The sequence below is a fragment of the Amia ocellicauda genome, chromosome 14 (genome assembly GCF_036373705.1).
Source record: "Amia ocellicauda isolate fAmiCal2 chromosome 14, fAmiCal2.hap1, whole genome shotgun sequence".
Taxonomy (NCBI): domain Eukaryota; kingdom Metazoa; phylum Chordata; class Actinopteri; order Amiiformes; family Amiidae; genus Amia; species Amia ocellicauda.
Genome location: NC_089863.1, coordinates 12,623,219 through 12,759,500, shown reverse-complemented (window position 1 = coordinate 12,759,500; position 136,282 = coordinate 12,623,219). Strand labels below are relative to the sequence as shown.

Genomic DNA, 136,282 nt, shown 5'->3' with positions numbered 1-136,282 from the left:
CGTCATCCTTCATTGAAAAGGTGCAGGCTAGGTCTGAAGTGCTTTAATTCCGCCTTTATTAATGCATTTACTGCATATTGTAGGATTTTACTGGGCCTTTGTTCCCCCCCTCCACACACACACACAAATGCTCTGAAGTATATACATTAAATATTTAACAATGGTCTGGAGCAATAATAGAATGCGGTTCCTACACAGCCATAATGAATTACTTGTGGTAAAAAGGATGAGAAACAGATCAGGATGCCATTACTGTTTAAGGCCTGCAACATAATTGGGCCTTGTTTTGAATTGGATTTATTTGCTGCATTTCACCACCATAAATGTAACATTTTATTTTTTCCCCACATCAATGCCTGCTATGGATTTATTTTTTTCGCTTTCAACTCCTCAGAAATGCATTATTCTGAAAGGTGAATATATAGAATATCAAAACCAATCAAATAAAAGGGGTTTTCACGAGGAGCCCCCATCGTTAAGCAGAGACGCACAAAGCCTGATGGGTTGCTGCAAGGTCATGTCGGCCCGGCAACCGCAACAAACCCTCCCTGCCACCCCCAAAACAGGGCTTTCATTGCCATGGCAACCAGGAGGCCCCGTCGTCCAGGAGACCAGATCAGACAGTGGAGCAATGTGAGCCGGTGGGGGGGGGAGCAGAGAGACAGAGAGAGAGACCAAGTAGTACAATTTAGCCTGGTACAAAAACAAAACCTTCAGACGTCAACTGGATGACAAGAACAGTGAAGTCGGGCAGAGAAACGATTCAGAGGTGGCAGGCAGTGTAGCAGACACCCCCGTCCTTGTGTTCATTGTGAAAACAGGGGCGCTTTTCCGATGAAGGTTAGGGCCTTGCTGTTTATTTGCAGAAAGAAACATATGACAGTCCTTCGATGTGATAATTAGAGCCTGACAAATTAAAGCATATTAAATAAACACATCTAACCAGAGGCATCATAGCTATTTTAGGGATTATTGGCAAGGTGAACTACTCCGCTACAGACCTGAAAAGAGTGGTTAATTAGATCAATTACCTCTGTAGCAGCTCGAATAGAGTTGTGGTGGAGTGAAAACCACAGAAGATACAGTGGCTCTTCAGGGCCAGAAATTAGTCCGCAATGACCCTTAAAACAAATGCTAGTGTCCTTGACCCTTCTAAATTCAGTTCAGTGTCAGCTTCTCAATACTCGACGATACTGCATCTAAATAAAAGGTTTCTAAGGAAAATATTCTCAGAAATCACTCGAAAATCAAGTCTCCACTGGATTATAAATATGATTCCAAGTATGTCTTGCAGGGCACCATCAAACCATTCCCCAACCACTGCCAGTGTATTGTATATATACAGCGTATTTAATCAGAGTCAGCAGCAGGGCCAGGTGTTCTTATGGTTAACAAGACAGGGATTCAAATTAGATGCACACAGCGTGTGCAAGGGATGTGGTTGATCTCTTGTTCCATATAATCTGAGTTAAGGAAGGGGAGAAACTCAGTCTAAAAATTAAATTCCAAATTAAATTCACAACATCTGCATGCCTGGCAGACGAGATGAGAAAGCAAACCTGGACTGAAACACTACAGGATGCAGCACTTTTTAACTTTACTTTAAATTAATATATTCAGTGACATATATCTATATACACTCACCTAAAGGATTATTAGGAACACCTGTTCAATTTCTCATTAATGCAATTATCTAACCAACCAATCACATGGCAGTTGCTTCAATGCATTTAGGGGTGTGGTCCTGGTCAAGACAATCTCCTGAACTCCAAACTGAATGTCTGAATGGGAAAGAAAGGTGATTTAAGCAATTTTGAGCGTGGCATGGTTGTTGGTGCCAGACGGGCCGGTCTGAGTATTTCGCAATCTGCTCAGTTACTGGGATTTTCACGCACAACCATTTCTAGGGTTTACAAAGAATGGTGTGAAAAGGGAAAAACATCCAGTATGCGGCAGTCCTGTGGGCGAAAATGCCTTGTTGATGCTAGAGGTCAGAGGAGAATGGGCCGACTGATTCAAGCTGATAGAAGAGCAACTTTGACTGAAATAACCACTCGTTACAACCGAGGTATGCAGCAAAGCATTTGTGAAGCCACAACACGTACAACCTTGAGGCGGATGGGCTACAACAGCAGAAGACCCCACCGGGTACCACTCATCTCCACTACAAATAGGAAAAAGAGGCTACAATTTGCACAAGCTCACCAAAATTGGACAGTTGAAGACTGGAAAAATGTTGCCTGGTCTGATGAGTCTCGATTTCTGTTGAGACATTCAGATGGTAGAGTCAGAATTTGGCGTAAACAGAATGAGAACATGGATCCATCATGCCTTGTTACCACTGTGCAGGCTGGTGGTGGTGGTGTAATGGTGTGGGGGATGTTTTCTTGGCACACTTTAGGCCCCTTAGTGCCAATTGGGCATCGTTTAAATGCCACAGACTACATGAGCATTGTTTCTGACCATGTCCTTCCCTTGATAACCACCATGTACCCATCCTCTGATGGCTACTTCCAGCAGGATAATGCACCATGTCACAAAGGTCGAATCATTTCAAATTGGTTTCTTGAACATGACAATGAGTTCACTGTACTAAACTGGCCCCCACAGTCACCAGATCTCAACCCAATAGAGCATCTTTGGGATGTGGTGGAACGGGAGCTTCGTGCCCTGGATGTGCATCCCACAAATCTCCATCAACTGCAAGATGCTATCCTATCAATATGGGCCAACATTTCTAAAGAATGCTTTCAGCACCTTGTTGAATCAATGCCACGTAGAATTAAGGCAGTTCTGAAGGCGAAAGGGGGTCAAACACAGTATTAGTATGGTGTTCCTAATAATCCTTTAGGTGAGTGTATAGTGAAATGAAATGTGGTGGCTATTTCCAACCAGGAAAGGAATAATTAGAGTCTCAGGCAGTAGCAGAGATTTACAAAAATTAATACATTTTTGGGGGCGAGAGAGTGAAAAAACGACCATGAACCAGAGATCGACCCACAACGCACTCACTAGGTCATCCTCGCTTGGCCGAAACACCACCCCAACAGAGTCTGCTCTAGGCACTGTACAGTTTAGCTTTGAAAATGTAAAAGAAAGAGAACAAAAAAACAAAAGAAAAGTGGAGAGGGGTGCAAACAGAGGAGGAGAAAGAAAAAATGAATAGAAGAATGAGAACAAAACCCAGAAAGTGCTCGAGTGGCTGCTAGGAGTGTTTGGCTGCTGAAGAGGAGAAACACTGAATACCAAGTGTAGAAAGGGAAGGAAAAACTCAGTAGGGAAACTAGTGTCTAAGGGTGGTGTGGGATTTTTTGGGATGGACACCACCACCCCAGCCGCCACAGACACTAGTGCCCTTTATGTCACAGTTGTTGAGGCAGTCCTCTATGTAACAGAAAAAAAATCTGAGAAAAGATTGAGATTGTGGGTAAAACAGCAAAACACACCGCACAGCACACTAACAATGCGTCAGTCGCACCACTGAGAAGATCTTCATGTTAGTGTGGCTTGTCGGCTCAAACGACTTTTTTCCCCCCAATGAAATTCCACTCTGGAGGAAGAAAGGAGTGCAGAATCCCAACAAAAACAAATTGAAACAATTCAAAGCTGATTTTAAGTTGATCTCTTTTCAGGCCTATTGCGCGTCGTAGCTTTTTCCTCCAGAAAAACACGAGGAATAGCTGGAAATAACACGGGAGGCGAGTTCCACACCCACTCAATGTGCTGGCGAGATTGTGGAAGCCGAATCTGCTTCACATCTCTATGCTACTTGTGTTTCTCCATCTAAAAACAAAAGCAGCAGCAACCCATCAACGTCAGGAGCAGATCATCTCTGACCATCTTCCAGAAACCTGTCAAACAGCGAAGTCATGTGCCAGTGCCACATCAGCATGGGCAATATTAAAAACGCAGACTTTTCAGTGTGCGGACCAATTTGTGGAATATGAATGTGCCCTGGTTAAAGAGGCTCAGCCCGTGTGCACCTGTAGCAGTGCCCAAGTCCGAGCACCATAATTTCCCAGGACAAGGCTGCTGTGAACGCTGTCAAAGCTACAGAAACACTACAACACAGCCACTACCTGGAGGTGTGAATGTTGCTGGTCTTCAAAAGATCTCCCTTCTGTTCTTCACTGTCCCATCCGGCTTTCTGAATTGGGTTCAATAACTGCAGCTGAAAAAGATGGGAATGAAACTATTAATCAGAGGAAACAAATATTTACATCATGATTGTAACAGTCTAAATCTTTCAAAAATGCATCAGTTTTTTCTCTACTTTTAGCAATGCCACTTTTACACTGCCCCTACCCCCCATAATGGCTTTGTGCAACAGTCAGTGGAATTTGCCACCCCTCCCCCCAAACATGACGTTTTTTTGTTGTTGTTTTCTTTTGTTGTTTTTTTAAATACTACACACAATGGAAACCAAATTCAAAGATGGTGGCACAAGATCTTGCCAAAACAATATATAGAGTATTTGTATTACATGATATAGGGGATAACTCTACTTTAATGCCTTTGGATTTGGAACATTAAAAGGAAAAACACAAAATGAAAAAGCTAACACTGCTAAGAAACACCACTAGGAATAAAATTTCACCTCGGGGAACATTCTGTTACATGCAAAAACTGTGTACAGTAAGTCTTCGAAGACACAATCCGTCTACTTTTCCTGACACAGCAGGGGTAACTGATCAATGATTTGTAGAACACAAAACAAAGCTTGATTTGAGCCCATTAAAAAAAAAAAATACAATACACTGGCCAAATTAACTAGCAATTACTAGCCTCACACACAGCTGGTTGAACATTTAATCCAGTTTCCATGCATTAATCTGCTATTATAATCATTTCAAGCATGAAGCAAAGAAATAAAGAAGTATTGGGCATTTCCAAAGGTGCTCTACAAAAAAAGGAAATTCCATAATTATATCCTTGGGAAACATCTTATGGATAATGTGGATCATTTAGGGTATTTAGAGTATTTAGCAGAATATTGCATTGAAATAAAAATTAGCATTAAAATTAGGGTTTCATTTTGGTCCAGGCTAGGGTTAGGGATAGAGTCTTCTTTTAAGAGAGGCTGTCTTTCAGGTTAGGGTTGCATTTCCATTAATTGAAAATCATGTTTAAGATTTATATGGGCCCACCTTGATATTTTGTTTTTGGCAAGATCTGGGATTCAGGCTGTTATGGCTTAAAATGGGGCCGGTAACCAATAGATGTAATTCAATAGGTTTTAGTGAAAAGTCTCATTTTCACATTGCAATGCAGTATAGTATTTAATAATAGTATTTGTGTTAGGCAAATCAATTACTATACATGCATTAACTGAAAGTTTGTGTAAAAAAACTTGTTAAAAAAAAAAAAATCTATAGAACCTGACAAAAGCTTATCTTAAAATCAGGCATACAGATGGTTCTGAAAGGTCTACTTTTTTCACTGAAATCGCCAAAACATATGATTTGCTTTAGCTGAAATACTGGAAGTAATTTCAACACACACAAGACACGAAGGCAAAAATAATAATTCAAGGTTTAAACTTTTTTTTTTTTTTTAACTGAAGAACTCTTCTGTGGGAGGGATTTTTTTTTCTCCTTAAAAGACAATACAATATCATACAATGGGAGTGAAAAAGTGTGAATAACAGCAGTGTTTTTGTTTTTTTTCCCCCTGGCCAGCAGGTGTTGCTTTCAAACAGCCCTATAAAGTTTCCCTCTCATTGTTTACGAGATCTCCAGAATACAAGCTATTGACGGGACATCCCGGCGCAGAGCAGCACGAGCAGTTGAGACCTGCTGTAAGGCTATACTATAATAACCTCCCCTGTTCACAATAGCCTGCCTCCGCATAGAATGGGCTCAGCGAGCTACACCCATCGCTGACAAAGGACTACCATTAATATTAGTTTAGTCTTATTTGATTTAATAGTATTGGGAAAGAAAAAATAGTAACACTATTTTATTACCGCAAAACAAACTTAAAAAAAAAAAAAAAAGATCCAAGTCTCCAAGTTTAATGCCGTTATACAGTGCTGCAATTTTCCACAAACAGTTATAGATGTAGGTTTGAATTTAAGTGATGTTAGAGATCACTATGGATGTTCACAAACATGGGAGATGCATCACAAGTCAATCCCTTTACAACATGATTATATCGTATCATAAGTGGAAGCTTCAACCACTTCTATCACCACCATGAGAAGAATCATGAGAAGAATATATATATATATATATTGCTTGCATCACCAAGAGAACAACCCTTATTTCTTTTTTTAATTATTCAGGCTTCCTCCCCTTACACCATCATTTACACCTTGCTCCAGACAAAAGGGTTATCGTTCAGGTATCTATGGAGTTGGTAGCTGCAGCGCTCTTATCGGCACACTGTGGGAACTGTCTGAGTCAGCCGGGGAGTGGAGCTGATTACCACCACCATAGCCACGATATTTACATTGTTCAGCCGTATCAGTTCGAGGCTTTCGGTTTCAAGCAGGATACAAAACGGGTACAGAGTCATGGAAACAGGGTGACTGGCTTTGGGTGTTCTGCAAAATTCTCGTGAGCTAATTTCTACTTGCACTTTTCATACTTTGACATTACAATTAAACCATTGAAGGCAACAAGCAATGCATTATAAGAGACAAACATGTCGGCGACATTAATGTAAGGAATATGAGCATCTATTTTTGAATTGTCAAGGTAACATTCCATTTTCATGTCAGGTTTCCATGCGGTTTTAAGCTTTTAAGTGCTCCGCAAGCCTTGATCACAGACAATACTGTATTGTAGTGTCGCCGAAGGGGTGTTGATATCCACATTATTCGAATTCCCTCCAACCTATTCCACTGACAGGTGTTGCGAAGAAAGAACAAAATACAGGAAGAACCCATTAAAAAAAAGTTACCTGTAACGTGAGATTTCCTGTCTTTTACTTCCTTTTCAATATTTTTCCTTGGGGTGGAGAAAAAAATAAATCTTAATGCATATCAACCACCAAAACCGCTCTCAACATTAACAGCTGTGGTAGGCAAATCCATTTCTCAAGGGGTTGGGTCCCTACAGGTTTGAGAGGTACCTTTCATTTTACCGACCTATTAATAACTGGAGTAAACAGACTCCATATCCTAATCATGACTTAAACTCTGTAATGAAGAGGTGAAATGACAAGCCAATTACCCAGGCCCTGCAGAACAGGGTTAAGCTAGGCCCCCCAACAGCACACACGAGCTGCCTGCTCACAGAGCACGGCAACCGGTGTGTTTGGCAGTGCCGTCACGCTGACGCTGACCTTTGGACGGTATCAGTCAGGCTCCAGTGCCCGCCTCCCCCACCCACCCGTGTCGGCTGCTGTTACTTGTAGGGCTTTTGTGCTCGACACCAGGAGAGCAACTCAGCCTGAGAAACTGACAGGCCCGGAGTGCAGACGGTACAGTAGACTGGAAGCCGGCATTCTCTCCAGCACTTTCACAGGCTGCTTTTTCAGCAGGTTTAGTGGATGCTTTTGACAGGCTTTGATGCTTTAACAGCAGACCCTAGTGAAGACCCACCACACATGCAAAGGCTTTGAAGGGGGGGAAAACAAATAAATGCAGTGCAGAGGAGTATGCAGTAAGATCACAACAAATCCCCACAGTACTGCCTCAGAAGCTAGACACATGCCCAGAGACTTTGAAAATATGACAAGCAATGCAATGAACGTTACCCATCAATCCAGACCGGCGGCTTCACATTTTTCAGTCAAATAAATGGCCTAGTTTGTGGATTACTGATTGGGCCAGCTGCTAGGAATGCAAACTCCGAGACCCCTGCTAGGCCTTTGCTCTAGTCTGGGCATTTGGTCACAGCGTGAAAGAGCGTTGTCCCAATTCTGCTGCAGTCTGTGTGATTCTTTAACCCAGAATGCTTCAGTTATTAGAGTTGCTTTAGGGAGGGGTGGGGGGGGTGGTTCGGACATGCTCTAATTACAGTCCAGCTAGCGGTCTCCGACGGATTACAGATACTGTGCATCGAATGTAATACATCAGTGACAGCCTGACAGTAGAACGGTTTATGAACAACAATTGTGATTGAGGTGCGACATGACATGCAAACTAACACACAGACCAATATACTTATAGGACGCCTTCTATACATTTCAGTGCAGGTTTCCACCTCAGAGAGGCGTGAAACACAAGGGAGGAACAAGATTGATTCCAGATCTGACCATTTCCAGCCATTCCACAGTCTTCCAACGTCTCTGATAACGATTCCAGAGCAGAGCAATTAACAACCTGAATCCCGAGCTTTATAATCTCTGCCTTTTGTACATCTGATGATTAATTAGCTGTGGAAGGAAATATTGCTCCCCTATCCAGGTAGACCTCAAGTGACTAAAATTGATTTATACTCCATAATAAAACATGAGGCAGCTTATAGACCCTTAATGACCATCACGTCAAACAATGAGACTTTTACTCCGAGCATGTAATTGCATTCGATTTACTGTACACAAGTGAAACAACTTTACTCCACTTAATAATCCCCCCCGCCCTCCCCCATCAGCATCATCTTATTCACTACCAATAATTGGTTTGTGCGGCTACAGTGTACAGTTTGCATTGACCGTTGGGATCTTGTTCACAGTGGCATTGCTGCAGTGATGTTGACAGTCTTGGAACATAGATTCCTCTTAATTGAGGCAATTTGCGAAACAGAGGGAAGAAAAAAAAAAAAAGTCTTAAGCACAGCAATTATCCCGTTGAGAGGAGTACAAACTGTATTTATTGGAGCCATTATCTTGATGCGATTACTAGAATGAGAATTGTAAAAAAGAAAAGAGAAAGGGAAAGCATCCCACTCAAGATACTCTGACACACTAACCCAGAATGCTTAGCTCAACAGGATTTCACCCTTTGTAGGTAGCTGAAAGCTCAGTTTCCAGTGCCAATGGGCATGACAGACACTGATTAGGTTATCACTGCTTTGCCATCCTGAACGGTTTATCAAATTTTAAACTGCAGCCACAACGAAGAGACAAAATCAGACCACTTACACCCCAGGATGTGCCGGACAAATCCTCCTGGTGCTGAGCAGTTTAAATCAGTCAAGGATTTTCACAGGATTTGAGGAAAGGACATGTCTGTATTTAATAAAACACCAGATGCTCTTATGTAAATGGGATTGCTACCCCCCACCACCTCCAACCATTGCAAAGCAAAAGAATGGTAATCAAGCACGCTTTACTGTCTCACTGAGGAAGCACTGCTGTAGGTTGGATAGGAAAGGGTACGCTATGAACATAAACCACAATGTTAATGAAGAGGAACAGTCATTTCACCCTGGAGCTAATCGATTAATGCCGAGTGACATTTTGGAAAATGTCAGCGAAAATAACGTATATATTAAATAAAATAGAAAACTGCTCTCATGCCATGCATTAATTTTAGATACCACTGCGCTTCACAAAAGAAGGGATGCACTCAGGCAAGGTTAAGTTGAATATGAATATGTAATTGAGAAAGCCCCCCTGAAGACATAAAACATGGCAGTGGAGAAGTTCTCCTAATGAGAATTTGCTTTCGCCTGTGTTCCGTCAAAATCCGTCTCTGTAACACAGCCTAGAGGAAAGAATTGCTAAAAAAAGTAAAATGATTCACTGCAGCTTCATGTTGGGAAGACAAAGCTGGATCTCATTGTTCATGCATACCAGGACTGCTCAATTTGGGCTACCAAGGTGCACTGAAGTGACATAACCCCAGTCACTTCTCACAGCCCAACCTAAGTGGAAAGGGCTAATTAGTGATGCCTGGACAAGATCCACAACTGCAGGGCATTTTGCTATTGAACACACCATTACACTGAAATCACAGGACTAGCATAGCATGGAATTCTTCTGGAGAGATCGAGTCTTGCAGTTTAAGAATCTAATTGCATCCTTGATGGTATAAAAACAAAAGGAGTCACCTGTATGGCTCTTGTGGATACACAAATAGAAACACTGACACAGGAACAGGGGCTCAGATGAGTGAATGACGCTTCTGCAGATTAACCCAGTGATGGTTAACTCGGTAAAAGGAGGGATCAGTCACCTTGTTTTTTAGGGGGGAAAGGTTCCATTTGCAATGCCTGAGGTATCAGCGAGTATTCAGCCCCTCAAGCACAGCTGGGTCAGGTTCGACCTCAGCGGTTTCTTAAATTAGTCAATTACATGCTTTACTGGGCACTAAGGACAGTTATGTTATTACCTAAAGATCTTGTGCAGTGTGTTATAGGGCACACCACGAAGGCACAATGCACCATGGGACGCAAGAGAACTTCAGTAATATTAGAACTGGGGGGGCTTCTCTCCGACTGACACTAGAGAATGCTGGGAAATGAAAATGACCCAAGCACCAGAGTATCAGTTGATTAACCCTTCACGGACCACTGAAGCATGCTGGATCCAGTCCATTAACCTGCAGCTTGTGTGGCGAGGAAGTCAGTAACGTTTAGACTGGAGGGTGAGGGGGTTATAGGGGGAAACAGATGGGTAAATCTGACCCCTTGGTCCCATCCCAGTCCGACACCCAAACACACCCTTTTCCTCTTCGGTCTACGGGGAGTAAATGACCAAGCGGTTTACTCCTGAACTGAAAACACTGCCGGGTGTAGTCCTTAAAACCTTTTCCATGATTTTCATGTCCTTGTACATTGCACTGCATGCGATTGATGTCATTTCCTGATGTTTCTGCTGAGGTGGTCATCTGTGCCTCAGCAATTGTCCTTTTTTTCTTAAAACACTGTCAAAACTATTCAAAATTGCTTTCAGGTGGTGCTTCCTGTGAAAAGATTCTATAAACTAGGAAATTTGACCAGTTCTGAAAGGACTGCCAAAAGCCATTTTGCAGGGGATTATACCAGTCCCACATGAGCCCTGTTGAAACATGAAGCACTCTGGCAAACACACACACTGATACATACCCCCCCATTTCCGTTACTGTCATCCGGCTTCCAGAAATACATTCTCCCTAACTCCTTTGTTAGTGCACTCCCCAATCGGCCAAGCTAATCTTGCCATACATTACCGCAACAGTATAATTAAGCGGTAACAGAAAATACTGTTTCAACCTTACTACAAACACCTGAAGAGCAGGAAAGGATCATAATGATAAGAAACTGTGTAAATACAGGCTGTTTGTAATGATAAACCACCTTATTATTGTCAGCTGTACCACAGAGTGATGACATTCACTCTGCACTCACGTGGTACCATGTGACCAGAGACTGGTGACTTAAAGACAGTAGTGGATTATAAGCAACCTGTACATTTGCAACCTTTTTTCTTCTTCTTAAACAAAAACATTCCATAGCTTTTGAATTGTCACAAGCAGCTGAATGCATCCATCTTCTTTCATGGATCCCACTGGAAATTGGGGGGGGGGGTAAGATAAACAGCAGCCCCAACCAATGTAAAGAATGCTTCAACTACAACAGACAGCTGCCAGGAACAGGGGGGGGGGGAGCGGGGGGTGGGAGTCATCCAGCCGCTCCTTTCTATGAACTGGTGAGCCGGTGCTCTGCCAATTTACAAGACAAGGAACGGAGAGCAAGAAGACTTCTTTAAGACAATAGCTGCAGGTCTTTATGCAAGCTGGGTCATGTGATCCCTTCACCCATTCTGAGAAACTGAGAAGGGCCATTGGAGCTGCCATGACGGGTGGCACTACCGTTCCACCAACAAACTGTACCAGTTTGCATTGTGCCAGCGCTGGATGTACAAGGGTCTCTGAAGACTGTTTCACAATCAGAATTTAACCAGAAGCATGAAGCGCATTGCATTTCCTTTCCAAATATGATTTATACAGGCCATACCTCATGTGAATTCAAATACGCAAGAGAATAGGTTAATGTTTGCGGACGCCAGCAGATTAGAGCAGAGTAATTTACTTTCCATCACAGCATCAGAGAGACTAGCAAGAGCATGCTTTTTTTTCTGGGGGGTTTCGATTTAGAGAAAAATGTGTTTCATGTACACTCATGACAGCGTTTGACACTGAATTGAAGAGATAACCAAATGACAAATGTCCTTTAAACCTCCAGAATCAACAGCTCATGGGCTTCCGGCTTTTCTTCTCAACTCCATCACACGGTTTCCAATACGAAACTTAAAAATCCAACACCCACACGCACATTGACGTGAACACACCAGGGATCTGCCAACAGCCAAAAATCACTCTCTGCGAGGACTCAAACAAAACACGAACAACATCCACCCTTGAAAGCAAAAAAGGTTCAATATTCCAAGTGACATTATGGATTACAATGTAGCAGTGCAGGGCATTTCAATGGTTTTTGATACTGCACTGGGATACCATGAAGAGTAAAGCACAAAACCACTCAGAAATCAATAGCTTTGTAGTCCACTGAATAGATCCCGAGAGATGGATCTTAGGCAGATTGATTTTAGAGAATAATGATACCCTTTTTCTAGGCTAAAATGATTAAAACTAAAAAGGGTAAATATTTATTTCATAATCCTTATATTGACACTCATGCCTCCAAGGCAACTGCAGTATCAATGAGTGACTTTACAGCTATGAACCTCTCACCTTTACAGAGGTAGCAAAAGGTCATTTTTAGCTCTCCCGTGCAGACAAGTCTATTGGGTGGGGAAATGAGGGAGGATGCTGTGCAGTTACTGGGGTAATTTAGACTTCACACACAGACACTACCCCCCCGAATCACAAGGAAATCGAATGCCCCATTTTCTCAGAGTTCAGCAGGGGTCACCGCCAGTTTATCTTGGAAGGGCATTAGAAGCGTCAGAAACCCTTTGCTCTTTCGGGCGATCAAAGCAGGTCCAAAATGGCAGTTCTGGGAAGTGTACAAAAGTCACTGGGTGCTCAATAGCTTGGAGCGGAGGAGGGGGGTTGGCAATTCAAACAGCAGCCCAGCTATTGTCTACATTAATCATTTACACCGAGAAACCCCCCTAGCAGGGGACAAAGACTGACCTTTGACCTTCGCTGGGCCCATCTGCTTTACGCAGGAGAGCAGGTGGGGCTGTCAGGGTTCAGAGGTCAGGGTGTCATGAATTTGTTTTTAGAAGGGAGAGGTGGGGGGAGAAGATTCCACCACCGAAGTCTACCTAGAAACAGAAGAGTCGACCCAGAGGCTTGTCCCCACATTAAACCAGCTCAGAAAGCATCACCACTAGCAATATTCTCCACACGTCCCACAAACAGCCAACATGGGCTTTTGTACCTCATGCACAGGTTCTGACAGGAATAGCCGCGGGGGCTTGCACAACGGGTTCTCATGAAGCAGGGGGTAACAAAACACAGTATGTTTAATACGATGACAAGAAAACAAGCTTGAAATATCCAACACCTGCTCTTGCCTCTTACGAATGCCTGCAAGCTCTTTGAATGCTACACAGAAAGGAGATCTCTATTTGAAAATGATTATTTTATTAGATCTCTTAGCAGACCTGCTTATCCAGGGCTAATTACAATACATTATTATTATTCTTTTTTTTTTTACACACAATTACCAATCTAGGTACAGTCTCTTGCTCAAGGGTACAACAGCAGCGTCGGTCACCTGGGATTGGACCCATGACCCTCCACTCAGGAACCCTAATCACTACTTCATGCTGAAATTCAACACAGATACCAGCATGGATCCCAAATTTACAGTGTGCTACTCGTGTGGGGGAGCCTGGTGTGAAACGTTTGACCTCTTCTGCTTTGGCCGCTATGGAAATGCTACAACAAAAAGGCAGTGTTAAACACGCAGAATGATAGAATTACAGCACTGGGCAATGTGCCCCCTTGCAGCACTGAAGGAGAGCAGGGAAAGAAGTCAAGAAATATTAAAAATACTTTTTTTTTTAATGCTATTTTTTGTGTAATTATAGTAGCCTATTTGTCCTAGATCCTTAATAGGGATGATTTTCAATAAATCCTGTTAGGTTAGTATCCCCCCCATTTGGCTTGGAATGCTGTGCAACACTCCCTGCATTCTCTCGTCATGTGAGGAGGGAAAAAAAAAAAAGCGCTTCCTGTCTCCAATACATAAATCCAATTCCATTTAATTTCCACTTAGGCTGTCTGGGGTAGGTCTCTGGTCTGTGCCGAGCCTACACAGTAAGGCCCGACTCAACCCTGCAAATCCCATACACCCCCCCCCCATCAGGAAGCGGAGGACTCAAACCTTTTTCCAAACGGATGCATATTAGAAAGGAAGATTGAATAAGAACTACAACACCAAAACCAGGGTCACAGTGGTAAAAAATCAAGAAGGTCTCTCTCAACCATAAAGAGTTTGGGCTCGGCAGGATTTCACACACTATCATGGTTGAAGAAAGAAAGGAAAGTATCCTTAGGGGGACACCAAGCCAGAGAGGGATGTAAGGGTTATACATCTTTTTTCTTTTAATTGTACACAACATATAAAAGGCAAGCAGCAAGGACTCTACAGAACACATCTATTTCCAGCTCTCCTTCCGTCTCAAATCTTTTTCCTCCCTTTCAGTTTGACCTTGTTCTTATTATTTCCAGCTCCTCTCTCCATCCTTCAATACTTCCCTTTATGGGGTTTATTTCCCCCACACACACTTTTACCCTCTTTCCCACTGCCCATGTCTCACTTTTAGGAAAGAAACTCACTGAAGACACTTAACTGACTTTTGTTTCTGTGATTCTAAAGTCATTTTCCAGCAAACTAAATTTACAAATAAAACTAAAAAGTCACGGAGCCACAACTTACAAAGCTTGTTGACAATTCCTACCAAACAAAACCTCGTCTCAATTACAACCTAGTTCTACAATGGTACTAAACATTGATTTTTATTCCTCTGACATTCTTAAATGCAACTTAAATGCCCTAGTTTTTTTGTTCACAGCAGCCAACCCAATGTTACCACTCTCTCTGCGTACTCAAAACTCAAAAAGTTTATTTTGTTTTAAGTCTTCCCACTTATATGGATTCCACAGTATGCATCAGACCGTAGTAAAGGGGATAATGAATGCCACGTGCGACGGGAAGACAAGAGAAATTGTAATACCACAATTATGACTAAATTACAAGTGCTTTTAAAGATGGAAAATGTGTCAGTCGAAATGGGTAAACGATCACTCAGGCACAAAGTTGAAGCGTTGAGCCCGTTAATGCATATCCCCGAGCAGTAATGTTTCAGATTAGGGAGCAAGGCAAAATGAAAAGCTTTCCGTGGCAGATACCGGAAACGGGGATGGGCAGAGCGGCTCTGAATGATAAATGGAGCAGAGGGGAAAAAAAATGGGTAATGAGGGGGGAAGAAAATTAATTTGGAAATCTTAGCCAGCGCATCTTTAATAAGAGAAAAAACTGGAACGGATGAAGCAAGATGTGTGGGGCGGGTGGCGACAGTGATTAAGTACGTTTCCGTGCCATATCAGCGAGTGATTTTACAGAATAGTCCCATTTCTGAACTTGACAGGACTGGGGAAGGATAAGTTGATCAATGTCAATCCAGCCCCGCCTATCACAACCCAACCCAACGTTCCCCAACCCGCTCTTTTTAATTAAATGAAAATAACATCCTTTAATACTGGCAAGTCACCCACAGGAAAATACAGGAGCTGGTGTTAACAGCTAGAACTCATGCCAGGGCCACACACTTGTACTCCACACTGGCTTACAGTTCCACTTGGTGAATACATCAGTGTTTCTAGCTAAGTTATGGTAGAACACCACAAATATGCTAGTGCTAGAATGTGGCAGTGCACCAAAACATGACCCGGGGAAATGTGAAAACAGCAGGCCATGAATCACAGCGAGACAGACGTGCTGTTTAAGATGGTCATTTATCTGATGCAAATATGAGTCACTCTGTAGTCACACACCAGGTTGTAAGATTCGTTTCATCTTCCACTATAAAAAGATTGGAGTCGGACCCAGGAAGCAGCTTGTGGAGCAGAACACACCATGACAACGGTACTCCGAACACTTGAACTTTTTGCACCACAGAACATTTCCATGCCAATAAAGTGGGCAAAAGCAGGACAATGGCCACAACGCAATCTGAGCTGTGTGGTGAGTTATTATCCAATGTAATTCCCAGCTCCGTAAATACTAAAAGGGTGACTAAACTAACCTCAGACAGCAGACACCGCAATGCTGCCAGGATTGGTTTGAGTACCACAAGGCCTTCAGCTACAGCCAATAACTGTCTCTCCTAAACCAACACAGACACCACTCCAGGGCGGCACGGGTGGAAGTGAAGGAGGGAGTCACGTCGGAGTAACGTCTACCTGTAGGAAATGCTTTGTTAGAGCTATCAGACTGAAACACACCAGAGGGCAGAAGGGCAGATGACAAGATTAGAGGGCAATCAACTGCCCCTTTGATCTATCCTGCTGACAAGAGTGGGTCAAGCCCAGACTCAAGACAGTTGAGATTTGCAACTAAACACTCCAATCGTGAAAAACGGCCAGTCCATTATGCTGCAACACGGAGACAGAAGACAACAGCCAACTGAAGAACAGGTCTCTTATGTATTTATAGTTTTGGGTGGGCTAACAAAGGAACATTTTGGCACCAAGCACTGTGGTAGGAATACAAATACGTAGTCTGAATTTCCAGATGCACTGAATCCAATCGATATCTAGCTCATCTGTTAACGGGCTCATCAACTGAAAAGCCACCATTCCACAAGCTAGACTGGCTCCCAAAGTCTGTCAATTTGGGTTTGTTTAGGCCCGGTGATTCTGTCACGATGGCCTATGAGCCGAAACACTCCACCCCCAAAAACCAAAGCAGAAAACCAACTCGCAGCATTTCCAGGTGCAAGATACGAAGTCATATCTAGCCCATAAAGATGGACAAATCCTGCTGGCTTAAAACATAATGCCAAAGCTTGCGGTTCTGCCTTCCTGCCCGCAAACGGCAGCTTGTGCATTGTCTTCTCCCGAAACCATACATCACCTGGTGACAGAGCAGTAAAAGCGCAGATCCCGTCTCGCCTCCATTTCTAGATTCAGCGGGGGCCCGTTACCCCCAGCTTTCTTGGAGATTGAGTGAGGACTTCTGTGTGCCAGCAAAGCACAGATGCTCTTATACATGACCACCAAAAAAAGACCCAAACAGAGGATTCGAAGATGAACTTATGAGGAGGTCATACAAATGGGCTTATAAATTATAGAATCGATTACCCTGTACCAACTGAAGTAGCAAATGGGTTACATGAGCTTCCAACTACATGAAAGGACATTTAATCAAAATGCTGTATCAGTATAGTGTCTTTTAAATTAAATCATCTTCATTTTCCATCAGTGTATTTGTTGTGGAAACGTGGACACTAAAAAATTAACTCCACATCTTCCAAAGGGGAAAAACATTGGCAGAAAATTACTTTATTAGCAGGATTTAGAAGCATGTTATTCATTGCAATTCAATATGTTTTAGACTTAGCTTGTGAAACTCCCAAAGCCCACCACACCATCAATGTAAAATGTAATAGTCTAACATAATGAATGAAACATGCATTTAAAAGGTTGGTTTTATATGTGTGGATCCTCTCCTGTGGTTTAATTTCCATACCCATCAACCCAGAAGTTGCGGGTGTATTTGTGTACCTACTAATGCTTTGCATACCTCTTCTAAATTTACGGTCTTCTAATTTAATTATTTCTTTTAGGAAGGGGGTCATTAATGAACTTCAGAAATACACCCTTGTACCCCCTCCCCCCTCCCCCAAAGGAAAAGGGGAAAACCTCGTTAGGTTTTATAGCTAGGCCCCCCTCCGACGTCTGTCTTTTCACGGTTTTCATTCAAACACCCCCATAGGCCGAGCCATGCCCACTACCTGACGGTTGCCCCCATCTCTGTCCGCTCTCCAGCGACCACCCCCAACGCCTCCGCTATAGGCGAGCCCCAGGCTTTTGGGGCCTTTTGTTTATCTTGGAAACCGACAAGGAAACAAAAGGAGTTCCAGTGCCATACATACAATGATCCAAAAATAAATAAATAAACCAAGAGAAGCAAACGCAACAAAAAGTACAAAAGCAACAGTTCAATCGTGGATCATTTGGACTAGATCTCAGGAACACGCTTTGCCACTTAGCAGCAGCTACATTGTCCTCACTTGACGTCTTGCATTTTTACTTTGTAGCGCTGCACGCTGGCTTTGCAACAAAGATTCATTTTAGTAACCATGTGTGCTGTGCAGCGCCTGAGCCGTTTGTGCAACTGCGATACACCATTGCAACTACTCGGAATAAAGTTTATTTCGCTTAGATCATGATTCATAGGAAGAAAGAAAAAAAAAGATACACCTTTAAACGGAATAAAATTTAAAAATGAACTACTTTTACGAATGGGCGTAATTCTGATTAAACCCGACATCGCCTCAATATAGTATTGCGATCACATCTTTGGGGTGTGAGTGCATTAAATTAGATGGTAAAACTATGCAATATAACCTTTTTCTGATCATGCAAACCCACTACATCCATGTGTGCGAGTTTTGCAAGGCAGGGGAGGGAGGGAGGGAGGGTATGGGGCTATGCATATAACTGCCACCCCTCCAAAGGGAAAGGGAAAAAAAAGCGCATTAGTTCATAGAAAGAGGGTATGGTAGAAAAAAAATATGCATTGGGCATTTGTGCATTTTTTTTTTTTTTAAGAATATAGATTTAAAAAAAAAAAAAACATTTGTTGTGCATGGGCTAACAATGGGATAGACTCACCGTATCCTTAAAGCGGAATCGGAGGCACGGCTATGGCTCACGTTTGTGTCCGAGATCCCAGAACAAAAAAGAGATATATCCCCCTTTCCGCACTCCAGCCGGCACACACAGCCCGATGGGTGCAGATGTGTGGATACAGATCCCAGCCCGTGTCCGTGCTGCTCAGTCCCAAATGGATTCCTTTGGTCCCATATTCAAAACCCGGTCGCTTCTTCTTTCTTTGCCACCTTTTCGTTGCTGGAGGATCACACGGGCAGCTGATATACGAGATCCACTTTCTTGACCAAACGCTCGTCACATCGCACAAGGAGACCCGATCCGATCTCGCCTCCCGTGTATCTATTTTATTCCCCCTTTTTTTTTCTTCTTTTAAACAACAGTGACCCTTCTTCCTCTCGCCTTTTTTTTTCCCATTCAAAAGCGAAGCCAGACTGTTCCACCGTTTAATCCCTCACTCCCTCCCGCCCCTCCTTCGCTTTTCCATTCACACACTCCCTCCCCCCGCTCTCCCCTTTTCTTTTCACACTTTCAACAGCCCCACTCTCTCTCTCTCAGAAACAGATCTTGTTTTATTGATGAGAAAGGAGAACAAGACTCGTTTTACTGCAGTTCTCACGTTTTCACTCCCCCCCTCTTTGTGGATCCGTTTAAATGGCGATCCTGCAAAACTTTACACAACATTTCTTGGTGGTACCGGTGCAGTAAAACAACAGTATCAGATGCCACTTTACTACAGCAAAACAAACAGAAGAGCGCAGACACAAATCAAGACACCGCAGTGGTGCACAATCACAATGCTTCAAATCATTTTTTTAAGGTGAATGTGCAGAAATGCATCGTGGCATCAGTAGCGCCTTGATGCATTAAAGATGAATAATTTAGATCCGCAAAAACTTCCAGATTAGCGCACGTGGTGTACGTGATTGTTTATTGGGGGTGTCGCCCCCCCCCCCCCCCCCCCCCCCCCCCCCCACTACAAACACACACAAACCAGCAGATCACACGCAGTTGAAGGTGCTGCGGTTCACTAAAGGGTCCAGTCTCTGGATGCGGACTAACCCGGATGGGCGTCTCAGTGCTTGAAGAGTGAAAGTTGAACATAATCTGCGTCTTTTCCGCAACACTGGTTTTCTCTGCGCCGCTGTATCACCTGCGACACGTTGAAGGAAGGAAGTGGCGCAAAGGAAAAGAGAAAAGTACAGGCCACATTACAGGTGGATTGGATGTTTTTGTGTGGGTGGGGTAGGTCTATAAAGGGGGGGGGGGATTTAAGGATCATAGGATTATGAGAAAACGTGTTGATTTAAAATCCTATCTAAATGACCATTTGGATTAATAATAAGAGTAGGACTGCAAAACGTGTTGGAGCAGATTAATAGATGTATGTGTGTGTGTGTGTGTGTGTCCCTCCTTTAAAAAAATAATAATTGTAGGCTTTTCATTAAGCGATTGAGTTACAAATGCATTCAATCACTTCTGATATTACAGAGAACCATTTGTTTATGACCACGCACCCCCCCATGGCTTTAAACATGCATATCCTTGTGCAGCGCTGCTTTCTGGAGTGTCGGCTGGAGATTTATGATCTTCCTACGTTTGTCAACATAATCGTTAGTTTAAAATCCCCCAAAGGGGGAGAGAGAGCAACCGCCGAACAACACTTAAGTGAAATATGAATCACATCATAAATCCCTTTCCACTCTTTCATCAAAGCCTAGATCCCGAATTTGGCAGATAGTCCTGTGAAAGTACAGGCGTTTAAAAAAAAAAAAAGGAAACTGAAAATAATTAATCTCGAAGCACATTTGAAACAGAGACCTTCAACATTTGTGAAACTTCCAATAATTGAAACCAAATCCACAGAGAAGGTGTGTGCTTGTGCAGACTATTGTTTTAAGACACCCAGACCTAGTTCCCTCAAATTGAGAACAGGTTTATCTGGAAACGTGTAGACAATTACAAGCATGCCTATAATTTCTGAGAAAGACATTAAAACAACTATATAGCACTCAATAAAACCCAGAAGAGCTGCACTACCAAAGCTTAAAGGAAGAACAGAAAGATGGAAAAGGAAAAACTTTTATTTTTCTCAAGGCAAGAAAAACCTTTTTTGATTCCAACCACACGTTCCACCTCAAAACCAAACAAGAGAAACAAAACAAAAGTACAAATATATACATCAGAAATCACCTACAATTGTACATCTCAATCGTATAGGTCACAGGCTTTAAGTATTTATTCTCGTTTAATTACAGTCAGTGCCACTGTTTTCTCATGGCTTTGTGGAACCCACATTATGCTGCAGTCCTGCTCTGTCAAAGTAAGTTAAAAAACAAAACAAATAAAAAGTGCTGCACAAAAAAATCACATCATCTCAGTTCAGGGGTGTGTGGGAGGTAGGGTTGGACAACACTTATAATTTTGTCATTAATATGAGAATTTTTTAAGTGGGACATTTTTGTTTACAAGATTTCTAGGAAATAATCTAAAATAAACTCTAGTTTACAGACAGCTTGATTTTGGATTAACTTGGATTAACTGCCATAACCAACTTCCATTAACAATCAGCAAAAGTGATTAAGTAATTAGTGTGGTTTCATTATTTATTTTTAAAGACAACCTGCTGTGTGCACAATAAGATGAACACACTTGTTTAAATAACAGTAGATAATACAGCAGAACAATCAGATTTTTGTAGTGGAAAACATTTGTAAAGAATGTGATGTATTAATGCTTTACATCCTCGGTTAAAAATTGAATCTGTACACTGAAAAAAAAAAAAGAATAAATAAAGTGATTGAACCCACTATTTCAAGCAAAATTAAAAAAGATGCATCAACTTGGCTCTAAAAGCAAAAACAAAAACAGTAATACTATAATTTTGATTAATATATCCCAGTTTGTATTTTCAACAGCTTCATTTTGTAATGCAGACTAGAGATTTTCTTTTCCACTTCTGTTAAGGAAGAAGGAAAACAAACAATTTAAATTCACTCAAGAAACAACCCCAGCTGTACCATACAAAATGAATACCAATTACTGTACAGATTCACTGGGGGGAAAAAAAAGTTATGCAACACAACAGTCTGGAGGAAGTGCATCGCTTAAGAGACAGAAAACAGATCTGGAAGGTGAACAGAAGACTCCACATTCAGAGAGCTCTGCTAGATTGAAACAAACAAACAAAACAATAAGTAGGCTAAGTCACGACAAAAACCTTGCATTGATTCAGCCAGCTGTTGACAAATCCGCAGCAGCCAGCTGTTGAAGCGTATGAATTCTATTGGCAGGACAGGGTGAAAACCGGCATGTTAGGCATGTAAGGAACAGGAGACACCATGCAGCGGTGCTTTGCAGTGGCTCGGCCGTTAGTGGGTCAAAGCAGCCCTGTCTGGGAGCTGAGAGTAAACGCCGAAACTCCAGCCACATTGGGGATTGAAAGCCGCTCTCGTTAGGTCTGATTAGGCCCCAACTTCTCGGTCCCTGGGAGCCTTTTATTGTGCACCTAGGAATCTACAGATCACTACAACCCCACCCCACTAGACTGGAGCATGTGGTGGCCAAACTTGTGAGGGTCCACGCCTGCTTCAAAATTTCAATAAAACAAAAAAAAACCTGAAACGAAACGCCTCCTGTAAACCGATCGAACGCAAGCTCGTTGTCTGGGGGAGTAACCCAGTGTTCCCTTGGGAAGGGAGTCGAATTGGAGTCCTTTACGGCATCTCTCCTGTAGTTCTCCACAACGCAGGACTCGGAAATCTCCCTAACCCCTCCGACTAGTACATCAGGTGGTCTCAAACGCCACAGCAATGAGAGTCTGATCTGTGGGACTCCGGAGTTAAAGGGAATACTAATACTCATACTATAGACGATTATTAAACGTCCCACAGGGCCACATTAAACTGCAGCAGCCACAGAACTGAGGGGGAACAACAGACAAGACTACAAGTGAAAGATAAGCCTGAACTTTAAGAAAGGGGCATTTGTTTGGTCTTTACTTGACAAACACATAACAGTATTGTGTGTGGGGGGGGGGGTCATTTCAAATCTTGCAAATCAGGAACCTCTCCCAATGGAATTCTCTGGATAGTGTCCAAAAATCGCTAAAATCACAGATCCCTCGACTTCCCACCACTGACAAGGAGGCACCAGGCTTTTTTCTTTTTCTTTTCACATTTCATATTTCCGTTTCTTTCACCAGGACGCTCCCCCCTTGCCAAGTCTCTGAGAATGGAAGGTGAGCTTCAGATCGAGACTTGCGTCCCACATCGTTGTTGTCACTGCGAGGAGGGCCGCCCGGGAGGCAGGTGGGTGTGGGGGTGTGTGTGTGGGGGGGGGGGGAGGCGGAGCCGGCAGTTCCCTCAGTAAGCCGCGTCGGTCGGCTCTCGAGACGTGGTGAACAAGACGTCGGCCTTGGAGCTCACGAAATAGGTGACCAGGAGGGAGAGGATGAGGATGACTATCCCTACTGCCAGAGTCGTCATCTGAAAACACAGAAGCAAAGGATTCTGGGAGTTGGCAGGTTGAAATGTAGGGCTTGTATACAACTACAACAACTATCTAAAAACGTTTAGGAGCCAAGACCATACTCTCTCAATTAAGGGCAATTCTAGCTTTCATTTCACGCGGCACTCTCAAGGTGCTTAATTGTAATTAACCGTGCACTCCCTTACCTCGAGCTGCTTGCTGGAGATGAGGAATATGCGAGCTTTGATCATCTTCCAGCGAGACTCGGTCCACGTGGAATACTCCCGGGAGCCGTAGTCCTTCAGCTCGAACGCCGGGGAGATGGCCTTAACGAGATGCACCGGGGCGCGCACGCAGTACGGCACGGCGTCCGTCCCGTTGGGGGCCACAGAGCCCTGCACCCACAGGTACTCGTACAGCTGCAGCCAGAGTGGAAAAATCAATCAAATAAAGGAACAGGAGGAGGATATACTATTGCACAATGCTATGGTTGTCCACGACTGACCCCTGACCTCTTTGCTCTCTCCGTCCACCTTCTCCGGGCTCTGGCACTGGTCCTTGGTGAGGTTGGTGACTGTGCCTGTCAGGTTGGCCAGTACATAGTGCACCAGTCGCGTGGTGATGCTCTGGTTGGGTACGGACACGTAGTACTGGGGAGGGTTGTCCTCTGGAAGGCCAACAAACACAGAAGGACGGGAAGACTGTGTTAAGCAGGGAGTCCATTGGATGAGCCCCTATATCAAGTACATTCCCTGGCTGAAGCCCCCAGGGCCCACGAGGACGGTTTGAGCAGGCGAGTCCTCTAGTCGGCAGTTAAAGTGATCTCACCTAGAATGGAGCGCATTTCGGGACTGATGAGGGCCCTGAACCAGGTGTTGTTGGACTGAATGAGAAAGCTGTAGAGCATCTGGGTGACCTAGGACACAGAGAGGGGTTTATTTATATTAAATAAAAAAGGACAGGCGATAAAACCTCCCGTAGAGGCCAATTGGATCCATTAGCACCCATCCCCCTGTCCAACCCATCACAGAATACCAAAAAGCGATAAGGAAGCTTTTTCTGTCTCTCAAATAACATTTTTTTGAGCCCTGCCATAACATTTCACGCACTGACAAAATAAATAAAACACATAAATAATAAAACGTCTATCATTTCCAATAGGCTTCATGAGCTTTAACGCTTAACGAGATTCATTTCTCAGTGTGTGAGGCCAGCCAATCTCACAGTTGCAATCCATTTTGATTTCAATTGAACAGTAATCCTTCCCCCTGGCTCAAAGAGTCACGCTAATTAGCCCAGTCTGGGATTTTTGTTAATTGTGCCAAAAACCTGTTGAAATCTTCAGACGTTTAATAAAAAAACAATGTTTTTCATACTCATTTAATGTAATGCAAAGGCAAGAGTATGACAAAACGTTGTATAAGTGCAATATTACAGGAGAATAAATGACTAAATTCATTACTTGCACTTGTATTGTTTATTTTGATTTCCCCTATACTCCCTTTCCCTTAGCTCTTAACTTTGACTGCGCAAGACTAACTCATTGTGCGTTTACCTGAGACCCTCAGGGTCATAAGGAAGATATTCGGTCGTTAAGTCAAAACTCACTATTTTGGGATCTGCTTGGATGTTGTCCGCTTCTTGATCCGATCCTCCAGCATGTTTGAAGAGGGCCTTGGCAATGACAGTGGCCACTTCAGATAAGCCCTGACAGAGAAGGAGAGGGAGACAGATTAAAACTGACAAGCGTATGTTTTTTCATAGGCTTTTTTTCCAAGAGCTTCCACGAGACCATGTCGATTTTCACTCCATCACACGTGTCAGTACCCGGGCAGTGTCTGTGACGAACTCCAGCTGCTGATCCGGGGTGAGCTGACTGGGGTACTTCATGTGCAGGTTGTCCGCGGTGTCGTAGATGCTCTCGTAGTACCTGCAAGATGAGCAAAGCCGGCTTTCACAAACAACCCAGTATACCTATAGTGGCAATTCCCAACCTTTTCAAATCTTAACGCACACTTCCTTTGCTGTAAAATATTGTGGCACACCGACCCCTACTCCTGCCTCCCGGCTTGCCCACCCTTCCCATGAGCAAAATTAAAACTCATCTGAAACTGGATGTTTTTGACGAATCAATGTATATACGGAGTCCGGTGTGCCTTGCTTAGCCATGGAAAATGGGTACATAAGGGTTCCGTCTTCTCAGGCAGCTCCAGGGGCCCCACCCTCCTACTCACTTGTTACTGTAAGCGGACTGGTGGTCAGCGAGGACGACGCCCGGAATGGGTCGAGACCTGAGGAACCGCTGGAAGGACGAAGGGGGCAGAGCCTGGGAGACATTTGGCTCCATCACCGTGACATTCGGACCAGAGCTGGCTTGCAGTGCGGACATCAGCTTCTCCACCTAGAGACAAACCGCCATAAAAATCAAGCATCAGGACCGCGTTTCATCAACAAGCAGTTTGGACGCTGAAACACATGGCAAGCAACGATGGGAAGCGGTCAACCGGTCCAGAACCAGACGTCGACCAATAACACAAAAGCACGGCCTGCTGGCTTCCCCCACCTCCATATCGTTCTGCTACCAAAACACCTCGGTTTCCTGTTGTATTGGGACTGCATTCACACTGAGCCTTGATCCAACTGACTGGCCAAGTCTCTCTTCCAGGCTTTGATCCAACAGCCCTTACCTCTGTATTGATGCTGCTGTTCATCCGGGAGACGGGATCGCTGTGAACCCAGAGATCCTTGCCACCGCGGAGACCCACCTAAGCGGAGAACACAAGGTGCCAGAACGGTGACCCACAAGCAACGAAAAATGGGCTGTATCAGAGCAGCACTTTCCACCGGTAACTCGGTCTAGGTCAACTTAAAAACGTTACTGCTTGTTTACACGTCAAAGAGGCCTTACCTGTCCAATTTCCACTAAGGAGTCGATGTTGTCAAGACCGATGACAAACTTCTTGTTCTCCATGTCGTACACCATGCGGGAGCTGCCGATATAGTCAAAGGTCTCCTACAACCCAAAATCACGATGAGTATGACTTTAAAAATCAATTGAATACCCACCCTCCATGTTTACAGAAGAGCCAAGATCACACATTGCCCACATCTTAATTCAAACTCAACGACCCTGACAAGCACCAACTCCAAAGCAAGGGCATAAACCCACACGTTTACACATAACGCAACCCGGTGTGACTAGAGAGCCACCGCGATGGGCAGACTGAGACATGGCTCACTCACCCCCTGGAAGAAAGTGTAGAAGATGTTCTTGGATAGCTGGCTGGAGGTGATGTTCTTCAGAGCTTGGGTCACAGCAAGGAGGGTGACGAACCCGGACACCGCGCTGTCGCCACCGGGAGCCAGGTCCCAGAAGAATGACCGGCTGTCCAGCTGAACATGCAAAAAGGGGTTCGATCAAACATGACGGTCTACGGTTTTGCACAGAACTTGTACCCATGTGCCTATTCCTTTTAAAATCCTTGTGAATGCAATAGGGCAAAAGTCAGTATTTTAGCAGGTGGGTGAAAGAATTGACACGTTCCAGGGCCACGAGTGGTTCGACTCTTACCCTGGCGGCTACGATGATGAACCTATCGCTGGGATCGGCTTGTCCCGAAGCGTTGATGGGCTTGACGGAGCTCCACACGTTGTGGGCGCCGAGGGGATCGCAGATCATCTCTGAAACGCACACAGACCAGACACCCGAGTCAAACCCTCCATCCACAACGCAAGGCCACAAAACCCTCACTGGCAGTCACACCATTTTCAAAGCCACCTCCCACACAATTAATAAAACTCACTCAGCAAGATCTACACACACACACACACAATACAGTTTTTGGTTTTCCAAATGCAGAGTTAAACGACTGAAAAAGACTTCCATGGTGTGAAGTCTACCTCTAGTACTGTTTTACTACCTGCCTCACCTCCTCTCTAGAGAACACCAAATAAAAAGACCCCATAAAACCCAACCTTTGCAGCCCGCACCCAAGGAAGGTAACCACTTTTTCTGGGAGGAACTGTTAATACTTTTGGGCCAGTGAGGAAAGAACAGAGACTGGGCCGCATGAGAACAGCTCTGGCAAGTACCCGGGTTGATGCTGAAGCTGGTCTGGATGTCGTTGCGCCTCATGCAGGTGACGGTGTTGGTGACGGCGTACATGTGGGAGTACAGCTGCATGGCACACAGCGGGAAGGATGGGGACGTGCCGTTCACCGCCACATTGTGCTCCTGGAAACACTGCGGAGGGGCAAGACAAGAACCACGTCAGCATGCAGCGGCCTGGTAAAAATACAGTCCTGGATGCCCACCGTAGGGTAGTTTTATGAGATGGAGAGACAGAGTGAGAGAGTGCGAGGGAAAGAGGGCTCACTTTTTTGATGACAGCGGTTTCGTTGTCATCTTTCAGCATGAAGATGGGGAACTGAAACTCCTCGTACGAAAGGCCGTTCCCCAGTGGATTCCACACCGTGTTATTGCAGTTGGCGAACGTGGGGCCGTAGCTTTGCGAATACACACCTAAGCAAGCAAGAATTATTATTATTATTTTTTTTTTTTACAGTGGTTTATTTAAATGCTTTGGTTTCAGTGGAGGACAATTCTGGGACTCTGACAACAAGGGAAAGATAGAGAGACGATCAAAATACAAACAAGTTACAGAGCCGCATCAAAAATTGTTTATTATTTTTATATTTAAGGGCCTGCTTTCATTCGACTATTCAGGCTATTTGAAGACACAAACACAGACCAAGACAATTTAACCCATCAGTGCTGAAAATCTCACTTTTAGGTCATTTGAGAGAGAGGTGTATTGTGGGAAGAAAAGGACTGACAGCCCTCTCAGAGGCAGCAAGCTATTGACTAAGCAGGAAGTCACATGGATTAAAAAAATAAATAAAATGATAAAGGGAAGCAAGTATATTCAGATCACTCTACACACAGGATGAAAACAGGAAGTTAAAATCTTTACTGCAGAATCCGACACTGTTCCGTTACTGCTCACACTGCCAGGGTCTAACGGTGCGGCTGTCCTTACCTGTACCCTCATTGGGACACTTGGTGTGGGGGGAGAATCCTTCACTGGGGCCAGTTTTCGAGGTGACCACAGCTAACCCAGCCACGCGCAGAGCAGCCCCCTTCATCATCATCATAATCTCTCTGCAGAGGCAATTAAATCCTCATCAACCACATTCTCCAAACTAAAACAAACAATAACAAAGATCACGGAAGTGGGAAATGCCCAAGTCCTTTTAATCTAGCGTATCGGAAGGAGTTGAAGCTCTGAACGCTTATAGGTAGTGGTTGCTAGCGTTTATCTTTGGTGCAATACTCAGAGGAACATTACAAAAGCTATCATTTGGAACAAACACAGAGCCTTAAGTCAGACATACATCAGCCTGAGGAAAACAAACAAACAACAAACACATCAATCAATCAGAAAAGCCTGTAGATTTCAAGGCCTGGAGCTGAAACTCCTGCCGAGTCCCCATTTATCAAGACGTGCATTGTCAGTCGGTGTCTCTTTCTCTGTGAGACAGCAGATGTGCAGCAGGGGAGGCAAGTAGGGTCCATACCTGTTGAACAAACTGGCATCCAGAACCACCATGTAAGGCGGGTTGGGCCCATCAGTCAGAACCCAGTTCAGGTCAGACTTTGCATCCACCACATGGATTACCCCTGTATCACCAGAAATAGAGGCTGGTATGGAAGAGGGAGGATAAACAAATTAACAAATGGATAACAATACACAATTCAGCTCATAAATGGACCACTAATGTCTAAGTAAGGCTGAACTACAGATTTAAGACTCTCACAACAGTGAATTAAATACAAGAGATGGGAGAATTCGTCAGCAATGAGAAAGGGTCAACTGAAAATAAGAAACCAGTATAAAGAATAATGTATTGCGCTGAGGAAGGGCACATTTTCTTCTATGACTGGCATCCTCTACGTTCTAAACAAGGACTGTTTTGCTTACGCTGGAGGCAAATATAGCCACAACCACCCTGCGAGAGCAAAACAAGGACGACAACCCCTGGCATCCCACAAGCCTGTGCCGCTACTCACACTGGCATCCGATCTGGTGGGTGGCATTGAGCAAGCGAACACAGGGGGCAGTGTTATTCAGCATCACGTAAATCTTCTGCTCCACAGAGTTGCCTGCAACACCAGCTGAGGATGAGAAGGATGGAGCCATCACTCACCTGAGCAATGCAACAGGTATAATGCAACTGACAGTAAATGTGTGTGACTGTGTGCAATTCTATGTGGTGTAGAAATTCAACGCATGCATCATAATTTGAGGAGTACATCTTATAATTAAACAGAAAAATCCAATTAAGGCGTTATAAATGAGAAATACCGATACAACTCACTGTGTCAGTATGTGGGGAATCACTGTCCAGTAATAAGTAGTTACCAGTGACAAAACGCTTACTGTGCATAATTGTGTCATAACTGGTTGATATTTTCAAAAACAGTCAACAATAGTCTGTATTACTGAAATGGGAAGCCCAATATACTCTGTAAACTAGTTTCTCTTTGTATGTTTAAAGCACAAGGCTGTGATCGCATCATATGACTACGGCGGGGGCAGGGAGCAAGGCGGGGACATGCTTCTCACTTCCACCATTTGCAACCGGTATAAAACTCAAGTTAGAAACAAGTATTGCCTCCAATAATACAGCCAGGCATTTGTGCAGAGAAACCTACACACCATGGCAAAGTTAGCAGGGGTGTAGACTGCAATCGGAGGTGCTACACAAAGAGACGAGCGGTTTGCATCATATCTTACGAGGGTATAGTTTGCACCTTTGTGTCTGTTTAATGAGATCGGGTGATATACTGTGTTACTGTGGCCAGAACCACCTTTCAAAACTTGTTTTAGCTGAATCATTACAAGAACAAAAGCGTGCACACATCCAAGTGGGTTATGTGTTTTTTTTTTTTATCTGGACCGACTCGACCCCCTTCCTCCCACGTCTCCCTTCAGTTCAGCTGCGGGAAGAAATCGCGGTGTTTACCTACCCGGCTGTAAAGAGCAAGCCAGCAGAAAGAAGAGACATTTTCCGACGGGAGAAGCCATCTTCCTGCTTTGAGTCAAACACAAAACACCTACAGGAAACAACGCAATAACCCCCAGCCTGAGGAGGATCCGGCGACTCCCGTTATCCGTTTTGTCAGAACAACGCGACCGAGCTGCGGCCTTGACCTTATTAGAATGGCTGCTCTGTTGCGATTCCTCAAACTAAACTGGACCGTACCAAGATGGCGGACGGCTTTTTCACAGCCACAAAATTAACCTGTTTAATCATAAACAAAACAGGTGGCCGTTGTAACCTTGCGAACAAAATAACGGAAACAATACGAAATATGTGTTGTACATTGTGTTCCTATTCTAACCTTTCCCCCAAACAGATTGACTGGATAGATACAAATCTGACGCACAATGATCAGGCAGCTAAACTTTCTTATAAAAATGCATTTACAAATAAGCTAGGGGGAAACTAAGTTTAAAACATAAAACACAACCACTTTCAATTCAATAAACACATATGTTCCGTCCTGCGACCTTCCCAAGATGTCCGACAGGAAAGGACTTTTAACGCCGAGCTTCCAGCGTGGAGCGTTTTCCGTGTTTGAAACAGCTTTATTGTCCCCAGGAAACAGGAAGTGTGTGGCGGGGTGACGTGTCAAGGTAGTAGATCCACGGACACGGACCTACGGGTGTCGGGGAAGGCGGTGGAGTGATCGAGAGAGAAATAATACAAAAGAAAACGATTACAATATTGGATTGATTTAATTTATCTAAGTATTAGCGTTGTCGAGATTAGGATAGACGTTGAAAGTGAAAATAGTCACCAAGGCAGACCCGCCCGGTGTGAACATGTTGACCAAATTTGAGACGAAATCGGCCCGAGTGAAAGGTAACGTATTTCTTTAATTGTGTTTGGTGTCGACTGATGAATATTTATTTACCCTTATGGGATTCATATTGTGTATATTTAACTGCAAGGAAGTAACCAGGCCTGACAAAACGATATTTCTGTGCAGATGTGCATTGGGAAAGCTGGCGCTACAGTACAGCTGTGCATACGTAACAAATACCTACTTGTTCATTTGCCAGATGCGTTTTTTTATGATTTAATCCTTCCTCTGATGCATGTATCATGTTTTAATCTTTTTGATGACGTATTAAACGGAAAATAGGTGCGATCGATTGACTCGATTGAAGTAAATCATCCGTTTGTGTCCGTTTTCAATATACAGTGCCTATAGAAATTGTACACCCCCTTGAACTTTTTTCATTTTGGTGGGTCTGTGCCTCAGTTTCAAGCATTTCACAGATTTTTACTTTCTACTTATCTACACACCATACTGAATACTGTTGGGGGGTGGGGGGGCGGGTATGGTGAAAAGAAAAACTACAAAACTGAAATATCATAATTGGATAATGTGGAAGCAAAAGTTACAGCTGTGAGTCTGTAGGACTAGGTCTCTACCAGCTTTGCAGTTACCCAGTCTTCTTTAAAAACATGCTAAATCTCAGTCAAGTTCCCAGTTGAGCCATGATGGACAGCAATCTTCAAGTCATAGCACAAGTGTTCAGTTGGATGTAGGTGGGGATTATGACTGGGCCACACAAGGACATTTACCCTTTTGTTCCTTTAGCTTTATAGCAAATAGGGCAGCAGGTATTCCTCAGGGACTTTTCTGTATTTTGCATCCCCGTAACATGAATTCACAGTAGAATTTGCAAACTGGACACATTAATAATACAGTCTTTCCTGCTGATTGCAAACATAGCCAATTGGGATGTCTTCTGTGGGATTGAAATGCACTAACACTATACAGTAGTCAGAAATGTGGAAGCTACGTCTCAATTCTTGAGACTATCTGGACAGGTTATCCGTAACTCTGCAAAATTAAATATTTTACACTTCGCAATTCAAACATCTGGTGTTCATCAGGGCTGAGCTTCCACCCGAAGCGGCCGTGGATCCTGGCCAGTCTGCACAATGGAGTCATCCAGCTGTGGGACTACCGTATGTGCACCCTCATCGACAAGTTCGACGAGCACGATGGTGAGAATGAATCATCTTTTTAAAAAACCTTTGTCCTTTTTGTAAATGAAATGTAATATGTTTTCCATTATTCTAAAAAAAACAAAAAACAAAAAAAAACCATACATACATGAATCAACAATAAAATTGTTATATATATATATATATATATAATATAATATAATTTTTTTTTTGCTTTGTCTTCTCTCCTTGTGCAGGTCCCGTCAGAGGTATCGATTTCCACAAGCAGCAGCCTCTGTTTGTGTCCGGTGGAGACGATTATAAGATCAAGGTTGGTCTCTCACCCCGATGACGTTACAGCCACAGTATGCACTTGCATAGAGTGATAGGATCAGATGCGCATTTGAACTTGATCACAAAGCTATTATGTCTAATATATATTTTTGCCATCCCTTCACTGTATGGTCTTGGTCCCTAGGTTTGGAATTACAAGCTGAGACGCTGCCTGTTCACGCTCCTGGGCCATTTGGATTACATACGGACCACTTTCTTCCACCATGTGAGTACCCACACTAGCTAGTTTTAAAGTGTACCTGTAGTCAACAACAACACAGTGTTAGACATTTTACCCAGATCGAATACTTTTGATTGTGCTGGTATTGTCAACAAAGTTTCTTTGTCACCTCTTCCGGTCATGTAACACTCAAGGGTGCCGCCATATTGCCATTTATTTACCCAAGTCAAAGGTCAATATGACATATTGTCGTTGACGGCCCTCAGGCAGAATTTGTGATTGGGTCAAAAATCTCTAGGCTGATGACAGACCATACTAACGTCCTTTCCATTGGTCTATGACCATGTTCTGCAGTTGCACATTGGATTTCTAAAGTATGCGATGTAAACAGAACCACTCATGTTTCTTTTCACTATCAGCAATGCAGCTAAAAAAACATGCGTCTCTATCACAAATCGTTTGTTTCCCATTCGTGTCTGCATGCGCATTTCAGAACGTGCTAAAGCCTACTAATACAATTTGACGTATTTGATATTTCTAATAATCATCTGTTCACTGCGTGGAACATTAGCAATTTGATAGTTCTCCCGAATCATCGCTGTCACTCATTATATCCTACATTTGAATAGTCTGCCCTTAAAAGCTCATACAAGTATCCAGCTGTTTAATCTGAATGTATTTCTTCATCCATATTATGTTTTATGTACATAATATACTTGCCGGTACTTTGTTCACACTAGTTTCCGTATACAGCATATACACTCACCTAAAGGATCATTAGGAACACCTGTTCAATTTCTCATTAATGCAATTATCTAACCAACCAATCACATGGCAGTTGCTTCAATGCATTTAGGGGTGTGGTCCTGGTCAAGACAATCTCCTGAACTCCAAACTGAATGTCTGAATGGCAAAGAAAGGTGATTTAAGCAATTTTGAGCGTGGCATGGTTGTTGGTGCCAGACGGGCCGGTCTGAGTATTTCACAATCTGCTCAGTTACTGGGATTTTCACGCACAACCATTTCTAGGGTTTACAAAGAATGGTGTGAAAAGGGAAAAACATCCAGTATGCGGCAGTCCTGTGGGCGAAAATGCCTTGTTGATGCTAGAGGTCAGAGGAGAATGGGCCGACTGATTCAAGCTGATAGAAGAGCAACTTTGACTGAAATAACCACTCGTTACAACCGAGGTATGCAGCAAAGCATTTGTGAAGCCACAACACGTACAACCTTGAGGCGGATGGGCTACAACAGCAGAAGACCCCACCGGGTACCACTCATCTCCACTACAAATAGGAAAAAGAGGCTACAATTTGCACAAGCTCACCAAAATTGGACAGTTGAAGACTGGAAAAATGTTGCCTGGTCTGATGAGTCTCGATTTCTGTTGAGACATTCAGATGGTAGAGTCAGAATTTGGCGTAAACAGAATGAGAACATGGATCCATCATGCCTTGTTACCACTGTGCAGGCTGGTGGTGGTGGTGTAATGGTGTGGGGGATGTTTTCTTGGCACACTTTAGGCCCCTTAGTGCCAATTGGGCATCGTTTAAATGCCATGGCCTACCTGAGCATTGTTTCTGACCATGTCCATCCCTTGATGACCACCATGTACCCATCCTCTGATGGCTACTTCCAGCAGGATAATGCACCATGTCACAATGGTCGAATCATTTCAAATTGGTTTCTTGAACATGACAATGAGTTCACTGTACTAAACTGGCCCCCACAGTCACCAGATCTCAACCCAATAGAGCATCTTTGGGATGTGGTGGAACGGGAGCTTCGTGCCCTGGATGTGCATCCCACAAATCTCCATCAACTGCAAGATGCTATCCTATCAATATGGGCCAATATTTCTAAAGATTGCTTTCAGCACCTTGTTGAATCAATGCCACGTAAAATTAAGGCAGTTCTGAAGGCGAAAGGGGGTCAAACACAGTATTAGTGTGGTGTTCCTAATAATCCTTTAGGTGAGTGTATATGTGCATTAACGACACGGCATCACAGCACCAGCGCCATTTTAGAACTCCAGTGCAGCGAAGCTTAGTGGGTTTTAAGGAATTTGAACAGCTTAAACTACGCATTGTTTGTAAATATTAGTCTGTTATTGGTTGAATATGTAACGGGGACACTTGATCTATTGAATTGGCTATACATGTGTGATCACTACAGGCACAAGTTAATGGATTCTCTGTATACTTGACTCACTTTTCAGAGGTCAGAGGTCTCCGTTATTCCTGATGCAAAGAAACCAGGTTTATTTGCTTGCTTGCTTACTCGGCACATTTATTCATTTTACTTGTATCTTCTAATGTTTTTGTCAGCATATTGTTGGCTTGGCAATTCTGTCCCTGCTGATCTCTCCCAAGTGATGAATAAGCTTTTTTCAAAGACACCGCCTATCCTCTCTCCTCACAGGAGTACCCATGGATTCTGAGCGCCTCCGACGACCAAACCATTCGCATTTGGAACTGGCAGTCCAGAACCTGTGTTTGGTAAGCAACGAAAAGAAATGGACCTGGATTATCAAGTTATTTGTATCCATTATAGTGAAGCATGACTGATTACTGTGCTCCTGTGAAATCCATCAATACAGATGTGTTACTACTAAGACGGTTGTTTAACCTTTTTTTTTTTTTTTTTTTTTTCCCCTCTCTGTTTCTCTCCGTCTTTGTCCAATTCCCCCTACAGTGTCCTGACTGGCCACAACCACTACGTGATGTGTGCGCAGTTCCACCCCTCCGAGGACCTGGTGGTATCTGCCAGTCTGGACCAGACAGTGCGGGTGTGGGATATTTCGGGTGAGTGCACGGTTCTGAGAGGGAAGAAGAGCGAGGGAGGAAGGGTTAGACTGGATTTGGTTGGGGTTGGGGTTGGTAGGGTATGGACGAGAAGGTACGGACACCTCCTGACACATCTCCCAATCAGCACGGTGACCGACACGGCCTCCCGAAACCACCTTATGCTGGTCCGCTTAAAGAGGCCAGCATTGTTCTCCTAGGGATGAACTACCTAGATCCCACACTCGCTCCTTGGGTGTGTAGACATTCAAAGCTGTATTCAAAGGCAGAGTGAGTGAGGGCCACTGGGGGAGGGAGTGTGGTGCAGACACACTGTGCTGATTGGAGAGCCGAGGTTTTGTGTCGCTGCATGCTCAATGATGCTACTACTCCCCCTGCTGTTGGAGGACCTGGGGAATAGACTGTGATGTAATCTTAACAAAATTCATATTTATTTATTTGCCTGCCTGCCTGCCTGCCTGCCTGCCTGCCTGCATTTAACATACTATGGAAACGACTGGCAAATATACAGTTTAAGTTTGATGTAATGTTAAGCTACTTCTTTGTGTAAAATGATGCTTATAGCCCAGATGGACTGAACACAAGAGTAGGGCATCAAAACCTATTGCTCTGGCTCCCTGCCGGAAAAGGGTTATGCATTTCCCTTATTTTTTAAGTGACAGATCTGAAAAATAGATTAAACTTTTTAATAGATGCCTTTTTTTTGGCGCCGAAAACCTATCCGAAACATTGATAACTTGCTAGTTTTTTATTTTAAAGTTAAGTAATGGAAAACTAATAGTTTAGAGGGTGCTGCTTTAATGACTAGTTGGTAGTATCCCTTATTTTATTTGTTTTACTGAGTTGGAAGGAAATTCAATATTCACAGGATTATATTGAATGGCTTCTAGTGTATTTCCAGACAGCTATTGTGATTGGTGGCATGAATGATCACTTGACCTTGTTTTGTTCTCTAACCTCTCTAAAACCTTCAATTGTTTAATGCCCTAATAAGCATGTGGAAGTTAACAAAGTCACAATGCAGCTTTTAAACCCTATAACTGAATGACGAAGCTGCATAACACAGGAATTCCATATTTATTGGATAGAATTTTGGGATAATTTATAACTGCCTTGATGGGACTTATGGGAACCTTAACCCATAATTGGACTGAAATCTAACCCCGTTTCTCCTTTGAGACGCAGAAAATATGTGTAGATGTCTTCGGACAGTAACTGTAGCTCATGCCTGAGCTCTAACTGCATGGATGAAAACTACTACCCCAAAACTACTCCACTGATCAGTTGTCACACAAAACAGTCTGTCCTCATCTTGACCCTATTCCCCTACAAGCCCCCCGCCCCCCCACAGACCAGTATCAGTTTTTTGAGGCAGGTCTGGCAATTCAACTCTTCCCCCCCACCCTCGTTCCTTCCTCTTGGACACGTGCACCACTGGAAACATCCCCAGTTGCCTATTTTGGTTCCGTTTTACATGTAAATATATTTTTTACTCCTGTTGGAATTGTGTGCACAACCAATTGTGAATGGGCTGCAGATCCCAGAATCATTCCCATCTCTCCTAAGAAGTGATTGATCTTGGAATCCCTGTAGCGCAGACCTCTGTGTACAGAATCCCAACGGGCGTAAAGAAGAGCACTCGATTTCCTGGGATTTCAAGGCGTTTTTGCCCCTCGTGTTACCGTTTCATCCGCTGTTGTTTTCTATAAAACTCTGCAAATTAAAAGGTGTCTAGAACAGGGCTGGGCATTTCCAGTCCTCCAGGGTTGGGTTTCTACAGGTTTTACCTTTCAATCGGTAATTAATTAAGACCTGGAATAAGCAGGTGATTTGAGTTCGTATTCGATTAATGACTCTAAGTTATTAAGTCCTGAATTTTACCTAAAACCAGCAGCCCTCGGGGACTGGAATTGCCCATCCCTGGTCTACGAAGTACAACAGATTCACTTCCCATATCCCCTTAATATTGGTGGCTGATAGACTGGCTTTTGGTGCCTCATTGGCATTCCTCAACATTTAGGGATGTAATGTATTCCTCCTTGTCTGTCAAAATCCCTGACATTTCACCTCCTTCCATTGTTGTCCTTGCTCCTGCTGTGCTTGACTGTGTTGTGTAACGTGCTTCTTTGGTCCCCCTTCTCTCTGTATGGTCGTCTGCCTGTGTAACATGTACTTTGGTCCCCCTCCGCTACCTGCCTGCCGTGGATATCGGTTCCAGGCCTGCGCAAGAAGAACCTGTCCCCTGGAGCCGTGGAAACGGAGGTCCGCGGGATTTCCGGAGTCGATCTGTTCGGAGCATCCGATGCTGTTGTGAAACATGTACTGGAGGTAACACAGCCCAGTATGGTTCCTTGCCTTAAAGCCTAAATCCCACCTACAAAGAAATAATCAACATAATTAAATCCGGTTCTCTCGTTTGATTTGGGATTTTGTACCCACCTCACCTTTCTCTCTGCTGAAGAGAATTGTGAAGATTACCACTTCCTCTGACTTCACTTCCTGACCCTTTGTGTACCCACTGATCTCTGATTCTCTGACCTCTTTGCGTGCTTAGGGTCATGACCGTGGGGTAAACTGGGCGGCTTTCCATCCCACAATGCCCCTCATCGTGTCCGGGGCTGACGATCGGCAGGTCAAGATCTGGAGGATGAACGGTGAGTGGGGTAGGGGATCACCGGGTGTGGGTTTTGGGAATGTTTATTGCAATCGTCTGCAATTTATGGGATAGTTTTTCGTACCTGTCTTAAAGAAGTCTCTTCTCCTTCTCTGCCTCTCAGAGTCGAAGGCCTGGGAGCTGGACACTTGCCGTGGACATTACAACAACGTCTCCTGTGCCGTCTTCCACCCCCGGCAGGAGCTCATCCTGTCCAACTCTGAGGACAAGAGCATCCGCGTGTGGGACATGTCCAAGAGGACCGGGGTGCAGACGTTCCGCAGGGACCATGACCGCTTCTGGGTTCTGGGGGCCCACCCGAACCTCAATCTCTTTGCCGCAGGTGATTTAGTCTCTCGCGCTCTCTCTATCTGAGTTTGTATACAAGAAACCCACGGCCAGGTTCAAGAAGGTGGGTTGATAAAGCAAGAAACAAAATGGCCCTACCTAAACATTCTCTCTGTCTTTCCCCATCCCTTGTCCTGTCTAACAGGTCATGACAGCGGGATGCTGGTGTTCAAACTGGAGAGAGAGCGGCCGGCCTATGCGGTGTACGGAAACTTGCTGTACTACGTGAAGGACCGCTTCCTGCGCCAGCTCGACTTTAACAGCAGCAAAGACACGGCCGTGATGCAGCTGCGCAGGTAGTGTTTCTCTGCCTCTCTTGGTCTCTTTCTCTGTCTGTCTCATGGTGAAAACATCAGGGCAATCTCTGTTCAGTCTCCCTCTCTTGCTCGGTATCTTTCTATTTCCGTACCTTTCTGTGTCTGAGGAGGTATCTAAGTGGCATCGTCCTGGAGGCTTGCAATTTGACCTGACAGAGAGAGAATACAGGCCGATGCCTCTGTATTCAGCAGGGCAGTCTCTGTTCTCAGTCTCTGCCTCTCTTTCAGTCTGTTTCAGTTTCTTCATGTACCTCTCTGTGTGTCCCAGTGAAGACTGTCCAGTAGTTACTCATCAGTCTCTGCTCTTTTTCAGTGGGTCGAAGTTTCCCGTCTTCAGTATGTCCTACAACCCCGCCGAGAACGCTGTCCTGCTCTGCACGGTAAACCACACGTTGCTCCAGATTTAATCATTTGAGTGTAAAGGGTGTTGAGTTTTGAGAAGCTGGGTGTTGAACGCAGCCGGTTTGATTTGTATTCAGGCTGTGGGGAATGCCCTGCATAGTCTTCGTCATTGAACTCAATCGGCAATTGTTTGTTTTGTGCAGCGTGCCACCAATCTGGAGAACAGCACCTACGACCTCTACTCCATTCCCAGGGACTCGGACTCCCAGAACCCAGATGGTCAGTATCCAAGCAATGTGGTCCCCTTTCCGGTCCTCCTTGTAGGCCGTAGGAAGCGTGCACCAACAAATTTAAGTTCAGGGACTAATTCCCTACATCTTTCAGCTCCAGCAGATAACTCGAAGCACGTTGAATTAGAATAAGCCAAACGTTAACAGGGATTGCAAGTGGAAACCAGACAATGCAGTGTATCTGGGCATGGCAGTGGTGTGATTGACTTTATTTTTCCTTCCTTTTCCTCTCTCTCTCTCTCTCTCTCTCTTTTTGCTCTGTAGCTCCAGAGGGCAAGAGATCCTCTGGTCTCACTGCTGTCTGGGTGGCCAGGAACAGATTTGCTGTCCTGGATCGCATGCACTCCGTAAGTCCCATTGACCGTTCAGAAACAGTACAAGGGGATGCTTAGCATTCTTCCAAACCCCTGACACAGAAACCTATAATCTCTGTTCTTGGAGAGCAAGAATCGAGATCCATTCCACATATTGCAGTAAAGATGGTCTCGCATAGTCGGAGATGTAACATTTAATCCAAAGATCATCTCAAACGGCCAACCCCTCACTCCCGATGGGCTTCCTTCTTCGCCTCATTCCTGTAAACCCCATCCCTCGATTAGTGAACTATAAAATCTCAGCCTTGGTCATTTGCAAACCATGTGGTTCACCTTTTTTCCTTGTAGCTGCTGATCAAGAACCTGAAGAATGAGATCGCCAAGAAGGTGCAGGTTCCCAACTGCGAGGAGATCTTCTACGCCGGGACAGGCAACCTGCTGCTGCGCGACGCCGACTCCATCACCCTGTTCGACGTGCAGCAGAAGCGGGCGCTGGCCTCCGTCAAGATCGCCAAGGTCAAGTACGTGGTGTGGTCCACCGACATGAGCCATGTGGCCCTGCTTGCCAAGCATGGTGAGTAGTTTTTTTTTTTTTTATCGTTCTTTAAAATCACTCCCCTCCTGTTTCCGCCATCGTGCCTTTATCAAGAGCAAATGACGCTCAACACCACATGTCTAACCCCTCATTTGTTTTTGTGTCTCCCCCCCGCCCCCCCATCCATCCTGCTCAGCCATCATGATCTGCAACCGGAAGCTGGACTCCTTGTGCAACATCCACGAGAACATCCGGGTCAAGAGTGGCGCCTGGGAGGAGAGTGGGGTCTTCATCTACACCACCAGCAACCACATCAAATACGCCCTGACCTCCGGGTGAGCCTTGCACACCAGACATCTGTAAAACGCTGTGGTGGGGAGGATTTAATTTATTTATTTACAGCGGTCGATCTTAATGCTAGCCCACTAGCAGTAAGCAGGTGAAAATCATGCACTCGGTTGTATAAAATAAATTGACAGGAATTTTCAAAGGCACCCAACAGAAATACTTCCACCAGGTTATTTTGTGCAACTATAATCCATTAAAAAAGGAAAGTCCCAGTGCTTATTTCTATCACAAAGCCATGCAATGTACTGCCACCAAATTTTCTACTGTGCAGGGAGTATTTAAACTACAGCCAGGTCACACTGTCACTCAATGTACTTTAGGCAAGCAAGGGTGGCCTGGACAATTTCACTCACCTACAACAGACAATCAATCCAAATATGGGCAAAAAGAAGCAACAGATTAATCATTATCTATATATTTACAATCATTTTGTATTCCTTTCAGGGGAACAAAGTTTGTTACAGTTTTAAATAACACAATTTGTCAATATCTAAAAAAAAAAAATTCTGACAATTTAAAACAATGACTGGATCCGAAATTGGCGGGCTAGTGCAACTTGAGAGCCACTAGCCCTGCTGGCTAGTGGGGAAAACAAAAGTTCTACCCCTGATTTATTTTAAATCCAGGCCTGTGTGGTTTCTGGTTTTCGTTTCCTGACTTTATCTTGTTCATCTCATTATCTTATTATCTTATTCTCATGCTGCCTCTGCTCCTGCCTCACAGGGATCACGGTATAATCCGCACTCTGGACCTGCCCATCTATGTGACCCGGGTCCGTGGCAACAGCGTCTACTGTCTGGACCGCGAGTGCCGCCCCAGGGTGCTGACCATCGACCCCACCGAGTACCGCTTCAAGCTGGCCCTGGTCAACCGCAAATACGAGGAGGTGAGCAGAGCGATTCCGAGAGTCGGCCTTGTGGACTGACGGGTTTGTGTTCCAGCCCAGCTCTTGGCTCCTAATTGGTCTAATTAGATGCTGAACTGGAATAATTGTAATGCTTTTCTCCAGACTCTGAAATGTTCTGTGGAGACATTATATTGAGTAATCAACCTATTTGAAGTTATCAGCTCTAACGTTTTAAAAGGAAAATCTTGGATAGGCCTACCTGAGAAAATAATGACATTAACTGAAAGCCGCAGATACTGCAGCCCCCCTGGACTGGAGTCGGACCCCCTCTGTTCTAAAGCGACCTATAAAACTACTTACCTTCTGGGGGTTGAAATAGAAATGGCACTTCCCATAACTGTGCAAGATTACTGTTTTTCCTCTGTGTCCAACAGGTCCTACACATGGTCCGCAATGCCAAGCTGGTGGGGCAGTCCATCATTGCCTACCTGCAGAAGAAGGGCTACCCGGAGGTGGCACTGCACTTTGTCAAGGACGAGAAGACCCGCTTCAGCCTGGCACTGGAGTGTGGCAACATCGAGGTAAATATATAAAAGATAATTTAATAAGAGATACTGTGTATGAATGTGACACTATAGTATGGTCTTCAGATCTTATATGCTTCTGTGCTCTGTACATCTGCAGCAGGGAATCTACAATATCCTCAAGAGAACCACATCTCTCTTTCTCCCCCCCTCCCCTAGGTGGCTCTGGAGGCTGCCAAGGCCCTGGATGACAAGTCCTGCTGGGAGAAGCTGGGCTCGGTGGCACTGCTGCAAGGCCACCACCAGATTGTGGAGATGTGCTACCAGCGCACCAAGAACTTCGACAAGCTCACCTTCCTCTACCTGATCACCGGCAACCTGGACAAGCTGCGCAAGATGATGAAGATCGGTAAGTAGGCTGAACCCCACAGGGAGCAGAGGCTGGTCACATTAGACTGATCATCATAAGTTTACTTAGTTCTTCATTTGGAGATTGTTTAGCTAGAATGGACAGTGTTATAACTTGATTTGATTCCACTTCTGCACATAAGTCAAGATTCTAAGAGTGTTATTTTTTGCAGCCGAGATCCGGAAGGACATGAGCGGGCACTACCAAGGTGCCCTCTACCTGGGTGACGTGAGCGAGAGGGTGCGCATCCTCAAGAACTGTGGCCAGAGTAAGTCTAGCCCCTTTGACAGCATGACCCCTTTGAGTGACCCTCTTGCACCAGAAGCCTTTTGTGTTGCCCTATATGGTCTATACAGCCCATCTTATACCCGATAATATTGACCAAGAGCCTCTTCTGTCCTTCACTCTGTGCTCAGATGACCCCTTCCTTATTACTTTAAAATGCTCCTGAGTCTCATGTTCAGTTTCCTGCTGTGTGCTTTTGTGTCATTGTCTTAAATCTATAGATCTGTAGATCTTTAGACCTTGGACACTTAACTGTCCTTTTTGAGCAGAAATATTGTTGTCACTGATATGTTGATCCTCTTCTCCCTCCCAGAGTCCCTGGCCTACCTGACAGCTGCCACACACGGTCTGGATGAGGAAGCCGAAGCCCTGAAATCCACTTTTGACCCAGAGAAGGAGACCGTAAGTCCCTACTCTGTTCCCTCCTGAAGATTAGGGCCAGGCCATTTGTGAAAGGACTGCTCCAGCATGTTTTGTGTTCTCTGTCCCAATGAAGGTGCCGGAAATTGACCCAAATGCCAAACTCCTGCAGCCGCCCCCTCCCATCATGCCCCTGGACACCAACTGGCCACTGCTGACCGTCTCCAAGGGCTTCTTTGAGGGAGCCATTGCCAGCAAGGGTAGGAAGCCTGGGGGATTGGGTTCTTCATGTTCTGGTGGTTAAACTTGGTGTTGACTCTACCTTGCACCAAAAGGCAACAAATCCTGAAGGAATTGCCCATTTTTCCTGACGCAAAACTGAAGGGGTGGTTATTGATCTGTTCGAGGGGTTAAATTGCCATCTGTTGTTCTTAGGCAAAGCTGGGCAGATGGCAGCTGACCTGGACATGGATGTGGCCGGCGCCGAAGGCTGGGGTGAGGATGCCGAGCTGCAGCTTGACGAAGGTACGCCCGACTGTGTCCATTTCGGTCTTTCCCGTTCTGGTGGTGTGGGTAAGGGTTTTGTAGAGCTGTGTGTCTGTTCCCATACTGACTGCTGCTCTCGTCCCTTCCTTCACTGTCTCAATGTCAGATGGTTTCTTGGATGCCCAGGAAGGGTTTGGGGATGAAGCCGGAGCTGGAAAAGAGGAAGGTGGAGGTTGGGAGGTGGAGGAGGACCTGGAACTGCCCCCAGAGCTGGTGAGGTTTAGAGTATGAAGAGTGGGGATGGGGAATGACACCTTTTAAATTAAACTATCAGATGGGGAATGTCACGTTGTATCCGTGCCCAATAAGTCTCTTTCTGCCCGATAGGAGCTCCCAGCTGGCTCAGGAGGCGGGGCTGAGGATGGCTTCTTTGTCCCGCCAACTAAAGGCATCAGCCCCACCCAGGTGTGGTGCAACAACTCGCAGCTTCCCGTTGACCACATCCTGGCGGGCTCCTTCGAGACGGCCACAAGGGTAAGGTCAAACTAGCGCTTTGTGACGCCAAAGGTGGATTCAATAGAAAAGCAGAGCCTTGGTCAAATGAAGGCAAGGTGCTGGCTTCAACGACTAAGACATACCTATAGTGCCTATAAGTCAGACCTCTAGTCCTTTGCTTAATCAGATGGGCAACACTTAAGTTATTCTTTGATCCTGGTGCTTCGTTGTGACTTTTTTTTCTCTTCAATTTGATGATCGTTCTGTTCCCTCCCCGCAGCTCCTCCACGATCAGATCGGAGTGGTTGACTTCACCAACTACAAGCAGCTGTTCATGCAGACCTACGCCCGAGGCCGGACCTGCTACCAGGGACTTCCCAGCCTGCCCTCGCTGCGCGGATACCCCCAGCGCAACTGGTGAGTCTCCCAATAAAACATTTTGAACTTCAAGCGGTTTATGACTGTTATTCCCCAGTCGTTACAGGCTGATGTATTAACTTACCTCAGTTGTCTGCTTGAAAGATTTCTTAGTATGTCTTGTCCTTCTCTCCCTGTAGGAAGGAGGCCTCCCCCAAGACGTCTCTCCCAGCCGTCGGCCTCCGTCTCTCCGACCTCATCTCTCGCCTCCAGGTCTGCTACCAGCTCACCACCGGCGGGAAGTTTGAGGAGGCGGTGGAGAAATTCCGAGCCATCCTGCTCAGCATCCCCCTGCTGGTGGTGGACAACAAGCAGGAGATCGCGGAGGTACGTCCATTCCGCCATTCCCATCTCTTACAACCGTGCCAGGACTCTGCCAAACATGTATCACCCTGCTGTATCCTGCCAAACTCCGTCAGACAAACTGAAGGTCTGACCCAGATTGCGTGTCCGTTTTGTGCTTGATTTTTGCATCACAGGCGCAACAGCTGATCACTATCTGTCGGGAGTACATTGTCGGGCTGTCCATGGAAATCGAGAGGAAGAAACTGCCTAAAGACACCCTGGATCAGCAGAAGCGACTGTGCGAGGTAAGGAGACAAAGGGATGGGAGTGTCTTGGGGGACTCGAGAGGAGGTCAATATCTGCACCTGCTTTAGCTGCTATTTATTAATCTGCTAAATGTATTTAATACATTCTGAATAGGTGGCAGTGTCCATGCTCCACCCCCTCACATTTCGATTCCTGCCGTGCTGCAAAGGTGACCCCTGTGCTCTGGCCCTCGCTTACTTCACGTCTTCCTTTTTGTTTGCGTGCAGATGGCCGCTTACTTCACCCACTGCAACCTCCAGCCCATCCACATGATCCTGGTGCTGCGGACGGCTGTCAACCTGTTCTTCAAGCTCAAGAACTTCAAGACCGCCGCCGGGTTTGCCAGGAGGCTGCTGGAGCTGGGGCCCAAGCCTGACGTGGCACAGCAGGTACGGCAAGGCTCTCGAGTAAGGGGCCCGAGCGGTCCCTTATACTAAAGAGAAATAGTCCTGTGTTGTGGATTCTGCTAGGGTCTTGATGATGATGATGATGTTGATGGAGGGTGTGGTGTTTCTGTTCCAGACGAGGAAGATCCTGGCCGCCTGCGAGAAAAACCCGACGGACGCCCATCAGCTCAACTACGACAGCCACAACCCCTTCGACATCTGCCCCGCCTCCTACACCCCCCTGTACCGGGGGAAGGCCGTGGAGAAGTGCCCCCTGTCTGGAGCCTGCTACTGCCCCGAGTATAAGGGCCAGGTGTGCAGGGTCACCCAGGTGAGACACACACACACTCACCCCACCTTCTGACCAGCCAAGGTAGTGACAGGATGCAGAGCCACCTTCTTACAGGAAGTAGTGAGGTTTAGATGTGTAGGGAGTGCATTCCAGGTCCTTCAGATTGAATTCACTTCAATTAATTGAATTCTTCACTTGAGTTCAGCTGTATGATTTTTGTAAACTTTCATTCAAGTGTTTATAAAACCAAACAGTGTATATGTCTATATCTCTCTGGTTTGTTTATATCTGTAGTTCTCTATCCTCAAAGATGCATCACCAGCAGTTGCTTACATGAGATTTCAATTAGCCTTTTTATTAAATTAAACTTCTGTAACAAATGTTTTAATCCATATTTTGTTTCCCCCCCCCAGGCCACAGAAATTGGCAAAGACGTGATTGGCCTTCGTATCAGCCCTCTGCAGTTTCGCTAGGGAGCGGAAGCCCTCCTGTTGATCAGATTCTTGACCCACGATGACACTGGCTTCTTCCCTTAGGGGTAGCATGGTTAAACTATTGTAACTTGTGCTCTGTAACCCGTCATATCAGCACCCGCTCTGCACGAAGAGAGATTCTAACGTTTGTTTTAGAACCATGATGTTTTTCTTCCGCCGCTTTTCTGCACTACAGTGTGAACAGTGTATTCAATAAAGTCTTCTATTGGAAACCACTCTTTGTATTGCCTGTTAGTCATCTGGAAATCCCTCTTGCTTTAGGATAGGGACCCCTCACATGGCTTCTGGAGGGGCTGCAGTCCTGACTTTTGTTTACAACTGTTTACAACTGTTTCCCTTGATTACTTAACCTAGTTTTTTGAATATTTTATTTAGTTTCAAAGGTACGCCACCTGTGACCCAATTTGCAGCCTAAAACATTTAATAACTGCATACCCTGACCCTGAAGTATTTCATAAAATCCAAGGGATAAGGGGAGGACTGGGATTCCTAATTCAATGCTAATGCAGGATACAGTAAATGTGTTCTACAGATCTTGCTTGTTTGACGAAAAAAAGTTTGATTTCCCCTCTTTGGAGTGTTCCGGAACACAAGAAATTAAATGGGACACTCTATGTTCCAGCACTGCATTGTAAACCATTTATTTGAGCAATTCTTACAGTGTTGGGATAACCAGTCAGAAGTGCATACAATGGGTCCTCGCTACAGAGCTAAACTTTACATCAATTCCAAAGAATACAAATTAAAAAAAAAAAAAAAAAAAAAAAAAATCACAAAAGACTACAGGATCTTAAGTTTCTTAGAGCCATTTAAGACTCAAGGAATTGTTTGAAACTTTTCAGTTACACCGTCTATTTCCTTTGTCGCATTGCGGAAATACTTTTGGGCACCGTTGGCTCTGACCACTTGACCACGGGAAACTCACTTCGGTGTTTTAAATCTTCCTAGCATATATGATAAAGCACTGAAACAAAATTTAATGTTTTGGAATACAAAAGTTACAGGATCCTTCTGTATAAATCCTTATAAATGTCTCGCTAAATCATTCATTGTCCACATTTTAGAAAGCATGTCATTAAACATGTAAGGCAGTGCAGTTTAAGAGGCAACTTAAAAACTTTTTAGCTGAAAACTACAACAAAAATGAAGTGCTTTAATCTACTAAGGTAAAGTGTTAAATCAATCTCCCTAAACTCAACTAGCTGTTATGAGCATTAGTTACCACACATGCAAGCCTGAACTGGTTTCAGCTGACACCAGGATCTTTCCATGAACACCAAATTAGTCTGACTGTTCCTGCCCTCGATGCTGTTGTTTTACTTTTTAAAACAGGTCACCATTAATGATTCTGACAGTGACCCAGTTCCGCTGTTTACTATTCCAAATAGTTAACAGCAGAACATTAACTTTTTTTTTTTTTTTAAACAGGATTAAACACTTGTTTGTAATTATTTCGTTTTAGGCACAATTATAAAATTACACTGCAAAAATAGATTTCCCCAGATCAAAAAGATAAATAAATCAATCGCCAAGTCTAGTGTTGTGTGTAATAATAATAAAAAAACCAAACCATTAGATGAAAAACTGTAGCCTATATCAGATCAAATCTCACACAGCTCCTACACATTAGAATAGCTAGAGTGGCAAACTAACAGTTCATAGGGCCCTTAGTACTTTAGTGTTCCTGAATACAGTATTGTTAAACTCCCCCCCCCAAATTCAAAAATACAGAACTGCCCATATAGCTCAATGTAAAGTCCTAATGCCTCACTGCCTCACCCCAAGAGTAGTGAGGATAGAGAAGTCCCATTGTTTATAAACCTGTCCTGGCAATCACCCCTCTGTATTAACTATGTTTTCAGATGCCTTTACGGACTCTGATAACTGTATCGTGTCACATCCGATCTAATAAAATGCATATAAAACCGCTGCAGTGTTTTCCAGATTTCCGTGACCTAAATCTCTTGTGTCGATGCAGGGAGACTTAAAGGGACTCCAGCTCCCAGAAGCCCGTGCTACGTGGCAGGATGTTGGGAAATGTGGGTGACTTGAGGCCTGCCACGCAAAACACACAAAACGAGACTCTCGAGAACTCCATTTCCCAGGAACACCTCGGGGTCGTCTCCACAGAAGAGGTTCTGCTCACGTCTGAACTACACACTGGGGGTTCTGGTTTCACATACGAGGTATTCGACTGTGGTGAATAGAAGGAAACTGCAAATGTGACACGGGGAAAGGAAGGCGGCTGTGAAAGGTGGCCACAGTTAATGCTGGTCTACTTTAACCATTTCCCCTTCAAACAAGCCAAAGGAGCTCATCGAAAGAGGCGCCGATCCTCACTTTCGCGTTCCTCGTTGGCCGTCCAGTAGGGATCACATGATGGTGCACTGCTCGCCCCCTGCTGAAGATCCCGGGAGGTTGAGGGACTCCAGATCAAAGTTCATGCCAGGAGGCTGCCCAGGGGAAATAGAAAGGGGGCGGGGGGTTGATGTTACAATGCAGAATGGAATTGGACTATTCGAAGCATAACTTCAAGTGCTTCTAGCCTCTCATGAAAGCATTGCTGGAGTTCACGCATGCAGACAGAGACAGAAGGGCAGACAGACAGACAGACAAGGACTCACCGTCTCTCCTGCCAACTCTTTAGGAGGGTGGCCAAGATCCTGCAACTGCACGAGACCAAAAAAAAAAAAAGATTAATTGAACTCCATGGCCATGTGAGTAAAAAGAAAAGTGGTAAACTCAAGGAATATATACATTTCTAATTTTAAAGAGGATGAAAGGGTCTGCAGTCAGATGGAGATGGTGTGGAGGCAGGGTGTAGCCCGAGGGGCGTGGAGGCCCACCTGCATCCTCCCACAGCACAGCCCGCCTCACCTGTTGCATCAGCTCCAGCACGTTCTCGAAGCATCCCTGATCGCCGTCTCGCTCGAACTGCTGGCAGATCTCTCCCATCAGCCTGTGCTGCTGCTCGAAGCGATGGAACTCGTCGGGTGGGAGGGAGTCGCGGTTACAGCTCAGCCAATCGGGGTACTGCAGGACGAATCGGAGGGGTTGGTGGTAGGGCTGAACAATTAATCGAAATTGAATCGCAATCGCGATTTGAAACGCGAAAGGCTGCAATGTGGATTTGATATGAACAATATGCAGCGAGTGTCCCAGAGCAAAAGCATGACTGCGCTCTTTGTGTGGCATCTTACTAACCAATAGAGTGAGCGCACCTACGTCCTGCCCAATCGGCACTGCCCAGCCAACTGCGTACACGCCCCCATTAAAAACACACAGCAAAGTGCGGTAAAGTGGGATTATGGCGTCTGCAGAGTCACAGCGATCATTAGGCGAATTAATACCAAAGACAAACAGCACTTCGGTAATATGGGATTATTTCATGACAGACACAGAACAGAAGAAGGTCATTTGCAAGAGCTGTGTGGAATTGTTGCCACAACCCGTGTGAAACTGCTCCTGCACCAGCACTGGAAACAGCGCCGCGGCAGCTGTTTGAGGAGCGCGTTGCTCACAGTCGACTGAAGTCCCGCCACTGACACTCAGTCTAGCAGCGAGCAACAGCAAAGTACAATTTCAGAATCGTTTGCGGCTGTTACACCATCTGAAAAGACCTCACGAAGGCACCAGGAGATCACTAACGCCATAACCCACTACCTCGCTAAAGACATAGTGCCTTTTAATGCAGTGACCAAAGAGGGGTTTAAAAACCTCATCCGAGCACTGGACAGGAGATATACAATTCCCTCCATCACATATTAGCCGAGTTGCAACCCCGCAGATCTGTGCATTGAATCCAGGTTTAAAGTTGAGAGGAATTGACACACGTGCAATATGACCCACAACAGCAGACTTGTGGTTGAGCAGGACGAGCGACCGTGTCTGAGTCTCACTGCGCACTTTATCAATGAGGACTCGTCAGCCCGCGACAATTAGCTCAGATCAAAAGTGGCCCGGGGCCACACCTAGTTGCCGACCCTGTACTAGACTACAAGGTAGTGGAGGGTCTACAGTTAAAGGCATGTTGTTCTCTAATTTAGAGTGTGTGCTGCACACTATTGAGAATATTTGAGCTGACGCTTGACTTTACAAAATAAAATCGCAAATCAAATCGCAATCGCAATATCTGTAAGAAAAATCGCAATTAGATATTTTCCCCAAATCGCCCAGCCCTAGTTGGTGGTTAGGAAAGTACGGACAGACAGGCCAAGTACAGACCAGATAAGCACATGGTTTCATATTCCTGCAGAGAAGCAGTGAATCAATTTGCACACACTCCTGCACTGAACTGTCAGTTAATTCAGCCAGTGAAAACATGTATTGAGATACAACAGGCCTAATTATAATGATTAATTAATAAAATCATTGTCTTTATGCCTATCAACTCAAATCACAGGACCCTATGTTTGTTATGTTGTCATGATGACCGCCCCACAGCGTCACTGTCCCTTTACCTTATCCGTGATCTCTTTGAGGGAGGGGTACAGCACCTCCTTGGACAACAGGTTCTGCATAATGGACTGCATGATGGGGAGAATGTTGGCATCGTCGCCACCCCCTTCACCGCCCTCCTCCAATCCCAGGCCTTCTAGAGCCTTGGCGAGGTCTTCACCGGCCAATCCAGAGTTCTGAGGACGGAACACAGGGACCGGTTGCAGCTTCAGCTGATAAATGATCAATTTGGTGAGTGTGTGTCACCAAATATTTATTTTAAGGTAAGGAACACTTCCTCTCTTTGGGGCTGTACAAATGCATTTTCCCATGGGGAGAAAATGTACAGCTACTATTTACACAAGCTAATTTCATAACAGAAAAAAGAAGAGCAAATGTAGCAAAGCAGAGACACTTTTTAAGTCTATATTATTTTTTATGTCAAGTTTTAAATACAGGTCCCTTGGTAACAATAGAAAAATCTCCTTTGCAGGCTTGACTAATCACAGATTTCTCCCACACGAGGCTTAAATGATCATCTTTGTGCAGAGCACCCCGTTTTAGTCCCTCCCTTTACCTGGTCTGCCAATCATCTGTAGAATGTCATTACCTGCAAGTCATCGGCATTCTTAGCCAATCCGCTGAGAGTATCCTTCAGACAGGAAGTGAACTCCTTCTGTGAATCTGCGTCCGTTCCTGTAAAATTTGAACTATTAAAAAACAATGCTGTACATATCTTTATATATGCATACACATTTTTAAAAACAGCGCTTCAAAAGATTCTCCAGATGGGTAATTTTCTTCACAAGGGTAGTTGGCCTAGTTAGTATAGTATTATACTGCGACACTTCACAGGAATGTCATGCTTACAAGGTTGGGAGCAATTCCAATTCCCTTTTTCAGACCCATTCCACATTCCAATTATTTTTGCCATTCACATAATAGTCTGTAATGGATTTGGAATTGAAAAAGGACTAACAAATAGAATGGGAAAGGAGAAACTGTATTTGACCCCAACTCTGCACACCTAATCCCAAGAAAGCTGTAGTCGGGTCCTCTTCTCTTTCATCCCAGCGCAGTTCTCACTATCTCAGTTATAGCCTAACTGGGCAAATTTAACGTGATACCTATAAAACCAGACTTCAGCACTGAAGGGGCAGGGGCCCTCCAGGACCAGAGATCTCTCACACCCTTAGCAAGGGGTTCATGACGTACCGACTTTGCCGGCCGCCTCGGAAAGCTTGTGAAACTGCTCCACCAGATGCGGCTCCTCCTGCGCCAGCTCCTTCATTGCCTTGTCGAACTCCTCGCGTGCTTGGTTGGCCAACTCGCCCTCGAACAGAGACTCAAAGAACTGGTTGTCCTCCAGCAAAGGAGGCGGCTGCAGGAAAAGGAAAAAAGAGAAGGGGGTGGGGCTGAATAAAAAGCCTGTACAGTTGTAAGATTGCCCAGTGAGTGTCTGCATGTTGGGGGTGGGAAAGGGTCTATAAAACGTATCAAGGTAAGCAGCTGGGCTACAAGCAGTCTATTTCTGTTTTGTGGGGAGTGAAGCAGAACATTCATCCATTCCAGGAGTTTACAAATCTGATAATGCTTCAGTAACAATAACTCCACTGCCCTGAAATTGCGTTACAAGAGGAAACATACGGGTATAAGAAGATACTGTAGATTAGAGCTTCGGTCTAATTACTCCAATGTATAAAATAAAGTATTGATCACAAAGAGCAAACCAATACTTATCTAACAGATACATTTACACAATTGTCCGATCTTCACTCCATTTAGGAATCAATCTTTAGTACACTGTGAAGTTTACAGTGTGGGGGGTAGCCGAAACATTTTCTACACCAGATGCAGAATGCCACAGGGCTATGTTTAGTTAATTTTTGTAATTAACTACGGGTTCCTTAAACGGTTGCAAGGATGTACATCGTAAATCAAGACAAACTAACAAACTCACCTTCTCCTTGGTGCCGGGGGCATTGGGCGACGCTGCAGCCGAGCCGCCCTCAGAGCTGGGGGCTGCTGCGGGGGGCTTGGTCTTCTCAAAATCACCCAAAGCACCTGATCAAACCAAACCAATGAACCAAACAATCATGACACAGGGATGCACATTGGTGAATCGGTTATTCACAGGCCAGCCCGGGGACGTATGCAGCTAATGAAGACAAAGCAGATCAAGATACAATGAACATGTAGTATTTATTATGTCTGATGATCCAGACCAGCACTGAGAGCCCATGGCATGGATAACACATGTGACATTAATAAACAAACAGATGCCTTGGACTGGTGGCATGTGTTTATAACATGGGTGAGCAGCATCCCATTCCGCACTCTTACACCAGCACAATGCAATCTTTATTCAACGCTCTCTCATAAAAGCTTTTCTTTCTTCTCTTCGGCCATCATCATCTGCAATGCATTAGTGCCGTCCGTGCGGCGCACTTGTCCGCAGATCTGCGCGGCTCCACCAATGGGGTCGCTGGGATTCTGCAAATCTGCGCAGATCTGCGGACATCTGCGCTACAAGAACGCATCCACGTCTTTATGGGTCGGTTACATAAAGGCAATGCGAATTCTCCCGAGTTTCGCCAACTGTCACGCAATTAGATGGTCGCAAATCAAATGGCAAAGTCCGGGGTTTGTAATTATGTGCATTTGTGTGCAGAGGTGGGAGAAGATTCAGGCGCTTGCAATGACTGCGCTGTCATGGTTTGTGTACGAATACATTTTTGCAAAAACAACTATGTGCTCATATCTGCAACTCCACTGGCATAGTTACTAACTAATCTGTGATTTATACCAAAACATAAAAACTGCTTGTAGGTGTTTGATAACAATAATGCATTCTGCTCCCCCTGTCCTCCTTCCTACTTGGGGTATTTTTTTGCCCCCTAACAGTCAGCCCTACATATCCCGACATTCACCGAGCATTTGAGGATGATTTCGTCCTTACTGTCTAACAAGTCGTCCAGCTCATTATCCTGCTCGTCCGCTGCCGCCGCCATCTTGTCAGGTTGCCCGCACACAGCAAAGGGGTCCAGTGACGCATGCGCGCTAGTCAGCCAGTCAGCCAGTCAGCCGCGCTTTGCATTCCGGGAGTTGTATTTCTAGCTGGAATTTAAAGTGTTTCAAGATGCTCAGTCCGTATTTTTCTACAAATAATATCTAAAGGATTTAGTTGGACAAAAAGCTGCTGCGTGACTCATCAGAAAAAAAAATGTTTCAAGGAATTTCTTCACCTGATGATTACATATTTAGTAGCATTGTATTAGAAGCCAGCAGGAGTACCTGATATCTTCAGTTTGTAAAGAGTTTTGAGTTGACAGGCTCTTTTTTTATTAACTCGGATTTGTTATTATTGCATGCTTTATTGTATTAATGCTTAATTTGAAATTTGTATTGAATTGTATTACTGCACTATTGTAATGCTTATGTAACCTGTAAATTGCCCTGGATAAAGGTGTCTGCCAATAAATAAGTAATAATTTTACAAAGTAGATACAATATAGAAGGTCTAACAACAATATGGGTGTGAGCAGACAGATCAAAAACACAAGATTACTCAAGCATTACACAACTGTTGTTAAAAGCTTATTGTCTTTGCACCACAACTGTGTCCTTGCAATCCATAAAACCACATCCATCCAGGAAAACACAAATATGCTTTCAACAACAGTTGTGTAATGCTTGAGTAACCTGTAAGTTGCCTTGCATAAAGGTGTCTGCCAATAATATTACAAAGTAGACACGATATAGAAGGTCTAACAACAATATGGGTTTGAGCAGACAGCTTTCAATTAGCTTTTAAAAGCTTTGTATTAATCTCATAGCTTTGTAAAACCTCATTGTAGAATATCAAGTATCCAGAAGACAATAACACACCATAACAATCACCAAAAACACAAGACCGTCATTCTGATTGGCTCATGCCACACAATCTCCCTTCTTCATTACTACATATATGTCAACTTGTATAAACTTACATTCCTCAAATATTAAAGGTCCATTATTAGTTAAAATAAATGTTCTTGTTGCTAAACTAAAACAATCTCTCCATAAACTGCCTCATTTAAACATTGAATACAGCTTTAAACTCAAAAAGGTAGAGCAGTTAAGAGTAGTGTTCAATTAAGACTAGAAGACTGGGTGTCTGCAGGACTAAAGATGGGAACCACTGATCAACAGATGTAAAAAATGAAGTAAATTAAGTAATTTAATCTATGAACTAGCTGCTATTTATTCTTATACCTGCAGTGATTATTCATATACACAATTGAATGTCAAATTGTACAATAAGTGACATGATGAAAGCTGCCCTTCAAATCCTAACTGATGGACATGTGCTCACTGTTTGCAATCTTACAATGTGTAATAGAGCAACTACTGTCTGTTCTTACATTAGTGGCTAGTGTGCCACCTAGTGGGGAAAACATATTATTTCCATTAGCAATGCAATCCTCATTTCTACAGAAACAGTATTGCAGTTGTTCACAAACTTGTACACACGTTTCCTGAAATTATTCTCAATTCATAAAACAAAAAACCCACACCACAGTGGCCAAACCTCAGAAGTCTCAGACAAAATTTGACTCTATTGAAAAACATGTTATCTTCCATCTAAATGTAAATGCCTTCAAATGGCATACAAAAGCCATCAAATTAATAGACCCTACTGAATACCCATTACACACAGCTGCGATAAATGAAAAACTATTATAAAATATGTGTTTTCAGTATTATCAGTAGCATGCTACTGTAATCTGTGTAAATTGTGGTAGAGAGTATGTTCAAGTGTACCAACAATATATGAACACCAGAATTTCCAAAAAGGTATGTTCAGAATTTCAACTAAATTTGCTAGCTGTCAAGTAATGTTGGGGAAACAAATGTAGCCCATGTAAAATACTTCAACCAAAGTAAGAGAATATAAGCTGATTGTAGGTAAAAGTTTATTTGGCCAGGCCAGAAGTTTTTGTCTACATCACAGGCAATGTTTATCCTGTGCAGGCAGCGGGGGAAATACACTCTGATATGCCTTATCCACCCCTGGCAGGACTCCATAGCTGTGTCCACACAAGCCTCCTCCATAGCCTGGAAAATGTAATAGACCTTACACTGGGGATAAGGAATGGTGAGTTGGGTGGAAGAAACACATTAGAGATTGTTGGGTTGTCATTGAAGCATTTACAGACCAGAGCCACCTTATGGGAAACTGACATTGTCCCAAATGACAACAGGGCGAGTAGTTTTGTTAATTTTGACTGTTCTGCCCTTGCAATGTGTCTGAAGTACAAGGCTTGGCAGACAGCGAACAGCTTCTCAATAAAGACTCAGCAGGCAGGAGTACCGTTTGGACTCTTTAGTGAAAATCGTACAGATCGTACTTTACTGAAAAATACAGAATTAGGAAAATCTGTGATAGAAAATGATCTGCACACATTCACGAATACAAATGTATACAAATAGACTTCATTCACACGCCAACAGGAAAAATGGCCTGGCCTGGCTCATACCACTTTACTGACAGGAAAATAGTATTAAAATAACTGTAACTAAAATATACAGATACAGATATACAATGTAATTACAAGCATAGAATGTCGTAACACTAATATCTACACATTACAAGTAACTAGATGCATAACAAATCAACGGCAGCTAATTTGCATGACAACGACTGCTGTCACGCTAACAATTCCTATAGAGTGTACCCAAACAAACCTCAACAAAAATGCAAATAAAAGTACGTAAAATGATCAGTCGGAGAAAGAAAGTGTTACTGAATACATTGAGGGACAGTATTGAAAGAGAACGTTATGAAGAAAAACTGAGAAAGGGACAAGATCCGTATGGAATAATTTACATTATGAACTATTTGATCTTTACACCAAGTCCATACACAAGGGATGAACTTCGCTGCTTCAAAGGCCTTCATGCCTACAACCAGTGTGTCCGTGGCTGGGTCAGAGACACAGGGTCCTGCATCATAAATGACAAGTGCATCATAACGACTAAGGTTTGTTTAATCAGTTTTATATATGTGTAGAGATCATGTTCTGAAAGGTGCTTGTGAACTAAACTAAGAAATTTGTATCATGTATGTTTACCATGGCATCATAGTACTTAAAATGAACTATATAAACTATCATTTGGGCTAATTAATTATTTTAATTATTTTTGAGCTTGTAAATAATAAGCTAGTAACACAGAAAATTGAATTCTCAGAGGTGGTATATTTATTGTTAACCATATTTTGGCTGCATAAAAGTGCCTTTACTTTGAAACTTTTCTGAGACTGTTCTTGAGATCGCCTCTTGAATCTCTTCCTTGCAGCTTCTCATAATAAATTCCGCTTGATTGAAAATACATCTCTCTCTCTCGATTATTTGGACACTTCATGCACCAAGAAGGGATTTTCACATTAAAGATAAGTGAGATGAGAATATGTCAAACTGTTTATTTTTTCTTGATGTTCACACCAATAAGACACAATAACAGGTTTCAATTGATCCTGGCTTACTAAAACCCAAAACATGCAAGTCATACACACAACTGTTTCTGTAGGCGTACATTAGCAAACTTGTCTTCATAACATTTTAGTAATATTAGTCATTTCACTAAATAAATAAGTCCCCAACCATTTTTGTAATGCCAGTTTATAATTCTGACTACACACATAGATATAAATGTGAAATTAAAAAGGAATATTTTGTACATAGATTTGTCAAACGCACACACACAAAAGAAAATATGAAAGAATGAAAAACAAAAGCAGTACATACAATATGGTGAAGAGTTAATTCAAAGTGTATACTAAGTTATCTTTTGAATCGAGGATACTACCCAAGCAGTGATAGGACATTTTAATTACCATGGACATTTGTCTAACAAAGCTGCCTGCAGGCCTCTGTGTGTGACACTCAGACGGACCCTCCTTCTGCCTGCTTTAACTAGTGACTCACAGAGCACTCAGCTTCTCTTGTATTCAAGCTGGGACTTTATACTGATAATATTTAAATATATTACATAGAAAAGGGCTTCTGCTGATGAGTCAGGAGTCCCAGCTTGAATGTTAAAAGAGGCTTTTGGCCTGTGTGTGTCACAAGTGTGACCTGAGTGACAGCAGCCTACAGCCTCTGGGTACAATCCTTTTTCAGATAAACGTGGCTACATTTGTAACCTATCATTTTGTATTGATTCATTCATATAATAGTTAGGAATGTATTTGAAGACTGATGCCTTCTGGAGAACAAGGAACCAATTCCAGGCCGCTCTGGCTGATAAGGTACATTAAGGGCTGCCTCTGGGGAGATCTGAAGAGGAAAAGCACAGAACAGCAGAGTCAGGGAGTGAAAAGCACAATGATGCTTGCCCTGAGTGAATCCATTTGGACAGATATCTGAAACAAGTGCATCTACAAAATATTTTGCTGTTCAGAGAATGACAAGCTCTCGAGGCTTTGCAAACTGGTGATGTGAGCTCAGTGCTTGTTTTCAAAATATTTTGCCTAAATGCTCCACCTTAGTGGGCATGCGTAATGTGCAATCAATTGTTGTGCGTACATCATCTCTCCCTTGATTTCAGGATCGGGGAGAGGTGGTACAAATCCCACTGAAAATGTTTGCACTACAGTGTTAATCATTTAAGCTACAGTGCTTGGCTTTTTGTTAAACTCTTAGGATCTGAGAACACCGAGGAGAGAAATGTGCCTTCATCCGAGACAACAGCCTTGGAGTCTCCTCTGCATGGTTTGAGGAGGAAGAAGAAGATATATAGAAACTCAGGAAACTGAGGAAACTCCTGCCTCGTATGATTCGTCCTCTCCCATATAGCATATTATCTTCAATGTTATGGTTTGCAAATCTAAAACAACATACTCTTTTAATTCAGAGTTGAATGCTGCCCAGGTTGCTTTAGTGGTAGTGGCAGGGGGTTGTGTCTGAGGAGCGGTACCTGTGTAGCAGATGAAGTTCATCCTCTCGCCACAGGAGCTGTTGGTCCAGATGCCGTCCTCAGTAGACATGGCTCCGCAGTAGTTGGAATCGGGGCACTTGTCGTGTCCTCCCTGCATCCCATTGTTATACACCATGGGCTCCCTGTTTACCCAGAACCAGGAGCCCGATATGAGGCTGAGTCGCAGGCCCAGCCACACGTAAGATGATTGGGCACCTTCGGCCTCCTTGAGAATGAGATATTGGTCCACTGCTGAGGTGCTGCTGATGAGGTCAGTGTGGTGAGATCTACAGTAGTCCAGCGCCTCCTCCCACGTCTTGTTCAATTTCACTAGTGTGATGTTCTTTATATCTGAAGGGATGTAAGAGAAGAGCTTCAACGAGTAGTAAGCTTGTGCCAAACAGTAAATAAATGCACTCATGCAGAGACCCATATCTCAAGAGTTAGTTTTATACATACAGTACAGTTTATATGTCGAAGTGGAAAAAAAAGGAAGGGAGCTTTATATTGAGATGCATTTCTTTTTTGTAATAATTGGGCTTTTATGGAAATATATTTCAGGCACACATTGGCCAATCATTCATGCTTAAACGGTACAATGAGACTCAAATGTTACTGCGTATAACAAATAGTGTGAGATTGGTTAAGGCTTAGGCAGCACAGACTTGATAAAATGTACTTTGGCCACACAACAGCACAATCAACAGTAGATCTTACCTGTATAGCAGAAGAATGGAAATTCAGAAGAGCAATTAGAATAAACCCAATCCTGACGATTATCATAAACACATTTTTGATTATAGTAGTCGTACTCTGATTGATTTCTGAACAAGTGAAAAAAGGTCACAGCTGCGCCATCAGACCACTTCAAGGCATACTTCTTTAGCCCAATCCAGACTTCTTTGCCCATTGCCATCATCCTCACTATTCCATTCTCGCTTTGGTCCTCAATTTTAACCAGGTCAGTGATGTTCTCTATGCAGTGTGCTCGAGCCTCAGCCCAGGGTTTGGGCTCATTGACGAGTTTGTATCTCCAGGTGAAGAAGTTCCTGTCTGAGAAAATGAAGATAGGAGAGGAAGAAGGTTGTAAACCAGGAGTCCATTCAGATCAGGAAAGTTTGGATAGGGATCCTAAGTAGCACAGCATGCTTTCTGGGATTTGAGCAATTTCATTACAATTAGTTTGTCTAGGCCTGTCAAGCAACTGAGTCCCCATGTGGTTGACCAGTTGTCTGTGAGCCTGAAGAGGAGTCTACCTCATAGGCCACAGAACCCATGGGGGCTATTTGTGCCATGGGCTCACATTTCAGGAAAACTGCTCTTTTTGAAAGTCATCTACAAGATGTCTCTTTCTCTCTCAAGCCACTGGGAGTTCTGCAGCTGCCAGTTGACATGATTAACAATCATGTCATTCAGCAATTGAGACCTAGAGGAGGTAATGCACTAGTCCAAAAGGTTGTGGTTGGTCAGTGACCAGAGGTTAGTAATATCTAACACAATGAGCTTTCCTGTTCATTCAGTCTTAGAGGTGGCATGTCCCCCATGTGTGACAAATTGCAAGGTCACTGTGTGTACTTTGCCATATCAGTGCATAAAAGGGTAAAAGACTAGTAGAAACAATGAAAGGGAACAATGAGAGCCATCCTGACACAATCACTGTACCTTTCACTGTACTTGTGTAGCACATGAAAGGCTTTGACATATCACAGGATGAATCCCTCCAGTACCCTTCTGCATCCTCTGAAGCACAGAGGTGCACAACAGTACCCCTGTTGCAGTAGCTGAGATTCTGTCCGTTTACCCACTGCCACCTCTCTGTGCCGGCATACAGCCCAATCCAGAGTAACTGTCCAGTATAGTTTTGAAGCTGTGTCTCGACCAGTTCCCAGGCTTCTTCACTGTCGTGCACAGTGAGGAGATCAGAGCCAAGTCCACGGCACCACTGTTGAGCTTCAGACCATGTCTTACTCTCTTTCACTGCATCACACATATTAGTCAGTGGATCATCTTTAGGTTCTGATGTAATTTCTCTCCCTGTGGGTTAATATGAACACAAAAATTAATTGAGGTCATTGCAACCAAACATACAGACTGCACATTTGAAACAGGACAATAATCTCAAGGTTACTCACCATTACACAGGAAGAATAGGGTCAAATTGCATTCCAGATCATACCAACCAGTCTGATTAATGGCCACGCATCTATTGTAGTATTTAATTGGTTGCCCCAAGCTCCAGTTCTTAAAGTCTGACTGACCGCCATCTGACCACTCCCAGGGTTCGTTAAACAGCCCAATCCAGACATCCGACTGACTTTTCTCAACATAACTTTTCACTTCCTCATTCTTCTCCTGACTGAATATGGTGGCCAGGTCAGTGTGCTGGTCCCTGCAGTGCTGCCGAGCCATAATCCAGGATTTCTCTTCTTCAATGAGTGTATATTTCTGGGTTGTTTTGTTGTTCTTAATTTCTTCTAAAAATTGCATTAATGAATAAGTATGTTTGTTTAATATGTGCAACAACCCACCCCCAAAGTGCAATATTAGTGTATTGGGTATAATGCAGTGGGATAGAAATGCCCTTCTGTAGGGTGACAAAGACTAACTACATATTTACAACACATTATATGACATAATCTATTTTGATAATGTGTTGACAAATATTTTAGGGGTACTCTTTTAAACACGGGCAGGCACTGTATTGCGCTTATATTTTGTAAGTCACCCTGGTTAAGGGCGTCTGCAAAGAAATAAATAATAATAAGAAGAATTAAGAATATCTAAAAATCACACATAAAATACACTTAAACATCCAACAAAAGAGAATTTCCTCATTGGGCTGGGGGGAAGGCAGCCAAAAGGAATGTTTTTAGTTTTAGTTTTAGTTCTTGCCAGTCCAGCAGGGTTTTTGAGAGTAACACAGAACAGATTGAAAAGATCTGAAAATCACCCAGTGAGCTTTAATTAATTTCTTTAAGCATATGTCGAGTTAAACGTGTCTTACCTTTGAAGCACATAAAAGGCAGTTGCATCAAGCAGGGCTGATCTGTCCAAATGCCATCTATATTGATGCTGGCACAGTTCAGGTCTTTTCTCCAGTCAGAGTATGGGACGCTCTTCCCACTGGACCACTGCCAGTCCCACTGCCTGTGCAATCCAATCCACATCGAATTAACTTCTGTGTTGTCTGAAATTTCCAAGAGCTGCTCCCTTTTTTCCTTGATCTCCACAGTGACCAGATCTTTGTAGAACTCTCTACAGTGACTACGAGCATCTTCCCAGGTTTTTGGAGTTGTTATTAAGTGCACTTCCTGAATGTGACAGGCACTGATTTTGCAAATAACTGTGGAAGATTAATTAAAAATGGGTCAAATGATACCACCATTGAGGTGACTGCTGAAGTCATGACACATAACCCTAAGCCAGGGCAAGGTGCTGAGGTTACCAACAAGCCAGTGCTCTCACTTCCCAGAGGGCCATGGTGCCTTCAGGTGAGTGTTGAATACTGGACCTTATTTACATCGACGGCACTTAGCTTTACTTTCCAGGATGTATGTCCGCACTTAATGTACTTAACGGTATAAATTGGAAGTTCTAAAATGTATTATATATTGAATTGCTTTGTTTATTGTAATGTTTGATGCCTTGTACTTAACTGTATTCTTGCATTTGTATTGCACTTATGTTGTAAGTCGCCATGGATAAGGGCATCTGCCAAGAAATAAAAATAAATAAAAATAGTAATAATAATAATAATAATAATTAATTTATCAACTTACTATAAATAGACACATTGTTGTGCCATTGTTTTAACTGGTCCAAAACTAGGACTGTACAGCTTAAAATATGCTTTTAATTTGAAACATATCTATAAGGAACATGCAGCCTGCTGGGAAGCATTTGATTTTTTTTGTTTAATTAATTAATTAATTTGGCAATCAGACCAGTTCAATAGCTGGAAACTGGAAGCTGCCCTAATTTGCCCTGTCTTTCCCTATAAAATAAGCACATCCTTGTATCCCTGTAGAACTTTTGCTTGGGTGTTTTGAATAAGTAAAACTGTAATTTGTGTAGAAAAACAATTTAGTGTAGGAAGGAGGTATCCATTACTGGCCCTTTGCTTTCACTAGACGTCAAGTGCATGTTGCAGTAGAAAGCCTGTAAAATCTTCCCATAATTTACAAACAAAGTTGATGAAGAACTTGCTCAAGCCATTCTGACTCACCAGCAAGTAACAGTATCACCAACAGCCTCTTTTCCATGATGAAAACACATCTGCATTGAGAAATTAAGAAATATGTGTTAAATCACTTAATATCACAGGACAGGACTGATACAGTGATAATACACTAAAGATTTATTAAAAGTCTAATTATAGCTTTAATATACGGGGGATAAGGGCCTGGGACAAATCTCTCATGATTGAAAGCAAATTAAATAATTATTTAAAACACTTCTCTTAAAGAGTCCACTTTTCTTTCAAAGAAAATATGTTTCCAACAATATTAATTAAAAGGCTATTATCTTTAAATTAAATAGATTTCACTTAACCCCTGAAATAAACCAATACATATATACGGCCTTGCAAAAGTATTCACTCCCTCTCACAGTTTTCACATTTTTTAGCTTTAAAGCTTGCAGTCACTTTGAAGTCAGAATTGTTACAAACAACCTACTCCAAAAAGTATTCACCCCCATTGGAGTTTTTCCTATTTTGTTGTATTACAACCTGTAATTTAAATGGATTTTTATTTGGATTTAATGTAATGGATATACACAAAATAGTCCAAATTGTTGAAGTGAAATGAAAAAAAGAATTTGTTTTAAATGGAAAGGAGTGCATATGTATTCACCCCCTTTGCTATGAAGCCCCTAAATAAGATCTGGTGCAACCAATTACCTTCAGAAGTCACATAATTAGTTAAATAAAGTCCACCTGTGTGCAATCTAAGTATTACATGATCTTAGTATATATACACCTGTTCTGAAAGGCCCATAGTCAACACCACCACTGAGCACGGGGCACCAGCAAGCAAGCGGCACCAGCAAGCAAGCGGCACCAGCAAGCAAGCGGCACCATGAAGACCAAGGAGCTATCCAAACAGGTCAGGGACAAAGTTGTGGAGAAGTACAGACCAGGGTTGGGTTATAATCAAATATCCGAAACTTTGAAGATCCCACAGAGCACCATTAAATCCATTATTAAAAAATGGAAGAATATGGCACCACAACAAACCTGTCAAGAGATGGCCACCCACCAAAACTCATGGACCAGGCAAGGAGGGCATTAATCAGAGAGGCAACAAAGAGACCAAACATAACCCTAAAGGAGCTGCAAAGCTCCACAGCGGAGATTGGAGTATCTGTCCATAGGACCACTTTAAGCCGTACACTCCACAGAGCTGGGCTTTACGGAAGAGTGGCCAGGCAAAAGCCATTGCATAAATAAAATAAATAAATAAGCAAACGCATTCGCTGTTCGCCAAAAGGCATGTGGGAGACTCCCCAAACATATGGAAGAAGGTTCTCTGGTCAGATGAGACAAAATTTTAGCTTTTTGGCCATCAAGGAAAATGCTACGTCTGGCACAAACCCAACACCTCTCATCACCCCGAGAACACCATCCCCCACAGTGAAGCATGGTAGTGGCAGCATCATGCTGTGGGGATGTTTTTCATCGGCAGGGACTGGGAAACTCATCAGAATTGAAGGAATGATGGATGGCACTAAATACAGTGAAATTCTTGAGGGAAACCTGTTTCAGTCTTCCAGAGATTTGAGACTGAAACATGGGCAAAGATTGCCTTGAAGAATGGACAAAAATCCCAGTGGCTAGATGTGCCAAGCTTATAGAGACATACTCCAAGCGGTAATTGCTGCATTAGGTGGCTCTATAAAGTATTGACTTCGGGGGGGTGAATAGTTATGCACGCTTAATTTTTTTTTTGTTTGTTTGTTTCACAATAAAAATTATTTTGCATCTTCAAAGTGGTAGGTATGTTATGCAAATCAAATGATACAAACCCCCCAAAAATCCATTTTAATTCCAGGTTTTAAGTCAACAAAATCAGAAAAATGCCAAGGGGGTGAATACTTTCGCAAGGCACTGTAAGTATTCAAACCCTTTGCTCTGCAAACTTAAATTAATTCAGATGCACAAAATGACCTTAATGAGCCACACAATTAGTTGAATGGCCTCGGTCTATGTAATAACACCTTTCAGTGAGGTTCCTTGGCCATGAAGACCAAGGAGCCATCAAAGCAAGGCTCTGAATATCCCTGTGAGTTACTCAATCATCAAGAAATGGAAGATGTGAGACCAAAGAGAGCTTTGAAACAGCCAGTGTTCAAAATATGGCAAAGGATGTATCAGATGATACAAATTTGAACTCTTTGGTCTAAATGCCAAGCTTTACCTTTGATGCAGACCCAACACAGCACATCTCCCCATCAACCCCATCCCTACAGTCAAGCCTTGTGGTGGCAGCATCATGTAATGGGATTGAAGGACGAATGGATGGTGCAAAGTACTAGAAGAAAACCTGTGGGCTGAAAAAGTGACAAAACGTCAGATGCTGTACGATACAAGCTGAAGCCCAGGTCAGAGACAGAAAGATGAGCTCCTTACCTGGCCAGTATAGTGCCTGCCACCCTTTTCTCTGTGCTGTCTCCGTGGCAGTCTGTGACGCACTGTGCTTAAATGTGATCCATAATGAGAGGGGACAGGAAATCTCAAGCCGATTATGGAAATAAACTCTGATGTATTTTTGCGAGTATTTATACTGCACTGTGGTGTGATCCAAAGTGCAGTGCAGTTCATGATATGCAGGGGTAAGCATACTAAATAATGAAGTTCTGGGATCAGCAACAATTCTACTACTACTACAACTACGAAGAATAATAATAGTACAATTGTAACAATAACAGAGAAGATTACTTATCCTCAAGACAATGTTTGGATTCTCAAAGTTTTTAGTGGTTTGCAACAAAGCAAACAATTACAAGAGACTAAATGGTCTCCTTTGCATGGATTCCATAGCACTTGATTTGGTTAGAGGCAGTAGAGTAATGAATCCATACAATAATCCCAGCAGTGGCTTTGCATATAACTATGTTCCACACTGCACACAGCGCAGCAGCTCTTAAAAGGTCATCATTTTAAAGAAAACACACAAACAAAACAAACCACCAGAAAACACAAGCTCAAAATCTCTCATCTCATCTTCCATACAAGTTTGAAATGTTTAGTTTTGTGTTTTTAATATGTACAGGGCTGTAAAGATACAACCTTGCAAAGAATGAACACCTGTTTTTTTTAGTCCAAATGTAGACAAAGAATGTGCCACATAAGTCATTCATGGAACCTACCTATGAGAAAAAGCAAATTCAGTCTTTTATCATATACATTGCACCACTGGGTGTTTGTTTTGAACGTGACAAGTTTATTTTGTTGTTGCTCATGACCAGGCAGGCCAGTATGTCATGTACAGATGAAAATGAACTGGGGAATTGAACATAATCCAGTCTTAAATTAATTGAGGCAACTCTGACATCGGTCATAATGGAGTTAGCTCACACACACACACATACACACACTCTCTCATGCACACACACTCATACACAGATATACACTCACCTAAAGGATTATTAGGAACACCATACTAATACTGTGTTTGACCCCCTTTCGCCTTCAGAACTGACTTAATTCTACGTGGCATTGATTCAACAAGGTGCTGAAAGCATTCTTTAGAAATGTTGGCCCATATTGATAGGATAGCATCTTGCAGTTGATGGAGATTTGTGGGATGCACATCCAGGGCACGAAGCTCCCGTTCCACCACATCCCAAAGATGCTCTATTGGGTTGAGATCTGGTGACTGTGGGGGCCAGTTTAGTACAGTGAACTCATTGTCATGTTCAAGAAACCCATTTGAAATGATTCGACCTTTGTGACATGGTGCATTATCCTGCTGGAAGTAGCCATCAGAGGATGGGTACATGGTGGTCATAAAGGGATGGACATGGTCAGAAACAATGCTCAGGTAGGCCGTGGCATTTAAACGATGCCCAATTGGCACTAAGGGGCCTAAAGTGTGCCAAGAAAACATCCCCCACACCATTACACCACCACCACCAGCCTGCACAGTGGTAACAAGGCATGATGGATCCATGTTCTCATTCTGTTTATGCCAAATTCTGACTCTACCATCTGAATGTCTCAACAGAAATCGAGACTCATCAGACCAGGCAACATTTTTCCAGTCTTCAACTGTCCAATTTTGGTGAGCTTGTGCAAATTGTAGCCTCTTTTTCCTATTTGTAGTGGAGATGAGTGGTACCCGGTGGGGTCTTCTGCTGTTGTAGCCCATCCGCCTCAAGGTTGTACGTGTTGTGGCTTCACAAATGCTTTGCTGCATACCTCGGTTGTAACGAGTGGTTATTTCAGTCAAAGTTGCTCTTCTATCAGCTTGAATCAGTCGGCCCATTCTCCTCTGACCTCTAGCATCAACAAGGCATTTTCGCCCACAGGACTGCCGCATACTGGATGTTTTTCCCTTTTCACACCATTCTTTGTAAACCCTAGAAATGGTTGTGCGTGAAAATCCCAGTAACTGAGCAGATTGTGAAATACTCAGACCGGCCCGTCTGGCACCAACAACCATGCCACGCTCAAAATTGCTTAAATCACCTTTCTTTGCCATTCAGACATTCAGTTTGGAGTTCAGGAGATTGTCTTGACCAGGACCACACCCCTAAATGCATTGAAGCAACTGCCATGTGATTGGTTGGTTAGATAATTGCATTAATGAGAAATTGAACAGGTGTTCCTAATAATCCTTTAGGTGAGTGTATACATGCACATATAGTCACACACACACACACACGCTTTTGAGGAGAAGATACAAATCAGGAGCTCGGACTGTGTTAAAGGATGTCTTTGGACCCCAACTCGCTTACTAAATATACTGGCATTAAAAACTAACAAATCACCTGTTTTGGTATGGGTTTGAACACAAATGGTTCAGGTTCTCATTTCCATGTTCGTTCTTTCGTATTGCCTCCCTGCAGGACATTGTCATGGCAACTTCTGCTGTTATTTCCATGTTACGCCCAAATGTTGCTGCTCCTCTCAATGTGCTGCAGATACACACAGCAGCAGGATAGAAACCCCTGGAGACAGCAGTGAGACGGGCGACATACACTGTGCTGCACAGGTAAGGAGCTCACGTCTATCTCTTTAGGGACCAGACACTGTTCAGGGCTGAGATATCAGGATAAAAGCAATTGGTTGGAGCAGAGATACATTTAACCAAGGCCTCATCATCACTATAAGGGTATTATTGATAAAATTGTGGATCCTAATGATTGCTTTGCTTTTATCCCTTTGCATAATTGAATGATTGAATGTGCGTTGGTGTCAGAACAATGTCAGGCCATCCTAATGTTGTGTGTGCAGCCGGTCAGAGCCCCTGCACCCTCCCCCCGGACCGCACTTCGCTGGCACCCCGCCGGACCGCAAAACAAACCACATTTCTCTCAAATTCCAAATAAATATTTGAATGGAATGGAATGGCTGCTATACATGTATGGATGCTGGTTTAAGAAAAAAATGCAGTGGTCTCAATTTTTTCCAGAGCTGTATATATATATATACATACATGTGTGGCCCTGGCAGGAAATGGGGGTGCAAATGCATTTTCAATGGTAGCCCACGCAGCATATGACTTTATAAAGGCTGCTACACAACTATGGAGGATCATTTGTGACACATTTTTAGAATACATAAGACAAATATAATACATATACAAACAGATACATACTTAGATAAATACATTTACAATCATTCACATGTATGTCCCTTTTTATTTATTTATTTATGCAGATCTGTTTCGTATTTTATTTATTAGGAATAAATTATCCTCCATATACAACAGCATAATGAGGGTCAGCAAGGCAAATCAGTCGATCGGTCTCCGTCTACTAACGTGCAATCAGACCAGACGAGTCTGAATCAGCAGTAGAAGCAGCAGATCCAGGACAGTGATTTCATTATTTTTTGCTATAGACATAAACAAACATGCTATTACATAGTTGTGTATCATAAACTTTAGTTAAGCTATCTTTGCTGAAGCATGGCAAGACTCAAATTTCACCCAACACACCTCTGGTTACGACTAATAACCGGGCACCGTTTTCTATCGCTGAGGAGCACATTTTGCCTGCAGCGGTGAATCTCGTAGAAACGGTGATTGTGAAGAAAGCAGCCGATGCGTCACAGTAGCACGGCTGGATGTGCGCACTGGACCAATCAGACCACGGCACCCACACTGAAGCGCAGCCAGCTGGGGACCCCCTGTCACCCTTTCCCCCGAGCACTCAAATACAAGCAGATATCTATTTGTAAGGTACAGTTCAGCAACAGATCTAATTAGCATGGCACGAAGTCTGTCAATTTATACAAATAAGGGTTGGGGATTAAATATTCTAAAACTAAACTAAAAATCACCTTTAATGCGCTAGGTTTTAGTATAGAAATTATACTGTAATACCATAAGTATAATTTCTATACTAAAACCTACTAAAAGCCTAAGACTACAGTACAACACAAATATAAATAAAATTAAATAAAAACAGAGCTCAGTTCAGAGCAGTCGGAGTCCGCTCCAGAGCCAATCCGCCTTGACAACGCAGGCCAGCTGCGCAGATCCCGCAGTGCGGCGCTCCCCTCCTGCAGCTGCAGCTCTCCCGCCGCGGCGCAGTCAGTGGTGAAGGGAGGGGGGGGATCAGCATCAACGCACCCACTACCCAGATAACACTCCCCCTCCCCGGCAACCAGAGTGCGCCTGCGCCCGTCCCTCTCAGCCCTTCACTGCGCCTCTCTCCTCCCAGCTGCCCGAGTCCAGTCTGCGCAGCGCCTCACTCACTCACTCACTCCAAGGCCAGTCTCAAACAGCCGGGAGTGCAATCAGTCATGAGTGGGAGCCGATGGGGGTGGCAGTGCCATGGGTTGGGGACAGGTTGCCTGCTTAAGTAGTCAGGTGTTCCGCATCAGGTGCAAAAGAAAACTCGTGCGTAAGTGTAAAACGAAACGTGAACAATCCAGCAATAAAACAATCAGTGAAATAAAATCAACACACGTGAACAAAATAAAATAAGGCAGTAGGACTGAGCACCAACAAGTACTGCTTCACACACGTACACGTACACGTATATAATCAATCAATCAATCAATCAATCAATCAATCAATCAATCACAGGGAGGCACAGGCCCGTAAGAGAATGAGTTACATGAGGTTTTGAATGACGCAGTGAAAGTGATTCACTTCATCGAAGCGAGGCCTCTGAATCAGACTGTTTGAAAGGCTGGCATGGCAGTGTGTCTGAGCACCTACAGCTACTGCGTCACACCGACGTACACTGGCTATCAAAAGGGAAAACACTTCAGAGGATTTTTGAGATGCGCAACGAAGTGCGTGCTTTTCTGTCAGAGCACTCACACTGTGGCTGTGTTGGAGAATAGACTGGATAGCCCGCCTTGCCTAGCGATGATGTGTTCAGTAAACTGAACAACCTGCAAGGTAAAGACACACACACACACACATTCTAAACATGTATGACAAAGTGTGTGGATTCATGAAGAAGATCAAACTCTGGGAGAGGAAATGTGAAGAGAAGTTGTTTCCAGCAGCCCAACAGCTACATTTCTACGGGTGATGTTGACTGAGCTCCTATAGTGCAACTAGTAAGTACACATTTATCCAAACTTAACCGTGAGTTCAACTCCTACCTCCCTGATATTGAAAGCAATTCTGCCAGACTTCACTGGTTGCTTAATCCTTAACAATATTCCTACCAGAGGACAGGACAGGACAGGATAGGATGTGTCCTCAGACCGTGGCCTAAAGATGAGGTACTTGGAGACAACACTGTCACAGTTCTGGTGTGATGTGGAGAAGGAATATCCTGATTTGGGGAAACATGCAGTGAATGAATTGCTGCCATTTGGGTCTACATATTTATGTGAAGTGACTTTTTCATACATGACCACAATCAAGATCAAGCACAGGAAAACCCTGGTAACTGCTGTTGCCACACTGCCCCCAAGACTGACCAAGCTTATGACTGAGAGACAGGGTCAAGCTTCTCATTGGCTGGTGAGTCCTCATGTCATACACAAGTCTACACATATGGGCATATTGAGAGTAGGCTGCTACTATGTATAATGTATAAAAAAATCTCAATCCAATCGAGCATCTGTGGGATGTGCTGGACAAACAAGTCCGATCCATGGAGGTCCCACCTCACAACTTACAGGACTTAAAGGATCTGCTGCTAACGTCTTGGTGCCAGATACCACCGCACACCTTCAGAGGTCTAGTGGAGTCCATGCCTCGAGGGGTCAGGGTTGTTTTGGCGGCAAAAGGGGGACCTACACAATATTAGGCAGGTGGTCATAATGTTATGGCTGATTGGTGTGTTTTTTATACATGTATGTATATATGTATGTATATATATGTGTGTGTGTGTGCATTACAGCCCTGTAGCCATACGCTACATGTAATAATTATGTTTGTTTGTTGATCTTTTTGTGAAATAATATAGTGTAATATTCTATTACAATGCTGCCTGGTAATTGAGTAATCACTTAATTTCTGAGTGATCTTTTTATAATTACTGTGTCACTTTACCAGGTGTCTTTTTGATAAAAGGATGATATATTTATGTCTCTATCTCTCCCTCCAGTGTTTTTTGTTGTTGTTGAGATGGCAAAGATTATGGCGGCCACCATTCTGCTGGCAGGTGAGATTATATTGAGCGTGTGCTTCTGAGGAGGGGAGCACGTTGTCCAGTTGCTTTCATAAATGGTCTTAATTGAATCTAGATTCTTTCAAAGGCCTCTGTAATAGTACATACTTAATAGTCTGTTGGCAACTATGTACACAACTAACATTTCCCCCCATAGTCAGCAGTGTCCACCCAAGTCCCAGGGAGTCCCAGCATGCTCCTTGCCGCTATTATGCAAATGTCTGGTGCAGACTCCCTGTAGCGCTGTACTGTCAGGAGGTGGCACTACAATATATAATATATTGTTTGTTTCAATGCTACAATTATACATTATTATGCAAATCTGTAAATTCATGCAAACGTTTCATGTTGCTTTTACTTAAATTCAGCCTTTTCTCTTATGTACTATATAAAGATGTTCTTGAGTGTGTTTTTTCAAGAACCATGACAAAATTGCAGATATTTTACTTCCATGATTACAGGCGATATAAACCAACAACCAAACACAAATAACACGTCTGTGTTTACTATAAAACACATCAGTCTCTTTGTAATCATTGTTCCTTTAGTTCTCTGTGCAGTTGCTTCCTACCCCATATACCACTTAGTGAGAAGCCCTCAGTCTTGGCATGACGCCCAGCGCTACTGCAGAGAGATGTACACAGACCTGGCCACTGTGGACAAGCAAGAAACTGCAGAGCAAATCTTGAATCTATTTAGTCCGTCTTCTGATTCGAATGCTTGGATTGGGCTGTCCTGGAAGGGGCAAAACTGGCTGTGGTCCAATGGAGAGAAGGTGACCTACTACAACTGGAGAAGAAAATCATTCTGCACTCTGGTTAATAATGAAGGATTATGGATAGATAAACCATGCTTTTACCAACACTACTTCATGTGCTACACAGGTAAAGTAACAAATGTACCTTCCCAACAGCAAACCGCGTGAGTTCATACTTAGCACAGACCTATCACGAATGAGGTCTCCTGTGATAATGGAGCAATTCCTGTAGCTTGGCCTAGTTATGAGGCACATGCAGAGATAACTTGGGAACATTCAAAAATAGACTGGCCTCCTCTCGTTTGTAAACTTCTGTGTCTTCTAATTTTCTAATGTAACAGTCTTGTAGGAAAACTACAATTCCTTTATGATGGGAGGCGGGGGTTGGGGAGATTCACATTTCTATATGGTTGTCACACTATACAATGAAATTATGCCAAGTTAGGCCATTATTGTTTGTGCTTTTGGACTATATGTCAGCATTAGGTAAAACACATGCTCTCCTTAGTCCAGCTGTAAGCAAAATGCTCTATGAATGTTAAACATTGGGAACCGCTAAAAATGTTTAGTGATAGCACACAATTACTGACAGTCTGTTTGGCCTACTGCTTGATCTGTTTTTAGTGGGCAGTAATGGCAACAAGACGTATACATTGATCAAGCAGGCAAAAAGCTGGGCTGCAGCTCGAGAATACTGCAGGCAGAACTACAATGACCTGGCCTGCATAGAGAGCCAGAGCGAGAATGAAGAAGTGATGAAGAACGGGCAGGGCACAGACTTCTGGATAGGCCTGTTCAACGACCCCTGGAAGTGGTCAGACGGGGGTGTCTCGGCGTTCCGGGACTGGAACAACCAAGAACCGAACAACTGGGCGGCCCCAGAAAATTGTGTGGTTCTGTACAGTGATGGTTGGGCGGATGCCTCATGTTCTCGAAGTAATGAGGTCCTGTGCTGTGAAGGTGAGTGACCCCTGCAGTCCCTGTGATTTTGTTTTTGGGCAGGAGAATGTGCTATCTGTGCTCAGAGTCGCTGTTGTTATCTTGTATTACAGTTGGTGGATATGATAATGACTCGGGAAGTTGCCAGAGAACAGGACAGGTGAAGATCATGTCTGAAGGGCAAGCGCTCTGCAGGGACCAGTATGGCACCGATCTGCCCACTATTTACAATTACCAGCAGGCTGTGCAGATGAAGGCTCAATATTTGTCTTCTCGGTTCCTCTGGATTGGGCTATACCGTGATAGAGAGAACTGGCAGTGGGTCAATGGAGAGACGGTTCTCTACTCCAACTGGAAGACATCTCACTTCTGTGCCTCAGCTGATTCAGAGGGATACTGGCAGGATAGAGACTGTAATGACCAGCTACCATTCATGTGTTACAAGGGTAAGAGCAAAGTGCCTCTGCCGTCCTCGATTATTGTCTAGGCGGAACTGACTTGTTCCATTTGCTTTTTGGTTTAACAGAATACAGTAATGGCACCCGGACATACACGCTGCTTCAGACCAGGAAAACCTGGGCTGCAGCTCAAGGACACTGCAGGCAGCTTTACACTGACCTGGCCTCCATACAGGACCAGAGCGAGAATGAAGCAGTGATGGAGAGCGGGCTGGGCAGAGCCTTCTGGATAGGCCTGTTCAACGACCCCTGGAAGTGGTCCGATGGGAGCAAGTCGTTATTTCGAGACTGGAACGTGCCACAATCAGTCTCGAATGAGTGTGCAGCTGTATCTTCCACTTCAAATGGCAAATGGTTGTATTTGCCCTGCCTGACAACAATTTCATTTGTTTGTTACGAAGGTAATAATTGGCCTCTGTGTCCAACATGTGTCTGTGTTTTTCCTTATCAAAAAAATGTAAGATCATGTATGTAAATAGTCATATGTAAGTTCTTCTTTCCATTTCTATTTTTTTAGAAGTGCACAACATCACCCTGGTGAAGCTGAACATGACGTGGGAGGAGGCCCGGGACTACTGCCGATCTCACCACACTGACCTCACCAGCATTGTCTCGAAGAGGGACCAGTTCTACGCGGTCTCGGCGTCCGCAGATGCCCAGTCGTCCCATGTGTGGCTGGGCTTGCGACTCAGCCTCGTAACGGGCTCCTGGTTCTGGGTAAACAGGGAGCCACTTTTGTTTAACAACGGGACGAAGGGAGGATATGGCCAGTGCCCCAAGTCCAGCTACTGTGGAGCCCTGTCTGCCAGGGACGGCGGCTGGGCTGGGAGATCCTGTGGTGAGAGGATGAACTTCATCTGCTACACAGGTACCGCTCCTCAGACACAACCCTGTTAAAATGGTGCGGTAAGCAACCATGTATGTCTGCGTCTATTTGAGTCGTGCTCCTTCAGTGCACTGTATTATTGATCCTTAACCCCCGTTTTCATCAGTGTAGGATTTGCAGCTGTGGCAGCGCAGTGTCTGTGTGGTCGTTATCCCTGACTCTGCTGCTCTGTTTTGTTTCTCCTCCTCAGGTCAGTGAGGACCCCCAGGCTGAGAACATCTGCAGCACCACAGCACTCCACAGTGAGGCTGCCTGGGACGTGCCTGTGTTCTCCAGGAACAGCTTTTCTCTGATGCAACCCTCTTAAATTACATTTAAAGAACATATATTTTACTTAGGGTTAATCTGTATCTGTGAACTTTTTTAAATTTAATTTCCATTAATTTCAATGGAAATATTTTAGCGTTGGTGTTATGGTATGCTAGGAAAACTGAACTAACTTCTTACTCAGGGTGTAAAAGTTACATACAGGGCAAAGCATGGACATCTGAAGACTGTAGCAACATAGACTAGAACTGTCATGTGGACATAAATGGATGTTTAACGTAAATGTTATGGAAAGAACCGCAGTTTGATTTCTCTTGTAAAATTTTGGAGTGGGTGTCGGGAATCTATTTAAGAGAGATCGATTTTTAACCTATTTGATAGCATGTCAGAGTATATTGTATCTCACATTGTTCTACTTCAGTAAAACTCTGTCTGCAATGTTGAAATAAGAGTTGTCCTCTTTTGGAATTTGAAAACAAAGATATTTTTAAGTCTACGTAGTCAAGACAATCTTGGTTTACAATTATGACTGAAAGAAAAAAAAGGAAAAAAACATTTGAATGTTAGAAAAAGTTAGAATGAAATAAAGTGAGGAAGTTAATTAGAAATAAAGTTAATTAGGATGAAATGTAGAAAGTTAGGAAGTTTAAAAGACACTTAGAAAGAAAGACAAAGATGGTTATGAAAGATTAATAAACGGCATATCCTGTCCATACCACAAAACAACATGCACACAAACCACAGAGGTCCTCGTCTCCCTGACACAGAACAGCTTCCTGCATGGAAGACGAACACAGTTTGTCAGTCTTTGCCATAAGCGTGTTGAAGATGGAAAACGTGTATGAGAATTCCAGCCTGAAATCGATGGCTATTCATGCGACACTCACCCAGCCGACCCGAGGTAAGTCAGACAGGAGATCTGAGGAACCAGAATGCCAGGATGGCAGAATCTTCTGTTAGAGAGATCCTCTGGTAGAGGTACTGTCCTCTCACACGGAGGGAACATGTAGGTTTGTATGCGATTTTCATGTATTTTTCGTATATAGTTGCTACTGTTTGGGGAAAAAAAAAAAAAAAAAAAAATGTACTGTTTCCATACACTATATTTATGTATTTTGCCTAACAGGTGATGGAGTCATACAATACATCTGAAAGTCTCTTTTGGGCCAAATATGTTTATTTTTAATGGAAGAAAATATGCTTCTACATCCGATAATAACCTGTTGTATCACAAATCAATACAGCAACAGATCAGAAAATGTGACTGAGGTTTGAAGTAATTTCAACATTAGTTCGTTTTTACGTTTCTCAAAGTAAAACTAACTAAAAACATTAGATTAGTTAGAGCTAATCTAATTAAATGTAACACAAGTCAGGTCATGGGAATGGTTGTGTGTAATTTTGTTTCAAATACTTTGTGTATATATATATGACCATTATAATAATTAGTATGCTTTGTAGCATAGGTTGCTTTAACACATTGTTGAAATAAGATTCCTGTAAAACAAAAAACTGAAATGAACATAAAACTGTAGCTATACAATTAGTTTTGCTTTTATTTTTTTAAACGGTCTGTCACTGGTCATTATTCCCAAGGGTTTCAGCAAAGTGCCGAAGCGAGAGTGTGTCTATATAAGAGGATCTCTCTAGTCTTCGCTTGTCTGTGGCTCTTCACGCTCATCACTGCCCTGGTTGTGTACTGTGAGTATCAAACCAGGGGGAGTCCACTGTCAGAGACGTGCCCATTCTGGGAACGGGGAACATACAGACAGACAGAGCCCAGCTTTGCCCCAGAAAAAATGTGTATCAGTCACTACCATTCTCAGGAAACTGTCCAGTATGTTTCCTGGATGTCAGAACAGATATTAATGTCACTGTTATCATTGCCTCTTCCTTTCATAGGCAGCACTGTGGGGTAGTGGTTAGGGCTTTGGACTCATAACCAGAAGGTTGTGGGTTTAAATCCTGGGTGGGGCAGTGCTGTTGTACCCCTGGGCAAGGAACTTCTCTTAGATTGCTCCAGTAAAATGCCCAGCTGTATAAATGGGTACAAATGTAAGTCACCCTGGATAAGAGTGTCAGCTAAATGACAAATAATGTAATGTAATATCTCACTGGAATAAAAGAAAGAAAAAAGTTCCTGCAGATGAAAGCTTTGTGTTTTTTTATTAAAACACGTAGTTGACAAAGCAAAGGTGAGGTTTTGTGAGACAGGAGCTGGTTTATTCACACACACACACACACACACACACACACACGCACACACGTAAAATAAGCAGCTTTGTACAGTAAAAGGGTATTCATGCCTCAGATGATTTGTCTCAATTGTGTGGGGCCTCTTCTCTGACATGTGGTCTCAATCATCCAGCTCTGCACCAGGAATGGGAGGACGAGAAAGAGGACTATGAATATATGATGCAAAAAAACATCACAGAGATGTGCTACCCTAACGATGAAGACAAGACCGGTAAATAGCCTTTAGTGTACAAGGAAAACAAACATTAAAAACATATTTTGTGTGTGATGCATTGCAGACAGAATTCTAGGTAAATGATTAGGTTAGACATGGCAAATTGCACTTTTTAATTGATTGTGAGAACACAGTGCCAGATATTAATAACATACCATGCCCAATATACACTCACCTAAAGGATTATTAGGAACACCATACTAATACTGTGTTTGACCCCCTTTCGCCTTCAGAACTGCCTTAATTCTACGTGGCATTGATTCAACAAGGTGCTGAAAGCATTCTTTAAAAATGTTGGCCCATATTGATAGGATAGCATCTTGCAGTTGATGGAGATTTGTGGGATGCACATCCAGGGCACGAAGCTCCCGTTCCACCACATCCCAAAGATGCTCTATTGGGTTGAGATCTGGTGACTGTGAGGGCCAGTTTAGTACAGTGAACTCATTGTCATGTTCAAGAAACCAATTTGAAATGATTCGACATCTGTGACATTGTGCATTATCCTGCTGGAAGTAGCCATCAGAGGATGGGTACATGGTGGTCATAAAGGGATGGACATGGTCAGAAACAATGCTCAGGTAGGCCGTGGCATTTAAATGATGCCCAATTGGCACTAAGGGGCCTAAAGTGTGCCAAGAAAACATCCCCCACACCATTACACCACCACCACCAGCCTGCACAGTGGTAACAAGGCATGATGGATCCATGTTCTCATTCTGTTTACGCCAAATTCTGACTCTACCATCTGATTGTCTCAACAGAAATCGAGACTCATCAGACCAGGCAACATTTTTCCAGTCTTCAACTGTCCAATTTTGGTGAGCTTGTGCAAATTGTAGCCTCTTTTTCCTATTTGTAGTGGAGATGAGTGGTACTCGGTGGGGTCTTCTGCTGTTGTAGCCCATCCGTCTCAAGGTTGTACATGTTGTGGCTTCACAAATGCTTTGCTGCATACCTCGGTTGTAACGAGTGGTTATTTCAGTCAAAGTTGCTCTTCTATCAGCTTGAATCAGTCGGCCCATTCTCCTCTGACCTCTAGCATCAACAAGGCATTTTGGCCCACAGGACTGCCGCATACTGGATGTTTTTCCCTTTTCACACCATTCTTTGTAAACCCTAGAAATGGTTGTGCGTGAAAATCCCAGTAACTGAGCAGATTGTGAAATACTCAGACCGGCCCGTCTGGCACCAACAACCATGCCACGCTCAAAATTGCTTAAATCACCTTTCTTTCCCATTCAGACATTCAGTTTGGAGTTCAGGAGATTGTCTTGACCAGGAACACACCCCTAAATGCATTGAAGCAACTGCCATGTGATTGGTTGATTAGATAATTGCATTAATGAGAAATTGAACAGGTGTTCCTAATAATCCTTTAGGTGAGTGTATATATACATAATTGATTCTAAGTTTAATGTATCAATACAACCCAACAACAATTTGGTTAATAACACTACAGTAACATGCTGATGCTCCATTCATATATTGTAGGAAATCTTGCCATTCTAAATGATTGCCCCCCTCCCAAATAAATATATGCATACGTAATTGCTTTTTTTCCCCCACAGTCAGACAAGTATTCTCTGAGTTAACAAGTAAGTTGTGGATGTTATTCTTTTACCTATTATCATTTTAGCACCATCTCTTATTATCAGCGCTAGAAGGACATGACATCTATAGCATCAACCACATGGCTTCTGGATGTTCTGTACAGACTTTCACAGGGTTAAATGAGAGCCATCACACTACAGTGCACAGCTGAGGGACACTAATGCAAATTTTGTTGTAGAAATCTGGCAATATTTTATAGGTAACAGACTTTGTGGCATTGCATAACATTAGTGGAATGTATCTTATTTGACATATTAATTCATGTTTCAGAGTCATACTTATTATAATTATTATTATTATTATTATTATTATTATTTTAGGAAAAGGAGCACAATGTACTTACATTTCAATGAAGAAATTAACTTAAACAGGAGAGGAAAGATATGCATGTTAAGCTGTGGAGAGGAAGGTGAATGAGCCTCCCTCCTCTGAAAGTCGAGTGATTGCCAAGACCACTGCCTGCCTGTGAGCCCTCATTCAAATACAATTCAGCAAATCAGAATACAGCTGAGAAGAAAATGTAACTAAACACAGTGTTTGTATCCCTACAGGACAGAATGGCGTTATCCTTAAACCAGGTAAATAAATTAAAAGCAATAATGGTCATGTACATTTCTCAAATGATGGCTATACAGTTATCATTTCTAACTGCCACTGTATGTGCATGTATACAGTATCCAGAGCCAGGGAGCTGTCTATAGGCTATACCAAAACCTACAGATTCAGAATTTGGAAAATAGCTCGATCTGCGAGGCCATGGGAGTCTGATTTCCATATCTGTTTAAATAATAATTTGTTAAATCAAATCATCTGTACTAGTACAGGTAAAGCATCCTGTTATATACAGTAAGTCATATATTTACAATCCTGTTTTTTTTTCTTTTCCAGTGTGGAAATGGATATGTGAGGCATCAGGTACGGTTTTGTTTATTAGTTTGCATCTACAAACACACTTCCTAGCTTGTGGGGATGGTTCAGGGCCAAGCAGCAGGTGTGGGACTGGAACTGAACCAGGCATCTGTATGTTTCGTTGACTTTCTATTCTCCTCCCTCTTCCCCCGAAGCCGAGGTCACCCTGGATCCGCAAACAGCCCATGCTTCTCTCATCCTGTCCGAGGACAGGAAACAGGTGAGACTGGGAGACACCGCGCAGAATGTGCTCGACGTTCCCCAGCGATACGATCCAATCATCAACGTCCTGGGAAAGGGGGACTTTGCTTTCGGGAGAAGCTACTGGGAGGTGGAGGTGGGGATGAAAATTGATTGGTACTTAGGCGTGGCCAGAGAATCAGTCAGCAGGAAGGGAGAAGTTATTCTAACCCCTAAGAATGGTTACTGGACAATACAGCTGACTAACAGAACATATTTAAGAGCCAATGCAGCCAGCCCTGTCCCCCTCCCCTTGAGTCTGAAGCCCCAGAAGGTGGGGGTGTATGTGGACTATGAGGGGGGGCAGGTCTCTTTCTACAATGTGGAGAAGAGGTCTCATATCTATACTTTCACTGACACCTTCACCGACAGACTGTGTGCTTTCTTCTGTCCTGGTATGAATACAGATGGCATGAACCCAGGTCCGCTGATCATCTCTCCGATCAGAGGGAAGGTCTGAGTTTTGGGAAAGCTAAGGGTTGTTTGGAATTTCTGTAACAGGATTTTATTATTAGTTTGATTGATCTGTTCTTTGTCTTCGGTTGTAGACTATTGCACAATACGGCACAATACGTTTCAAATGCTCAAATACTGCATGACCCAGGTTCATACTATCCCATATACAGCTGTATTTCCTATGCTTGTTTTAAAGCTGGTTTCTTGCTTTGCTGGACTGTAAAGTTTAGAGTCAGACTTCTCTTTTACATAGAATGTACAAGATGTATGTTGTTACTTTATTATTATATCTTTTCCAAAATGAAACCAAAAGAATAACACTTTATATATCGGTGTCATTAGTCAATAGTTTAGTAACAGTTAGTTTAGTAACCATCAATTTATAAGATATGAAAAAAAAAGATATAAAAGCAACAAAGATTGATAAATAAAAATGCAATTTTGAGTAGTAGAGTAAACTGCCTGGATACAGGTACACCCTGTATGGAATAGCCGTGAAAATATTTTGTACCTACAGATACAAATAAAAAATATGAGTACAAATCACAAAAAGATATGGGTATAAATAGGGGTGTTTCAAGGGGGTAGGCATCCCTGGCAATTGCCTGGGGCCCCAGGCTGGGGGGGGGCCAAATTGGAAAAACTCCGCCGCACCCCTCCCTGCTCTCCCTGCTCTCCCGGGAGAAAACTCTGCCGCACCCCCCTCCCAAACACCATCAGCAATTATTTTGCCTGGGGCCCCCACATACCCTAGAATCACTTCTGGGTATAAATCAAAAATATGAGTACAGCTCTCAAGAAATTACGAGTAGCCTACAACTTGCAAAAAGTTACATGAACAAATCAAAATTACGAATTCAAAAGAGCTTAATCACTGTCACAAATACGTCAGAGGTTACAGGCAGATATTGTACATTGTGAAAAAAATCTATGAGGATTTAATTATATTGGTAAACCAACATTACCCATAACAACACTTAATACATTCATCTGACTATAGATGTTTTTCTGAATGACATGAGCAAAAGGTACTGAGTGTGCATGAGTCAGGTTTGTGTGCCAGAGACATCCAGCTGCCCGAGAAACCAACACAAATTTGAAAAATGACAGGTAGATGTTTCTTAACTTTACATACTGCAAAAATAAATCACTACCTTGAAAAATGTGTGATTAATACCACCAAGGACAACCTTATTTTGCTGTGTTGCTGTTGTTCCTGGGACAACAAAAAACAACTCCTGAACCAATCAATATTAGGATTACTAAGACTTTGCAGTTGTGATGTCACATATCACAGACTCCTCATTTTTCAAAATGAAGCGGCAGTTTTGTGAAAGATGCGGCAGCCCTGCAAAATAAGGTAAAGTAAATTATTTTTGCATTTTGTATGTTTACACCCAGGCTAAAATGATAGTCCGAGCATCTAAATACTGTGCATTTGTTCGGGATCATGATACAGGGGAAATCCATAGCTTAACGCATGGCTGTTAAATCTTCATCAATTGTTCCCACAATTGACAATCTCTGCTTGTGACCTTTGTGACTTATTCTTTCCAATTTGTAATTTTGATATGTACTTGTAAGTTTTCGTACACAAATGTTTTTGACAGAAATCTTGTCTCTATGGTGGTACTCCATCCATCCATCCATCCATTTTCGAAACCGCTTATCCTGGTGAGGGTCGTGGGGAAGCTGGAGCCGATCCCGGCAGGCATAGGGCGCAAGGCAGGAATACACCCAGGATGGGACACCAAGCCATCGCTGGGCAAATGGTGGTACTCATATTTTTTATTTGTACTCGTAATAGTTTGTACATGTATTTTTTATTTTTATCTGTAATTATCAGTATGAATCTTTTTGACAGTGATGTCGCTTGATACCCTGGAAAATAATTGCCTTGGCTTTGAAATTCTACTGCAGGATTTTTATATTCAGCAAAAAATCTAATTTAGATTATAATCTCACAGCAATGGAAGATTGAAACATTTTAAAGATTGTAAAAATCATAACAGATACTAGTATGAACAATCCCTAAAAAAAAAAAAACATTTTTTTTTACCATTAAAACACATGATTGTGAAGCACCATTTACAGTGTGATACAGTGTCTCTCCTTTTTACTTTTACAAAATTGGATATGAGGATAATTAAAACATGAATACCAATAAAGACTTTATATGAAAGACTGAGAAAAATCCTGTATTGTATCATGTCTTATTTTGATTTTGGTCAGCTGTCTAGCTGCTGGGGGAGGATTGTATTGTTGGTCAGTTGAACTTTTCAGCCTCTCTCACTTCAGGCTCTTCCACCTCTTCATATCCATGGTAGTCCAAGTCTGGAGAGGATTTTCCTGGGGGCTCTTTCTTTATTTCTGATGGGGAAACACACACAGTCAAAGGTTATCCCTGTAAACTGTCCTCATGTTGACACAGTGATCAGATTGGGCTGCTCTTTACAGAGGTGCCAACTGCAGCAGTGCGATCTGCAGATTGCGAGAGCCAGCGGAGAGCCTACCTGGTACTGAGGCGTCTTCCTCCTCTTTCACATCGTCATAGTCATCCTCACTGGCAGGTAGACTGGCTGCAGAGAAGAGAACCAGTCAGCCCAGCGATACTGAATTAACATGTACTGGGTTACATGCTGCAAATTTAAATATAGATATGGAAATGAGAACATGGTATGTAAACATGGTAACTCTAGACTCTCAAATCTCATTGTTGGAGAGTTGTCCAAAGAGTTCCATCTAACTCAAGTCCTGCAGAGCCCCTGTGTTTTGGGATTTCTGTTCAGTTACCTAATTGATCGCTTAACTGATCTAATCATTGCTATTGGGAACGAACTGTCCTTAACTGTTTTTCCATCAGTTAGTAGGAACTAGACATAGAGTTCAGTTCATGACTCGTGTTGGAAGGGCTGGTTCTGGACATTTGGAGGCCCTAGGCAAAATTTATGTTGGAGGCCCCCCTCTTGATTGGTGCAGACGATGCAAGTTGGGGCTGCCCACCCGGGATTTGAGCCACGCACCTCCAGCACTCTGCTCTGCAGCGGCTCTAGCACAGCAGAGTATTAAGCCCTCTACGCTAACAGGCTGGGACTCCTAACAGAGGAGGATTAACACTATACTACTTTTACTGAGGGGTTACATCACTTTGTAATGATCTCATTATGACACGAATGAGCCCCGTTACACTCGCGTATATTACAGCCCGCCTCCAAGCCCGAGACCCTAGGCAATTGCCTACTCTGGCTATAGGTAGTGCCGGCCCTGCGTGTCAGTGATGGAGAAAGAGATACCCAGAAGAAACTGGGACACCCCAGGGACCAGGCCCGAGAAATCGGAGTGGGAGGGGGTGTAAGGCAGCTGCTCAGTGTGTTAACAACACAGGGTACCCGTCACTCCAGAGCCCAGCTGGCCTCACCTGCAGCCGCACTTCCTTCAGCTCCAATGTCATCATAGGACAGCTCTTCAGACAGGAGGCTCCCTGCAGCACAGAGATCACACAGCAACGCTCACAGAATCAATGAGTGACGAGAGTTAGTAGGACAAGTGCACATGGAAGGTAGGAATGTTAATTGGATGATTGCAGAGTTAGTATTCAGGTGATGATGACCTCTGGTGGTGAACAGGGGAACAGTGGCTGGCAGATGTGACAGCGCATGCCATCTTAAAAACTTTTGTTTCATATAAAGTGTAAACATCACCATGGACATGATTTTGGGACCTTTTCTCATATACAATTGTACTATTTATATCATAAAGTGAATAATAAAGTTAATATGTAAAATAAAAATCACATTTAATTATGCATATTGTTTATTAATACTGTATCTTATGGACAGCTGTCATTAAAGTAAAGTTGCTGTTATGTTCACCCACATCTTTTTAATGGATGTTTGTCTTTTAATGACCTGGTGGCAGGATTAACTCGCAAGGAGGCATCAGGAATGACCGAGGGGGCACCACTATTTTCAGTCGATGATAACACAGGATGCACAATAATCGATATTACAATTACGCACAATGTCTTTGCATACCTCTCAAGTTTTCAAAATGACAATGCATGAGATTTGTCACAAAATAAAATATGCAGTGACAGATACCATTGCTGCCAGCAAAAGCAGGAGACAGAGGTTGGGCACAAAAATGTTTGGGGCAAATGCTTAAGATTTTAGGGGCAATGCGTGAGACTTGAGAGCAATACCTGCCACAAGAATACAGGTCACTGCACCGCTTTACAACATGGACAATTCATAACCGGCTTGAAAAAGAACATTATGACAACGCTACACAGCTACATGCACAATAGCCATCGATCTAATGCAACACAAAACAGCTGCTAATTACCAAAATAGCACTTTCCCATCCAATACAATGCATTTCCAATCACGGAAAGCAAACAATACTGTACACTGCACTACAAGACTTATCGGTGCACTGCAGCTTGGACGCAGGTACTGTAAATACTTAACTAAAGTACAAATACTTGAAAAACATACTTAAGTACAGGAACAAAGTATTTGTGCTTCGTTACTTTACACCCCTAAACTCTACCATTACCATTAAATATCAGAATATTCTTTATTATTGTGGATATAAAGCTATGCCCTGGAGTGGAGTGAGAATGGGGTTAAAGGGCGGCTCAGTGGTGAGGCAGCAGGAGACTCACCTGCCCTGTACTGGCTGTACGTTCCCTGTCTGTGGGGCTTGTGGTCGATCTCCTCATAGAGGCCGTCCTGGAGGGGGTCGGAGGTCGTCTCCAGCTGAGCGAACTCTGATTGGGGGAATGACAGGAGCAGTGACATCACTGTATGGCTCTGCAGGCCTATAACACATCACACAGACTGCAGCCCACAGCTCACCTCTCTTCAGCGCTCTGTAGCGCAGCATCTGCACAAGAGCCAGGATGGCCGCCATGAACACCAGAGCCCCCAGAGTGGCGCAGACAATCAGCAGATTGGACTGGCCTGGCTGAGCCTGAGGAGGAGGAGGAGGAGGAAGAGGCCTGGGCCTGGGCTTCGGGGGCTCTGGGACAAAGACAGACACAGTACTGGCTGATTGGATTTATGTGCTGTGACTGAAGCACTGAAGCAAATATATCTGCTACCTGCGATGAATCAAAACTATGGTCGGTGACTAATGAACAGGGAGTTTACAACAGCTGTTTGAAATAAGTGGTAACTATGATGTGTTCAATCCAAACAGACCTGGTTGTACTACAACAACATAACTTTGGCATCCTTTCCATATACAGAGTAGGGATATAGAAGGCTAATGAAAAACTGAATACAGGTACCTGGACACTGGTCCTGATTGGGGTCTTCTGAACAAGGCTTTGGGGGGCTGGTAGTAGCTTTAACTTTTTTCCCTATTGAGAAGAAGCGTCAATTACACAACATTATTTCAGTCAATTGTAGAAAATCAAGGAATAGCAATCATTACTTATGGTATTACCCTGATCATTGCACTCAGTTATGCATTATTAGAGTTCTTGAAGAATTACAAGACCATTCCTGAGTGTTGTTTAATTTTACTTGAAACTGATTAGTGGTTTTCTTGGCTGTCTGTAAGACTCTTTGTATTAATTAGCTGGTAAATACATGTTTGGTTACATAAGAAGCACAACAATACAAGATTAAAAACACAGAACCTCTGCAAATGATTTCAGCTACATCTCTGTCATCACAGTTGCTGTCGTCTCCCCACGGTGAGGAAGGACACTGCCACAGAGATGTGTGGTGCCTTGTACATTCAATGTTATCCAACCATTTCAGACCCGGGACATGGTTAGCATTATCTAAGGAAACACTGTCTCCACAGCTGAGCTGCTGACATATGAGTGTGGCAGTGTGAGCCCTCATGCGGTTGGAGCAGACACTGCCCCAGGTGCCGTTATAAAAGACCTCCACTCGTCCGGCACATTCAAACTGCTCACTCACCAGCCTGAGCTGCTTGAACTCTGGAAAGACAGAGAGAGAGAAGAGACAGAGAAGAGAGTAGTTACTCCAGTAAAACCTTTCATCAGTTTTTGTCTTCTTTACATTTAGAAAGAGTTGCCATTGTACCCGAACACATGATGACCACGTCCTCTTTGTGCCTGCAGTCGTGCTGCCCCCAGGGTCTGAGGATCAGTCTTTTGTGTGGAACCTTATCAAAAGCTTTTTTTAAATCTAAGTATATCATATCATATGATTTCACATGATCTACAGCTGCAGTTGCATGTTCAAAAAATTCTAATAAATTAGTAAGACATGATCTGCCTCACCTAAACCCATGTTGACTATCGCCAAGAATATGGTTTTCATTAAGATGCTCCTCTATTTTCTGTCTAATACTTTTTTCCAACATTTTACAGGTGATGCAGGTGAGACTGATTGGTCTGTAATTTCCTGGTTCAGTTTTGTCCCCTTTCTTGTGGGTTGGTGTGACATTTGCTGTCTTCCAGTCAGTGGGCACATCCCCTGTTCTAAGTGTCATTTGGAATATTTTAGTTAGCGGCCTATTAATAATTTCGCTAATTTCTTTAAGTACTGTTGGAAATATCCCATCTGGCCCAGGTGATTTGTTTGTTTTTAATTCTGCTAGTCCCTTTAGTACCTCCTCCTCATTTATCCTGATCTTTCTTAGGGTTTGACTGGACTGATTGTCAACCTGTGGCATGTCATCTGTTTTTTATTTTGTAAAAATAGTCATTTAGAACATTTGCCACATCTTGTTTGTTTTCCAAGATATTTCAATTTTTGCTCTTTATCTGTTTCACTTCCTCCTTTATTGACCTCTTGCTGTTGTAATATTGAAAAAAGCTCTTTGCATTAGTTTTAGCTCCAAGAGCTGTTTCTTTCTATTTCCCTCTTTGCTTTCCTGATCCCTTTCTTAAGGTCTATTTGCAGCTCAACATATTCTATGTATTTTGTTTAGTCTCCATCCCTTTTGTATGCACTATACAACATTTTCTTTCTCTTTATATTTTTTTGCATACCTCTATTAAACAATTTTGGCCAATGTTTGTTGGTCCTCAATTTGCTAAGTTTTGGTACAAATTTCTCCTGAGCCTCAAGTAGTATATTCTTAAAATATAACCATCCATTTTCAACTGAATCTGTGCCGCCTCATACCTTCAAGGTTTGCTTTTCTAAAATTGTAGACCATTGTTTTAGACTTGATCCTTGTTTTTTGAAAGAATACCTCAAAGCTAACCATATTGTGATCACAGTTTGACATTGGATCTCCACCTAGTGTCCCTCTGACTCTGTCTTGGTCATTTGAAAATATTAAGTCAAAGGTTCTGCTCTTTAGTTTTGTTCCTAAATCTTTAAAATTGTCTTGCAGAACCTCTGCCCTACCTTTTCCTATGTCATTGGTTCCAATGTGGACCATGACCGGTGGATTCCCCCGGCTTTGGCCTGTAGCCCGTCTACTAGTTTAGGGAGATCTGCAACCTGAGCACCAGGCAGGCAAGATACCATGCAGGTCTCCTTGTCACTAGAGCACACTGTGTGATCTACACCTCTAAGAATTGAGTCTCCTACTATAACTACCTCCTGTTCTGGGGGGGGAGTGGGCACCATGATGCTCTGGTGCTCAATTGCCCTCCCATCACCCTCTGAGCTGTCACTGTCCAACTCGGTGTCCAGCAATTGGAACCTGTTGGGCAATTCTAGCTCTTGGGGTGTCTCTAGGGGTTGTGCACACCCTGCCCTGCGGTTACGACCTACTGTAACCCAGCAGTTATGTCCACTTTCCTGCTCTACGGTCTCAGCTCTCCTAGGTTTTGGCATGCATACCATCTCTCTCATGGGCTGATTGACCAATTCTTCCATATCACTAATACAGTGCAGATCAGCAGCTGAGCCTCAAGATCACGAACCTTGATCTCTAGGATTTCAACCTGCCGACAACGTTCACAAATGAAACCTTCTTGGATGAGTTCATCCAGGAAGCCAATCACTCTGCAAACCTGACACTGTAGTGGCCACATGCTTCTAAATGTTAGTGGGGTTTTTTTTTGGGGGGGGGGTTCCCCCCCCTACATCTCTTGGTTTCAGATCCCTAGTGAACTGCTTAACTTTTTGTGACCGAGAAACAGCGCAGCTCTTTCTCAACAGCTGCTTTAAGTAGCTTTTGTCTACCTGCCCCCAATTCACACCTGGCTCCTCCTGGAACAGAATGCCTGCTAGTCCTAGACATAATCTCCCTTCTACAACCTGGTTACTTTCACCAACTCAGCAGCTGAACTGAATTGACTTCAATTTAGGCAAACTACAGACAATGCTAACGTCAATTAAGGCAAACTTAAAATAAAATGAGCAATGCTAAGACTGGTCTGAAACTAGTCAAACAACAAGATGGCTGCCTCTCACCTGTACTCTCCTGTCTCTGTCTGTGGCAAGTTGTAAATACTTCTGTTTTTACTTATTGTTTTACAAATTATATACTAATTATCTAGTAAACATTTATAAATGATTAATAACACATGCATAAGCAGCACCTTATTATAAAGTATTACCAGTAAAGGTAAAATAATTAAAGAATGAAAACAAAATACTCAATATAATGTACAATTACAAGATCATTAAATAACTATTTATTTGTCTTGCTTTTAGACCACTTGTCCAGATCTTGTGTATTTGTCAGATATTGAAAATATATCACACTGAAGACATTTACTTGATTTTGAAGTAATGTCAGTATAAATAAACCCTCTTGCCAGTCTTTAAATGCATCTGTTGTGTACATAAAACTTGGAACTCACTGGAACAGACCACGCCCAGATCGCTCCTATTAATGCAGGTGCTGTGAGTCCATGGGGAGATGGGGCACTGTCTCAGCGTGGTCTCAGTGCCCTCACAGTCAAAAATATCATTGAACACAGATTTGTTTCCCTGTCCAAATCTGTCTGGGCCCAGGACTGCCTCAGCATGGCCACACTGCAGCTGCTGGCAGAGAACTGTGGCGTCCCGAAGATCCCAGCCATGGTCACAGACTGTCCCCCACTGACCACCGTACTTCATCTCCACTCTGCCTGAGCAGCGGTCGGGACCGTTCACCAGCCTGAAATCAGTGTAGCCTAAACAGCAGACAGTGGAGACAGTGGACAGACAGAAAATAGTCACCAATATTACAATATGCCAGTGTGTAAACTAAAAATAAAATAAAACAAAATCAACGGTCTCAGTTATTAACAAAAGAGTCACGTGTTAATTTAACATTCACTTCTTGCATTTGTAACTGTTAAAGACAGGGCCATAATTATGTTTATAACATTTTATCTGAAGTAATTGTTAGTTAGAAAGATAGTAAACATTTTAAATGTAATATGTTTTAAGTGGAATTGACTAGTAGTTATCCTGAAAGATAGCTTGATAAATATATGCTGTATACACAAACACACATACAGATGGGTGACAAATTAAAGGAAAAACCAACATAAAGTGTCTCAGGAAGGTGTTGGTCCACCATGACACTGGCATGTCTGGGGGGGTGCTGGCGTGTTTCATCACGATAGAGGGGGGTGTGCTGATGGTGTTTCGTTCATGAAAGGCGGGGGGGCGCTGATGGTGCACTTCCTCTTCGTTCACGATTTGTAGCTCTTGGCACAGATGGGTCTCTGCAACTCTACTGGAGGGATGAACACCATTCTTCCAAAAGATATTCCCTCATTTGGTGTTTTGATGATGGTGGTGGAGAGCACTGTCTAACACATCAGTCCACAATCTCCCATAGGTGTTCAATTGGGTTGAGATCTGGTGACTACGAAGGCCATAGCATATGATTCACAACATTTTCATACTCATCAAACCATTCAGTGAGCCCTCGTGCCCTGTGGATGGGGTCATTGTCATCCTTGAAGAGACCACTCCCATCAGGATAGAAATGTGTCAACATAAGATAAAGGTGTTCACTCAGAATAAGTTTGTAATGATTTGCAGTGACCCTTCCCTCTAAGGGAACAAGTGGACCCAAACCATGCCAGGAAAATGCCCCCCACAGCATAACAGAGCCTCTGGACCCCCTCACTGTAGGGGACAAGCGGTCAGGCCTGTACCGTTCTCTTGGTGTCGCCACACATGCACTTGCCCACTTGTCGAGAACACGAGCCAGTTGAGCGTCTTTGTGACTGAAGCTCCTGCCATTCGTGCCACAATAATGACCCCTCTTTCAAAATCACTTAGATCCTTTCCTCTTGTCATCTTGATCCAACTGTCAACTGGGCCTGCTCAGCATTTTTATACATGCCACAGAGCATGATAGGATGTTAATTGCTTAATTGTATCATGGAATACACCTGGAGGCATCTGCATTCGTTATGTCCCTCCACTCATTAATTCAGGTTTTTCCTTTAATTTGTCACCCATCTGTATATACATTATATAAATATATATGCTGGAAAATAAAACCAACAGAAAATAATACATTGATCATCTGATATTAAAAAATGTACAGTAAGATTAACATGTTCATTATTGCTGACAGTAGATAATCAAGAAACAAAGATAATTAACAATTTACTGACCGAAGCAGATGATGCTGACGTCATCAGTGTGTGTGCAGTTGTTCTGGTTTATTTTTACAGTAGGACTTCCCTCATCACCTCCATACTGAATCTCATCGGCCCATATGGGCCCAGTCCCCTGTCCGAACACAGCACCCCCCAGCACAGCTCCAGACACTCCACAGCCTAGCTCTCTACAGACCACATCTGTATCTCTGGAGTCCACAGACTGAGGACACACTGTTTTATAGGTGCCCCCATGTTTCACCTCCAATCGCCCTCTGCAAACCCACCGAGAGAGCCGCACTGTGTCTCCTAATTGAAAGAAATGTTACATTACATTTTTTATTCTGTCTACAAAATACTAATTTCGTCTCAAGGTTTTTTTGACTAGATGTTTTTCACTGTATAATGTATTCCATATTTATTGAATTAACTACTTAAAATTTCTGTTAACATTATTTCAGTGGATAGTGTTGCAATTATCAATATAAGCTTCAGGTATTTGTGGTCAAGCATGTAAGAACTGGTTACATTTTATATTTATATTTTATATGATAAAGCTAATCAGGAATGTAGTTTTAACCTAGACTTTTTTTCTTGAGAGCATAATTTCATATTTCTGAATTAGGAAACAGCCACACAAGCCTCACTAAACAGTTTACATGCATTACGATAGGTTATTATTATATCGCCGGTTCCCTGAAAAAGAAAGAAGGCCATTACCAAATGGGATGAGCCTTCTGACCTGCCAAACATGAAAACGATAGGTTGCGAATGCAACCCCAGTTATCTGAAAAAGGAAGCACTGCCCAAGGGGAGGGGTTTCTGCGCACTTCTGTAGGAACCCGATCGAACTCTGGCATTGGCCCCTATGCACGTCACTCAGAACAGATCCCTTCCCACTTCCTGTTCTATAAAACATAAAAAATCTGTGCAGGGTCGTCCTCTTTTGCTGGGAGCCAGGACTCCCGCGTGACCTTGCAACCCTTGTGCTTCCTTTTTCAGATAACCGGGGCTGCATTCACAACATATCATTATCTTTCAAGTCGGAAGCACTGCCCAAGAGGGAGGGGTTACTGTATAACAAAACCGTCGCAAGGGAGGAGGCAGCAAGCTGATAAGGGAGCCGGCAACACAACAGGAGCCACAGAGGCCCCTTGGGGCCAAACTGGGCTGTCCAGGAGCGAGGACCGCAGCCACACTCTACCGTGGACTGTCTGCAGTCATCATATACAGAGCGGGGCTACAGAGGTCAACTCTTACGCCCTCCGCTTACAATAGCAAGGCCGGCTGCTCTACTAGTGCATCTGGAGCGAGGCCGTATATCTACTTGCACTATGGCACAGGCAATCAAGCAACTTGTGCGCCTTCCACACATTAATGTGGCAGTGAACCTTTGATCCTGCAGGAGCGGGGCCACAGACCACTGAATAACACACAGCTGCCTAGTCAACTGAGTAGCCACAGCTGGACATAATAGTAATAAACAGCATGGCAGCAGGAACATTCATGTGAAAAATCACATTCACTGAACAGTACAGAGCATCCAGCTCCACTGTGCTGTCATAACAACTAAACACATAAAGGAAGCAAATCATGCACCACCACGTGACACAGGAGCAGTTGTCACCTATTAGCACAGCTAATGCAGGACAACAGCAGGCTCTACCATGACAATCAAACCATTAAAACTGCGGTGTGCAGGAAAACCTTTCATGCACTCTTCGCATAACATGGGAGCATTGGCTGCTTGCTCCACTAACCCAGCTAGTAGGGAGGCCACACCAGCTCTACAATGTTGTACAAATGAACAACAATATATATTGTGTGGCAGCAGGAACACTGCGCACAGCACAGGAGCATCCAACTCATCTGAATAGTACATGGAAGAGCTCCACTGTGCTGACAATTAGCTGTCGTACAAATTAACTATATACACCACAGGATGCAGGAGCCAGCTCATGCGCCACACGTGGGACATCAGAGCAGTGGCCACTTGCTCCATTAGCACAGCTAAGAGCGAGGCCGAACCAGCTCTATAATGTAATCACAAACTAACTATATACACCACGGGGTGCAGGAAAGAACTCAAGCGCCACCCATGGAACACAGGAGCAGTTGATGCCTGCTGGTTAGACCGGCTAACGCAGGGCAACATTAGCTCTACTGTGTTGACAAATGAACTATATACACAGCGGAACACAAGAGCCTGCTCACGTGCTTACCGCTGAGGGCAGCAGCAGTGGACTCTTGCTCTACATCGACATGGCTGTCAGTAAGTCTAGGAGCAGCTCGCATGGGTGCTCGACTGGAAGGCATAGTTCGGTGGAAGGGAAGACACGGTTCTCTCTGATAGGGGGTGGGGCCTGTGATGCAGTGGCTGGGTCCGGGGCCTCAGCCAGCTGGGCCAGGTAGAGGGCCAGCAGGCTTATGGTGTTATGCAGGTGAGCCGTTTGGGCTCCAGCCTCATAGGCCTCTGGAGCAGGGTCTCTGTCAGGCGACATTGTCTGTCAGGACAGGCCAAGTCACGTGACTCTGCAGACAGCAGGGTTAAGGAGACCAGCGCGGAGATGGTGGAGTTCATTTCAGCCACACCCTGGGTTCTGGCATAGGCCTCCCCAGCCCGAGCCTGGCAACCTCAGGTCATCCAGGAGGTCCGGCAGCTGCTACAACGACTCAGAAGAGGTGGAGGGAGCCTGTGGGCGTCACTCTTCCCTGTCGTTCACGTGCTTGAATGGGGGTGCGCGGTGGCGCGTGGGGAGCAGCTGTCGTGGCAAGTGTGGTCGTGGCAGCTGGTGCAGCAGCAGACACAGGCAGAGAAGCGAACACAGGGGGTGCGGCTGTCTCCGAAGCTGCATGTCTAGAGGAGGAGATGGAGGGGCTTGGGGAGAGGCGGAGATCCAGCACCACCGAACCCCTACCATAACTCGCCAGATCGCGTGGAATGGCGGACCTCTGGGAATGGCACAGCGGACCTGGAAGTCGCGGCCAAATCATGCCCGCTGTTGGTGCCCAGACAGACGGGGAAGAGGACCTCCCCACTCCAGGCAGGCAAGGTGCGTCGACCGCATGCGGCACAGTGGCAGGGGCGAGAGGAGCTCATGCAGCGGGGGCGCTGTTCAGTGTTTGCACCAGGGGCACACAAGAACTGAAACATTGCCGCAACAAGTGGAGTGCCTAGCGGGCTCGCCGCTGTAAGTGCGTCTCCACTCGGCAACGTTTATGTACACGGGGGACCACAGGATGTTGACCGCGTGTGTCGCTGTCTCATTAAGGCCCTAAATTCCGTGCATGGACCCGGCTATTGCTCCGCCAATGAGCTGGCCTCCTCTGTGTCTCCCCGAAATGGAAGGGGCTCTGATATGTCCAAGCGGGAGGCTGTGAAGGAGAACATCTCCATCTGTGGGGGGAGAGCCTGCGAGGGGGAGATAGAGAGGGGGACACGTCCCTTACCGGGGAAGCCTCTGAGCAGGAGAGAGATGTGGAGGCTGGGGATGGCAGGCAGGGCGTCACTGACCTCAGGGGGGACTCCCACGTGTGGGGCTGGTGTGAGGCGGAGCCCTCGGAAGAAAGACCAGCAGATCCTCTGCTCTCCTGCCTGCTAGCCTTAGAGGAGGCTGGGGATGCTCCGGCGAAACAAACCACTATCTCATTCACTGGCAAGATGAAAAAAGAAATGGCAGGTTGCAGCTGGCAGGAGAAGACTTTTCACAGACCTTCGGAGCGGGACTTCCTCCTTCAAGCAGGGCCCCTATAGGGCAGCTTTCATACATTTTTTCATGATTGGCAGGTCAGAATGCTCTTCCCATTTGGTAATGGCTGTCTTTCGATTTGAATGGGAACCCACACACAAAAATCAAATATAAAATTCAGTGCAATTAGTAGATTATTGGTAAACATTACTAATTGTTTACATTAAAAAATTATAAGAACATTCTATTACCGGAACATTGTACTCTAGTGGTTCCTTGAGTGCAATTTGACACCTGCAGGTCAGAAGTGCAGTGTAGTAGGGATGGCTGTGTTCCATTACATTTAACCCCACTCAGGTCAATGGGACTGGAATCAGAAGAATCATAGGAAGAACCCATATAAGCTCCACAGTTTAGCTGATCACATACAACTCTCCCTTTGTAAACCATCCAACCATCATGACAAACTCTCCCCCACTGTCCATTCTTCAACACTTCCACTTTTCCATCACACGGATTTTTAAGTTCCCCAGTCTGAGATCTTCACAGTCTAGAAAAGGGAACAGAAGGAAATAAACTTCAGCAATAGACTAAAGGGAAAAAACAACTGTACACCAAAATCTGCTTTGTAGAGTTCCTGTGTTTTCTTCTTCAACTGGCTTATCCACACCCAATATTAGGGAAATTCCCAGAGGACAGTAACAGTAACTGACTCACCAGAGCAGATAATGCCGACATCATCTGCGTGTGTGCAGTTGTGTTGATTTCTCTTCCTGACGGGACAATCAGACAGTTTCTCTCATTGCCTGACACTGGATCTCATCAGCCCATATGGGCACAGTCCCCTCTCCAAAGTGGGCTCCTCTCAGCACAGCCTTTGAATATCCACAGCTCAGCTCTCTGCAGACCACGTCTGCGTCTGTGGAGTCAATAGACTGGGAGCACACTGTTCTCCAGCTCTCGCCATGGTTCACCTCCAACCGCCCCTGACTTCGATTCACTGTAAGACGCACTTTCCATCCTAATAACAAAAAGAAACTTCAATTACAGTTAACATTCATTATAACTGCCCTCAACACAATGAACATTGAATTTCTGTCTATTGTATAATTAAAAAAATCAACTCCATTATTTTATATATATTAAAAAAAAAAAAAAAAAATATATATATATATATATATATATATATATATATATATATATATATATATATATATATATATATATCAATCAATGTCAATGTTGATCAATGTCAATGTCCATATAAATAAATTACAAATTGTATCCTTTGGATATCAAGTGAAACAATCTTTAATTACTTTAATTTCATTCATGTACTAAACAGTATATTATTATTATTATTACTTCAAATATAAACTGCAATTGCTGGATTAGAATAACTAGGTCAGATAACAATATACTTGTAAAACATTCTTACCTGAACAAGTCACTCTGAAGTCTTTATCATGAGTGCAGGATGTTGAGACCTGGGGGTCAGATTTGCAGTCCAATAGAAACGACTCTGTTCCACTGCACTCAACCCCACTCAACAGGATGGGTCCTGACTTTGTAGGGTAATCATAAGATGATACATAAGTCCCACAGTTGAGCTCATTACACACAACTTTACCATTGTTAATACCCCATTTAGTAGCACAGACTTTGTCCCACTGTCCATTCTTATAAACCTCCACTCTTCCCTCACAGCGATTGAAATGATCCACCAGTCTTAGATGTTGGCAGCCTAGTAAGGTAAACACAGAAGAATGGAAATACAGAATAGTGTCATCCACACAGTGGGACCTTAATAAAGCTTTTGTCTTTGACTTGATCCAATCGAAAAAAGAAAGGACAGATCAGAATTGTTCAGAAAACATAGTAAAATAGTACAAAAGATAGCAACACAAATGTGTACATGACATAAACTACAGTTTTAGAAGCCAAATTGTTGCTGTCAGTGAAGAGCCAATATTAATGTTTAATATAAGCTTTATATTGTTTTATATTAATAATAATATGGAGACTAAGCAAATTAGATTTATCAAGCTAGCAACAGGCAGTTGTTCAGGGCATATCCTCTGGACATTGTTCTCTCCACTTTGACTTCTGTTCATTATGATAAGAGGAACACCCAAACAGTTAAATAGCCCACCGATACCAGTTTGCATTGTATTTGTTTGTGGTTTCCTGTTCTTCTCTCAAGGCTGAAGATGTTACATTAAAATGATTGATTACCTCATTGTTCATTGTTAAAGAAAACTGTGAGATTGGGCAGTTTGTATGCCATAACAGGAAAATACCTGCTTCCATGATAAGCCCCCTCCTCAGGAAGACCACCACAAACATTACAAGGGTCAGGGATCTGACCTCAAGAGAACACTCTGGGAAACCTGTGACTGACCCTGCCTACAGACCACATGTCATGCATTGTATAAAAGCTGTTTCTGCTGTTCAGAGAGACCTTGCTGAGGTGCAGAGCTTCCATGTCAGGGCCTTCCAGGCCTGGCATGTAAAATAAATACATGTTATCATCTGTGCATCAAGACTGTTCTACTAAAATGAAGAGCATATTTAAAACATCTCAAGCTACTTCATATCATAATGTAATGTATATAAAGAATTAACTTTTCTTAAAATTACAACCTTCATCCTGAGCTGGACCTACACTACTCCTAGAGTTTGTGTTTAATCTGCACCTCTTAAAATCAGAGAGAAGCTGCCTGGGAAACTGCAGCCCCCATGTTTATAATAATAATAATAATAATAATAATAATAATAATAATAATAATAATAATAATAATAATAATAATAATAATAATGTAAGAGACAATAAAGAATACTGCTGGACATAATTTTATCCCAACTGTCAATAAGTAGAACATAATGAACACAGAACACAGATGAAAGTATGATAACCGTAATGTATTATAAAAAATATTGTATTTATAATATATACAATACATTACACTATACTAACTTTTGATTATAATGTTGAACTGATATTGTATTATTATAAAACTCAGCTTTTATATTTTTATTATTATTTATTTATTATTAAACAACAGTAATATTTTAATTGTAGGAGACAGAAATAAATAACTCAGAAGACTGATGGAAGTAATCAAGAAAGAATATGATCTTGATACATTAAACTATTTTTTTGAAAAATGCATCTTAGTCACGGCTCTTCACAACACTCAAAGAAGACATTATGAGAAACACTATATTATTATTATTATTATTATTATTATTATTATTATTATTTTATTATTATTATTATTAATAATAATAATAATAATAATCTACCAAATATCCAATCAAAAACACAAATCCAACAAAGGTCATTGCTGCTTGATAAACAAGAAATGTTAACTCAATATTATACTTATTATACTCAAATCATACTTTCCATTCTTTACCTTTACCTCACTGTTATATCCAATACTTTAAGTTTAAATCTTTTAATTACCTAACTTTATATATATATAAAAATCACCACAAACTAATTCCCAGGAACATATTAGATTTTATAACCAAAAAGGAAAAACCTATTTGCAGTTTACAAAATTAGAAAAATATTGACATATATTTGTTCTCTTTTTGTTCTGTTCATTATGTTCAGCTAGTTCCCAAAGAATAACCTCATACACAAATCCAGTATTGGTAGAAACAACAGAGAAAAATACTTGGAATATCTGAACATTTAAGAAAGTAAACTTACCAACAGGTGAGCCCAAAATCCAGATGAGGAGAAAAGAAACAAGAGAAATGGTACAAACTGTCTCCATCATTATCAGATCCCTCGTGTGAAGCTCATGTAGAAACGATTCCCCCTCAGGGACGACCCGTAAACCAACCAGACGCCCAGAATCCCTCCCTCACAGAGTCAGCGCCTCAGGCCTGGGCTGACCAATCACAGACACACATCCCTTGTTTGGACTGGGAGGTGGAGCTCCAGAGCCAATGATCTGACCAATAGGATCCTCTTATTGCTCTTGTATCCATTTATATCAAAGTATTGCTGACGCTGACAACCTCAGAAGCCACAGCAAACAATTACAGAGAAAAGGCTTGCACCTCAATAACATGGAATACAATACAATACATTAAATTTAAGTAAAATTAAATAAAGGTCTCAAAATAATAAACTATAACATAATCCAGAGTAACTGTGTGTTGGGCCCAAATTCACACACTATACAATATTGAAACTGCTGCAAAGTGATGTAATCCCCATGAACATCTATTAGCTCTACTGTGTCGGCCATTGAAAGACACGGTCATTACTTGCTCCTCTGTTTCCTTGTTTGTTTTCATACCCTGTTGCTCGTGCACTTTGTCACATTCGGGATCTTGACCGAGAACAATGTTGAGGCCATTGTGTTTGTCTTGAGCAGCCCTTTCAGCTGTGGCATCAGTCAGGCCTGTTCAGAGCTCAGGACTCAGCTCTGCTGTGGTGCCAACAAGGAGACAATACGCCAAGCCTGCAGAAGCCATACGTGAGAGGCCACTGAGCTCCGGTACATCAAGAGGCACTAAAGCAATACAGGAAATGATAGCAAATGAGGAAATTGAGGTGTAAGGAATGATTTGTGTAATGGTCAGAGATGTGTAATACTCCTGCTGAGTGCTTTACCCTTCAATGAGTTTACAAGCCATATTTATGAAATGGAAAAGCTGCTTGAGATCTGGAAATTAATTAGAAAACGAAGACATTATTGATACTGATATTACTGATTGAAAAGATATGTGTCCCTTTCATTGGAAGTTTGCATACAGACCACTATACTCTTGAATACAACAATTTTTAATAGTTTTAATGTTCAGGATATTTATGGTCTCTTCACTCAAATTGGTATACAAGACCTATCCAATTAACTGAATTGTATTTTGCATGATGCCTTCATTTCCTTTAAGTAAATGTATGTAAAAGTCACTGTACTCCACACACCCAGAGCACATTTAAGTTAGTGATTAAACACTTTGGTTTCCTGCTTTAAAAGCTTCTCAGATCATGCAGATGTTTGCAGAAAACGCAGCTCCTCAGTTTCAGGTGCACAGTACTGAGGTTAATACAGGAAATGTGCTTTTCACACAGAGGATCTGCCCACTGGCTGGATGTGATGGAGTGTGTGTGGTTTACTGGCTGGGAAACTAACAAGGGTCTCCCTCTGTCAGCAATACTGCCCCCTACTGTCCAGTCTGGGTGTTGCTGTGAAGTTCACACTTGCTTTGCAACATTTTTAGGGAAATCAGTAAGAGCAGTGAATTCCAAATTATTGAATGAGAGTAAAGATATATTGATCCAGACAATGATTATACAGGAAGCTCTCCTTTTCCATTCACACATGGACAATGTTAGGTGAATAATAATAATAATAATAATAATAATAATAATAATAATAATAATAATAATAATAATAATAACATGAAATGCTGCATTGTTAAAAACTTTATATGCCCCCCCAACCCCAGGATTGGAGGGAGAAGTGTTGGAACCTGGTAGGTAAATCCAATTTCCATAATTAATCAATCATAAGAAACTCTTGTTGCTTAACCTTAATGTTTATGGATATCATTATTATTGTATTAATATGAAAAATGTGGAGATGCATTACAAAATACAGGGGCTGACTAACCTTCAATAGCAATAATATTGACATTGACACATATGATATCATTCTCAGCTTTTTGCTCTTTTTATTCAAGTGGATTTCTAATGCATCATGCATTTATATATAATATATCCTTGATTCTGAATTGTTATTTTACATTTTATACCATTCCTTCTTGAAATTGACATTTGTTAGTAAGTTTAAGATGTTCCTGCAAAACCAAATTTCCATTCCTTATCTAATTCATCCATTCTATTATATGTGATTTACTTTTGTATAATTTTCCATTAATTGAATTGGTTAGATTTTCTGTGTATTTCTTATGCTTGTTTTAAACTGGCTTCATTGTTTTTCTTCACTTTTAACTTACGTGTCAAACTTTTCATTTACATAGAATTCACAAGTAGCATGTTGTTACTTTATCATTACATATTTTCCAAAATGAATCACAAAGTATAAAACATAACTTAAAAAATATGCAAAAAATCATGTAACAGTGACACTGCACAGAAAACATTGTTTTACAAAAACTGATCATAACAGCAATACAATTTTAGAAAATCTTAAAAAACACTAGATTAATCTGCCAGGAAAATATTTTTCCTGTCTCTGCAATTGATAACAGTGACTTTAGGTGTAACACCCAGTCATAAATCGTGTTTAGTTTTAGTTTTTTCCCTCTTCATTATGTTTCTTTTTATGTTTAATAATGTTTTTAGAGACTGTGAATGCAGTTTTTATCCCTAAGGGGTCATATAGAGGAGCCTGTCATTCATAATTAGAATACAATCATCTTATTGGCTCCTGATGGCCAACAAGATTAAACATTAACTGAAATGTTCTTTAATTGATGTTTCTCGGAGCACCTGGCAGATGAGAGAAGGTGGGGGGTTAGAGGCACAATGTGATCCTTGAGATGTGGGAGGAGTGAGAGACCTGGAGCGGCAAGAGAGAGGAGAGGGGCCAAGAACCAGAGGGGAGAGGTTTTGAAAAGCTCTTCAGGCCTTGGATGGACTTCCTCAGTTTCAGTCCTGCGGGTTTTATTTCCCTGCAGTGACAGTGACAGTGAAGTGCAGTTTAAAGCAGTGGTGCTGACAGGAAAAGCCTGTGTCCTGTGTGAGCTGCTGTGTGAACACTGGGCTCTTACTGTAACACATGGTCTCATAAGGAATCTAATGCCCCTTTTCCACTAGCATATGCGAGCCGTGCCGGAACTAAGCCGAGCCGAGCTGAGCTGGCCTGGCACAGTTCGGGTGTGAATTATGTCAGACAATGTGGATGTCAACAGTTCCGTGCCTGATGCTGAAAGTTAGTCGGGTTTTTCAGAAGACAACAATGCAGGAGCTTGGGAGCATGGTTGTACTCGTATTTTTGGCTTTTATTTTTTACTAACTGGAAATTAAAACCAACTGGCTGGGCTACCAAACTGTAATAGTGAAGCTGCAGAGACATAATTAAAACGACATAAATTAAAAAAATCTTAAATGCGACAAAAACAAAATGTAAAAGGTAGCTCCGAGTCTAGCTTCAAATTCCATGTTTTTTTCTGAATATTCAGTGACCTAAAATTTTTCTATTTACCTCTAAAACTTTACTGTTGTTATTCTTATAGTTTGGATATTTTGAACCTTGATTTGTGTGTCAGTAATCAATTAAATAACATGGACGCACACGTTGTGAGAACAGGTGAGCAGTCCCAGCAGGCAACCCGCTCTACTCAGCCTAACAGACTGTGCAAGAAAACAAGACCCAAATGAAGAAACACAATCAAATTAGACAAAATGCTGGACTTCAACAAAACCCTAATCACTAAATTAAACTCTCTCTTCAAAAATGGACTCTGTGGTCTCGAGAATGGATTCAATTGACAAAGAGTTTGAAGCCCTTAACTCCGATCTCCACAAGCAAGGCCTATGACTGGAATTCCAAGAAACTAAAATGACGATCCTGGAAACGAAATTACAAAATGCCATAGATGAAATTGACCAGCTCGGAAATTGCTCTCGTCGGAATAACCTAAGAATAATCAATCTACCCGAAGATATCGAAAAAAACAACATGACCACCTACCTGGTCTCTATGATCGCGGACAAACTCGCTATTCATCTAGAGGAGTCAGACATTGAAAGGGCTCACAGAGTCAGGCGCAAAGAGAAAGCTGGCAGTCACCCCTGCATGTCTGTGTTTAAACTACACAATTTCCAGAAGAAGATAAACATCCTTTGGAAAGCCTTGCGATCAGCTGAGGAGCTCCAGATACAGGACAGCATTGTGAGGATAGTGCCAGACTTGTCTGCTCGACTAAACAAACGTCACTTTTTGGCCTCTCAGAAGCCAGCAGGAGAAAATGGGCATCAAGTCTCAAGTCAGGTGTTCTCAAATTCAGTGACCACTAGGATTCTTGTGACCTGGTGGATGTGCGCATGCGCCGGCAGCAATCCCTGCTGTCTGCCTATGGGAGTGCGTGATCACTCACTCACGGTGCTGCAAACAGAATGAGTTCAGCGCTTCTGCACAGCACATAGTTGTCTTTGTGCAATTGTGCATGCTGAATGGATTGTTTAACAACAACAGCAACTATACAAATTGTTTATTGAGATGTGTATACATTAGTTACACTTACTATAGGGTGTTAGTATGTGCACTCTTACTGTAGGCTATCAGACTTTATATACATAGTAAAAGTTGCATTTCTTAGTACTGAAGTTAATCTGTATTTGATCTGCTCTTGCTTTAAAATATATATTTTGTGTAAGTCGCCCCAGGTAAGGTTATCTGCCAATTAAAAAAGAGAACCTAACACAACGGATTCATGTAGGTAATTAAATTTAGTCTTGTATGATGTATGTGTATGTTTCACAGACCACAACAAATGCATCAAGACATTATCATTTATAATAATTTCTTATTACTACACAAGTAATACCAAAAACGTATGCAGACATCATACACTTCAGATAAATAAATGCAGTACGATCTTCTAAATGTTTTTTACTTATTTATTTATTTGTAAGTAATTTAATTCCACAATTGACAGCTTTTCACTATTTATTTGCCATCTGTATGCAAACTCAACCACTTCTGTGACTCTGGTGTGTATTTGCTGTCACTAAGGAAGGGGTCACCATTTTTTCCAAGGGGCACAGTTTCTTACAGCCACAACCTGGAGAAAAAACATAAAAAGCTACAATGAAATTGAATTACAAAAACTGAAATTAGAACATGATCATCTTCTCCCGCAAAGAGCTAATGCTGCGTTCCATTTACCTCAGAAGTCGGATGTCGGAGCTGGGAATTTCCGACTTCCGAGTACAAATGGAATGCAACATCAGAAATCGGAAATTCCGAGTTCCCAGTAGGAACTTTTAACTGGAACACCCTCTCAAGTCAGAATTCCGACTCGGAAACTCGGAGGAACCGCAACAACCCCGACTTCAGAATCCAAAATGGCTGCTCAGCGCATCACCAGTAAGTGAAACAGTAGTATTTTACAGCTTTAGATAATTAATAGATTACACCACACACACTGCTAAATAATCGGATCAAACAATCGGATCAACTTCGTACAACGCCATTTCATGATCTGAGCCGGGTGAGGCTGCTGACCCCTTCAACCAGTGACCGCAGTCCAACAGCAGTGTTATGACTAACAGGATCTGCCACAACTAACATCACCTGGCTGGTTGTACTAACAGGATCATAAAACAGGATCGGATCTGGGCTTCCCTCAACGTTTTCCAATGGAGTCTCTGGCTTTTCTTGACTGGTGTCAGGATTCTCGTTGATGTCACTAAGTTCAGGGTGTGAGATTGTATGCCTCAACCTTTGCATCCACCCTGGGATACTATCACTAACAAATGGTTGCAATCGTTCATGGTGTATAACCTTTTCGCCTCGGTGATCTCTGACACGATACAGCACTAGTCCCAAACATGCAGAAACAACAAACGGGCCTCGCCAAGGTGCTTGAAGTTTTGGGCTGTAACCTTTCCTTTTTGTGCTGTCTCAAACGTAGACCAGGTCACCTACATGGTAGGGCTTTTCATTAGCTCGCAGGTCATAAGTCTTCTTTTGACACATCTGACAGGAGCAAAGTTGTTGCGGGGCAACTTGGTGGGTTTGCTTAAGGCCTGATTCTAGGCCCTTCAGGAATTCTGGAACAGTTAGCTCTAGTTAGACTAACTTCTGCAGTGTGTAGACAAATATCGTGGGGTTGGTACACTTCTCTGCCTAACATTAGCCAATTCGGAGTGAAACCTGTAGCAGAATGAGTTGCTGCAGTAAGCTGCTGTCAGCAAGGGAAGGTGTTCATCACAGTTTTTCTGATCTTGGTTCACGTAGCAACTAATCATCTGTAGCAGGGTACGGTTGAACTGTTCTACCTGCCCATTCGAAGCTGGATGGTAAGATGTTGTCCAGGTTTTCGTGATCTGCAGTAACTGGCACACCTCCTTGAACAAGGCATTTTCAAAATTTCACCCTTGATCCATGTGGAGTTCAAGGGGGGCTCCAAAGTGAGCGATGAAGTCAAACACTAGCCTTCTAGCAGTTGTCTCTGCTCCTTGTTTGAGTATGCGAAATGCTTCCACCCAGCGAGTAAACTGATCCATTATTACCAAGATGTACCTGTTTCCAGTCTTGAATATAGGAAATGGGCCAAGTACATCAAGGTGTAGACGGTCCATGGGCGCTCCAGCCTGATAGCTTTGTAGCTTGCACCAGCTCTGTGCTCAATCTCAAAATTGTACTGGCTCAGTTCCTCTAACCAGCGTGCCAGCTGTCCCTCAGGGTGTTTGAAGCGGAAGAGCCAGGTCAGGCTATTGTGGTCGGTGTGTAGCAGAAAACTGCGACCAAGCAGATAGTGGTGGAACTGTCGGGTGAATTGAACTATAGTAAGGAGTTCTCTCCTGGTTACTCAGTAACCATCTCATCTACTTCAATCTGCCAGTACCCACACTGGAGATCTAGGGTTGAGAAGATTTTGGCTCCTCCAAGCACATCAAGACATTCATCAATTCTGGGAAGGTGATAGACATCTTTGATGGTAAAGCTGTTTAGTTGCCTGTAGTCAACGCACCACCACACTCCTCCATCTTTCTTCCTAACGAGGACTACAGAGGATGCCCATTTGGAGACAGATGGCATGACAACTCCTGCATTTGCCATAGCTCGAAGATGTTGCTCCTCTTCAGCTTGGAAGCCCAAAGGAGTACGTCGCACTGGCTGTCGAACAGGTTTTGCCAGTCCTGTATCAATGTGGTGCGTTACTGCAGAGAATTTACAAAGTCAGCATCTGTGGCTGCAAAGACGGACTGGTATTCTAACAACAGTGCAATTAGTTCCTCCTGTTGATTTTCTGCTAGTGCTTCACTGGAGGCAGCAAACAGACCTTGTAGGTATAATGCACTTACCAACCGCACTCTTCCAATTCTATGTCCTTGAAGGGTTTCCTCCTTCACTGGCAAAACGTCAGCTCTGCTTTCTTCCAGTTCAATGTCAGGAAAAGCTTCTATCAGTATTCCCAAACAGACTTCTTTGGGTAGAGGCCTACTGACAGTGGCAAGGTTGCATACACGAAAAGGGACTCTGTGTTCCATTCTTGTAACAATGCTGCCTGAGGAAACACCGTTGGCCAAATTCACAGGTTCAAGGACAGCAGTGACTCCAGGCTTGGGATCGTCAACGGCATCCCACACCAGAAATTCACTCTCAGGAGCTATTGTGGTGTCTTTATCTAGCATTACTCGTGATATGGAATATTCTGGCCCAGCTCCTCCTGTTATGTATGCTGGCATGGGTTCTGTCCCAATAAACACTTTACCTGAGGCATGAATGGTTACATCAGCGGCCTTCAGAAAATCCAATCCCAATAGAAGGGGGTCATGAATGGGTGCGATACATATCTCCCAGGGTAGTGTTTTGGTGCCAATCTGAAAATCCACTTGTCCCCCCCCCATAGCTGTCATCTCTTTTCCAGACTCAGCATTGCGGAGGTAGACCTTCCTAAGACCTGTGTGTTCCTTGGTCGGAAGCAATTTGTAAGTTTCTTCAGACATTATAGTTGTTTTCGCTCCTGTGTCAACAATTGCATTAATTGGCACACCCTCTACAGTAAGTCCCCTGCTGGCTGCCCATCCTACATGTTTAACAGGGGGCTTGTTAACCTCACTGGCACCATTAGAGTTGTTGTGAAGAGGGACTGTGCTGCCAGGCCTGGCCTGGGACATACTGTCCTTCTTTGCCACATTGGTAGCATGGGCCTCTACTGCTTCCAGTTGAGCTGGGAGACTGAAACCTGACCTTAACTCTAGGTAACATTGACTGTTGCGCTTCCCCCCCTGACGTAAAGCAGGAGTAGCACGTCTACCACGATCATGAGGGCTGAGACGGGTTATGTCTAGGGTGTTTGCAGGAAGACGATCCAGCATGATCTGAAGCTTGTCAACTTTGTCAATGAGAGTCTTAAGATGACTCTGGGTGGTGTAGACAGGGGTCTGCACTCAGCGTGATGAAAGAGAGAAAGCATAATCAGCCATATCACAATCTTGGTCCTCCCAGGAAATGCATTGAGTTCTCCCCTTGAACTCAAAGTCACGTCCCAAGGTAGCTTTGAAATTGTGTTCATGAGCCCCTATCAGCTTTTGTGCTGCCTCCAGTGATGTTGGGTCACGATTCATGACTTCATGATTCCGGAGCCCTTTAAGAAATGCATCAGCGGCCAGTTGGTCTTGCAGCCCCTATTCAGCTCCGGGATAGGCAAGCTTGACAAGGTGATGCACCTCTTCTGCAAATTCAGTCATGGTTTCTTTCGAATGTCGCAGTTCTCACAGTTTCCTACGAGCTGTGGTTGGTGGTTCCTTCTGGCCAAAACAAAAAGCCAGCTGCTCCTTAAGTAAGGGGTAATCTTCTCTAATCTGTTCAGGCAGTGAGCAGACATATCTGATGGCAGCTCCTCTCAGACACTCATGTAGTTTGTCTACTCTATCAGAGGGTTGCTCCACCTGTATTTGAATGCCAGGCGTTCAAAAGGGACAATGAATGAATCCCAATCCTCCTTGCCATCGTAGGTGTTGAGATTAGCTTTGGGAGTGTCTGGTGCTCTTGGATAATGACGATCAGAATAACGAACATCAATGGGGCTGTGTGTGCTGTTGTCCACATGGTGACTGGACGGGTTTGAAATACGTTGGCTTGTCACACGATCCTTGTTGTGGTGTCGCACATCTGGCTCTGGGGTGGAGCTGGACGTAGTCAATGTTTCCCGTGTCTGGCGAATCAATCACTGCTAGTTCTGCATAATATGTCCCCCTAACAACTTAACCCCTGTTACAATATATATATATATATATATATATATATATATATATATTGAGAGAGAGAGAGAGAGAGAGAGAGAGTTAGAGAGTTAGAATTTGCTTGGAGATCATGTGACAATGCTTTGATAAAAGTAACTTGTTCTCCGAGTACTTTTTAAATGAGCTACTTTTTACTTTTACTTGAGTAGTTTTTTATACCAGTACTTGTACTTCTACTTGAGTAAAATGTAATCAAAGTAACAGAACTTCTACTTGAGTAGGATTTTTCAGTACTCTTCCCACCTCTGATATTAATAATAATAATAATAATAATAATAATAATAATAATAATAATAATAATAAGAAGAAGAAGAAGAAGAAGAAGAAGAAGAAGAAGAAGAAGAAGAAGAAGAAGAAGAAGAAGAATAAGAATAATAATCCCAATTAAAATATAAACTTCAATTTCTGGTTTAAAATAACTGAACCAGTGGTTCCCAAACCTGGTTCTGGAGGACCCCCTACCCTGCTGTTCCAACCAAACTCTCAATTACTTAATTGCATTACTTAAAATACATGTGAAAACATTACAGTACTAGGCTGAATAAGATTTAAGTTTTACCTGACTTTGATAACCTATGGCAGGGTTCGTCAACTAGGTTTGGCCTCGAGCCTATTTATTTCCGAGCTAATAGTCTGTGGGCCAGCGAGGGGGTGGGTGCTGACGGTCTGTCCCCCGGTAAGAATGGGGGGGTGGGGGGGCGGGTGCTGACTGTGTTAATTACTTTGGCGGACTGCAAGACAGGTTGGTTCTGAATTAAAACAGCTGAGCTAAATTCCTATAATATTTTCGATTTGCACTAGTTAATCATATGAAAAAGCTATACAAATAATACTGATGTTTTAATAGCTCCGTGGACAGTGTTGCAGATGGCTCTGCTGGGAAGAATCACATGTTATGATGTGCACTCCTGTTGCCATATCAAATTGGGCGGGTAGAGAATTTACATACAGTATTTGAATTTTAACTTATAGAAAAGCACCATGATACGTCCACATGGTCTTGGCTTATGATCTCCATGCATATTTTCTAAATATAATGTGAAACATTACCTCTGGACAATCATGTGCTCTAGGCCTATTTCATGCAAACCCTACGAGTTTTAGGAATGCGGTATGCACATAGAATATAGCTGTAAATGTAGCCCAACGTTAATAAAATTCATATTATACCATAATAAATATATAACATATTTGTTCATATCCAGCAGCAGAACTTAATTTGTAAATGCCGATGTGCTAGAGCTCAATATGAATGGGAGAGAGCAGATGTAAGGGATGGAGAGGAGTGCTAAGTTTGCAAATCTCCACAGGAGGGTGGGGGCTGTGGATAGATTAATCTATTTGCTGAGCTCTGACAATGGGAGATGATCCACTAAGGAAAGAAAACAAAGGGAAATTGCTAGTAGGAAAGTCCTGACATTTTTGTACCTCAATGCCAGGAGTATAAGGAAGAAGATGTTGGACTTGGAAGCCACAGTGCTGGCGGGTGACTATGATGTTGTAGGAGTGACAGAAACATGGCTTACAGAAAATTATGGAGATGAATATAAGTTGAAAGGATACACACAGTTTAGGAGAGACAGGCAAAATTGAAGAGGTGGTGGGGTAGCATTATATGTCAGAAATGACATTGAGCAGAAGAACTCAAATAAGATCCTAGTAACGAAACAGAATCTTTGTGGGTTAAATTTTTGAATAAGAGATCTGGAGGATTAGTGGTAGGAGTGAGTTACAGACCACTCAACTCAGATATTCAACAAGATGCTGCATTGTACAATGTAATCAGGACTACATGTAGCAAGGATGTGGCTGTTATAATGGGGGATTTCAATTTCCCAAACACAGACTGGGAAAGCCCAGTTGGGACTACAGAAGCAGAAATAGAAATGGTTGAGATGGTAAATGACTGCTTTCTAACTACATTTGTCAGGGAACCAACCAGAGAGAGTACATGTATTGATTTGATCTTTTTAAATGACTAAGATAGAGTCAGAGGGACACTAGTTGGAGATCCAATGGCAAACTGTGATCACAATATCGTTAGCTTTGAGGCATTCTTTCAAAAAACAAGGATCAAGTCTAAAACAATGGTCTACAAGTTTAGAAAAGCAAACCTTGAAGGTATGAGGCGGCACTTAGAGGAGGTAGACTGGAGCACACTGGATACAGATTCAGTTGAAAATGGATGGTTATATTTTAAGAATATACTACTTGAGGCTCAGGAGAAATTTGTACCAAAACTTAACAAATTGAGGACCAAAAAACACTGGCCAAAATGGTTTAACAGAAGTATGAAAAAAATCAAGAGAAAGAAAATGTTGTATAGTGCATACAAAAGGGATAGAGATGAAACAAAATATATTGAATATATTGAACTGCAAATAGATATTAAGAAAGGGATCAGGAAAGCAAAGAGGGAAATAGAAAGAAACATAGCTCTTGGAGCTAAAACTAATGCAAAGAGCTTTTTTCAATATTACAACAGCAAGCGATCAATAAAGGAGGAAGTGAAACAGATAAAGGGCAAAAATTGAAGTATCTTGGAAAACAAACAAGATGTGGCAATTGTTCTAAATGAGTATTTCAGAGGTTTTTTCAAAAGAAAAAACAGATGACATGCCACAGGTTAACAATCAGTCCAGGCAAATCCTAAGAGAGATCAGGATATATGAGGAGGAGGTACTACAGAATTAAAAACAAACAAATCACCTGGGCCAGATGGTATATTTCCAACAGTACTTAAAGAAATGAGGGAAAAGATTTATAGGCTGATAACTCAAATATTCCAAATGACACTTAGAACAGGGGATGTTCCAACTGACTGGAAGACAGCAAATGTCATACCAATCCACAAGAAAGGGGACAAAACTGAGCCAGGAAATTACAGACCAATCAGTCTCACCTGCATCACCTGTAAAATGTTGGAAAAAATTATTAGACAGAAAATAGAGGAGCATCTTAATGAAAACCATATTCTTGGAGACAGTCAACATGGGTTTAGATGAGGCAGATCATGTCTTACTAATTTATTAGATTTTTTTTTTAATTCCACTGCAGCTGTAGATCATGTGAAAGCATATGATATGATATACTTAGATTTTCAAAAAGCTTTTGATAAGGTTCCACACAAAAGACTGATCCTCAAATTGGAAGCTGTAGACATTCAGGTTAATGTCAGTAGATGGATTATGAACTGGTTGATGTATAGAAACAGAGGGTGTTGATTAGAGGAGTCGCTTCTAACTGGAGTGAGGTTGTTAGTGGAGTTCCACAGGGATCAGTACTAGGGCCTCTGCTTTTTCTAATTTATATTAATGATCTGGACTCTGGGATGGTTAGCAAACTTGTCAAATTTGCAGATGATACTAAAATAGGTGGCTCAGCAGATACAATGTCAGCAGCACAGGCTATTCAAAGGGACTTGTTGTGGGCTGACACCTGGCAGATGAAATTCAAAGTGCAAGGTAATACATGCAAGTAACTAAAATGTCCACTATAATTACACTATGGGAGGAACAGAACTAGATGAAGAAACGCATGAGAAAGACCTAGGAGTCTATGTGGACTCCTCACTTTCTCCATCCAAACAATGTGGGGAAGCAATAAAAAAGGCGAACAGGATGTTAGGGTATATTGTCAAAAGTGTAGAGTTTAAAACAAGGGCAGTGATGTTCAGACTGTACAATGCACTAGTTAGAGCTCATCTGGATACTGTGTGCAGTTCTGGGCTCCACACTTCAAGAAAGATATCGCAGCTCTAGAGGCAGTTCAGAGGAGAGCAACCAGACTTATTCCAGGTCTGAAGGGAATGTCCTACTGAGAGACTGAGGGAACTGAACCTTTTCACCCTGGAACAGAGGAGACTACGTGGGGACTTGATCCAAGTCTTCAAAATCATGAAAGGCATCGACCACATAAACCAGAGGAGCTTTTCCAGATCAGCAGGGACACACGCACACAGGACACTGGAAATTGGGCTTCAAGGCATTCAAGACAGAAAACAGGAGACACTTCTTTACACAGAGAGGCGTCACAATCTGGAACAAACTCCCCAGTGATGTAGTTGAAGCTGAAAATTTGGGAACATTTAAAATTAGACTGGATAGGATCCTTGGATCACTTATTTACTATTGGACACCAAATGAGCATGATGGGTTGAATCGCCTCGTCTCGTTTGTAAACTTTCTCATGTTCCTATGTTCTTATACAATTGTTCATTTCCATTCTAAACATTGTGAACACTAAGCACCTGATTTTCCCTTGAGGACAAATTGCCCACAAACATTTACTATGGCATCTGAAATTTGCACACAGTGAAATTAAAAGCCTAGGTGTTTACAAGTTAAGATTATTTGGCAGGAGAGAGTACCTACTAAGAGACTGGCTGCAGCTCACATCCAATTGGTGTTGGGAGACATAAATGACTGACTGACCAGCATGAGAATGCAGCAAATTGCAGCCTCATGTTTGGTTGGCTAATTAGTCAATTATTCCCTGGACAGTATAACACCCTATTAACGGAGCCACAGCATGACATGGAAGATTGTGGAGCTGTGGAAATGGCAGGGTGCGTGCGTGCGTGCACATTATTTTGCCCCGCAGCCTGTCTGTGCCTATGCTATGAGCATCCTTCTCACAACTGATATGGAAATTCTAGCATTCTAGAATGCAGTTACTTTGTTTAAATTTACATTGCATTGCTGTGCAAACTGTACACAAACTCTGAACCTGATGACATACAATAACAAAGGTGATTTATAAGTTTGTACACCTGACATTTACGCCGTACATTATTCTGTAAACTGAGTGTGAAGCATTAGGTTTACAGTATGCAAACCAGATGTGCAAATATGTATGTGAGCTACTAGGTTAGTACAGTGCAATGATGTACTCTGTACAATAATACAGTGCAATTCAAGGCATAATGATACATTTTACAAATTCCGCCGGTGGTGCATGGTTTGAATCGCAGACGGGGAGTTCTGACCCGCATCGTCTACATATACGACATATACAGTAAACAATATATTAGGTCATACATCCTAGAATGAAAAAGCTGATAAGTGCAGACTAGATGTTAAGTCAAAGCTAAGGGAAAGGGAGCGTAGGGGATATCAAAATAAACAATACAGTTGCAAGTGTTGCAAAGGCAAGAGTATGACAAAACGTTGTATAAGTGCAATCTTAGAGGAAAATAAATGACTAAATTACAAGTAGAGTCTGAAAAGATGTTAATACACCTCAGGTTACAGAGACTGAACAAAATTGCTATTTTGCTTGCATTAATAATTAATATGTTCTACTAAAATACAGACCATATTTAAAGCATTAACATGTCATATATTGTAGTATAGATACTTAATTAACTGTCATGAAAATGGTACAACCTTCATCCTGGACCTGCATTAACCCTTTGTGTTTTTGTCTGATTCGCATTTATTAAGAGTAGCCCTCGTACCTGAGCACATGATGGCCACGTCCTATTTGTGGCTGCAGTCATGCTGCCCCCAGGGTCTGGTGGGACACTCCCACAGAGACAACTCGTTCCCCTCACAGCGCACCTCATCCAGCCAGATGGGCCCCTCTCCCTGGCCGAAGGAGCCCGGCACTGTGACCCACATTGAAGCTGCCAGCACACCACCTGAACATCGGCCAAGTCCCAGAAGTCATCGCACACCGTCCCCCAGGAGCCCCTGTGATACACCTCCAGCCTCCCAGCACAGGGGCCTAACCCCCCACCAACCCAGGCTTCTTCAATGTCATACAGGAGAGTGAGGAGAGTGAGGAGATCAGAGCCAAGTCCACAGCTCCACTGTTGAGATTCAGACCATGTCTTATTCTCTTTCACTGGATCACACATATTAATCAATGGATCATCTTTAGTTTCTGATGTAATTTCACTCCCTGTGGGTTATTATGAGTATAATTGCATTGCAACCAGACATATGGACTGCACATTTGAAACAGGATAATAATCTCACATTTACTCACACTAGGAGAATAGGGTCAGATTGCATTGCAGATCATACCAACCAGTCTGATTAATGGCCACACATCTATTGTAGTATTTATTGGGTCGCCACAAGCTCCAGTTCCTTAACTCTGACTTATCTCCCAGATTTTAGATGAGGACCCCCACCTACCAAAGGACAGTAAAAACTTGCAAGAGCGGGGGGGAGACTCACGAGAGAAAAGCGACAGAAGGAGGGGAGGAGACTGCTAACGATACAAATGTCCGAGGGCGGTGGTAGTTGATGGTAAACACATGACAGAAAGGGGGGGGGGGGGTCGTTGCAATGCCTGATCGCTTATATTTTTTGGGGGGGCATTTTGCCATGGACCTCCTAGGACCCCCTCGCAGACCCCTTGGGGGCCAGTTTGAGAATGTCTGCATTAAACAGCCCAATCCAGGCATCCAATTATTTTCTGTTTGTAATTAATTTAGAAAAGTTTGCAGATTATATTTTTCACTTTGACATTACATTTCTGTGTTGATCAGTGGCAAAAACTCCTGATTAAATCCATTCTGATTTCATGTTGAAACACAATGAAATGTGTAAAAGTCCAAGGGGGTGAATACTTTTGAGAGCCCCTGTATATAACTAGGATGGTGCTCTCCAAAACTAGGACTGTACATATCTAGTTTAAAAGATAGTTTTCAAATTAAATGCATGAGGAGGAACATGCAGCCTGCTGGGAAGCATTTGATTTATTTTGTTTAGTTAATTTGTTTACTAGTCTATCAGATCAGTTTAATAGCTGGAGGCTTGACTGGGACAGAAGGCAGGATACATTGTGGCAAACTACACAGTAATCTGTGTATTTAATTTATTTATAAATCTATGTATCTATCTATCTATCTATCTATCTATCTATCTATCTATCTATCTATCTATGTATATATATATATATATATATATATATATATATATATATATATATATATATATATACAGTGGGGGAAAAAAGTATTTGATCCCCTGCTGATTTTGTACGTTTGCCCACTGACAAAGAAATGATCAGTCTATAATTTTAATGGTAGGTGTACTTTGTGGCAAAACCCTTGTTGGCAATCACAGAGGTCAGACGTTTCTTGTAGTTGGCCACCAGGTTTGCACACATCTCAGGAGGGATTTTGTCCCACTCCTCTTTGCAGATCCTCTCCAAGTCATTAAGGTTTCGAGGCTGACGTTTGGCTCCCTCCACAGATTTTCTATGGGAATAAGGTCTGGAGACTGGCTAGGCCACTCCAGGACCTTAATGTGCTTCTTCTTGAGCCACTCCTTTGTTGCCTTGGCTGTGTGTTTTGGGTCATTGTCATGCTGGAATACCCATCCACAACCCATTTTCAATGCCCTGGCTGAGGGAAGGAGGTTCTCACCCAAGATTTGACGGTACATGGCCCCGTCCATCATCCCTTTGATGCGGTGCAGTTGTCCTGTCCCCTTAGCAGAAAAACACCCCCAAAGCATAATGTTTCCACCTCCATGTTTGACAGTGGGGATGGTGTTCTGGGAGTTATTCCTCCTCCTCCAAATACGGCGAGTTGAGTTGATGCCAAAGAGCGCGATTTTGGTCTCATCTGACCACAACACTTTCACCCAGTTCTCCTCTGAATCATTCAGATGGTGGCAAACTTCAGACGGGCCTGTACATGTGCTTTCTTGAGCAGGGGGACCTTGTGGGCTCTGCAGGATTTCAGTCCTTCACGGCATAATGTGTTACCAATTGTTTTCTTGGTGACTATGGTCCCAGCTGCCTTGAGATCATGAACAAGATCCTCCCATGTAGTTCTGGGCTGATTCCTCACAGTTCTCATGATCATTGAAACTCCATGAGGTGAGATCTTGCATGGAGCCCCAGACCGAGGGAGACTGACAGTTATTTTGTGTTTCTTCCATTTGCGAATAATCGCACCAACTGTTGTCACCTTCTCACCAAGCTGCTTGGCGATGGTCTTGTAGCCCATTCCAGCCTTGTGTAGGTCTACAATCTTGTCCCTGACAACCTTGGACAGCTCTTTGGTCTTGGCCATGGTGGAGAGTTTGGAATCTGATTGAATGATTGCTTCTGTGGACAGGTGTCTTTTATACAGGTAACGAGCTGAGATTAGGAGCACTCCCTTTAAGAGAGTGCTCCTAATCTCAGCTCGTTACCTGTATAAAAGACACCTGGGAGCCAGAAATCTTGCTGATTGATAGGGGATCAAATACGTATTTCACTCATTAACATGCAAATCAATGTATAACTTTTTTGAAATGCGTTTTTGTGGATTTTTTGGTTGTTATTCTGTCTCTCACTGTTAAAATACACCTACCATTAAAATTATAGACTGATCATTTCTTTGTCAGTGGGCAAACGTACAAAATCAGCAGGGGATCAAATACTTTTTTCCCTCACTGTATATATACACTCACCTAAAGGATTATTAGGAACACCATACTAATACTGTGTTTGACTCCCTTTCGCCTTCAGAACTGCCTTAATTCTACGTGGCATTGATTCAACAAGGTGCTGAAAGCATTCTTTAGAAATGTTGGCCCATATTGATAGGATAGCATCTTGCAGTTGATGGAGATTTGTGGGATGCACATCCAGGGCACGAAGCTCCCGTTCCACCACATCCCAAAGATGCTCTATTGGGTTGAGATCTGGTGACTGTGGGGGCCAGTTTAGTACAGTGAACTCATTGTCATGTTCAAGAAACCAATTTGAAATGATTCGACCTTTGTGACATGGTGCATTATCCTGCTGGAAGTAGCCATCAGAGGATGGGTACATGGTGGTCATAAAGGGATGGACATGGTCAGAAACAATGCTCAGGTAGGCCGTGGCATTTAAACATCCCCCACACCATTACACCACCACCACCACCAGCCTGCACAGTGGTAACAAGGCATGATGGATCCATGTTCTCATTCTGTTTACGCCAAATTCTGACTCTACCATCTGAATGTCTCAACAGAAATCCAGACTCATCAGACCAGGCAACATTTTTCCAGTCTTCAACTGTCCAATTTTGGTGAGCTTGTGCAAATTGTAGCCTCTTTTTCCTATTTGTAGTGGAGATGAGTGGTACCCGGTGTGGTCTTCTGCTGTTGTAGCCCATCCGCCTCAAGGTTGTACGTGTTGTGGCTTCACAAATGCTTTGCTGCATACCTCGGTTGTAATGAGTGGTTATTTCAGTCAAAGTTGCTCTTCTATCAGCTTGAATCAGTCGGCCCATTCTCCTCTGACCTCTAGCATCAACAAGGCATTTTCGCCCACAGGACTGCCGCATACTGGATGTTTTTCCCTTTTCACACCATTCTTTGTAAACCCTAGAAATGGTTGTGCGTGAAAATCCCAGTAACTGAGCAGATTGTGAAATACTCAGACCGGCCCGTCTGGCACCAACAACCATGCCACACTCAAAATTGCTTAAATCACCTTTCTTTCCCATTCAGACATTCAGTTTGGAGTTCAGGAGATTGTCTTGACCAGGACCACACCCCTAAATGCATTGAAGCAACTGCCATGTGATTGGTTGGTTAGATAATTGCATTAATGAGAAATTGAACAGGTGTTCCTAATAATCCTTTAGGTGAGTGTATATTCATTCAGCAAACACATGCTCTGAATATAATTAACTCAAGTCATCACAACCTAAACTCAAAGAGCACACATTTCTCCAGGTGCAAACACTAAGCCTCAAAATTGTTAACACACCAATCAGAATTGCAGGGTCAATAAATAGGGCCTAGAGGCATGTCCTTGTGCTTTGGAACAATGGATCCTGACAATTACAAAGTTGCAAGATGACGAGGATGAGGACAAGGATGAGGAGAACAAAGACAAGTAATCCCAAGAAATCCGTGTCACCATAGTTAATCATGTGCTCATACATGGGAGGACTATGAGAGAAGCTGGACAGCTAATGCAACCCAACCTAAGCCGTTACACGGTTGCATCCATTGTCCATACTTTCAGAAGGGAAAACAGGTAATTTGCTTTGTTGTTACTGTGATACATGTAATGTTGTAGTCCATATAGACTGAACACTTTTTTCTCAGTGTAGTTTTTACCACAGTTATGGATGACCATAGGTCAGTAATGGTCAAATTTCATTTTTGCAGAACTGAGAGGCGGCCATTTATTGGAGGTAGGCAGAGACTTCTCACAGTTGAGCAGGAGAAATTCAAACCCAAATAGCTGAAGACCAGGTAGTCTTCCAAGGAATTGACAGCATCAGCATTTCCACAATTGACAGGATCACTCAGAAGAACCACATAAGGACAAATCAGCTGTACTGTGTGCCCTTTGAAAGGAATTCAAACAGAGTAAAGGAGCAACGATTCCAATATGTGTAGGTAATTGCTATACTGTACATCATTTTTACAGTATGTAGAGTATGGCCCATCTATCCAGCATATCAATACAGTACTGTATAGTAATGTGTTACAGTAACTGCAGTATGCAATCTTTCATTGCAGTACACTACAGTACTGTATTTGTAGTACAGTAAAATGTGTGTTTTTTTAATTCTGTATCTTAGAATCTTTGAGCTGGATGGCATGGCTGACCCACAGGAGTACATCTTCATCGACGAGGCAGTCAGTGAAAAGCTAAGATCAGCAGAAGGGTACAACTCATTATTGAAGGCTCTGAATATCCCTGTGAGCTCAGTGCACTCAGTCATTAAGAAATGGAAGGTGCGTTGTATCACCTAAATCAGTCCATTGTTACAAACTGAGCAGATGGTTAAGGAGGAAGCTGTGAGGCCAAAGAGACCTTTGAAACAGCCAGTGTTCAAAATATGGCAAAAGGTGTTGTGGTCAGATGATACAAATTTGAATTCTTTGGTCTAAATGCCAAGCTTTGATGCAGACCCAACACAGCACATCTCCCCATCAACCCCATCCCTACAGTCAAGCCTTGTGGTGGCAGCATCATGTAATGGGATTGAAGGATGAATGGATGGTGCAACGTACTAGAGGAAAACCTGTGGGCTGAAAAAGTGACAAAATGTTGGATGCTGTACGATATAAGCTGAAGCCCAGGTCAAAGACAGAAAGATGAGCTCCTTACCTGGCCAGTATAGTGCCTGCCACCCTTTTCTCTGTGCTGTCTCCCTGGCGGTCTGTAACGCACTGTGCTTAAATGTGATCCATAATGAGAGGGCACAGGAAATCTTAAGCCGGTTATGGAAATAACCTGTGATGTGTTTTTGCGAGTATTTATACTGCACTGTGGTGTGATCCAAAGTGCAGTGCAGTTCATGATATGCAGGGGTAAACATACTAAATAATGAAGTTCTGGGATCAGCAACAATTCTACTATTACTACGAAGAATAATAATATTACAATTGTAACAATAATGGAGAAGATTACTTATCCTCAAGACAATGTTTGGATTCTCAAAGATTATAGTGGGTTACAACAAAGCAAACAATTACAAGAGACTAAATGGTCTCCTTTGCATGGATTCCATAGCACTTGATTTGGTTAGAGGCAGTAGAGTAATGAATCCATACAATAATCCCAGCAGTGGCTTTGCATATAACTATGTTCCACATTGCACACAATGCAGCAGCTCTTAAAATGTAATCAAGACACATAAAAAACACATAAACAAAACAAACAACCACCAGAAAACATTTGAAATGTGTTTTTAATATGTTCAGAGCTGTAAAAATACATTCTTTACCACATTGCAAAGAATGAACACCTGCTTTTTTTGTCCAAATGTAGAAAAAAAGACAAAGAAAGAGCCACATAAGTAATTCAGGGGACCTACCTATGAGTAAAAGCAAATTCAATCTTTTATCATATACATTGTATATATTCATTGTTTTGAATGTGACAAGTGTATTTTGTTGTTGCTCATGACCAGGCAGGGCAGTATGTAATAAAACAATCCAGTCTTAAATTAATAGGGGCAGCAATGACGACCGTCATAATGGAGTTCGCTCACACACACACACACACATGGTCGGGTCCTGGCATAGGTGGATAAGGTGGTCGCCATCTGTCGTAGGGGTGAGAAAAACAAAAATGTGTTTAAAAAATAAAAGTTTTAAAAAATGGCACTGACATTCCACAGGCGCCCCCCTCACTTCCTCGCGAGCTGCAAATTAACAAAATGTATTGTCTCCACATATAACTCTTTCTCAACACCTCTGTCTCTCCCTCAAAACAACCACATCAACAACACTGCGCAAGTGTATATCCTAGGAAACTGAACATACAGTAAGTACACATATAAATGAAGTATTAGAAAACTGAACTTAGAACAAACCCTAATTACATGTAGAAATGGAGTATTCCTTATGCACCAACTGCAGAATGAAGCACTGGGTCTTCCACCCATGCGCTGCTCTGTGCAATGTTGACAACGTAAGTGTGGAATGACGTTGGTTGAGAGGACATGCATTCTGGGATGACTAAGAAGCCAACATTGCAATTCAAGACACTTCACACAGTAATCACAGAACATAAGAACATATGGAAGTTTACAAAGGAGAGGAGGCCATTAGACCCATCGTGCTCGTTTGGTGTCCATTAATAACGGAGTGATCCAAGGATCCTATCCAGTCTATTTTTAAATGTTCCCAAATTTTCTGCTTCAACCACATCGCTGGGGAGTTTGTTCCAGATTGTGACGACTCTCTGTGTGAAGAAGTGTCTCTTGTTTTCCGTCTTGAAAGCCTTGAAGCCCAATTTCCATTTTTGCCAGGTGCATTTTTGTCAACCAGTTCATAATCCATCTACTTACATTACCCTGAATGCCTACAGCTTCCAATCTGAGGATCAGTCTTTGGTGTGGAACCTTATCAAAAGCTTTTTGGAAATCTAAGTATATCATATCATATGCTTTTACATGATCTACAGCTGCAGTTGCATGTTCAAAAAACTCCAATAAATTAGTAAGACATGATCTGCCTCGTCTAAACCCATGTTGACTATCTCCAAGAATATGGTTTTCATTAAGATGCTCCTCTATTTTCTGTCTAATACTTTTTTCCAACATTTTACAAGTGATGCAGTTGAGACTGATTGGTCTGTAATTTCCTGGCTCAGTTTTGTCCCCTTTCTTGTGGATTGGTATGACATTTGCCATCAGTTGGCACATCCCCTGTTCTAAGTGTCATTTGGAATATTTTAGTTAGTGGCCTATAAATAATTTCCCTCATTTATGTAAGTATTGTTGGAAATATACCATATTTTTGTTAAACTTCAATGGTAAATCAAATTGGAACAAAATAGTAGAATTTTCTGAGTGTTCATTGGCGATAACTTCCTTAATCGTGTGCTACACTTATGTGTGTTCATGTTTATAACAGTGTTGATGTATTAACTGTATTTAGTGACTATTTCATTATCCAGGTTTGTGTCTATGTAGGCCTAATGTTAAGTGCTCTGCTTTTAAACTGAAAGGTCTTATTTAAATGAATGAATGAATGAATGAATTATACTAGGTATAATTTGAAAATCAATTTAAGTACAATCTTCCAAAAAGTGATTTCCATTACATTATTTTTAATAAGATATAGACTATTGGTAACACTTTATTTTAAGTGTCCGTTATAAACATTCTATTAACACGTGATTATGTTATTAATTGTTATATGATTATTATTACACATTATAAATATATTATTAGAATTTTTTATTTAAAACGCTGTTTGCTATAACACCTTATAATATATTTAATAACATAACATTAATAACATAATGTATGAAGGTATTTTTTAATGGCCATTTTATACTGCTCATAAATAAAAAATAATAGGACACAAATGACATTGAATTACGTTTCCTGTTTGGTGTCAGTTGTCTTGAAACCAAATCATGTCCACACTATCAACGACGCACCTTTCTTCGGGACAGATTCACTGGGGTTTCAGCCGCACTGCTCTCCTTCCATCTCGTCTTCGTTGATTGTGCATTGATCACGTTTGTTTGTTCAAACACGCAATACACATGGAATTTATTTTCGATATTTGGCTGAGGCGCATTCACTCCAGAACAAGGGTCTGCGCAGAGATTCACAGATGCGCGTTACTGCAGTGTTTCTGCGTGACGTCACTAAGACCCGCCCACAGCAATCTGCGCAGAATCGCGCAGCGCAGCGCAGCTCTGAGAAGCTGCTGCGGGAGGCGAGCCGTGACTGTGAGACACACGATTATGCAGAAATCAAGAGGGACGAGTTCAGCTCAATGAAAACTACTGCTGCCCCCTTGTTAGCGGAGGCGAATGTCAACTTTCATTACACAATGAAGCTGTGAACAGCACTGTCAAAACCATAGATATGGAAGTCTAGATCGACGCTTGTCTATGCTTTGTTAAATAATTACATCAATTAGTTTTAACTAAAATATAAAAATAATAAATCATCCAATTACATTGATTTCTGCAGGGTTTGTGAAGAAAGGTGGCCGCGTTCGTGTAGCACAGATTTGCGCAGTTCTGCGCAGATCTACAGGATCCAACCTATCCCATTGGTGGAGCTGTCCAAATCTACGCAGATCTGTGGAAATTTGCGTTACAAACGCTATCGGCGTTTTTGATCAGGTGCGTCTCCTGTCAGACAGCGCAGTCTTGATCCAGTTTACTGGTAGCTGAATGCTATGACTCAATGACACCGTAAATAGTAAATTATTCAAAACTTTAAAATACCGGTATGAAGGTATTGTAATGGACCTTTGAACTCTTTAAGTGCTTGATTTAATAATTGGGACAGCTGGGCATAATTACTGATGTGCACTTTAAAAGGATGGGTAATAGTGAAGAGGACAGGACCGCGGTGCAGAAGCGTCTCCCTTTCTTTTAAATGATTGAAGAGTATCTAGAACATTGTTTATTTGTATTTTTTATTTTAAAGCTCCGTTGAGTGATAGACAGGTGTCCCACTGTGCGCCGATCAGGAAGGAGCAGACGCATCCAGATTGTGGTGGGGTTTGTTTCTTTTATATTGATTTGTTGTGGCTTTATTTGATTTATCTTGCTTGGTTTGTGTGCATATTGGTTGTTTATATGGGTGATTATTGTATTGTTTTTATGCATCTGTTGGATAACATCTGATTTTCCTGATTTGGGAATGTACTTGGGTTATTGTTTGCTCCTGAGATCTTTGCACTGGTCCGAATACTTTGATTTTAATATTTGATTTTTCTGACATAATAAACATTTATTATGATTTGATGTATTTGGTGTTCTTTGTGATGTGAAATCCCCCTCCTCTCCTTTAATTATTAATTTAATGTCTAATAATATATTTATAATGTGTAATAATAATCATATAACAATTAATAACATACTTAATAATGTGTTAATAGATTGTTTATAATGGACACTTAAAATTGTGTTACCATTGTTTTTATGTATTATTATTATTATTATTATTATTATTATTATTATTATTAGTAGTAGTAGTAGTAGTAGTAGTAGTACTAGTAGTATATGAAGCACAAAATCACTATTGACAGCAATAAACAAGGCATACATATAATAAATTAATGTAATAATTAATTATTTGGCGCCAACCCCAAATCTCGCATAGGGCAGCAAAAGTGCCAGAGCCAGCCCTGCACACACACTCGCACTCTCTCTCTCTCTCTCTCTCTCTCTCTCTCTCTCTCTCTCTCTCTGTCTCTTACACATAGAAATGAGGAGCTGGGACTGTGTTAAAGGATGGCTTTGGTTCCTGGCTCACTTACTTAATATACTGGCATTAAATAAAAACTAACAAATCAACTGTTTTGGTATGGGTTCGAAAACAAATGGTTCAGGTTCTCATTTCCATATTAATTATTTCGTATTGCCTCCCTGCAGTACATTGTCATAGCAACTTCTGCTGATATTTCCATGTTACGCCCCAAATGTTGCTGATCCTCTCAATGTGCTGCAGATACACAAAGCAGCAGGACAGAAACCCGTGGAGACAGCAGTGAGACGGGGGGCAGACACTGTGCTGCACAGGTAAGGAGCTCACATCTATGTCTTAAGGGTCCAGACAGCATTCAGGGCCGATATATCAGGGTCTCAAGGCTTCTGGTGGGATTTCTGTGTGTCTGTCTTGTTTTGCCAACCATTTTTGAAAGATGTTTCTTTGTTTTTCCTTCTTGTGGTGTCTACAGTAGAGCAATTGTTTGGAGCAGAGATCAGGCTGCATATAAGGGTATTACTGAAAAAATTGTGGATTCTACTGATTGGTTTGCTTTCAACCCTTGCTTAATTGATTGATTTGTGCTTTGGTGTCATAAAAATGTCAGGGCATCCTAATGGAGTGTGTGCAGCCGGTCAGAGCCCCTCCCCCCACTCGAATTCCAGAAGCCGACTCAGACACCCCTGCAAGAGCATAGTGATGGACCCCCGTGTCAAACGTCCGGTCCCCTGACTTGGGACAGTGTACAGTGTACAGTGTACAGTGTTGTTGTGGTTATTGTCTCGCTGCTTTATGTCGAACTGACTTTGCAAAGCACTTCTGAAATGATTAGACTGTTAGAGGAAAAGATAAAAGAGACAACGAATGGGTTGACTATAGACAAAACCCATAATGTGGGCATTGTGAATTTCTAGTATAAAGTGGGTAGACATATTGAATACTCCTTATATAGATATGTAATAAACAAACCTGTGTGTTAGTTTTTTTAAATCCTGTTTTTCTTTTTTTATACAAAGTGTGCATTACAGCACATATTTATATATATTTGTTTGTTGATCATTTTGTGAAATAATATAGTGTAATATTCTGTTACGAATGCCTGGTAATTGAGTAATCACTTAATTTCTAGTGGTCTTTTTACAATTATTTTATCACTTTACCAGGTGTCTTTTTGATAAAAGGATTATATATTTCTCTCTCTCTCTCTCTCTCTCTCTCTCTCTCTCTCTCTCTCTCTCTCTAGTGTTTTTTTGTTGTTGTTGAGATGGCAAAGATTTTAGTGGTCACCATTCCGCTGGCAGGTGAGGTTATATTGAGCGTGTGCTTCTGAGGAGGGGAGCACATTGGCCAGTCCTGTTTTCTTAAATGTTCTTAACCAAATCTGGATCATTTCAAAGGACTCTGTAATAGGTTCTACACAGTCACACCTGTGCCTCTTAATAGTACATACTTAATAGTCTATTGGCAACTATGTACACAACTAACATTTCCCCCCATAGTCAGCAGTGTCCACCAGAGTCCCAGCATGCTCCTTGCCTTGATTATGCAAATGTATAGTGCAGACTCCCTGTAGCTCTGTACTAGCAGGAGGTGGCGCTACAATATATAATATATTGTTGGTTTGTTTGTTTCTATGTGAATATTATATATATATATATATATATATATATATATATATATATATATATATATATATATATATATATATATATACAATGCAAATTTGTAGATTCATTCAAAGCATTAGTGTTTTTTACTTTAATTTGGCTGCTTTCACCTTTATTCATATGGACTCGATAAAGATGTTCTTGAGTGTTTGTTTTCTCAAGAATCATGAAGAAATTGAAGATATTTTACTTTCATGATGACAGGCAACATACACCAACAACCAAACACAAGTCACACAGCTGCGTTTACTATAAAACACATCAGTTTCTTTGTAATCATTGTTCCTTTAGTTCTCTGTGCAGTTGCTTCCTACCCCATATACCACTTAGTGAGAAGCCCTCAGTCTTGGCATGACGCCCAGCGCTACTGCAGAGAGATGTACACAGACCTGGCCACTGTGGACAAGCAAGAAACTGCAGAGCAAATCTTGAATCTATTTAGTCCGTCTTCTGATTCGAATGCTTGGATTGGGCTGTCCTGGAAGGGGCAAAACTGGCTGTGGTCCAATGGAGAGAAGGTGACCTACTACAACTGGAGAAGAAAATCATTCTGCACCCAGGTTAATAATGAAGGATTATGGATAGATAAACCATGCTTTTACCAACACTACTTCATGTGCTACACAGGTAAAGTAACAAATGTACCTTCCCAACAGCAAATCGCGTGAGTTCATTCTTAGCACAGACCTATCACGAATGAGGCCTCCCGTGATAATGGAGCAATTCCTGTAGCTTGGCCTAGTTATGAGGCACATGCAGAGGTAATAGTCTTGTAGGAAAACATTACTATTGCTTTATGATTGGGGGGGAGTCACATTTCAATATGGTATTCACACTATACAATTAAATTATGTCAAGTTAACCCATTGTTGTTTGTGCTTTTGAAGCATATGTCAGCATTATGTAAAACAGATGCTCTCCTTAGGTCCAGCTGTAGGCAACCCGCTGTATGAATGTTCAACATTGGGAACAGCTAAAAATGTTTAGTGATAGCACACAAATTACTGACAGTCTGTTTGGCCTACTGCTTGATCTGTTTTTAGTGAACAGTAACGGCAACAAGATGTATACATTGATCAAGCAGACGAAAAGCTGGGCTGCATCTCGTGAATACTGCAGGCAGAACTACAATGACCTGGCCTGCATAGAGAGCCAGAGCGAGAATGAAGAAGTGATGAAGAGCAGGCAGGGTACAGACTTCTGGATAGGCCTGTTCAACGACCCCTGGAAGTGGTCCGATGGGAGCGTTTCGGCGTTCCGGGACTGGAACAACAATGAACCGAACAACTGGGCAGACCCAGAATATTGTGTGGTTCTGAATGGTGGTTGGGTAGATGTCCATTGTTCTGACATTAATGAGGTCTTGTGCTGTGAAGGTGAGTGACCCCTACAGTGCCTGTGATTTTGTTTTTGGGCTGGTGAATGTGCTATCTGTGCTCAGAGTTACTTTTGTTATCTTGTATTACAGTTAGTGGATACAATAATGCCTCAGGAAGTTGCCAGAGAACAGGAAAGTGGAAGATAATGTCTGAAGGGCAGGCGCTCTGCAGGAACCAGTATGGCTCTGACCTGCCCACTATTTACAATTACCAGCAGGCTGTGCAGATGAAGGCTCAATATTTGTCTTCTCGGTACTGGATCGGGCTATACCGTGATAGAGAGAACTGGCAGTGGGTCAATGGAGAGACAGTTCTCTACTCCAATTGGAGACATCTCACTTCTGTGCCTCAGCTGATTCAGAGGGATACTGGCAGGATAGAGACTGTAATGACCAGCTACCATTCATGTGTTACAAGGGTAAGAGCAAAGTGCCTCTGCCATCCTCGATTACTGTCTAGGCAGAACTGACTTTTTCCACTTGCTTTTTGGTTTAACAGAATACAGCAATGGCACCCGGACATACACGCTGCTTCAGACCAGGAAAACCTGGGCTGCAGCTCAAGGACACTGCAGGCAGCTTTACACTGACCTGGCCTCCATACAGAACCAGAGCGAGAATGAAGCAGTGATGGAGAGCGGGCTGGGCAGAGCCTTCTGGATAGGCCTGTTCAACGACCCCTGGAAGTGGTCCGATGGGAGCAAGTCGTTATTTCGAGACTGGAACGTGCCACAATCAGTCTCGAATGAGTGTGCAGCTGTATCTTCCACTTCAAATGGCAAATGGTTGTATTTGCCCTGCCTGACAACAATTTCATTTGTTTGTTACGAAGGTAATAATTGGCCTCTGTGTCCTGGCCTTTAGCTTGGTATTGTTACACTCAGTTCTCAGGCTCTGATACACTGGAAGAAATAGAATTGTTTTTCCTTATCAAAAAAATGTACCATCATATATGTATATAAAATCATATATAAGTTTTTCTTTCCATTTCTATTTCTTCAGAAGTGCACAACATCACACTGGTGAAGCTGAACATGACGTGGGAGGAGGCGCGGGACTACTGCCGATCTCACCACACTGACCTCGCCAACATTGTCTCAAAGAGGGACCAGTTCTACGCGGTCTCGGTGTCCGCAGATGCCCAGTCGTCCCATGTGTGGCTGGGCTTGCGACTCAGCCTCGTAACGGGCTCCTGGTTCTGGGTAAACAGGGAGCCACTTTTGTTTAACAACGGGACGAAGGGAGGATACGGCCAGTGCCCCAAGTCCAGCTACTGCGGAGCCCTGTCTGCCAGGGACGGCGGCTGGGCTGGGAGATCCTGTGGTGAGAGGATGAACTTCATGTGTTACACAGGTACCGCTCCTCAGACACAACCCTGTTAAAATGGTGTGGTAAGCAACCATGTATGTCTGCGTCTATTTGAGTCGTGCTCCTTCAGTGCACAGTATTATTGGTCCTTAACCCCCCCCAATTCCATCAGTGTAGGATTTGCAGCTGTGGCAGCGCAGTGTCTGTGTGGTCGTTTTCCCTGACTCTGTTGCTCTGTTTGGTTTTGTCGTCCTCAGGTCAGTGAGGACCCCCAGGCTGAGAACATCTGCAGCACCACAGCTCTCCACAGTGAGGCTGCCTGGGACATGCCTGTGTTCTCCAGGAATAGTTTTTCTCTTATGCAACCCTCTTTAATCTGTATCCATGGATTTTGTATTAGTGTAATTAAAATGGAAATATTTTAGCGGTGTAATCTATTACAATGGTGTACTGGTATGGTAAGAAAAGTGAACTTCTTACTCAGGGTGTAAAAGTTACATACAGGGCTAAACATGGACAACTGAGGACAGTAGCGACATACGGAGAGTAGAACTGTCGTGTGGAGAACAATGGATGTTTAATGTGAATGTTATGGAAGAAGTCTCAATTTGATTTATTTTGTAATATTCTGGAGTGGGTGTTGGGAATCTATTGAAGAGATTTCGATTTTACCCTAGTTGATAGAATGCCAGTGTGTATTGTAACTCACATTGTTCAACAACCTTCCTTAAAACTCTGTTTGCAATTTTGAATTATGAGTTTACCTTTTCGAATTTAAAAATACTGTAAAATAATAATATTGCAAAGCTGTATTGATGGAATTGCTTTTAATAAAAACTAATGTTTATTTTCAAATAAACATTTATTTTTAAGTCTACATAGTGAAGGCAATCTTGGTTTACTTTTATGACAAAGAAAGAAAGAAAGAAAAAGAAGGAAAATGAAACAAAAAGTTAGGAAGGTAATTTTAAATTTAGTTAGGATGAAAGTTAATTAGAAAGAAAGAGATGGTTGGGAACACAAAGTAAATTGCTATTTGAACTTTGAGAAATCATTGACTTGGCATCGTGTTGATACGTAATCAATTTTTAGTAGTGGAGTCACACAAATAATAAATGCTTATTAATAATTGCGGAGACTGATATTTCTCTTATATTTTCAGGTAGTAGTGGAAACTATAACCATGAACAATACATCCCTACTTGATCCCTACCTGTTATTGCACAAATAGGATGGTTAGACCACATGTGAATCAATGTGAAATTAATGAGTGGTGCTGCTAAACCATTTTATTATGTGATAGCATTTTAGTTTCCAAGAGAATGTTTAGCCCCTCTATATGTAGAACTACACACATACATTTGTAACAGAATTTGTATGGGTTAAACAATGTTGGACACCAGGTGAGCATATTAATCCCACCAAATAAAATAAAAGACCATACAAAACCAGTTATCTTTCAAGTCGGAAGCACTGCCCAAGGGGGAGGGGTTACTGCATACTGCCGTAGGAACCCGATCGAAACGTCACACTATCAAAGCTGCCATTAGCCCCTGTGCTTGTCACTCAGAACAGGTCCCTTCGCACATCCTGTTCCATAAAACCTGATGTCAGTGCAGGTTTGTCTTCTTTTGCCACTTTGCCTGGACCCGAGAACGTGAGTTCTCTGTGTCTTGTCCATGCATTAGACTTATTGTTGTTTAACAATTATTATTATTTGGTTGGTTGGCTTCATGGCTATGCTGTCACCACCATTTATCACTGTGTCTATTTGTATTGTTTAGTTATTATTGATAGCTAATCTGACTGTTCCGTCCGTGCTCCGGGGCTCCAGTGCGATTTGGTTTCAGTTTCGGCTACAAATAGCACATTTTAAAAATTATAGTTGTGTTTATATAGTGCCTTATATATTCCGACTTCTTGCTGTGTTGGTTTTTTGACCACAGGGCTTTTTCCTCCACAGCAGGAACGCTAGTAGCGGCACTAAAATCTGAGGCCCGGCTGCTCGGCCTGAGCCTCGGTGTGTCGTAAGAGATCTCGCCCGCGTGAGGTGCTCCTCCGCCAGCTTGCGCTCGCACTACAGCCTGCAACTGCCACTGTAGGAGATCTCGCGCTCTCAGTTCGCAGAGAACGAGCTCTGCTAGCCCTCTCCGTCCGTGCATGCAGGCCTCGGTTTTAGATCCCGCTACGGCTGGTGGTCTACTACCCTCGGCCCTCTCGGACCGGTTAAGCCTACGGGCCTACACTGTGCTTGTATCCAGCACCTGGTGCTTGGTATACACAGTGTTCAGTCTGGCAACAGCAAGGTTGCGTGTGGTTGGTGTCGCAGTGCCCCTGTGTACATAAATGTTGCCGAGTGGAGATGCACTTACAGCGGCGGGCCCGCTAGGTGCTCCACTTGTTACAGAGGCGTTTCAGTTGTTGTGTGCCCCCGGTGCAAACACTGACCAGTGCCCCTGCTACATGTTTCCCTGTGCACACGCGTGTGCGCTCGGCAATGAGCTCCTCTCGCCCCCACCACTGTGCCACTTGTGGCCAAAGCACCTTGCCCGCCTGGAGTGAGGAGGTCTTATGCCCTGTTTGTCTGGGCACTGACAGCGGGCGCAATTTGGCCGCGACTTCTGGGTCCGCTACGGCGCACCCGGAGGTCCGCCGTTCCACCGGGCACCGCCACACTCGCTGCTGCACCCGAAGATCTCCCACTCCGGTGAGTGACTGGGGAAAGGGCCTTGGGGATACTGGATATCCGCCTCTCCCCTAGCCCCTCCATCTCCTCCTCCAGGGTTGCAGTGACAGAGACAGCCACGCCCCCCCGCGCTAGCGTCTCCTGCTTCCGCTGCCACACCGGCTGCCGCACCTCTCCTGCCTGCAGTGCCCGCAGTGCACGCTGCTACAGCCGCACACCCGCCCCCCGTGTGTGCACATGACCAACAAGGAAGAGCGGCATCCCTAGCCTCTTCCACACCGTCGATGACAGAGGTCAGGCTCTGTGGACAGGGAGCGTGATGAGGCCAATTGTGGGGGAAAAATATAGAAAGCCTATCCTACCTTTTATCTTTGTGTACTGTTACTCCTAACTTGGTTATCAGCAGTTCACATTCCTTTCTTGCAACATAGTATTGGCAAAGTGCCTTCCAATGCAACTGGCAATGTAGAGGTTAATGATTATTATTCATGAGTAATGATTATAATATTGATGAGATGGGAAGGCTTAGTTTAGAATACCAATGAAATCACTGCTATAGTTATTAGAAATGCGCATTCAGACACTGATTATAATTTGTTAAGGCTCCTTGAGGGTATGTCCCAGAAGGGGTATAAAATCTTTGTTTTATCTTAAAACATTTGGGGAACAGTTTCATGCTGGCCAAAAACCTTTGAGTTCTGTGTTGCGCTGTTCCTCCCATGCACGTAATAAATTCTGTTTATAACTCCCAACTCCAAAACTTTTTTCCACCACGCCATCCTTGCCTTAAACAGCAAAATTGACCTAATCTGCGCTCTGGCCGTGCAGGCAGCGCAGGCAGCACAACAGGTACCACCCACCCCACCCCATGACGCTCCACCGCCAGCTCACACCACACCAGTGGAGAATGAGGGCAGTCTGTCTGTCCCATCTCAGGATGAGGGCAGTGGACGGGCCACCTGGGAGACGGACTGCCTGTCTCTGGGTCAGAGGACTTAGTGCTTGAGACGGAGCTCAGGGAGGAGGAGCTTGTCACTCCCACCACTTCTCCTCCGTTGAGTGTGGACACCCCTCCTGCTCCTAGCCAGGAGAGGGGAGGCTTATGCCAGGACCCAGGGCGTGGCAGAAGCAGGCTTGGTGGAATTTCCCTGGGTGAATTCCACCATAGCTGCGCTCATCTCCCTACCTCCGCTGTCTGCGGAGCCACGCAACATGGCCTGCCCCAACAGGCAGTGTTGTGTCATGGAGACGCTGCTCTGTAGCGCTTATGAGGCTGAAGTCCAAGTGGCTAGCCTCAGGAACACTGAGAGCCTGTTGGCCCTGTACTTGGCCCAGCTGGCAGAGTCCTCAGAGCATCATGGCACATCACCAACCCCGCCCCCTATCTCGTCACGGTGATGCGCCGGCGGCAAGGGCGACTGGGCAATCCCTGGCAGCCATTGTGGCTTTGGCTGTCCCAGGCAAGGCGTGTCCCTGAGGCAGACAGGACTTGCCTCATGGACGCACCTATCTCACCAGGCTTCACTTTTGGCCCCTCTGTGGAGGCGATGCTGACAAGCACCCTCCAGGAGAGGGAGCAGTCCCTGCAGCTGGCCCAGATTTACCCTGTTGCACCTCAGGCCCAGCAGCGCAGGCAGTCTGCGGCAGCTCGCCAGCAGTGAGGCCCCCCGACCGCGGCTTCCAGGCCACAGCCCAGGCTACAGGCCAGGTCATAACCCTGCCCACCTGCTGATATCCACCAGCATCTCACTGGCAGCCATGCGCCCCCCCAGGCTTGCCGCCTTGGACCCTGGCAGCACCTGGCAGCTTGTGGTAGGAGGGGAGCTGGAGGGGGACCTGGCCCACCCTTACATGCCCTAGCAACTCTCAAATTGGCAACTCCGCACCAAAGACTCTTGGGTGCTCCAAATTATATCAGTCGGCTTCTCCCTACAATTTCAGACACGTCCACCCCCCTTCCAGGGCATGGTGTGGACGCGAGTGAGGGACCCGTTGCAGTGTGCGGTGCTTCGCATCGAAATTGCCACTTTCCTGGAGAAGCGAGCAATCTGCAAAGTACCCCCACCGGGCCATCACAAGGGATTCTATTCCCCATACTTCCTTGTACCCAAGAAAGATGGCGGTTTCCGCCCCATCTTGGATCTGAGGTGCCTGAACCACCACGTCAAGGTGTTGCACGTCAAGATGCTCAACTTGCGCACCATGTCCCAGACCATGAAGCCCGGCGACTGGTTCACATCCCCATTGCGTGGGCCCACAGGCAGTTTCTGGTGTCGCACGCTAGTTATGAAGGAAACTGTAAAGATGCCATTTCCATGGTTTTCCTTCTGAAGACATAGCGGAAATTATCTTTCTCAGAGTTCTCATAAAACGTTCCACTGCGGCATTCACTTTCGGCCAGTAGGGGGTAATCTTCCTATGTTTGAAACCATGATGATGACAAAAGTTCTCAAAATATTGTCCATTAAAAGGAGGTCCATTGTCTGTCTTGACAACTTGAGGAATGCCAAAGGAGGAAAAGATTTTGTCCAGTTTAGGAATGACAGTACTTGCAGATGTGGACTTGACAATCTCTACTTCTAGATACCTAGAATATTCATCTAGAATGACAAGCAGGTAGTCTCCAGAGGGGAAGGGGCCTGTAAAATCCAAGGCAACATGTAGCCATGGACCCTCTAGTAATTCAGACATGTGAAGGGGCTCGCAGTGAGTGCAGTGTTGAATCATTTTTTCTACAATGTCATCGATTCCCAGGTTCCAGATTTTCTCCCATGTGAAGGGGCTCGCAGTGAGTGCAGGGTTGAATCATTTTTTCTACAATGTCATCGATTCCCAGGTTCCAGATTTTCTCCCTCAGCAGTTGTTTGTTTTTTACAACTCCGAGATGTCCTGCATGAGCTAAAGTAATCGCTTTTCGGTGAAGGGATGCTGGTAAGACAAGTCATGTGCCTCGGAGAATGATGTCAGCATTTAAGTTTACAGTGAGTTCATTGCAAAGGCAATAAAGTGCTTTGTAAATATGAGAATCAGCATCTGTGATGTCAGTTGGTGCGATGTGTTGCCATTTGCCCGTTTTAATGCACTGCGCTGCTTTCTGTAGGGTGGGGTGTTTTTTGGTTTCCTGTTGGACTTCATCTAACATCATCACTTTCAGGACATGATCAACAATGAAGTTTATGTATTCCTTTTGGGTTATTGAAGATCAGTTTGAGAGCCTTGTGGTCTGTAATAACAGTGAAGTCAACTCCGTACAGGTATAAACGAAAATGTTCGCAAGCCCAAATTATTGCTGTGAGTAGCGTTGTTCTACTACTGTGGTGAGAGCTCTGCTTGCATATGCGACAAGTTGTTTACCGCTGCTGTCACAGCTTTGCTGACTTAGTATGGCACCCAGGCCAACGGGACTAGCATCCACTACTGGGGTTGTGTCTTTGGCTGGATCGAAGTAAGCCATTGTTGTGCGAGCTGCTAATTGTTCTTTTAGTTTGTCCATTGTGATCTGGTGTCTTGTGTCCCATGTCCAAAGGGGTGTCTCTTTTAGTGAGCTCATGAAGGGGTTGTGAGGTTGTCACAAAATTGGAGATGAATCTTGCACAGTAGGTCACCATGCCTAGTAAGCTGCGCACTTCAGTGGCATTGCATGGGGCTGGCATGTTTTTTATTGCTGCAATTTTTTGGGGATCTGCAGAAATGCCGTGTCTCTTATATACATAGCCGTAAAATTCAAGTTGTGGTTTGTTGTACTCACATTTTTCTTTATGCAGGGTGAGTTATTTTTTCCTGAAGTCTCCAGGAGAAGGCTTTGAGACTCCTGTCGTGTTCTGCTTGGATCATGCCATACACCAGGATGTCATCGCTTATGTAAGTTTAGGATGCCGTGTAGCACTTGTGTTTTGGAACACCTCTGCTGCTGATGAGATGCCAAAGTTTAGACGATTATAACGCCAGAGGCCAGTGTGTGTGGTGGAAGTAGTTATGTAACGTGAGTCTGGTTCTAACTGGTGGCAGCCAGCTTTCAAATCCAGTTTAGAAAACACCACAGCTCTGTTTAGGTTTTGAATTAAGTCATCCATGATGGGCATGATGTGCCTTTCTCGAAGTAGAGCAGTATTGGGCAAATGCATGTCGACACAAATACGCACCTTGCCAGGGTGTTTGGGTTTGGGAATGACTACAATGGTGGATACCCATGGTGTTGGGCTGGTGACTTTTTCAATGATTCCCTGTTTTTCAAGCTGTTCAAGCTCCTCTTCAACTTTTTTTCTTACATGTAAAGGGATTCATCTATGTGGTTGGACGAATGGTTGTATATCCGGCTTGATGTGTAATTTAACTTGGAAATCCTTAAGTTTTCCAATTCCATTAAACAGATCAGGGTGTGCTGTAACAATGTAATTCACTGACTCGGAGTTTGTTGCTTTGTCAGTAGTTGATAATGAGTTGATAATTTTCAAAAGTCCAAGATCTGTTGCTGTCTGGCAGCTTAGTAGAGATCCACAGTTTCCTTTGATCACATAAAATGTTGCTGGGACAATCTTGGTTTTGGAGCTGAAAGTAGCGTTGAATTTCCTTCTGAGTGGCAGAGCTGTGTTTGAGCCATATGAACAAATGTTTGCAGTGGCAAATTGAAGCTGTAATTTAGGCTGCATTATTTGGTAAGCAACTTCATCTATTATGTTTACAGTCGACAATGATGTTGATTACTGTGTCTTTGATGGTAACTGTACTGAAAGGTTGTAGTGGGTCCATCAGTGTACGTAATACATACACATAATCTTCATCCGAGGTGGAAGATGTGTCATCTTTGTTGCTGGTCGTGTCACTGTGTGTTTGTACTTTGTGCACTTTGTAGTTTGATGTACTTTTGTGTGAAGGATATCTTGCAGAGTCTTTTTGTGGTGGCCTCTCACGCATGGACTGACAGCATTTTTCAAAATTATTCATTTTTCCACATTCTGTCTTCCCTCTTGCAGGACATGAGGCTTGCCTCCCACTGTGTGGAAAAATGACCCCACAGTTGCAACATTTATTATTGTTCATTTTGGTGTTGTATGTTGTGCTGTTGTATTGTTTATTTTGTTGAATGGCATGAACAGGTAGCTCACATTGTGAAGTTTCTATTCCCGCTGCCTGAAGTTCAGAGGTTTCTTGAGCTCTGCTTGCATCCAACAACTGTGTTAGCGTCATGTTTCTGTCTCTAAGCGCCGTTCTCTGTAAACATGTGGAACTGCAACTCAGGATTTTTTGCGACATGATCTCTCTGTCTAAATCTGCAAAATAGCATGTGGATGCAAGCTGCCTGAGCCTTGTATGATAATTATCGAGGGGTTTGTCTTTGTTTTGTCATGCTTGTCAGTAAAAGTAAGTAGAGTAAAGTAATCGCTTAGTTTAGTCACAGCAGTGTCATAATCATCAGCCTCCCCTGTGGCAGGTATTGTGTCGAAAATATTGTAAACATCGGGTCCTGCATAATATAGTAAAATAGCTAGTTTTTGTTTAGCATCTCCATTGTCTACTGAATTTAGAAAGTTCTGGAATCTGTTAAGCCATTTTTTCCATCTCGAACCAACAGAGCTGGGTTCATTATGTATATCAAACGCTAGAAAAGGCGGAAGTCCTGACAGCCATTTTAGATTCAGATAACTCACAAGTCATGCTGTCCTTCTTTCATTCATTTTGTTGATCCTCATCACCAAATGTGATATCCCTGTCAGTAAACAAAAAGAGTCTGACAGACAACAACTTGCTTTTTAACGGAACTTATTGTATTGTAGCTTCACATGGAATAAAACGTATTTACATCAAAACCTGCATCCCATTTCCATACATCACTGAGCCGCTTACCAAAACCTGGAACCCAAGCATATAGCCCACAGCACACCCAGCAGCTGCTTGGAGAAACACTTAACAGACTTGCTAATGTAACTACATTACAGGCTTCACCTGCTCTGCCCTGTGCAGGCCCTCAGGTGCTATTTGGAACGCACTAAGGACATTCGGCGCACAGACCA

The 136,282-nt window shown here is 43.0% G+C and overlaps 6 protein-coding genes and 1 long non-coding RNA gene across 7 annotated transcripts; 3 read left to right on the top strand and 4 right to left on the bottom strand.

Moving 5' to 3' along the window:
- Positions 1 to 20,753: 20,753 nt before the first annotated feature.
- On the bottom strand, positions 20,754 to 30,768 carry ncstn (nicastrin). The gene is made up of 17 exons (XM_066723095.1): positions 30,186 to 30,768; positions 29,226 to 29,330; positions 28,733 to 28,856; positions 28,195 to 28,316; positions 27,532 to 27,677; positions 27,248 to 27,398; positions 26,727 to 26,836; positions 26,399 to 26,548; positions 26,064 to 26,168; positions 25,843 to 25,920; positions 25,390 to 25,556; positions 24,983 to 25,085; positions 24,764 to 24,862; positions 23,984 to 24,071; positions 23,668 to 23,822; positions 23,362 to 23,574; positions 20,754 to 23,172 (listed from the first exon to the last, which is right to left on the bottom strand). Exons 1-17 carry the CDS (start codon positions 30,241 to 30,243, stop codon positions 23,050 to 23,052), a joined length of 2,097 nt encoding a protein of 698 aa, XP_066579192.1. The 5' UTR covers positions 30,244 to 30,768; the 3' UTR covers positions 20,754 to 23,049.
- Positions 30,769 to 30,837: 69 nt separating this feature from the next.
- On the top strand, positions 30,838 to 46,448 carry copa (COPI coat complex subunit alpha). Its single transcript, XM_066723094.1, has 30 exons — positions 30,838 to 31,084; positions 32,129 to 32,242; positions 32,440 to 32,513; positions 32,661 to 32,741; positions 35,118 to 35,194; positions 35,391 to 35,500; positions 37,719 to 37,828; positions 38,055 to 38,154; positions 38,278 to 38,496; positions 38,647 to 38,797; positions 39,132 to 39,198; positions 39,364 to 39,439; positions 39,715 to 39,797; positions 40,113 to 40,338; positions 40,496 to 40,634; positions 41,371 to 41,533; positions 41,929 to 42,075; positions 42,238 to 42,427; positions 42,600 to 42,695; positions 43,026 to 43,114; positions 43,209 to 43,332; positions 43,508 to 43,597; positions 43,725 to 43,831; positions 43,946 to 44,092; positions 44,334 to 44,470; positions 44,611 to 44,797; positions 44,950 to 45,060; positions 45,289 to 45,450; positions 45,584 to 45,778; positions 46,153 to 46,448. The coding sequence occupies exons 1-30, from the start codon at positions 31,045 to 31,047 to the stop codon at positions 46,210 to 46,212; spliced, it is 3,672 nt and encodes a 1,223-aa protein (XP_066579191.1). The 5' UTR covers positions 30,838 to 31,044; the 3' UTR covers positions 46,213 to 46,448.
- A 410-nt stretch (positions 46,449 to 46,858) lies between these two features.
- On the bottom strand, positions 46,859 to 53,731 carry pex19 (peroxisomal biogenesis factor 19). Its single transcript, XM_066723096.1, has 8 exons — positions 53,630 to 53,731; positions 52,631 to 52,734; positions 51,886 to 52,051; positions 51,281 to 51,366; positions 50,694 to 50,867; positions 49,111 to 49,266; positions 48,858 to 48,902; positions 46,859 to 48,686 (listed from the first exon to the last, which is right to left on the bottom strand). The coding sequence occupies exons 1-8, from the start codon at positions 53,679 to 53,681 to the stop codon at positions 48,606 to 48,608; spliced, it is 864 nt and encodes a 287-aa protein (XP_066579193.1). The 5' UTR covers positions 53,682 to 53,731; the 3' UTR covers positions 46,859 to 48,605.
- A 4,235-nt stretch (positions 53,732 to 57,966) lies between these two features.
- LOC136767278 (snaclec rhodocytin subunit alpha-like) lies at positions 57,967 to 59,062 on the bottom strand. Its single transcript, XM_066721059.1, has 2 exons — positions 58,630 to 59,062; positions 57,967 to 57,989 (listed from the first exon to the last, which is right to left on the bottom strand). Exons 1-2 carry the CDS (start codon positions 59,060 to 59,062, stop codon positions 57,967 to 57,969), a joined length of 456 nt encoding a protein of 151 aa, XP_066577156.1.
- Positions 59,063 to 71,379: 12,317 nt separating this feature from the next.
- On the top strand, positions 71,380 to 74,674 carry LOC136767277 (C-type mannose receptor 2-like). Its single transcript, XM_066721058.1, has 7 exons — positions 71,380 to 71,430; positions 71,985 to 72,320; positions 72,818 to 73,153; positions 73,246 to 73,578; positions 73,659 to 73,991; positions 74,108 to 74,458; positions 74,667 to 74,674. The coding sequence occupies exons 1-7, from the start codon at positions 71,394 to 71,396 to the stop codon at positions 74,672 to 74,674; spliced, it is 1,734 nt and encodes a 577-aa protein (XP_066577155.1). The 5' UTR covers positions 71,380 to 71,393.
- Positions 74,675 to 75,520: 846 nt separating this feature from the next.
- Positions 75,521 to 83,190, top strand: LOC136768737 (E3 ubiquitin-protein ligase TRIM39). The gene is made up of 7 exons (XM_066723093.1): positions 75,521 to 75,644; positions 76,340 to 76,444; positions 77,112 to 77,210; positions 78,785 to 78,811; positions 79,379 to 79,405; positions 79,716 to 79,742; positions 79,892 to 83,190. Exons 1-7 carry the CDS (start codon positions 75,524 to 75,526, stop codon positions 80,434 to 80,436), a joined length of 951 nt encoding a protein of 316 aa, XP_066579190.1. The 5' UTR covers positions 75,521 to 75,523; the 3' UTR covers positions 80,437 to 83,190.
- Positions 82,717 to 84,198, bottom strand: LOC136768738 (uncharacterized). Its single transcript, XR_010822022.1, has 3 exons — positions 83,851 to 84,198; positions 82,946 to 83,011; positions 82,717 to 82,802 (listed from the first exon to the last, which is right to left on the bottom strand). It is a non-coding gene; the product is annotated as an uncharacterized LOC136768738 (long non-coding RNA).
- Between the last annotated feature and the right edge of the window lie 52,084 nt (positions 84,199 to 136,282).

Bases quoted from the DNA above. Each gene is read 5' to 3' on its own strand.
- ncstn (XM_066723095.1), bottom strand. From the start codon at position 30,243: ATGGCTTCTCCCGTCGGAAAATGTCTCTTCTTTCTGCTGGCTTGCTCT. The intron at 23,823-23,983 runs GTGAGATCACTT...TTGGCCTTCCAG, and splicing joins CGAAATGCGCTCCATTCTAG to AGGACAACCCTCCCCAGTAC. The intron at 23,575-23,667 runs GTCAGGGGTCAG...CTCTGGCTGCAG, and splicing joins TGGACGGAGAGAGCAAAGAG to CTGTACGAGTACCTGTGGGT.
- LOC136767277 (XM_066721058.1), top strand. From the start codon at position 71,394: ATGGCAAAGATTATGGCGGCCACCATTCTGCTGGCAG. The intron at 72,321-72,817 runs GTAAAGTAACAA...ATCTGTTTTTAG, and splicing joins CTACTTCATGTGCTACACAG to TGGGCAGTAATGGCAACAAG. The intron at 73,579-73,658 runs GTAAGAGCAAAG...TTGGTTTAACAG, and splicing joins ACCATTCATGTGTTACAAGG to AATACAGTAATGGCACCCGG.
- copa (XM_066723094.1), top strand. From the start codon at position 31,045: ATGTTGACCAAATTTGAGACGAAATCGGCCCGAGTGAAAG. The intron at 39,798-40,112 runs GTAAGTCCCATT...TTTTCCTTGTAG, and splicing joins TCCTGGATCGCATGCACTCC to CTGCTGATCAAGAACCTGAA. The intron at 42,696-43,025 runs GTAAGTCTAGCC...TCTCCCTCCCAG, and splicing joins CCTCAAGAACTGTGGCCAGA to AGTCCCTGGCCTACCTGACA.
- LOC136767278 (XM_066721059.1), bottom strand. From the start codon at position 59,062: ATGGGTCTCTGCATGAGTGCATTTATTTACTGTTTGGCACAAGCTTAC. The intron at 57,990-58,629 runs GTACCGCTCCTC...TTTCCTCTTCAG, and splicing joins GAACTTCATCTGCTACACAG to ATCTCCCCAGAGGCAGCCCT.
- LOC136768737 (XM_066723093.1), top strand. From the start codon at position 75,524: ATGGAAGACGAACACAGTTTGTCAGTCTTTGCCATAAGCGTGTTGAAG. The intron at 77,211-78,784 runs GTAAATAGCCTT...TTTCCCCCACAG, and splicing joins TAACGATGAAGACAAGACCG to TCAGACAAGTATTCTCTGAG. The intron at 79,743-79,891 runs GTACGGTTTTGT...CTTCCCCCGAAG, and splicing joins ATGGATATGTGAGGCATCAG to CCGAGGTCACCCTGGATCCG.
- pex19 (XM_066723096.1), bottom strand. From the start codon at position 53,681: ATGGCGGCGGCAGCGGACGAGCAGGATAATGAGCTGGACGACTTGTTA. The intron at 49,267-50,693 runs GTAAAGGGACAG...TTCGTCCTGCAG, and splicing joins TCAAAGAGATCACGGATAAG to TACCCCGATTGGCTGAGCTG. The intron at 48,903-49,110 runs GTGAGGCGGGCT...GGTCTCGTGCAG, and splicing joins TGCTGGAGCTGATGCAACAG to TTGCAGGATCTTGGCCACCC.